A 104,756-nucleotide genomic window follows, 5' to 3' on the forward strand; every position below is an offset into this window, starting at 1 on the left:
AAGGCCGTGTTATTCAGAAAGGAGACGGCTTTTCTTCTGAATGACTGACATAACCTCTGGTTTCCTGCCTCAGCATTTCATAAACAAAGAATTAACATGTACACACCAGTACTGAGACGTATGGAGTGTTTCATCACATTAAAGCTTCCACTTTGAGCTGTTCCTCTGACACCAAACCCACTTCCTCTAAAGTTTTCACCCCACATTTAGAAATGAGCACAGGAATATTACTCCAGCATGATTTACCATAAACAAGTTCCCCTTCACAGGCTGACGGAAACACAGTGGGGATGAACTAAAAAAATGTAACACACTCCCAGTGATGTTTATTCAGCTACAATAAAAAATACATGAACACAGCTTAAAAAACCTAAATGCAGCTGTTCCTGGAAGTGGTTGTTGATGTTTTCTCAAAGTTGTCCACAAAATGCAAACTCAAGCACTTGTTTTTTTCCCCTTTCAAAGCGATACTGCATGAAGAGACACAATGCCAATTGCCTCACATCCTGTGTGCTGTGAGGAAGTGAGCAAGCCAGCCCATCACACAGACAGCCTCAGAGTCAGCGAACGCCTCACCGTCAGGAGAGTGGGTTTAATACAAGACAAGGACAAGGACTAAGACTGTAGAGTCATTTTAAAAAAGGAGAAAAATGTTACAAAGGGCAGCGTCTAATGTGTCAGACAAAGCAAAGAGCAGCAAGCCGAAGGTAGGTGAAGAAAAGATAAGGATAACAGCAAATAATGTAGGAGCTATGATGGGAAAATGTGACATCATAAAGGAGGCAAAGTGGCTTTTGATACCTGAAAACAACCCAAAAAGAATGCTATTCTGTCAGAAACCTAAAGAAGATTTAATGTTGAAGGACCCGAACATTAGTTACGTTTTGAAAAACACTGATTGAACAACTAGTCAATGGAAAGACAGTTATGTCTGAATATCTACAATAATTTGTGATGTAAGGTGTATTTTCATGGTGATTTTGCTCTGTATCAGCTGAGTTTGACCGCGGGTGACACTGTCTAGTAATGTGGAGCTCATATTTAATAAGGATTTCCTGGGATTATTCGTTTATGTAATGACTCTAGCTCTTATGTGGAGTGGCGGGGGAGTTGGAGGGAGATAACTTTTAAAGTTTTAAAAGGATTAGGGACTAAAATTAAAATGTAAAAGAACAAAGAAAAGAACGTTTCATCCTTTCATGTTTGAAACACCTTGATAAGGATCAATGCAATGGCTTCTTGTGATTTCAAGCTGCTCTGCTACAGTTGTCTCAAACACACTCTTTGTCTTTAAACCCCAACCTTAGCGCTCCACCAGCTTCGGCAGGTTTGAGGGTCTCAGACATCAGCCACTACAAGCAAAGCCAGAGGAAAATGGAACAACAGTGGTATGAGCATCTGCTTGTTTTTCTTTCATCATAATAGAGAAATACTAATAAGCATATCTATGTTGGCAGTCAATCTCAGTTTATTATTTTTTCTGCACACAGCTGACAGAAGAGTGTGACATCACAGAGCCAAATAAATCTGCTGGAATTGGAAAAAAGATGAAGGCGATTTCATTGACCATGCGCAGAAAAATGGGCAAAAAACACTGCAAATCTTTTTCAGAAGAGACAGTAAGTACACACACACACACACACACACACACACACACACACACACACACACACACACACACACACACACACACACACACACACACACACACACACACAACCACACTCGTTATTCATGCTCTTATCCATGCTTTGTGATCAGAAATTAAAAGCAGTGAGAGCAAACAACCAAACAACTCCCCCGTCACTTCTTTCAGCAGCTTCAGCCCAGACCTGGCTGGGCTGAAGGCACTCATCGTCACTTAGCCTATAACCTGTTTTTCTCAAGAGTCTTATCACTTTCATCTTTTTCTAAACCCACATCCTCAAACATTACGCTGCTGACAGCAGTTTTTAAGTGACTCGTTTCACCGTGGCCTTCCTCCAAAAAATGTCTGGTTGCAGTTTTGTGTTTAGCTGTAACACTGGTGTAGAGATCAGATGACACTTTGAGTCACTTGGTAACTTTTACAGCCTGCGTCAGCACTCAGAGCTCTCTGTCAGTCCTGGATTTCTATATTATCTGTTTTTACAGAAAAAAATTTGGTAACATTTGGACATTTTGTCAGTGATCAATCACAAGAGTCTGGGTAGTGTAAAAAAAATTGTCCTTTCCTCCAGGGTGATGACACAGACAAAGAAGCAGACGCAGAGACAGAGAGCAGCGCGGCAGCAGAGAAACACTCTGCAAACACCAGCAACTCCTTAGAAAGCCTCTACAGTGGACAGAGCTCCTCCAGTGAGTACCTCAGCATTCTGCCCTCACTTCACCCAGACGTTTTTTTTACCCCTCATATATCCTCCTGACGACCAGTAGTTCAAATTTGTCCTCTGTGGAGGACATTTCTTAACCTGAATATCTTCCAATTACTTCACACTACTGAATAAACTCCTCATGCCATCGACAGAGGACATTTGGAGCTTTTCAATCATACCAAATGTTAAAGGGTGGGGCTTTGGTACATTTCTCTTTTTCATTAAGGAAAATGGCGTCCATCAGTGCAAGTGCACTATATGGTAAGAGGAAAAGTAAGTGGATAAAAATTTTTAATAAGCAAATTTTGGCTTGAAATTTTAGTGGCATATTTCATATGGGACTCTTAACAACACATTTAAACATTGTCTGAATATTTTTACTGTATTTCAGCATTGTAATTAAGCGTTTAAAAATTGTAGGTATTAGTAGTTATTTACTTCATTTAGTTCTGTTTTTTTTTTTCAAATGGCAAGAAAGGGGATCATTCTCAGAAGCAGAGAGAATTTTACTGTAGTTGTTGATAGAAACTCAGATATTGAGTTGTCTGATGAAAAAGATCAAGATGCAGAGGCAGAGGAAGATGATTCAGAGAGCTCTGAGGATGAAACTCAGGCAGGGCAAGCAGATGTCAGATGACAGAACAGTCCACATCTAAGTCCAGTTGGTGTCAACTGTGGGGCAAAAATCCAAAGTACACCTTCAGTTTGTTTTGTAAAAAAGGTCCAAGAAAGACAGAAGGTTTGTCCAGGTGTCACGGCCCCTTGCGATTGCTGAGTACAACACCAACATGCCATCCATCCAGAAATGGAGACAAAAACATGCAGCAAGATGTCTCAGATCCAGCTGCAAGGGCAAAACATATTCAATGTGTGCAAAGTTTTCCTTTGTGTTTCCATGAAGGGGAACTGCTTTTTGAAGTATTAAACCAAATAAGCACAGAAAAAGCAAAACAAAAAGGAAAATGGACAGTTCAACTCCTTCTTATATCCACTTTTTGCTATTTTCTTTGCCACTAAATGATTGCCATCAAGGTTCAGTTCCACATGTTCAGCGTTCAGATGTCCCCTGTAGTAAACACATGATATCTGGAAAATAACCCCTTTTTTTTTTTTTTTTTTTTTTTTTTAACCAAAAAACTGTATTTAGTATTCTAATGACCTCAGAAAGATTGGGTAATCTTAAAAACTTTGTGATTGGACAATATTTTTTTCCTGGCAGTCAGGAGGATATGTTTGTATCATTTGAATCCACCCCACACAGCTGTGTCATGACTGTGGCGTTGTGTTTGTGGGGTCAGGTGGTGTAACCAGTGAATCCAATGGATCAGGTCAGAGGGACAGTCTGAGACTGGAAGAGGACGGCTCCTTTCAGGGACGGTTCTGTGGCAAAGCTCGCGTCCACACCGACTTTGTACCGAGTCCGTACGACACAGATTCCCTCAAACTGAAGGTGAGACCCTGTGCACACGAACACACTGTTCACTGATGCTCCCACTCACACTGAGGGCTCAGAGCAGATGAGCTCTGTAAGGCTCAGTGGAAACCTGTGAATGTTAATTAGAATTCTACATGAACAAACACAGGAAGTTCATTTGCACATGATTTAAAACTGTATTTTCTAGGTTGGTGATGTCATCAGTATCATCAGTAAGCCTCCAATGGGGATCTGGACAGGCATGCTAAATAGCAAAGTGGGGAACTTTAAGTTCATCTATGTGGATGTTCTGGTGGAGAAAGAGGAAGAGGAAGAGACCCCCAAAGTCAGACAGCAGAAGCTGTGCAAACGACCTCGGCCTAAAACACTGCTGGAGCTGCTGGAGCGACTGAATCTGGAGGTGAGGACGGGATCTACCCCCCTGGGAAAGCTTTCAGTTTTATTTCTGAGGAGATGTGATCAGTCACAGCCATAACAGGGGTGCAGTCAGCATGATGTGCTGCTGCACACTTTCCTTACTGTTTCAAAGAGGAGTGTGGCATTAGCCTGACATGCTGCTAAACTGTTTTGATCCAGCTTCAAAGACACTCAGGTGAACTAACCTGAGTTTTTACTGCCAGTCAACTCAAACAGTGCCTGTGTGAAAACTGCTTCTCCTTTGTTCTGACTCTCTATGGAAAGCGTTTGTTCTCAGTGTGTAATAATATGTGGTGAAGACTTTGGCCTTGTTGTTTCAGGAGTATGCTTCTGCCTTGCTCCTGAATGGATATCAGACTGTGGAAGACCTGCTGCACCTGCAAGAAAAACACCTGATAGAGCTGAATGTAAAAGACCCAGAGCACAGACAAAGACTCCTAGCTGCTGCTGAATGTCGGTACATGGAAGGTACGCAAAACTGCTAGTGGTGAAAAGGTCAATTTTTTTTTTAATCTATGAAACTGCTGTGCCCTACATGCAGTTTCCTGTCCTTAATTCAACTCTATATCTACGCCTGAATCTGCCGTTAATGCTTTCCTGGTCTCAAACAGCAACTTTCTGCTCTTTAAATAAATAAATAAATAAATCAGAAAATGGTTTCACCTCAGGCACACAAGATGGCAGCACTGGACTGATGAAGCCATTTATTGTTCCTTTTTTTCAATTAAATAAATGTAAATTCCTGAAGTTCTTGCAATTTTATCCCCATAAAATAAAGAAATGAGCAGTGCAAAGTTAGTTAAGTTAGTTAGAAAAAAAAACTTTTCTTGCCATTTAAAAAATGAACTCAGAAAAAGTTCATTCTTGAATTTCCTGAACAAAATCAGAAGTTGATAAATTGAGCACACAGCATTCAAACAGGGCCTTCAAACTCTCACTGATGAGTGTAAGGAGCATAGAATGTGTTTATATACATCACACACACACACACACACCCACACACACACACATGAATGCAGCAGCTGCATCTTGTACACAGGCTTTCAGTGACTTCCTGTTACTCTGTCAGAAAGCAGAAGGTCTTCCTGTAATGGAAGTCCTGAAGCTGGAGGCTGATCGTCGCAGAAACACCATGAATGAAAACAAAAATTACTCTCAGGTTGTGGACAGAGCAGCAGCCATAGTTTCACATTCAGTCTTTTGACATTTTATCACAGTTTGGAACTGTGCTGAAACAAATATCAGGACACTGTACTGCTTCTGTTCTCAGGGGCAGCATGACTAAACAGATGGCAGCACCAATCCTGCACAGCTTATTGACTACCACTGCATGCCAGAAATTTAATCAACTCCATTAGGATAGTGGTTTGGCATTGTCCTGTAGAATCTGCTGCCCACACAAATGATTCTAGATATCAGAGAAAGGTGGAATATTTTGTCCTTCGAATGAGAAAATGAGGCCAGAACTCATTTAAGATGCTGCTCTAAAAGACTAAACCCCTTTTGTTATATTTTTTTTCCAGACAACTGTAATTATTGGTCACTGGTCATCATCATCATCAACATATGATCCTGTTTTTTAATTTAATCTTAACAATAAAAACCTTGAATCTGGTAAATAATGGACAGGGAAACAGTTATCACAGACAGAGACCAAGTTACCTCTAAATAAATGAATGAATAAACACATTTTAAAAATATAGCAAAGGGTTAGTTTTTACTCTCTGCACTTACAGATCATGATTTCTTTGGCACAGTTTGTAACAGGAAGTTGTCAAAGTATGACATTGGTTTTTAATCCATTTGGTTTGTTGCTACAGGTGATGATGTCAGAGAGGGTGAAGAACACAAATCCTCCCACAGTCCACAGGAGGAAGACAGCGACTGTCCCCGAGACTCTGGCTGCTTCATCCCGTCTGAATGTTTGGACAGCAAAGAGGAAACAGAACAGACCACGGAATCAGTGGATTCATAGACAGAGAGCATTACTGTCGTCCTGTTTTTTTTTGTCACTATATCATCAAAATAAACAACTTTAACTTATCACATCTGGACTTTTTTAAATATCTTGTTTATTATATATTACTTGTATTTTTTTGACTCTGTATATTTCAGTGTTTTACCATATTAAGCCTTTATTTATCATATCTGCTTTGACCTTTTTATTTGAGCTCAGTCTCATTGCAACATCCAGGGTTGTGTTTGCTTTTGTTTTGATTGATCAAATGAACTCATGTATGAAAAAAAATGCTGATGTCAAGATCTGAGAGATCACTGTAAGATCTTAAATACATTGTATATTGTACAACAAAAAAAGAAGAAAGAAAGAAAAAAAATAAAAAAATAAAAAAATGTCATTATCTTCTGAATGGGAGTGTCTGTCTGGGGAATTGTATATGTGTAATAACAGCCGTTCTATGAATTCATGAGACAGTCAGCGTCCATCTGCGTTCACAATGTATTGTAAATAAAATCACAGAGTGAAGACAGTGATAACTTATTATTTAACCATTGTCAGTATGGAACTGTATTTTTCATCCACAAGGTGTCAGTATTATGTGTCCAACATTAAAGAAATGTCCTTAGTGCCTAAATATCTGTTATATAAATAAGTACATTAAGCATCACATTTAAGTGTTACCAGCCATATCTAATATTTCTATGTATGACTACATGTGTTCAAGTAATTAATAAAATATTTTTGTTATGAGCACAGAGTATTTGTTGCCTCTTGGCAAATGTTGACCTGAGACTTTTACTGCAGCTGTAGGCTCTAGTCTGCTGAAACAGTGAACTTTGAGAGCCTTCTGTCAGAGCACAGGCTCATATCCTCCACATTTTCCTTCATTTACAGAATGAACCTAATGACACTTGGTGGCTGTTCAAGGAGGCAGGAGGTAGAACTAACACTCTGTGTGAGTGTGTGTCAGTGAGGATGAAGTAGAATTAAGAAGTGATGAAGACATCACCTGCAGGCACCTTTGAAAAAAAAAAAAAAAAAAAAAGAGGGTAACTGTGAGCCTGAGGATTAAGAAGATGATGACTGTGAGGGTGAAAGTGCAGTGACAGGAATTACCAGGGTAAGGACAGGTGTTATTAGTAAAAGATAGGTTGTGATGTGCATTGATAATTCATTAATTATTCCACTTTCTGAAACATTTTCACATTTGTTTAGTACAAGTTTGTTTTTCATTTTTTCCTCAAGAAACATCTAAAAGAACAGAGTAAAACTTACAGGAGCTTTCCTCCAGTCACACCAAGGAAAGTCTGTCTCCTTAAAGCCACAGAAGCGAAGTCTTTTATTGAATGGTTGATGTAAGGTTCGATAGAATAAGTTTAGATTCTTTGACACATTCATTTCAACATGATATTCCACAATAGCACAGTGTTGCTTGAGACATGAAATCTTATAAAAATAAAATTTCTAAGGTAACTCTTTTTATGACATGCTGCTGAGGCCATCATAACCAATGAACGTTTTATCAGTCTGTTTCTTGGGTATGAAAGACACAAACAGAAACAAGAAATCAAGCTGGTTTTCCGTTTTGTGAAAAAAAAGGAAACAAGGAAACAAGCGGCTCGTTTTTTTTTTTTTTATTATTATTATTATTATTATTATTTTTTCGTTTTCACACAAAAAATGAAAATTCCACTTCAGATTTCAATGTGTTTGTGGGCGGGGCTTTGAAGCCCGACCGTGCTGATTGGCTGTAGATCTCGTTTCGTCAAAAACCTACGTTTTACGTTACAGCCCAGCTAGGTGTGATGGGAAGTGTAGTAGATAATCAGCGCCTGCCCTGGACAGTTCTTGTTACTTAGTGCCCTAAGGACTGCATTACCCAGCATTCATAGGGCGCCGTGTAGAGTTGACGTGTATAATGTTGCTGCTCTGAAAACTTCCTGTTACACATTTGTCAAATTTCCAAAGCTCGGCATCATTCAGACTGAATTTAGCGACACTTCAGAAATTTCGGTGTGGTGTTATTCTGAAACAGCCGGTGACAATGTCCGGGGAAATGTCCATGATCGGTAAGCTGACTGACTTTCTACCCAGTAAAGAATCAGATGCTTTCAGTTTAACTAACTGGTTCGGTCCACCTGTGATACACATGTTGTTATCGTGCCGTAGGTTCGGTGATCCTGGCCCTGTTTCTGGCTGGTTACCTCGGCCAGCAGTACCTACCACCACCCAAACCCAAAGTGATCGGCCTGGACCTGGGAACCACGTTCTGCTCTGTGGCTGTCTTCCACCCGGGCATCGGGGAGGTGGAGGTCATAGCGGATCAAGAAGGGAGGAAAAGCATCCCCAGCACCGTCTCTTTTACTGAAACTGCGGTGTTGGCCGGACACGAAGCCGTGGACCTGGATAACAGCAACCCGCAAAACACCATCTATGACGCCAAGAGGTTCATAGGCAAGGTGTTCGAGGCTGAGGTGATGCAGCAGGAAAGTGCTCGGTACCCGTTTGAGGTGGGTTTGCTGGGATTAGTATTCTTTCAGTGGTGTTAAAGAATTGGTTATTTTACTAATACATATATTTTCTAATTTTTACTCTTAAATGTCTGGGCCAGAAGACAAAAGGCAGCATTGTGTAAAAGAAGTGCTATATAACCATCACTTAGATCACATGTCTTTATTTAAAGATTATTTATACACTTTATCAACATGTTATGTTTTTATTTTCTGTCTTTGTTGTCATTGGTCTAGCTCATCGTGAATTATTGGCAGGTTTTATTAGGGATGGGTACCGAATAAGGTACTTTTATACGTACCGACTGAACTCTGTCAAAAGTACCAGGTACCGGTCCATGTAAATTCAAAAGGTACCATGTTTAGGTACCTAAATGCATACTTGTGACTGTGAGGAAGTGGAAGGGTAGCCAATATTCCATGCTGGACATGAACACAGCATTGCAAGGTTATTTAATGAAGAATAAATATGTGTAGTCAAAAGTATTTTATTTCTAAACAAATTAGTATTTGTTACCACAGAAACACAAAAAAGTACTGAAAATTGGTACCGCTGAGTACCAGTTCCGATTGCCAGGTACCGTGCATCGGTACCGTATCGTTTCAAATGTGAAAGGTACCCATCCCTAGGTTTTATAGACAGATGTTTATTAAAGTCACTCCCCATTTGCTCTTTTACCCCTCCCCTCCTTCAGGTCATTAACAACAATGGAAGTGCAGAGTTTTTGATCTCCACCAACAGCACCTTCACTGTGAGTCCTGAGTTCATTGGCTCCAGGCTGCTCCTGAAATTAAGGAAGATGGCAGAGACGCATCTTAACGTGCCCATTCAGAAAGCCGTCATCTCAGTACCTGCAGAATTTGACGAGAGGCAGAGGAACTACACTGTCAGGGCAGCCAACCTTGCTGGTCAGTTTTTCTTGCTGTTTGTTCGTCTTTTTAATGTTCTGACATGGAGTTTAGATGTGCTTTCCCCTCGTTAGACAAAGATACTCTCTAGAATTATTTGTGTAAAGTCCCCCTGAGATGAACACTGTATGAAATCTTTATCTGTAGGAATGTTTGTACCACTACAGCAGATTTGACAATCAAAGATTCAGCAAATTTACCAGTAAATCCTTGTAAAACTATGCCTAGTAAATAGTTTAGTTCAATGGATGGTCACTGTTCTCCTCCTTAGGTTTTTGTTTGCTGACCCCATTTATGTCAATTTTTTAAAATGAAGTGCTTCAGACATTTATCAAACGTGGTAGGACTGAAAAATGGGTGTACACTCATATCCATGCACAGTAAGCCATTTGTCAACCTGAACGTGGGCGGGAGGTTGCAGTCAAATCCTACACCAGGTCTGAGACTGTAGGCTAGTTTCCTGTCACAGGGGAGTGTGGTGCAGAGGGCAATCCATCTGTGGGGGAGGATTATGAGTGGAGAGCATTTTCAGACAGACTAACAGAGGTTCACTGGCTAATATTAAGATAGATGATTTAGACATGAGACCAAGAATGTTTTTGTCATTTCACTCCTCTCTTACCAATAAAAGAGCAGTGATTTTTTAAATAACAGGTGTTTGTTTCCTTTATCAATTAACTTTAAAAACTAGAGAGGCCTTTATCAGTGATGAAACAATTCCATGTCCACAGTAACGTCTTTCTTACGGCAGCTGTATTGTTTATAGGATTTGTCATAAAGATGATAGTTCCACTCCTCACATTATTCTCATATCGATTTAAAAAGAAGTGGGTCTGCCTGTTTGCGCTCTTGCATACTGAAAATGTTTATCATCTCTATCTGACAAGGTGCAGGCTCGTCTGTCCCTCTGTCACTTTTCCCTGAAACTGACAAAGATCCAGTCAGAGCTCCACTCCCTCCTCAGACTGTGACGGGTTCAGGCTGGAGTTTGACTGCAGCTTCAGAGCTGACAGACATTTCTAAGAGCCATCTGTCCACGTTTCTGGACCTGAACAGAAATAAACAATCATTTTGTGGCTTCTTATCGTGATTCATCAATATATAAAAAATATGTTTCAAACACCTTTGCGGTTTGTCACATCCATGCTGCCAATAGCTGCAGTGACCTGCTTACATACCTGTTTTTTCTGACTTTTTAACTTTTCAGACTGCCAAACAAACAATGCATCATTTCTCTCTGCCTCTGTTGCCATGGTATCAATCTCCAGCACAGAGATGTCTCTTTTCTTCCCGTAATATGTCCCTTCATGCCTTAAATACTGTGGGTTCGGCCAGCTTAACTCTGAATATTTAGGGGTGTGTTATTAAATGATGATTTTTTTTAGCTGCCACATTAATAAGCAGTTGATGATGTGTTCGTCCTGATTGGCCCTGTTTGGCACGTTTCATAGATCACACATGATCTGTGCTGTAAGTTTGTTTCCACACCCAAATCTGTGCCAGTTCCCATGAAAGATTAATAAATGAGGGCCATTAAATGGTTTTCAAATATGTACAGATGGATTCTAGCTATCTGCTGAACTTCAGCGTTGGTCTTTGACCTACAGTATGCACACACTGCATCCCAGTTATATCTGCTAGTGTTGTTTATATCCACCCTGTTGTCTTGCAGGCTTGGAGATCCTGCGTGTGATCAACGAGCCCACAGCTGCAGCGATGGCCTATGGTCTGCACAAAGTGGAGGTGTTCAACGTGCTGGTGGTGGACCTGGGCGGAGGAACCCTGGATGTGTCTTTGCTCAATAAACAGGGAGGCATGTTTCTCACCAGAGCCATGGCAGGTAACGTGTTTCAACCCTTCAGAGAGACAGCATGGAGATGCTAGCCCTGCTTTTAGTTTAATTTATGGTACTTCTTTACTTCTTAAATCAAATGAATAGTAGGAATACACAGAAATTTTTAGCTGAAAACTAACTTGAAAGTGCTTTTTCATTTTTCAGCTGAAAGACTTTTATCACCAAAATAACACGACCAAAATAGTATGTTTTGATGAGGCAAACGAAAACTGCAGCCAGCAAGCTCTTGTCTGGATAAAGGCTACCATGTGTGCAGCTTGGACGTGTTTCAGTATGTTTGAGAAATGTGTAAAGCGCTCACGAGTCATGATCCAGACCATGATGGATGCAGAGAACCTGCTTGGAGATGGGGAAGTGCTCGTTAGAGTTCTGCCTTATGCGCTCACAGACACAGAAATCTGTGAGCGCACATGCAGAATGTAATGCATTTTATTGTACTTTATAAGGTTTTTTTAGGTTGCCTTTTGACAACTAGCCGGGGACTGCAGCTGGAAATTGGCTGCAAAGGCTGAAGCTGTCTCTTTTACTTTCTACGTCACATTAATGGTCAGGGTCACTAAGTTCAGCCAGACGAGTTTGTAGGATGAAGACGAAGATTTGTAAAACTATACATTTTTAGAAACCTTATAATGTAACGAATCAGAAAACCAATGTTGCCATTTTTTCCGAGGTCCTTATAGCAGCCATCTTGGAGCTTTGAAAATGGCTTCTTTCAAAAACAAGTTTCTTTATATCTTACCTCCTAGATGACCTAAATTCATGATTTCAATGGTTGAATCTACATTTTTGGGGGCAAGGAATCCAATGGAGTTGACCTAGTTTTTCTAATTGAGTCATGTATGGTTGTGTATTTTGCATCTTTGCATGATACAATGGTATTTTATGGTCATTTGGATATGTATGTCGTCCAAACAATGTAATATTTCACTAACACTCTTTATCACATCTTACAAAAGACAACTCTTAATAGACAACCTGCCCATTCAACAACTTTGAGGGCCCCTTAAAGCTATGGTGTACGATTTGGAAGCTTTGTACATCTTAGTAACACCATTTATAGGGCTGTTATGGTCCTATGGTTCAATCTACACAATATAAAGACCAAAAAGAAACCATGAATTTAGGTCATATAGGAGACAAGATATGGAGAAATTTGTTTTTGAAAGAGGCCATATTTAAAGATCCAAGATGGCTGCCATAAAGATCTCAGAAAAAATGGCAACATTAGTTTTTTGATTTGTTACATTATAAGGTTTCCAAAAATGTATAGTTTTACAAATCTCCGTCTTTGTCCTACATATTGACCTAAGCAACCTGACTATAAAGAGGCCTGTCCACAAAATAATAAAAAAGAAAAAGAAAAAAAAGGGACACTCTGTCTGACACTATATCAGACAGAGAGTCAGAAAAAATAACATCACAACCACCACAACCACCTCTGTGAAGACGGCATTATTCTTTGAAGCAATAATATAAATTTATGCAATGCCTTCATAGTCAGGTTAGGACACAGTCATAGCTACAAGTGCATTGGCACTAATAATTAACCCAAAAATTCATTTTGGGGTTCCTGTTAAGAATCTATAAGAAATGTTTCAATCCATTGATACCATTAGCCTTCATGCTTAATGATAGTCTTATCCATTCTTTACATTACTCCAGAGCTTTTGGATGTAACATAGACTATCCTGCCCCAGATAATCTTAGATTAGCAGATGATAACAGTTTCCCAAGAAAAATCTGGATTTTCTGTTTGAAGTTTTACTGAAGAACTGAACACACAAAGAAATGAACATTACTCACCCACACTAGATTGCTATTCAATACATTTAACATGGTATAAATCTCCTAATTTACCAAAACCCATACAAACAAAATAGCGCTAGCTTGATGCTAACATTTACGGTAAATTGCATTCTTGTACTATATGTTATACTCTTTGTTTACAACACTGAAATATCCAAATGTCCGCAAATGAAAGAAAAGCTTCATGCCTCAAGGCCTGCTTCATAACTCCGGCAAGGTTCCAAACAACTTGCTATAACCACTTAGAGACACTAGATGGCCGACTTCAATAACATACAGCAGTTGTGTGATTTCTACTTACTTATTATATATTTCCATCCAGAGATATCAGATCCACTTAGCAATGGTATATTTCTTTACTTATTAACTCAACTGAATTTTGTTGACACTGAAAACCTGTAAAGCTACTTTTTGTACAGAGAACATTCACAAGAGGAATTGATAGTTAAAGACACTAGTATCATTAGAATCTTATCCGTATCCATCCCTAGTTTTGGTTTCCAGTCTTGTTTCCTCATTATTTGATTTTCGGTTGAGAATTTCCATATTAGGTGCATATATAATGAGTCATTTAATTGAAGTCAATCTAGATATAAATGTTGAACAGCAACCTCAACTTGAGTGGACATGTAACTTTTTCCTGCAGGGAATAACAAGCTGGGGGGTCAAGACTTCAGCCAGAGGTTGCTCCAGTATACCACAGAGCAGGTCCGCCAGGAGTTTGGCGTCCCACCAACCCTGAAAGAAGATATTCACCGCCTCAGACAAGCTGTGGAAGCAGCCAAGCTCAACCTCACACTTCAGCCCTCCACCACCGTTAGAGTGCCTCTGCACCTTCACACCCCTGACAGCTCTGAGTCACCCAAGGGTCCTGCTCCTGCTACCGTCCTTTACCAGTCTGTAATCACTCGTGAGCTGTTCGAGGAGCTCAACGAGGATCTTTTCCAGAAAATCTTGGCTCCCATTGAAACCGTGCTACACGAGGGCCACCTGGAGAAGGAGGAAGTGGATGAGATTGTTTTAGTTGGTGGGTCCACCAGGATACCTCGAATTAGGAAGCTGATCAGCGAGTACTTTGGGAAAGAGCCCAACACTTCAGTTGACCCAGACCTGGCTGTGGTCACCGGCGTGGCCATCCAGGCTGGGATCATGGGTGGCTCTTGGCCTTTACAAGTGAGTGCCATTGAAATTCCCAACAGACACTTACGGAAAACAAACTTCATCTGATCTTTGTTCGGGTCATTTATTCCAGTGAAGAGCTGCCTCAGAGACTCACCATCACTCTTCACGCTTTTTCTCCGTGCTTGGTTTCACATGAGTCAGAAAAATGACCTGAAAGAAACCTCTGAATGAAGACATGGACGGTTTCCAAGTTGGCCAATCACTGTCATGCTTTCATGTGTGGTGACAGTAACTGACCCAGAACAGTTTGACTGTTCTTCATACCGTCCTCACATTCCTGAAACTGGCTGTAAAAGTGCACAAACCTGTTTAAAAGTGAAAGCTATTTTGTTGCACATTCGCTGCTTGGTTGTACACAGAGACACAAAGCTTAAGCAGAAAAAGAAAATAACACCTTGACCTACCTGTGAAACTGCAGCTCCTGCTCACTCATATAGAGACATGTTCACGTTATATCCTCAAACAGCGCTGAAATCAGGGTGAAGCCAATTGACAAAGTACTCACAGACTTGCTAGTGCAGCCTCATCAATCTATTTATTTGTTTATTTGTCTCTGTGTTAGATGGAGAGATAAAAAATGTGTGTGTGTGTGTGTGTGTGTGTGTGTGTGTGTGTGTGTGTGTGTGTGTGTGTGTGTGTGTGTGTGTGCAGGTCTTGGTAAGCCTTTAACACATTTTTTCATCTCCCCATCAAAGGTTGACACACAGCGTACTCACAGCTGTTCAGAGGAACTTCGATTTTGTTTGTACTGTAGTTTTTCTGCAGCTGTTAGAGCTGTGCAGGGTTTTCATTTCAAATGAAAGTTACTGAGACGGCAATTTTGTAGTTTTTCATAAACCATTTGAAACAGATTCATAGCAAAACAAACGACTCCCTTTATTGTTGGGGTAAAGCTGCACTTTCTAACTGCACTTAGAGAACATCACACATTTGAAGGAGAAGAGATGAGTTACACACAGTGCTGCATAATTTATTCTTGGTTAACTTTTTTTCCTTTAATTTAAATAATGCAAATTATATTTAAATGGACATGTGTTGGACATTTGTTGCACATATTTGATGGGGGATGATTAGGGACATGTTAAAAGGGGTTAAGTTCAAGAATGAAGTTGTTATTTTAGTCTATAGCTCAGCTATCAGGAGAGCAGCAGCTGCTTAAATAAAAAAGAGGAGCACGGAGCATCTGGTAAAGTTATACTGTAGTATAAGTTTCACAAATAAGGAATTATTTCATCTTTTGGCAGATTGGTATAAAAATAAGTATGAGGACCCTGAAAGTATAAGCTCAGAAACTGAAGCGTTGTTAAAAGCATTTGTTAAGTTATAAAGATGAACGTTGCTTTGACAAATCCACACCTCTCTGCAATCACAGCAAGGTAGACTGAGAGCTGCAAACATGTTTTCCTCATAACGAGCCGCCTTCAGTGCTGGGGAACTTGAATTGTCAGTATCACTTTATATTAAGGTCCTGTAATAAACATTAATAAGACCTTTGTAAGTACTTATGAGATGCTTATTCACATTATTTGTTTATAAGACTATATAACTGCTTAATAAGTGTTTAATTAGGTCATTGTAAGGGTTAGGCATGAGGCCCCACAGGTTAGGTTTAGGCATGAGGCCCCACAGGTTAGGTTTAGGCATGAGGCCCCACAGGTTAGGTTTAGGCATGGGGCCCTGAATGGTTAGGTCTAAGGGAAGGGCTGGAGTAGGGCTCATGAAAGACAAAAGCAGAAGACAAAAAACAAAGAGGGTTAGGGTTCGGGTTAGGGTTAGGTTCCATATACCTTATAGATCAAGTTATCTTGTATTGACTATTACAATGATCTTATTAAACGCTTATTAAGCAGTTATATAGTCTTATAAACAAATAATAATGTGAATAAGCATCTTATAAGTACTTACAAAGGTCTTATTAATGCTTATTACAGGACCTGGATGTAAAGCGTTACCGAATTGTCCTCTGTGCAGAGCGTCTCTTGTTCCAATTAAATGTCTGCAAATTGCAACATTGTTAAAATATGAAACAGAAATATGAAATAACTTCACCCAGGAGAGGTGTAGGTCATCAAAATCATTTTACACGTGTGATCTCACATTTTTCAGACTACATTTCTTAGATCTTCTGATAGCCAATAGCTACAGACTATGAGAATGACTTTACCCTCATAAATGTACAACTTTATTTAACCTTTTTCTCGTATGTTTACGACTCATGCCCATAAATGTATCATTTTTTCATAAATTTACAACTTTATTATCGTATATTTATGAGATTAATCTTGCAAATCGCCAATTACCTTTTCTTTTTTTTAACATGGCCCTAATCTTCTGTGGTACATACACTGTGTGCACAATTATTAGGCAAGTTGCATTTTTGAGGATTAATTTTATTAATGTACAACAACAGTGCCCTTGGTCAATCCAAAATATTAATAAACCTCACCTTAATATATTCAGGGAAGTGAAAGTGAGGTTTTGGCTTTTGTTGAGAATATCTTTGTGTGAACAATTAGGCAACTATTACTGTGCAAAATTATCAGGCAACTCGAAGAAAAATAAAAATATTCCTATCTCACTAAGTTATTATCATCTTTTAAAGTCAGAATGATGAACAAACAACTCAAACTCGACAAATTAACATTTCTAATCTTTCCAAAAATAAATCAGTGACCATTGTAGCCACCCCTCTTTGGAATAACATGGGAAAGTCTTCCCTCCATGGAATCAGTCAGTTTCTTGTTTATTTGGCCATCAGCTTTTTGTGCAGCAGCAGCCAAAGCTTCCCAGACACTGTTCAAACTACTACTGCACTGTTTCCCTTCACTGTAAATCTTACATTTAAGAAGGGCTCACAAGTTCTCAACAGGGTTTAGGTCTGGTGAGGAAGGTGGCCATGTCATTATTTATCATCTTAAAGGCCTTTACTAGCTAGCTACACAGTGGAGTACATTGATGCATGAGATAGAGCATCGTCCTGCAGAAATATCATGGACTTCTTGAAAGATGTAGACTTTTCCCAGTTCCACTGTGTGAAGAAGTGATCTTAAAAAATCTGGCAGTAGGTTTGAGAGTTGAGTTTAAGCCCGTCTTTAACCCAAAAAAGCTCAATAAGCTCATCTTTAATAACTCCAGCCCATACCAGTACCCCGCCTCCACCTTGCTGACATCTGAGTTGGAGTGGAGCTCCATGCCCGTTGCTGATCCAGCCATGGGCCCATCCTTCTGGTCTCATCTCATCAGTCCATATAACCTTTGAAAAATCTGTCTTCAGATATTTCTTTGCCCAGTTACAGCATTTCAACTTTTTTGTCTTGTTTGGTTGTAGTAGGGTTTGAGCCTTTCTTACCTTAGCCATGTCTCTCTGAACACCATGTACCTCTGGACACTCCAGGTAGGCGACATGTCTGGAATATGACAGCACTGGTGAATAATGGTTTCCTGGTAGCTTCACATTTGTTTTTTCTCAAATCTTTGGCGATCAATTTGCATCCTTTTCTCTCAACACGCTTCTTGTGACCCTTTGGGGCATTTGTGAGAAAACATTTGATGGTTCTGTGGTCACATCCTAATATCTTGGACATTTCAAGAGTGCTGCACTCCTCTGAAATATGTTTTACAGTTCCAGACTTTTCACAGTCTGTCGAACCTCTTTTCTGGCCCATTTTGCCAGAGGAAAACAAGCTGCCTAATAATCCCACACACCTGATATAGGCTGTCAGGACTTTTCCGACCACACCCTCCCTCATTACACACATGCACATTACCAGGTATGTTTAAGTCCAATAGGTACTCAAGTACGTTCAGCTTGGAGTTGGAAAATATGTGTAAAAATGAAAATTTGTTCAAAATACTCACTTGCCTAATAATTGTGCACACAGTGTCTGAGAGTTGAATCTGCTGCTGTAAAGAGGGGGAGCATTTTTTACTGGTGCCTTGTGTATTTAATAAAGAGAAATGTGAAACAGATCATGTAAATGTTTCGATGGACCTGACCCTGTGTAGCTGTCAGGTTGTGTGAAATGACTAAATGTAAGACATAGGAAACACAAGTTTCTCCAGGCTCATACAGGGTGAATAAGGACCAGTGTGTAAAGTTTCTTTTGTAAAGCTTAAAACTTGGAGCTCTACTTTTCCAAAGAGCCAGTGCAGCTTTATTTTTCAAACAGGAACTTGAGCTGCCTACATTCCCTTCAAGAAGTATCTGAATTCACTGTTTGCCAAATAAATCTTCATTTATTTCATGTTCCTTAGACTGACGAAGCCTTTATTAAGTATGACTGTGCAGAGAACTTATTTTCTTCAAGTGAAAAAGGAAGAACATCAACACTATGGTCAGGATCTATTTTTATATTCCAACAAAAGACTCAACACACCTTAAAGACAGCTGGTTTCATCTTTTCAGCTGAGTAAGACTCAATTTTTCTCCTACTGTAACTGTTGCTTTATTGAAATGCTGTCAAAGATGAAACACCCTCTGTTGGGTCACAAAGCAGTGAATTCATTTCATGCTCGTTACTGTCAGCTTGATGCTCCTGGTGTGTGGGATGATCTGCTGCTCTTTCTTACTTGGATCCCAGTTGGAACCAGAATTACTTTGACCCTATAATGCCAAACGTATCATATTCGATACATGACTTTTTCAGCCCTCCACATAAGCAGTGTGGTAGTTTTTATCCTGAAAAACCTGATGTGTTCAATCAGATACATGCAGTGCACAGATAAACCAACACTGGGTAGTAAGTCACTCATTAGCCGCCCTTCCAGTGACACTCTAAGACTGCCATGACTCAGGAATTGGACACAGATGGTTTTTCAAGAAGAACTTTGCCAAGTTTAAAAAGGTTAAGGTGAGAAAAACATTACAATATTTACTGGCACATCAATAGGAACAGTTACTGGGTTCATGCAAAGTAAAAGTACTAAAAAATTCACGTTTGAGTAAACCGTGTTTAAGACGGCGTATCAAATTTGATACAGCGGGTATATAAGGTCATGTAACTCTGAAACAGTCAATCACCATTTCCTTGTATTTCATGCATTATATCTAAAATCAAGCAATATACAGTCTTTTTATTTTTAAATGACATAATTTGGTACATTTAGAGTTAAAAACTAGGTAGGAAACTTGCTGTACTGCTGTATGAAAGAATGGCCTGGATCGTTTCCCAACATGGGAAACCTGACAGAGATGCAAGCAGTGCACAGGCCACTTTGCCCATGTGTACTGTCAGAAATGCAGAGAGCATCTTTGCTTAAACAAGGAGAGAAACTGTTTTCAGGCCTTCCACCATGCAAAATAAAAGGTTGTGAATCGCAAAATGAGCAAAATCCTAAAATGTTATTTTTTTCAGTCTTCCACCCAGACAGTTCCATTGGTGGCTTTCTCACTACAGCATGATGGTAGCACTGTTTATGTTTGGAAGTACAAATTGTTAGATTTGTTTGTGATTTATTATGTTGTTGTTTGTTCAGGAAAAAACAATCGTTGAGCATTGTGACCTGATTTATCAAATATGATACAAATTGAAACTCAAATATGGAAAGTGATATTTGAAAATGTTTTGGGGGGGTTGTTCAGAGGGACCAATCAAGGCTCCAAGTTCAAAGAACTGGAATTTTCTGTCAATTATTGAATGGTTTGGGCTTTACAGGGTTAAAATATGTTTTTTAAGGAATGACTTCAGGGTGAAAAAAAAAAAAAAGATCTGATGGTATTTTTAAATGTTTATTTCTGAGGTTCAGTAACAGAATAGAGAAAAAAAAGACATCCATCAGTTTTCTGCTGCTTGATGTGAAACCTGTAGCCTTTAATGAACTCAGAGCTTCACATGTACCACCCTCTCCTGTAACCCATCAGCACTCAGTTACAGAAACATTTAGATGCATTGTATTTGTTAACGTTAATATACCACAGCTCAGAAGTTAACAGACGAGGAAGTAACATGACCTCCACGTCCCCCTGACTATTGCTGCTGTAGTTTATAACTGTCACATTGTTCAAATGTTACTCTTAGTCAGCTGTAGTTTGGTTTGGTTCCCCTTTAATGTAACAATAACGCCTTTAACAGAACTCCAAACAAGGTTAAAACATGTACCAGCCAAATTTACACATAATACTTTATGCATTTCATTAAAAAACACATTCACCTCAAAGATTCACAAACATCCATCAGACCATTTCTGGTCACATTAGGAGTCCAGCTCACACCACACACACACACACACACACACACACACACACACACACAAACACACACACACACACACACACACACACACACACACACACACACACACACACACACACACACACACACACACACACACACACACACACACACACACACACACACACACACACACAAATCAATGTGATAATTACTGCTGTATGCCTGGGTCAAAAGCAGCGACACAGGGGCCATTCAACCTTGAACAAAATAATAAAACAATCTTTCACCAGGAACAGACAGACTTTGTAAACATCGGATTTTAGTTTTTAAGTGTTTCTTAGAATATAAATAACAACGTTTTATATTTTACTAAGTGTGGACAAAGGCAAGAGCAAAATGAAACATTAAATGTAAAAGTTTCATTTTGCAAGAAAACCTTTAAATGAGCCTTTTTTGAATGAAATGTATCCATCAAGACAGAAACATCATTTACATCAGTTAAAATAAGAAAGGGCTTCACAGATTAAACCATCTGGAAACATCTTAACAAACAAAGCATGCATTAATAACTCTCAGGGGCCTCCCCAACGTTTAGAAGTAAGAGAGGAGACCACATTTGTTAGACCCTATTCATAAAAAGTGCATTTATTCCTGTTTATTATACAGACTGTTTGTCAAGCACAAGCACAAAATAAAACCTCTGGGGTAACAAGAAGCAACGGGGCAGTGTTTTTTCAAGCAGATCCTACCATCCATGGTTCACAGAGGAGAAATGAACCCCCATCTGTTACAGCAGTTTCACAAACACAAGTCCCAATCACTGGCTGACGGCCTGGTTGGTGTAGTAGTCGTAGCCATTATCTGCATACAGTTCCTCAGCACCCCCAACACCATTTCCCACCTCTGGAGGGCGCCACAGGGTAAGGGGAAACACAAAGTAAGCTCATCAGTTTCAAGAAGATTCAGGAATAAGTGAAATACACAGCAAAGGTTAACAGGCTGTAACAGAGGAGTGATCTGAATAAAAACAGGAATGGAAAACTAAAGAGAGCTTAAAAAGAATTCAGCAGTTCAACTCACCTTTGCCCACAGCACTAAAAGCTGTCTAAGACTGAAAAGGGCCTAAGCTCCTGAACACATGACCTTGTCTCCAGCAGGAGTTTTACTGGGGATGTTTGGTGCATGTAGGAAAGGTTGGATGCATGGATGGATGGTTGGATGGATGGATAAAGGGAAGAAGGGCACAGGGGGTAGAAGTGGCAGGCAACCAGGGATGCAATGAATGCGGGGAATAAGGGAGAAGTCACACAGATGGTATCATGAACAGGAGGTGGTCCACGTCACACAGGCTGCTACTGGGGCTGACCTTCAACAGGGGGAGACAGGAAGAAATGGCCAAAACATTCACAGACACTCAGAGGTGCATGCTGAGATGGAGTAACATGCTAGCACTTAGAAAGCTCAACACCTACCTGTAAATTCATATTTCAAAATCAGAAAATTCAGATTCACACATCTGACCAGGAGACCACAAAAAACCCCCCACAACAACAATAAACAAAGACATGTGTCTGTTTTGTCAGTGATAGGGCCTTACCAGAGAAGATGAGTTTCTCCTTCATCATGTTGAGGTCTCTGCTGGACCTTCCCACTGCAGCGCTCAGCATGATCTGTTCAGGGTTGTAGCTGTGCATACCACTCATGCGATACCTGTAGGGTCATATTAAAGTTAAGACAGATCTGCATGAAAGTACAAATAGCCTAGTATCTCTACGTCTGCTCTGAATATGCATCAGGTCATGCCAGATCCCCTGCAGCTGGATGGAGAATCCTATCAGTGCGCATTTTTAATGTCTCATGATTGATCCATGTACTCTGGGAAATGTTATCTGTGTGTAGATGTGCAGACTTAATATAATGAGTTGATATCCACCAATAGCTCAGGAGTAAAACTATAGACTGTATAAGACATGGATGTAGTCTCCCCGACGTCACCCGTCTGTTTAGGAAACAGAAAATGAACACATTGGCTATCGCGGCCATATTGGTAGTGGCAAGGGCTTCACCTACAGCTATAGGGCACCTGCTAGTCACGTGACCCTGAGCTGTACCTCTGATTAGGCGAGCTTGTGATCTTAATATTCTCTAAACTGCCGAGTTAGAAACCCACCCCCGTACAGTATGCGCCGATAGTAAAATTAGGGATTTAGACAGGAGACGTTTTTTGAACCAGGCTGTAAATAGGTTAATTTCTGCTTTGAAAACGTCTCTTTCTGACTTGGTGAGTGTGGGTGACTTCCGGTACTTCCAGAGCCAGCCTCAAGCGGACACTGGAGAAACAGCAGATTTTAGCGCCACAATGTCTCATATTCTTAGACCTATGTTGCTGCTTGAGAAAAACCTGTTCTGGATCTGAGGTATCAGTGATTTAAGAGGAATTCTTTGACCATTGAAACAGAGGTTGTGTCCGAAATCACTCACTCATTCCCTACTCATTACTCACCATATAGTGAATTAGATATAGCTGACTATATAGTCCACTCAATCAGCTAAATTAAAACAACATTTTGGACACTACTCACTCATTTGCAAGCTGCTGACAGTGACGTATTTACTCTCACGTCGCTCATGGACGGCTGGGAATTTACAGTTATATCTTTTCTTAAAAACTGCAGTACAGTATTTATTTTAGTGATACCTAATATTATATGCAGCTTATTTTCTGCAACAGCCAAATATAATAGAAACATTTATTACACATTATTTTTAAATAAATAAACCATATATTTGCGCGGAACTTATGCTGTGTTTAAGAATTACAAGGTCCAGTGAATGCATCACCTGCGATGAACGGTTTAACAGCTAACGTCCGTGTTGTTTGTTTCTCAGCTCAAAGTTGTGAGACGGGCTGGTCCGAAAGTTAAACAGGGAGCTAAGTGTTATTCTCTGATGTTTTTAATGTTGTTTCATGCTATTAGTAATCATTAAACATGTTATCAGTCATTTCTTCTGTTTGAACCGAAATGCATGATGGTATATATTGCTCATATAGTGAGCATCACTAATACACTACTTTTCAAAATGCATTGTGGGATACATTGAGTGGACTATATAGTGAATGACCACGCTCACTCAGATTTTGGACAGCACTACAAAATGGCGTCATTATATAGTGCACTATATAGTGAATAGAGAGTGATTTCGGACACAGCCAGAATCTTTTTTTAAAGAGGCTGTGAGGAGGATCTGTTTCAATCAGACTGCAGCACCACCTTATGGCCTGGAGTCTCACACACACATTGTGGTAAAAACATGACTTTGAACCCGGCATGTGTTTGTTTTGGAAATGAATGGAGATCCGATTTTTTTTAACTCTACTTTTCTTTGCTCAAGACAACTTTTTTTTTTTTACCAGATATAACACTACAAGATAAGGTATTTATCAACAGATGCATAGAATTACTACTGAATGTGTAATCTTAATGAATCCTGGTTAATAACAGCACTCAAGCAGACCAAGCAGAGCTAACATAACCTCACTCTTCATTTTATTGATAGACTCTTAAATTTGAACAGACCACTGCAGAATAACTGCTGACTGTGGGTTGGAATGAACATTAGCACAAACAGATTAGCTTCTGTGTTAGCCTTTAGCTTGTGCTCTATCACTCTCATGTTTATCTTTCTTCTGCTCTTCTGTCCTTTTTCTGTCAAACAGTTAGTCTCCAGTGTCCACCATCACTACAAAATTAATCACAGAAATCGTTTTCAGCAAAGAAAAACACAGACCTCTCTTCTCTCTGGCCAGCTAAGCTAAGATAAGAAGCTAAGAAGTAGTATCTAGAAATAAATAACCTATATTGGTGCTGATAATCTCATTTTGATGTGTGGATTAGGACCAGGCATATGCCTCCAAAGGAGACTTTTTCAGAATCACTAGAGACTCTGCACAGCCCCTTTACATTAAATCAACTCAGTTTTCTAATTGAATTAACTCAGGGTCGTTTTTCAGAATGAACTGCAACTACTGCAGGAAGGGGTTTGGGAACAGAAATGCAAACAAGCAAGCTTTTACTTCATCAGCATCAACAACGGTCAATACTGAAGCACTTCACCTGATGAAAACTCAGCTGTTGTTCATCTAAGAGCTCACTCATTCCCCTGACTGGATAATATAGAGAACTTATTATTTGAGAACTTGACAGTGAGAATGTTCTGTGCTGACTGGGTAAAAAAACACGCCTTTTGATGAGCTCACACAGACAGGAAAAAGACCAGAGAGTCTCTGCTATGGGTAAAATGGAAGCAGAGCTGGACACAGGTTCAGGTAAATCACAGTTTTAGTGAGACAGAGAGACAGTGACAGTGATGTGGATAGAAAAAGTGACTGATATCATAATGTGGCAGGATGGAGGAGACAAAATAACTCAGTGATCATAAAGGACAGCTGATCTAGGTAATGAAAGACAATGAAAGAGGAAGAGACTTTGGTTCCCAAGAGGTGACCCAGTTACCTGATCATGTGATAGCTGAGAGAAGAAGCCAGAATGCAGCAGAGGAAGAGGAGGAGGAGAGCATGCACGTCAGGAAGAGGCAGGAGGACAAAAAAGGACAAAAGAAGGCAGGAGACAAAAAGGTCAGTTTAGAAGCTGGCAGAAGCTACTGAAACTCAGCTAAGCAGAGCAAAGTCAGGCAAGACCCTAACAAGCAAAGATCACTGCCCCCATACCAGAGACAACAGAAGCTGGTCCATTGGTCTCTGGGGGTGTCAAAGAAATGACCAAAACTGCACTCTGCAGCAAATAAACCCCCAAAACCACAATCTCCAACAAAGGATCAGCCACAAGAGGAGACAGGCCTCACCTCTGAAGGTCAGCACTAACTGTATCATTTAATAACACCAACAGATATACGTCGAGGAGGAGCTGCGCTGATGTGGATGAACTGTTTTGGTGCTGCAGACAGAGATGTCCTCTGAACAAAGTGAGGTGTAGAGAGCTAAATATATTGACTATAGAGTCTTTTAACATGACGTTATAAACTTGGATCGGCCATGTTGGAGGTACTCTGACAGCAGGACAGGACTAAGCGCGCAGGTATATAGAATTATTGTTGTAAAAAATGGTAAATGATTGCTGTATGCCTTGGATGACCAACAATTTTGGCAGATAGAGGTGAGGAGTGCTAACAAATGTCCAAAGCTCCATCAGCTCCATCAGGATTTCTGTACGTTTGAGTCTTTTCACAGCATTTCCAGTCAGATAGTTCATATTCTCTGTCCACAGCATTGTAAAATCACACTTTAGTAAAATAAATATTATATGATAGAGTATAACTTTGACTGAGAGGTAATACATGCCAATAAACAGCACATTAAGTTAAACTCAGTGTCTCTCTTAAAGTGAGCCTCTCCCAGAACAACCTCAATAATTCCGTGGACCCTCTCCCATGATAAATACGGTGGTAACATCTGTGTTTTCATGCCTTTAGGTAGATAATGATAAAGATGCTAATTCTTTGGCAGCTTATTAGGCGTAATTTTTCAGAACATCTCCTGTTTTCCTGCTGGTTGAGTCCTTCTCAAAAAGTTTTAGTATGCTCAGTTTTTCTACATTTGTTGGTGGAATAAGAAATCTTAAAATCGTATTTGGCTCTGCACCTCTATCTCTGTCCATTCACTGTTTACATTAGTGTAGCTCCAATGTAGCCAGGTATCCAGGCATAGATATCTACAAGACCATAACATGGCTGGGGACTGCTCTGGTGCACTGTACTGTAGTCGGAGGTGAGGTGGATGACTTACTAACTTGAATTCTAGTAACTTGCTAAATTTTTCACAGATTTACAAAGGGATTGGTTTATTACAAACCCTAACGTGTAAAAAAATGTGAAAAAAAAAAGAATAGTAAATTAACTACATCTCTGACGTTTATAACAAACCAAGTCGTTTGAAAATTGTTTGAAAATTTAGCAATCTACGGTTATTTCTTCCCATTGGCTCACAGCGTGCACAAGCAATCAGGTGTTTGTATATCTATAGATCCAGGTAACTACCCAAATCATGACGTCAGTGCAAACACTCTATAGGGCAGTTTTTATCCCTTACAAAACCCAAAGCAGTGCTCTTTTACTTCAGTGTATGAAAAAGGACAAAAAAGGAAGCAATGAAAAAAAAAAAGTTAATTCAGATCTTTGTTGCAACAACCCCAGTTACATTCCTGATGTTATTGTCAGCATTTTTATTAGACAAAGGTCAACACTGATACATTAGAACTGGCTCCGTATGCAAAAGTACAAAAGAGAACCAGAGATTTACTTTAGCTGTCACACAGCAGCAGAAACATGAAGGAAACTCTGTACTTGTGTGACTGAACTTACTTCTGGAAAAAGAAGATTCCTATGACCACAGCAAAGGAAACCAGGTCTGCAGACACCCACATCAGGCAGTATTCATCTGGTCTCTGGAAACACATGAGCGCATGAGTGCATGTGCACACACACACACACACACACACACACACACACACACACACACACACACACACACACACACACACACACACGAACACACACACACACACACACACTACATGTCAATAAACTTACTGTGAGCTAAAAAAAAACAAAACACAACATCACTGACGGGGCTGCACAGTGGCTCAGCCTCACAGCAAGAAGGTCACCGGTTCAAATCCCCACCTCGGCCGGTGGGCCTTTCTGTGTGGAGTTTGCATGTTCTCCCTGTGCATGCATGGGTTCTCTTCAAGTACTCCAGCTTCCTCCCACAGTCCAAAAACATGCTCACCAGGTTAACTGGTCACTCTAAATTGTCCCGAGGTGTGAGTGTGTGCATGAATGGTTGTCTGTCTCTATGTTTCAGCCCTGCGATTGACTGGCGACCAGTCCAGGGTGTACACCACCACTCGCCCAATGACAGCTGGAATAGGCTCCAGCCACCCGCGACCCTGAACAGGATAAGCCAGGGTTCTGCAACCTTTCCTTTTATATGAGCCATTTTTCCTTGGCTCACCTGGATTAATGTCATTCAGGAGCCACAAAATCTACTTTATCTTAACAATAAAGACAAAAAGTGTATAAATTTGAAACATATTGAATATCTAGTGAATAATTAGCTAAACAAGAAGATTTTGGGTTTATAAAATTGTACATGTTATGTATCAGTTTTTTATTTTCAATAAATTTGCAAATATTACAAATTGAGAAAACTATGTAATATAAAGTTCATAAATAGATAAGATATTTCAGTAAGTTTGTGATTTAAAAAAAAATCAAAAAAAGGCTGAAAATGCAAAATATTTTAAATTTTAAAACTGTTTTAAAATTTCATAAATTTGCAATAAAATAAAAAAACTGTCTTTTTACAAACTTGCTCCATTTTAAATTATTTCAAAAATTTTGGGGAAAAATGCAGAAATTAAAAAAGAAAATAAATAATAAAAAAAAAATCTTAAAAAAATTGGAATTTTTATTCCTAAATTTGCAAAAAAGTTTAAAAAACAAATAAATAATGAGACAAATAATTATTTAATGATAAAATTATAAAGGAAGATTCTTTATTTCATTAATATATTTTTTTCAAATCTACAGGGAGCCACAGGAAAGGAGTCAGAGAGCCGCAGGTTGCAGACCCCTGGGATAAGCGGTACTGAAAATGGATGGATGGAACATCACTGATTTTAACAGGAGAAACAGCTATTAAACAGCTGTTTGGATGAACCCCAGCACAAACGGAAAATGAAAAAGAAATGACTGTTTTGACTCTGTGCCCCAATTCCTAAAGACAGCGCTGCAGACGCCCAAACACTCTGAACTACTGCAGGTCTGGGAGAGCCCCCATCCAGTGGGACAGACGATGACAGGCTGGCATGCACTTGATAGAGGAAGAAAGGGTTCAAGAGAAACCCACCTACAAAGCCTGATGTTATAGAATATGTTGCACTGAAAATTCAGGTCTCTCTACTTTGCTTAGACCTTAGTATTAAAATATAAAGAGAAAAGAATGCTTGTGACATAGGGTGAGCTCAGTTATAAGATAATCTACATGAGTGAAGCAGAAGAGATTACGTTGAAAGAAAGGACACAGGCTATTGACTAATTTTCATAACTTTAGAAATAATAACGTCTTTCTAAGGCTTTGGACAGACGGTTCTTGATGAAATGGCAAGAAGGGGAAACCTTGATCAAACTTTATTTGGACAAATTAAAGAATTTCTACAAACAACATACAATGACAATAAACTGACATTTGAGGAAAAAAAGCAAAGAAAAAGAAAAATGTAGGAGTGGGATGGATGCTTACCATGAGCCAGACTGGGTAAGGCACCTTTTTAAGGATCTGCGGGGCCTCTGAGGAGACTGAAGAGACCCCACTGCACCAGAGCACTGAGTAAAGCCAAGGCTCGTTGACAGTGTAAAGGGTGAGCTTAATGCTGCTCTGGGAGAAGTCTCTGAAAGATACCACACACATTCCAGGCAGGTCTTAAAAAATGTATCCAACTACCAACACATGAGCTCTATGCATGTGAGTGTGTGTGTACCTGATTTCCTGTGTGTTGGCCTGGTTGTATCTGAGCAACAGCCTGCTGATGCCAGAGCGATGGAGACTTTGAGGATGTAGTTTCTCCAATGAGGTCTGGATCAGACTAGGCGCCAGCTCTTTCACCACTGACCTGTCCTCGTTTGGCGTCCACATCACCTACACACGGTGAAATATACATGCCTATAATCTCACTCTTCAAACTGGTGATTTGTGTCATTATGTCAGTTTTGAATGTTTAAAAAGAGTAGGGGGACATCAATTACACAGATGGTGAAACAGCAAAATGAACAATCTTAAAGTTTATTTTAACATTTAAAAGAAGCCAGGAACACACACACACACACACACACACACACACACACACACACACACACACACACACACACACACACACACACACACACACACACACACACACACACACACACACACACACACACAAAACTTCATCTAAGAGCTTCATCTCCAATAAAATTACCAGGCTCTGAGGAATGGCAGATTGCTGCACAGCCTGCAGCGTATCATTGATCCAGCTGTGATAGCAGGGGTGCTCTGGAGGAGGTCTCCTCAGCCTGAACACCACCGTGGTGTTGTGATAGGAAGCCAGATGTAGAAGCTGCTCCAGGCTGCACACACTCTGGTTGGCAATCAGAGCCTTCTCATGGGGGGACATGGTATGCACTTTCCAAAAGGGGTCACCCTGAAACACGTCGACCACACAACGCCACAGTGATGTCAAAGATCCAGGACTGAATTTCACTTTTACCTTTTCACTATTTATGCATGGTACAATTCCTGCTGCTAAATAAGTCTCCCACCAGTTTTCACAAACAATAAAATAAATAAATACAATTAAATTAAAACATAGAAACATTTAAGCTTTAAGTAGCTTGACATAAATACATCAATGTGAGATTTTTTTGACAGAAAGATAATGGGAAGGAGAAAAATGATAATATTAAAGCTGCAAGCAGCGATAAGCGGCCCTCGCCCGTCGTGCGCCCGTCAGAGCATGTCCTGGCCGCCACATGTGCAGCAAAATGTGGCTCAGCCAAAAGCTATGTCTATAGATGAGGTGTGGTCCCTGCAGTAAGCATAGATGGGTAATTGTAAAGGTAGAGAATATTAGTTGTGTGCAATAGGTGGTGCTGTTGTATTACCCTGATGCATCTGGGGATAAGTCCAGAGTAGGACTACAATCATGCATGCAAAATTGGGAAGAAATATGAGAATGTGTCAGAAAGATATTACTTTGCATTTCCAGAGGGGGGCACTACTGCAGTAGCACAGATTAGAGGTCATTGAAGTGTTGTGAGATGGACCTTGATAGTGTGTGCGAAATTTGAAGAAGATTGGATTCTATATGACAGAGTAACTATGGCTGTATTCAGACCAGAAAAGTCCTTTAGTCCACTTGTTTGGTCCAGACCAAAAGCGGACTGCAAAATCATTTTCAGTTTCAAGAGCAGCTCCTTCAAAGCAGGCTTAACAACATTGTTTCAAATTTTGGAACAGCGAAGACGAACGCGCGCAGCAAGGAGACGCTATGCTCTGACCCACGACATGCTAGCAACAGCGTGGCTAAACAGAAGATGAACGATCAGGTATGAACCGAAGATGGTTAGCTTACAGTGGCTTTATTGGCCCAAAAGGCGCATGTATCCTGTAGTTAGTTCAGATGGACCTTGGTCTGTATTCAGACCTGCACCAGAGAACCACGAACTGCACCAGAGTTCGTTTGGAAGCGGACCACCTCAAAAAGTGGGTCTCGGTCCGGTTGTTTGGTCCGCACCAGGGTTTGTTTGTGTGTACCGTATTTTCCGCACTACAAGGCGCTTCGGAATATAGGGCGCACCTTCAATGAATGGCCTATTTGAAAACTGTTTTCATATATAGGGCGCACAGCATGGTAAGGCGCATAGGATAGAAGCTATAGTAGTGGCTGGGGTTGCGTTATGCATCCACTAGATGGAGCTGCGCTAAAGGGAATGTCAACAAAACAGTCAATAAGTCAGTCAAACTCAGGCTACATCCACACGGAGCCGCACATTTTCCTATCCAACTATTTTCTGTGCCGTTTTCAAAAAACGTGTGCTGTAAAGACGAAGCCGTTTCTGCCGTCCACAAAAGCCGTTTCCAGAGATCAGTTCAAAAGCCAGACCTTTGGGGGGGGCGCTGTATTGCTCTAGCAATACACAAGAGAAGAAGCTCGGGCCAGCCTGTGAGCTGATGTTAGTACTTGACAGAAATTCTCTTTACAGGTTCTTACTGCTTACCGCTGTTACTCCAACGACGCCCCCTGACTACAGTAGCCATGATTAATCAATATCGATCCATATATAAGGCACATCGGATTATAAGGCACCCTGTCGGCTTTTGAGAAAACTGAAGGCTTTTAGGTGCGCCTTATGGTGCAGAAAATACGGTATTCACACCTGCATGGAAAGTCCGCACCAGTGCGGGAAACGAACCCTGGTCCGTTAAAGTGGACCAAACAGTCCAGGTCTGAATACGCCCTATGACTTCCTGGTTGATGACGATATTTGTGCGTTAAAGGTGCTGCCACAGACACACCCTTTAACTACATGACAAGACTTGATCAGTGATGCTTTGTGAAGGCTTGTTAGAGATTTGTGAGCACAAATAAGAAAAAGTGAAAAACAGGAGGGTATTTCAATAATAGATAAAAAGCCATTACTTCCTGTTGACATTTGGGGATGCTTTGTGCTTTGTGGGGTGGTTCTATAAAGAACCATATAGATGTGTTTAAGATGACACATTGAACATATCTGTGCATTTTGGTCCTTATACAACATTTTACAAGAAACCTTTACAGGTTTTCCTGATTTTGAAAAAATGGTGAGACTTTGGCAGCCAGTTGTGGCCACAACCATTGAGTGAAAAAAAACAAAACCTTTGATAACCTGTGATTGCCGGTGTGTTTAGTAAACACAAGCCAAGTTTGGAGTTGATCCGATCAAAATACATAGCCTATTAACTCTATTAAATCCTGTTGCCATTTGGGGGCGCTATACTTTTAGGTGAAAATAATGATATAGATGCATCCGGGGCATCATACTGAACATGTGTGTCTGCTTTTATCTATATCGGACTGTACTTTTGAGTCTGTTCACAGCATTTTCAGTCAGATAGTTTATATTCTGTACACAGCATTGTAAAATCACACTTCATTAAAGTAAATGTTATATGATAGAGTATAACTTTGACTGAGAGGTAATACATGCCAATAAACAGCACATTAAGTTAAGCTCAGTGTCTTTCTTAGAGTGAGCCTCTCACAGAACAACCTCAATAAAACAATAGTTCAAAAAATGTGGAAGTTTGACCCCTTGTCCTGGCCACACCCATTGAGACTCGATAAATATTTCAACGACTTTTAATCGTAAACATATCTCGTATACACAAGCCAGTTTTGGAGTTGATCCAGTAAAAAATGTCAGACTAGTTAGTTCAAATACGTAGCCTATAAATTGTCAGAATCTAAAGTTTAAGGCAAAATGGTGAACTTCCTGTTTGGAATTCACCATAGTTGTACATGACTTTTTTGTAGGTGTTGACATGGTAGTTCTAGCCAAAAAATTTCAGGGCTGTAGCTCAAAGTAGCCTGAGGGGCTGCAGTTTTTAGCCACTGGGGGGCGCTATGTAGCTTATATTTTTCTGGATTCTTTCATACATTTTTTTGCCATGGCTGAATTTTGTGGCAAGGTCCTTGTCAAGTGGGGTAAAAGCTGCACAATAAACAAAGAATAATAATAATACTTAAGGTTTCAAGAGGGCCCTAGTCGCTCCTGTGGTCGGCTAGGGGGAGTACCAGTGACTCAGAGGACTAATGACCTTTATCATAAATCACTGAACCACATCCAGTGTCACAGGAAGCTAAAAAAAACTTCATACTGTCCTCATCACTACACAGAAAGTACCTTGAGGAACCACCGTCCCGCATTTAGCTGCTGCAGATCTGTCCAGTTGAAGAAGGAAGCATCAATCATCTGTCTGTCTGGGAAAACCCTCTGTACATCAGTGGTCCTCTGCAAGGTGTGGTCGTGCATGAGGAAAGGTACTCCATCCACACTAGAGATCAGGAGAGGGTTAGAGCAGCATTATGGCATATTATACTGCTTTGGTTGCGCCCACATGTTTCTAAATATGGACCAGGCAGCAGCGCAGTGATCATGAAAGCTGAAACTCAGGAATAACTTGTGTAGCAGAAATGACTGAGAAGAGATCAATAGCTATAACTTTATCTTTTTTTTAAGCTTAAAGAGGCTATAAGGAGGATCTGGTTCAATTGGGATGCAGCGCCACCTTTTGGCCCGGAGTATCACACACTGTCTTGAAGATGTCACTCTTAACAAGATGTGTTTTTTGTTTTCTGTTAAACTCTACTTCTCTGTGTTTAAGACAACTTTTTACCAGATCCAGTGGCGCACAGGGCGGAGTACCAGATGCAGCTGCAGGCACAGACATGTTTACTTCTGATTCCCTGACTCTCTCTCACTCAATTCAAAAGCACTTATTCCATGCTTAAAATCAACCAACCAACAGTTGCTTTCAGTAGGCAGTAGCAAGCTCACTTTATATTCAGATGGAATGGTGCTGCATTCAAGGCAAAATGGAAAAATTGCGTCCCATATTGATTCAAAACAGACACAGCGTTAAGGTGTGAAATACAGGATGATTCCATATTTTATGGGACAAGTGGCCACCTTACTCACAGCCTGGTGCTGTGAGACCTCCTGTCAGTCATCTACCAGTCAGGTAGGCCTTTAGTTTGTTTCTAGCCTTTACCTCTTGTTTTAGCCTTTTGCTTGTTTTTAGCCTTTACCTCGTGTTTAAGCCTTTAGTTTGTTTTCAGCTCCTGTTGTAGCCTTTAGCCTGTGTTTTAGCTTTTAGCTTGGACTCTCGCTCTCTACTGTTCATCTTTCTTCTGCTCTTCTTTTTCTATCTGACAGTTAAGCTCCAATGTCCACCATCACTACAAAATTAATCACAGAAATCATTTTCAGCAGAGAAAAACACGGATCTGTCTTCTCTCAACTAAACTTCATCAGCCTGTGTGGCGTTGTCATAGAGACCTTGAAGTGCTGTAAATCAGTCTGGTCCAGCTCGACCTGATCGGGAAGCTAAGAAGTAGGATTCAGGAATAACCTAAAAAATCCATTCATGTGATATGAAGATATAAGTCATCAAACAAAACAACAAAAAATAGAAAATCTCCCAAAGAAAAAACTAAAGTTATACTGTATGTGTGTGTGTGTGTGTGTGTGTGTGTGTGTGTGTGTGTGTGTGTGTGTGTGTGTGTGTGTGCGTTTGCTTACACTGATCATCTCCTTCCTTCTGAATGTTGCGAGGATGTTTTTTGAGAGGATGTCTTTCCAGTGTGTGATTTCTCTCTCTTTGTGTGTGTGTGTGTGTGTGTGTGTGTGTGTGTGTGTGTGTGTGTGTGTGTGTGTGTGTGTGTGTGTGTGTGTGTGTGTATTTGGTCTGCTGCAGTGGGGCAGTCTCACTGACCCTCTGGCTGTCGTCAAGTCTTATTGCTCAGCACAGTCAGGCTCTTACCTGTCAGCAGCCTGCTCCAACCACACTCATAAACTCTACTTGCATACACACAGTACACACACTCACAAACAGCCACAGCTGGGTGCGCTGCTGATTTAGATACAACAGGTCAATCTCTCATTATTTACTACTTCACAAAAAAAGGCCCATATCCACAAGTTCTGACACTGCAGCAGGATCAAAAACATCTCATCACAACACAACACTAAATCAACCATCCTCACTGACTGCACACGCATGAGTAGACATGTACACTTACTATCAATCATGTTCAATAGCCACTTTACTATTCACTGCCTACGCTCTCTCCTCTTTCTCCAAGAGTGTCTCACTCAGCCCGTCAGCTCCTGTTATATTGTTTCTTTGAAGCCCCTATCTATGGCCTGCTGATGAACGGATTTGTTGCTGCACCACTGAGTAATGCTTGGTGCCGTAACTGATGAAGCCAGAATCCCAAGTATTTGTTTATGAACTGTGTCTATGGTGAAAAATATCGAACAGTTTGTCTTGTCATAGGTTTATATTTTTATCACAGGTGCACCAAAAGCAAAGCTTGTACTGAGGTGTTTCTTTTTTCATATCTAAAGATAAAGGCAGCATCTAAGCCTGAATAAAGTAGCCTTTGTCATTTGGCCTTGTCAGTCTGCAGTGTTGGTGTGCACAAGTGTACCTGATTGTAACATCCGCTTCAAACCCTGTGACGTTCATCTGCAGAGCTCGCTGAAAGGACCAAAGCGTGTTCTCAGGAGCAAGCTGGAGACACACAAACACATTATTAGAAATCTAGTGAGGCATCTTTGGTCTTCATGATGTGACTGATGAAGACAAGGGTTTTTTAAGTCAGGAATAAGTCTTGATACCACTTAAATAATGTCTTAATAGTTAAACACAGGGGAGCTCCCAGCTGTGAAATAGTTTCTTTTTTGATACTGGTTACTTTACATTATTTTAATATATTAAGGTTTTAGTAGGTTATGTGACTAGGTAAAAAGAAAAACATTACTGAGTCCACATGTGGTTATAGAATCCCCCTGTTTAGAAAAGACTGCTGTGAAATGAAAAGAAACAACATTCATGGACTGCTCTAATCCATACCACCCTAAAGGATAACAATGACTGATGAGAAAAGCTTCTTCCAGTGAGTTGATGACTGGGAGCTACACATTATGAATAATGCTTCAATCAATACAGTCCTTCTGGGAAACAGAGGCCATTCTTTTCCACTCTTTTTGAGTTTCTTAGTCTCACAGAGACATAGCCATTAGGTTTAGAGTCCACTGTGAGTTTATCTGAAAACCCACTGCATCAAGCTCTTTTGAAAAATGTGAGGAACTTAATGAGTGATCTGTATCCACCTCCCATTTCCTTCAGAATACTGCTCAGTCATTGAGTCTCATGCCAAGTTGATGAATCCCTCTGCAGGTAACCTGGAGACCCCATTTTCTGGGAGGCTCAGCATCATTAACATTTGTGTGGTGAGTGATCCGGAGTGGATGATAAGAGATCAGCTGACTCACCATGGGTGCTCCCTGGTGGCCGATGACCTCAGGGCGTTGTTTAAGAGCACTCGGATCCATAATGCAGGGGGAGGTGATGTAGAGGGGTACCACGTAGAGTCCCAGTAAGACAGTCAGATACAGCAATATGACCACCACTTGAAACACTAGGTGGAGACAAAACAGCCCAACATTTTTTTATAAATAGCTCATTCCTTTTCCTTTTGTGTATATGCTAAAAGCCTGCAGTTACCATAAATGACCTCAGAGACAGAGGAGATGTGGAAACAGTAAGCTGTTTCCTCAGACCACGGTCAGCTAACTGTTAAAGGTGTGAGGGGATTTTTGTTTTAAAGATTTTTAAATCACAATTTTCTATTGAAAAAATCTCTTTTTTTTTCAATTTTCAATCCTTCATTTTAATCTTTGTTTATAAGCTGGCTTGGAAAAAATTTACCGCTTTTCTTCAACAGAGTGCAAAACGTGTGTCTTTGACTTTCCGGTATCAAAGAATTGGAATTGACTCAGCAACTCAAAAAATATTGAAAGAATCAAATCAGGAGAAAAGCATATTGTAACATTGGGTCTCAGAAAAAAAAAAAATCGAAAAATAAAAAAAAGAGCAAATATTTTTCATTTGAAGCATCACAAGCTTCACTTGTGTTACTTATGACTAATGACATATACATGAGCACTACACTGAAAATATCAGGGTATCATTCGTTCATTTCATATCTGTTTTAGAATCCAAAATTGGAAAATGGATAACGACTTGTTATTCAATTTTTTGTTTTCAAATCAAAAATCAGAAAACACATAACGGTCTATTTTTCGCTGTTTTGATTTTGTTTTGAAATTAAAAATAGAATATGAGAGAATGTAATTATAATGGGATTTTCAATCCGTGTATGGTTCATTCTTTTGTTATTCTGATTCAAAACAAAATAAAAAAACTGAAAAAACGGACTTGTTTTGTTGTTTTTCTGTTTTAAAACCAAAACGGAAAAACAGAAAAACAGAAAACATGGTTTTTCTGTCCTGGTTTTAAAAATGGAAAAACAAAAAATAATAAAAGATTGTGTCAAAATTGTTTGTGTGATATTTTGATATTAAATGTGAACTCTCTATATAAAAATTAGACAAATAACTCACATTGAAGGTTTACACAGACATGTTCCTCATATTCTAATTTCAATTTCAAAACAAAATCAAAACTGTGAAAAATAGACCCTTATTTGTTTTCTGATTTTTGATGTGAAAACGAAAAATTCTATAACAAGTCGTTATCCGTTTTCAGATTTTGATTCTAAAACGGATATGGAATGAACGAATGATACCCTGACATGAAAATCTCCCCAAGTTTCAAGGATTGGTAGCATGTGCAAACAAAAACTGTCAATTTAATAAAAGCTCTTTCAGAGGCTGCTCCACAGACATTCCTAATGCCCATTTGTTGATATTGTTGAAGAACTCACCATTCTTTTAGAGTGTTGCATGTGCACAGTATACGGTATCTACCTTTTTACCTCATGTCTTGTCACCACATTGCTCCCCCAATGTAAAATGTGAAAAGAGAGGCTCAGAGTGTGCTTAGTGCAGCCATGCTTGGCATGTTTCTTTGCTGCTTAACATCCTGCATGGAGAAATACACAGTTGCAAGAAAATGTGTGTGAACCCTTTGGAATTTCCAGAATTCCTGCAAGAATTGGTCCAAAAATAGTTCTGATCTTCATCTTAGTAGGGCTGCAACGATTAGTCGACATAATCGACTACGTCGACGAAAAAAATTAATCGACGTAAATTTTAATAGTCGACGCGTCGTATTATTGTTTTTATTGTTGTTGTCGTATGGTGAAATCAAATACCAGGGGGTAATACTCATTTGTAACTTCAGTTCACACCATGAGGTGCTGTGTTATTGAATACTTTTATGGGAAAAGATCACTAAGTTCATACGTGAGGAATATTGATGAGGAAAAATCTCCACTTCCAGAGAGCGCTGTGCGCTGATGGAGGCTCTGACGGAGCCTTACAGCTCCCGGAGTTTAGCGTCTGATCACGTGATCTAGAGAGTCTCCTTCACTCTCTGTTACAGACAGTTTTTCAGGATCTAAGCGACAAACTAGTGTCAAAACTCCCCTAACTTTAGAAAAGAGAGGACATTTATTACTCTCAAGCTCACACTGCAGCGGTAACACTCAGCGGGGAGGAGGAGGGGCGGAGTGTGCATGAGCGAAGTGGAAGTAGCGCATGTAGAGAAACGAAACTTAACGCGTTGTTATGGAGAGTTGGGAGAGAGTCAGGCGGGATCACACAGAGAGCAAAGCAAGCCCCAATGAGCAAATAAACATTAGAAAACAAGAACAAAGTCACTAATAAGCGGTCTGTCCAACACTGCGTACAACAACTTAATTTCCCTGTTACCTGCTTCATTCAGTTTGAGATTTAGCCTATTTATTTTTTGTATAGCCTAGTACTTATATTTTTTCACGTCATCATGAATGAAATAAAGACAAACAAACGTGACACAGGGCTGACCAATCAGAGGTGAAAACCTAACTCTGGGTAAATGCAGTAAAAATGCAAAACACAGGTTGAATTATAAAGGTCTGAACCTTTTAAAGGCCAAATTAGGTTGAAACTCAAAATAATCGTGATTAATCGACTAATCGAAAAAATAATTGATAGATTAGTCGACACTAAAAATAATCGTTAGTTGCAGCCCTACATCTTAGTCATAACAACAGACAAACACAATCAACTAATATCACACGAACAGTTATACCTTTTATGTTTTTCCTAAACACTCCACATGAACATCCGTCATCTCAGTGCAGGGGTGAATAAAAACATGAAAACATATTACTGTTGGTGTGGTATAGGTTTAAGCAGACTGTTCATTGTTGGGACTTCGGTGAAGATCAGAAAACAGTTAATGAGCACTTCCCGTAGACATAACAATCTACTGACAATGAATTCTGGTGTGTGTGTGTGTGTGTGTGTGTGTGTGTGTGTGTGTGTGTGTGTGTGTGTGTGTGTGTGTGTGTGTGTGAAAGAGAGAGAGAGATGTGGGATAGAGAACAAACAGACACATAGACTCAGGGGAATGTGTCGGTTTCAAGGTCAGCTCCTGGGCGAGGTTGTGGACAACTCCAGTTACACGTGGGAGACTCAAAGCCTTTATCTACACAGAGACGTGCACACTCACACACATGCATCTCCCCAGACTCTGTTCAGTATTAACCTAAAGACTGTGAAAAATCTGATATGCTGTGTTTCAAAGGATACAGTCACTTACAGTTTTATATTCAGCTGAAACAAAAGGACAGAAGTGTAAACCAAAAATTACCACATTTAATTTTGCTCCTTCCAGGTTAAAGCCACAGAGCAGAGGAGCTGTGTTGGTGTAAACAGTAAGTGGAGTTTTGTGGTTTTTTTACACTGATTTCTTTCAGAAAGCAGAGAAAGCCCACCCCTTAGCAAAGCCCTGCAGAAAGGTATCAAGTATGTGAGTATGCAGTCAATGTGCCTGCGGTGTGTGGCTTCTAGGCAGAAGATGGGAACAGGGCAGAGGAGAGAAATGGTGAGCAAAATTTACAAAGCTCTTTCTTTTAGACCAGGTCTGTGTTGATCAGCGGCTGTAGATAACGGTTCAAAGAGTTACACCTAGAGGTATCACAAACAAAGATGAAATATCAAAGAGAATTGGTTGGTTTCCTGCATCAACGGCATGTGTTACAGATCAGTGCTGAAAAGAGAAGCACTCCATTTTATTTGGTTGTAACATGAATAAAGTCTCGCTAAATCTTAAGCACCGTTTCCAGTAGGGATGTCCGGATTAGGTATTTTTGTCCCCCAGTCTGAGTCTGAGTGATTTGATTTTGAGTATCTGCCAATACCAAGTCTTGGTCCGATACTTCTATTGTGCCCCCAGCTTAAAGTTCCCACCATGTTCTGCTCTACTTTACAGCATTCAACCAATATTGTCACTGTTGTGATGTCATGCCTTGCGTTGTTTCTGTGTGGGGTTGAGAGAGTCTGACTCTGTACCACCACACAATAGTAGTAAATACTGAGCTGTTATCTTACCCATTTGTTTTGAACTATTATAGATCTGATCAAAAATAATAGAAATCTATACAGTGGCCGCTGTCACACAGGAAGTGATGATTCTTTCGACCAGTCAACAGACTGCAATGTTGTAGTTCCACCTTCTGGGGTCAGATCGGTTTGGTCTGGCACCCCAACAGAAGGGTCCCAAAAAGTGGGAAGGTTGATCTTGGTTATTTGAGGATCTGTCCTGGGATTAGTCAGTGGAAACATCACAAAATCTGTGCTGTACTGAGACGAAGCAAACTGAACTGCTTGGTGGAAACGGGAGCTTTAGGTTGTAATTTTGATACCTTGAAGACCTTGATGCAGACTCTACTCTTTGTTTAATCAGTAGAGCTGAGAGAGGAGTAATGAGGCAATGCCTTTTTGCTCTCAAATGCCAAAGGGTAAAATGTATGGAATGAAAAAAAATCCATGCTTTAATTTTACATCTGCCCTACAGTAGAAAGCTCACAGCACATCATCTGATCTATTTCAATTTTTCAGACTCATCCCTCTTCAATAATCTTGGTATTGATGTTAAGAAATCTACATTTGGTGAGGAACATAACTAACCGACAGCATAGCACTGCTACAAAGATGACAATGATTTGCAGCTCAAACTGGATTGTGCTGTTCTACAGATAACACTGGCAGTGATAGCTTAAACATCAAGAGCTGCTTACCAGAAAGGAAAACAACCAAAAGGTGTCCTGAGAGGAAAACATCACATGAGCCTCTAGGAATGCTCTTTATCTCTGACACCCTGGGTGGAGGTCCCGGCCTCTGTCTACATAGTGTTAACCATTCACAGCTCCTTCTTCATTTGTATGTGTGTGTCTCTAGTAGCACATGGTTACGACAACTGAGTGTCTTCTTGTTCTGTGTCTTGGATGTCAACTTACATGTTTTTTCTGAGCGGGCGACCTGTCCAGCCACAATCCAAGACAGTGCTGTGACTGCAGCAAGAGCCCCAATGTGCAGGAACGGTCCTGTGGCCTGGACAGAGATGAGATAGAGGAAGAGGATGAGGGCAAGGCATTAGAGAACAGAGGACTCAGAAAAAAGGGAGGGAAGAAGTGGAGGATGTGAAGAAGAGATATTTCAGCAAATCAAAGACAGAGAGGAGTGAAATTACAGACATCAAAGTTGGGAAAGGTACTTTTCAAAGATAATAGCTATGTGGAGGTCGTTATTTGTTGTACTATGCTATTGCTAGGAGACACCCGTGTGGCTGACTGTTACAGCAGCTCTCTCCCTTTGTTGCTGTTTGTTCATATTTTTTCTTCTCTTCTTCGTTATCTCTGCATTTGAAGTCTGTTGTTACTTTTTATGTCTCATTTGTTGGTCACTGACACCAAACTGGTTACGTATGCAGTGGTGTTTTTACTTTTTTTGCTCCTGTGTGTCTGGAGATCCTACGTGTAACCATGATCGCATTGTTTATAAACAAGATTTCACCTATTAGCCTGTATCTGTTGATGCTAACCAGTGCTGGGGCTGGTGTTCTCTATGAGCTAAGGGGGGGGGGAGGCAAAGACAACGTGCTGGTGCTGCGGTGTGAGCAAAGGAGAGGAGACATCGACCTGTCCTTCCATCTGTGGTTATGGGGAATGTGAGATCTAGCTCCGATAAAATGGATGAGCTAGCTGTGCTAACCCAGCACCAGAGGGAATACAAGAAGGCAGAGAAGCATCATGCTAGTCACAGACATGGCTAACTGAGCTATCACTGGACACAAATGCCACATTGGAAGAGCTTCACCTGACAGGATACAGGAGAGAGAGACTGAACAGATTTGTGAAGAAGTCCAGCTCAGTCCTGGACCCTGTCTCTACTGGACATTCTTTTTTCTTATATTCCTAAATGTTTTGCATTATATACTTGTTTGCTGCTGTGACTGTGAATTTTTCTTCGGGGAATGATAAAGTATATTTTATTCTCTTATATTTGAAAAGACATCTCAACAAAAAATTATTTAAAATATACTTAATATTGTTTACTTTGCTAGCCTCCTATTTTGGCTGAAAAGTAAATGAAATATGCCAAACCTTTATTTTTCTGATTAGCAGAGTTTGTAGGTAAACAGTTATTTGAATCCTGTGTTCAAATAGTTAAAGTTTAGGTGAGTATTATAATATAAGACTGCCACCGTCCAGTGCAGATATAGCACTTAGTGTAGACCTAAACCTTAGTATCAGTATTGATGACAAGCAGCTGAAAGTGTTGCTCTCCTGTATTTCAGTCTCCTGACCTGTAGTGATATGGGGATAATGTCCCACTCTTGACCCCATGTTTGAGTGACGGATATCACACCAGTGACAGTAGTAAGGAGAGCAGCGGTAACTCCTATCTGTGTCAACAAAGAGAGAGATACACAAAATCAGGATGACAGCCACTATAGATTAATACATAACCACACACACAGACAGACACACCACAGAACAAGCTCAAATAGCCCTTGGCCCTTTCACACCACAGAGAGTGTTTTTTCTAATGTTTGTTTTGCCGATAGCGTTTTTTAAACAGGTCATTTACTGGGCTTTCACAACCCTCCTGGGACACCACGATCCAAACTGTAAGTTCAAGATAAGTTCAGCCGATCAGCAATAAATGACGACACACACACAGGGACCAAGCAAACACACAAGAGTACAAACAAGCCTATCAATAAAAACAGATGGAGACAGATACCAAAGTAAAAGTCACACACTCCCAGATACCTTATTTAGACCAGCTACACACACAGTTATATAAGTGTGAAAGTTATGTACCTTATGGAGCCAGTGCAAATTCAACTGTTGCCCAAGTGCAATGTGACAAAGTGCTAAAACCTTAGAATAAGGAAAAAGAGTTAAAGAGTTAAAAAAAATACATCTCATTTTCTTTACAAATCTCAACACCACTTCATAACTGATCATCAAACAAAAGTGTTCAAAATGACCACTGTAATCATTCACAATCATAACTGACACCTCACTGAAGAATATGATGTACAACTGACAGTTAAAAATGCAATGTAGGTGAAGCCAGCAGCAGTGGTGGCCAGGATGGGAATGGTTCCATCACTCCACTCTCCAGAGCGGTTATAGAGAAACCTGCAGAGACACAAGAACGGACGACATGTCACAACTGGAAGCTCCCCTGCATTTCATATAAATGGTAATGAGATAAGATACAGAAATTTACAGCAGCAAGTAAGAGAGTGTACAGTGAAAAACATTGTGACAAGAGTGAGTAAAAATAAATGTACATTTACATAAAGGTAAAAAGTCTTTTGAAAGGGGACATGTTCTCCATCAGAGATGACAGCTTGTCCATCATTCTACAGTCAGCCTCCTCCTCAACAGAGTCCACAACCAAGCTGGACTCCTTCACCAGTCTGTTCAGTCTCTCTCCTTTATCCTTTATCCATTTACAGCAGCGTTTGTATCCAGTGTCAGCTTCATTAGCCATGTCTCTGTGACTAGCATGATGGAACTCTGTCTTCTGGTATTCCATCTGGTGCTGGGTTAGCATGGCTAGCTCACCATGTAATTCAGTGTTCCCCAATCCTGGTCCTGGAGGACCCCTGCCCTGCATGTTTTTTTATGTTCCTGACACCAACACACCTGATTCAAATGATCAGCTCGTCATCAAGCTCTGCTCGAGCCTGATAACGAGCCATTCATTTGAACCAGGTGTGCTGGAGTGGGGTAACATCTAAAACATGCAGGGCAGGGGTCCTCCAGGACCAGGGTTGGGAAACACTGATGTGATTGAAGATAGATCTTACATTCCCCATAATGATGGATGGGAGGACAGATCCATGTCCTTTCTTCTTCAGCTCGTGGATGCCATAGGGTTTAGCAACAGTTAGCAACAACATGCTACAGGGTGCTAACAGCTGATCTTGTGCGTAAATGTTACCATGGTTACACATAAGATGCTCCCTGGATACACAAGGGAGGAAAAAAAAAGGTAGAAACACCACAGTAGTCCTGACCAGTTTGGTGTCCATGGCGATAAATGAGCTACAAAAAGAAAATCTGAAGAGGGAGCTGCTGAAATGTGCTGCCACCTTCACCGCACTTTTCAACATCAAACTTGGAGTTTCTCTTAATGTCTGTCAAAACTACTGGACCAGAAAAAAATGTATTAAAAAAACAACCAAAATCACATGGTTTAAAAAAACATAAATACAAAATAATAATCAACCACTGACAAAAAAAGGCAAATGTTTAAGGATATGTGTGTCAGTCAGCGTGTATGTGTTATTTGTATGAAATTATTGGTGAGGAAATACTAAAAAACAAAATTCTTGTTTGCATTGATTTATTTTATTTTGCCATTTATACAGGGGGTGTATTGCATTCACTTAAAAATAATGAAAAATAAAACAAATCTTGTAAAATCAGGAAACTCAAAAACTAATCAAAAATACTTTATGAGATGGTTAAAGACGGGGAAAAAAAATCAAGTGAATGCAATACGCCCCCGAACATTTAGTTTGATTGTAATAACTGTCTCTCTCCTGACTTCCCAGTCTACAATTTTCCTTTCTCTATCTGACATACACTGAGAGTGATTTGACATTTTGCAATAACACTTATTAGAGTTAACAGAGGTAACAACGACAGGGACCAAAAACACACTAACTCTGAGCAGCAGGAAGAACTCCACACGGTTTTTTGAATGATCTGGCAATGAATTACTTTCCTTTGGGATTTTGTGGGGATCTTCAAGTACAGGAAATATGTAATTAGGCCACAGCAAACATAACAAGAGTGACACAAACACTCTGACCAAATGTAATCTTATATTTAGAAAACAAAACCAGCAGCTCCCCAGCTCCAGAGCAAAGACAAGTCAACATGTGTATTTAAAAGCGTATCTGTGATTTAACTGGCACACAGCCACAGTGGGGTCACTAAGAGTTGATGCTCTGAGCCCTTTGTGCATACATTTAAACAGCAGATAGACTGGGACAACCCCCCCTCTCTTGCCAAATCACAAGAACGCCAACAAGCAGAATTGCCATCCACATGATGTACCCCCACAGAAAGGAAGAAAAGCAGGAAATGTGTTCATGTCCTATCAAGACGAAGCAAATATCTGTCGACCACAGCTGGACGATGAGGTGAATCCTTATCAGCAGGATAATAATGATAAAAATGGGTCCTGTTAAGAGAAAAAGGGTGAGGGAAAGAATAAAATGTGGACTGAGCTATCACAGAGCCACTGTTGAGAAAGGACTGTGAAAAACTGCAAGAAAACAGTGGACACAAAGAGGAGAGGCTTCCAATGTTAACATTGTTAGAGGTCAGCAGGAGAAAAGAGGGGGAGGGGAAAGTTAGCTGGAGAGCAAAACATACATTATGTCATTATAGGATAGAGTCTTAGCCTTTTTCCAAAGCATGTATGGGAATGTTTCTTTGTGTTTTCAGCTCTAAGGAGACATTAAGTAGAATCAAATGGAACTAATGCGACTTTCTCACAATTCTAATCAGCCTGAGCCATTATCCAGCTGTCCATCACTGTGCTCTGGTGAGAATATAACCGTTGCGACATTTTCTGAGCAGCGCCCCTGTATTCTTTGTACACGCCTAATATACATTAAGACCTTTTAAAAACAGATCATCAGATTAGAGTGAGAACTCCCTGAAGCTGTGGTGTAAGGAGGGAGATGTCTGATATAGGGCTCCATCACACTCAAGATGTTTTTTTTTGGACTGTATCAATGTTTTAAACATTTTGATTTTTTACCTCGTCCTATAATCTTTTATAGGGCTGAGTGTTGATACATTTCAGGTTCTTAAGTTTGAAAAACATTTCATATACTTTTAGTATAAAGGATATTAGCCTCATGTTTTCAATGCAGATTCAGAACTTATAGTAATTCTGAGAGTTATTATTTTTGGTAACTGTGACACTCAACATTTTAGAAGTTTTAACCCAAGGGTTCTTTTTTCCTTTAACTCTTTTGTTTTCAGTCAAATAAACTTGCAGTTGCATAAAATATGAGTGGGATTAACCATGAACAGAATAAGAGACATTGGATTAGCTGCCTTTGTTATATAATGATATAATCGGCTGGTTGGTATCTGCTATAACGGCTGGTTGGTATCTGCTCAGATTGAGTCAGAAGGAAGATTATTACATGGATGAAATCAGCGACAGTAGACAAAACAATACAATATTTATCAGCCTACAGTTTAACCCATGTAACGTCACAGAGGAACGCTGGACTTGGCTGTGAACTCACCAGTTGAACTCATTGTAGTCGTTATGTGCCTCCCACCAGAAGTAGAACCAGACCAGCAGCAGACAGAAGGTGAAGAGCAGGATAAGGGACCACAGCAGCTCCCACTGCACACAAACACAAAAAACAATCATGAGGACATTTAAAAAGGATGACAAAACATTGAAAGTGAGTTCTCTGCTGTCTTCTCTAAATGTCTTTGAAAAGGAAGAATTATATTCAAGAACACAACGGCACTTTTTCTTTTAAATCAGCAATGTGCTATATATAAATATGTATGGGATGACACTGCATTATTTCCTTCCTCAGAAGATGAAGAGTAAATTAGAAATGAACTGAGTGCTACATGGTGTGAACCCTGCTGCTGACCTTTGCAAAGACTAACATCTAATTCCCTTTGCTCATTATCCAAGGACTTTTTAATACATGCTTACTCATTAATGTCCTCCCCTTAAATATTGTTTATTAATACATTTTGCAGATAAAAAAAAAAAAAAAATACCCACACTTCAAAATAAAAAAACTATGTGACATTTTTAAAAAATTTCGCCATTTCATAAAAGTAATAATAAAACACTGTGTGTGTGTGTGTGTGCGTGTGTGTGTGTGTGTGTATATATATATATATATATATATATATATATATATATATATATATATATATATATATATATATATATGTAGACACTACCTCAGCTCATCTTCTTTACTGCACTGTTTTTTCATTGTGGGTTGTTATTTACTTGTTTTTCACATCCAGCATATAAGACAGGTTAGACAGTCTCCCCTACATGTGTGTTTATCTAATCTTGTGGCCAGTGTGCTACACACACTAAAAGCTAAATAAGGAAGCTTTGGTGCATGATCCAATCAAAATCCTCATCCTTATTTAAAGGTCATGTGATGACCTCCGCTTGTTTTAAAAGCTTTTCCACATTTTAACACTGACTCCAGGGGTCAGGCTTAATATGGAGATCACAGCGGCGTAAAGATGAAACCTTTAACTTTGTGTTGTGGTTATAAAGCACAATAGACATGGGTTGTACAAAAAAGGCAAACAAGCCAATGGAATGTTGATTTAATCTCTGCTTATATTTGGACATGGCTTCTGCAGTACAGTTTGAAGATGTGTAATGAAAAATGTCTTTAAGTAAGATGGGGCTGTCCCATCAGATGATATGGGCAATAAATCATTCTGGCAGCATGAGTTTGTCTCTGTACAAAACGGAACATAAGAAAACAAAGTGAACAAACAAAAAAACAGCAAGAAATAAATTATTAATGCAGTAATTCTTCCAGAGAACACACAGTTTGAGCCGTTCAGAGTCTCTTGCTCGTTTTTAAATTCCACTGAAAAATAGATAATGTGTTATAACAAAGGGCAGAGCAAATCAATCTACTGACAATGAATTCTGGTGTGTGTGTGTGTGTGTGTGTGTGTGTGTGTGTGTGTGTGTATGTGTGTGTGTGTGTTTGTGTGTGTGTGTTTGATTACTATGGTAATCAGGCTTCCCTGCTTAGGGATGGGTACCTTTCACATTTGAGATGATACGGTACTGATGCCCGGTACCTGGCAATTGGTACCGGTACTTAACAGTACCAAGTTTCGGTACTTTTTTGGTGTTTATGTGATAAAAAATTATCAATTTGTTTAATAATGACATTAAAAAAAAAGATGTATATATTTATTCTTTAACATATAACCTTGCAATGCTGTGTTCATGTCCAGCATGGAAAATCACCTACTCTTCCACTCCCTCACAGTCACAAGGATGCATTTAGATACCTTAACATGGTACCTTTTGGTTTTACATGAATCGATACCTGGTACTTTAGACAGAATTCGGTTAGTACCTATAAAAGTACCTAATTCGGTACCCATCCCTACCCCTGCTCTATGATAACAGAGTATTGATGGTAGTTCCTGTGGTCTGTGTGATGACTACCTGAACACACCTACACCCTGTTTAGAACAAGCAATCTGGTTGGGATCAGTACAGCTTGGTACGGGTTGGATCAGTAAAGCCTGATCCTGTTTGCATTTTTACAGCCAACCGTGCCCTTCTTGGTAATAGCTAATAAATTCAACAAAGAAGAACACAATGCAATAAACAAAGAGTAAAGGTGAAAGACATCCAGCAATTAGTCTTCTCTGTGACTGGTATATGGCTTTTTGTTACTTAAAAAAATCAAGCTTTGTTTCAAAGAAGGCTATGTGCTACCAGCTGATGTCATACAGGAAGTGACGATTCTTTCCACCAATCAACAGACTACAGTGTTTCTAGGTCCACCTTCTGGGGTCAGATCAGTATGCCTAGCACCCAAACAGAAGGGTACCAAAAAGTGGGACAGAACGGGTCAGTAATTTGGGGACCTGTCCCAGGATCAGTCCATGGAATGCAACAAAACGTGCGCCATACCGAGACAAACCAAATTGAACCTCTTGGTGGAAACAGAGTTCTAGGAAAACACGAGATGGAATATTGTTCTTCTCAACCCCACCCTTCACTACCAGACCTCATCCTTTTCTGTGTGTTGATGCATGCAGGCTGAGACGAATGAAAACAAACAATAACGGTAATCAAAAAGAAAAGCTCTGCTAATACAAAATATTGATGATTATTAGAAATCAACTGCTACACTGGCCTTAAAACAGAAAACATTCTTTCCAGTTAATACACCTGTGCTGTCCCCATGATGTCTTGATAAAAACTGCATTTTAAGTAACACAGTCATCACCTTTCTCTCTACATTCTACACAGGTCTCTATGACATAAGAGTGAACATATAAAAAGTATACAGTGCAGTTGATTAGCCACTGACTACTAATGCTGTGAGACTAACAAGACATTTTCATTTGAGAAACTTTCAAACCCATGTAGCTGTCTTTTGCCTCTCCTGTTTGCCAGCTAACAAAGCAGCTGAGATTGCTGAGCCTGACATGACTTGGCTTGCCTTGGTGACTTCACATTACCATTCTGCTTGGTTTGCTTTTTGTTTAAGCACAACACCCCGTTGCAGAGACTGACGGGAGGAAAAAACACTCTTGCAAAACACTCTGAGAACGTAGTGTTCAAAGGGAATTGGATGCAAACAATCACCTGTGTTTTGTTTCAGTAATTACTCTGACTTATCTCGAAGTGTGATACCTGTCACTTCTTCAGACCTTTAGAAAAAAGGAATCTTAACCAAACAGCTAAAGAGCAATAAAAACCATGAATGGGCCTAATTTTTACAATTGAAAAATAAAGGAGATCTTAAACATCAATATTGAGAACACATGACTTAAAATACTCTGCTTGGAAGTCATACATGCTGCTTGAAGGACAGATTCAAAGAACACGCGATTAACTTTACTCACTGGCTGCCATTAATGCCAGTAGATATCACTTTGATTAACAACCGTCTTTATGTTTTTTTAACAGGGGATTCTGGTCTGGGGGCGCTTGTATCGGGCTTGTAAACTTCTGTAGGTGGCAGGGGTTCGCTCTTTGGATAAGAGACCAGTAAAGATATGAGAAGAAAATTCAAGGTCACAGAGACACAGGGACCATTTACATGACAACGGTTTAAGTGTGAAACGCAAAAGTTTTCTTGAGCTTCAGCCTTGTGTTTGCACGGAAACAGCGTTTAGCCGACCTACAACGCAAAGTTTTGAAAACAGCCTCCGGAGTGGATTTTTTCCTGAAACGCCGGCATATTCAGTGGAAACACTGATGTCACACTCCGCTTTGCGCGAGCACATACAACAAGACAAGGTACCGTTGTTACTATTGTTGTGAACTTCCGTGTTGTGTTTGTGCTGCTCAGCCGGCTGGAACTGCTGACTGTCTTTCAACAAAATGTGCATCTGTTGCTCCACTTTTGCACTAAGTATTCCCCAATACACCAGATGATCTGCTCAACTCTGCTTTGGTGGAGATCTACCAAAAGCAGCTTCTGGAGAAGACAGCTATAGCGCCAACTACAAGCCTGGCATGCTTACTATAGCGTTTTCAGTCCCTTGGCGTTTCCGTGTAGACGCAGATTTTTTCACTGCGTTTTAGCGTTTTCAGATGAAACGTTGTCGTGTAAACGGGGCCATAGTGAGAAGCTGCAAGTCACCAAAGTTCAGGCAGCTCACGCTTGAACAGAGGATGGGTCGCAGTAGTTCACAGAAAAAGAGTCTTGCGATCTTAAGAAAAGACAGAGACCATGGATCAAAGGATGGGGCGCCTGAGACAATTGCAATCTAAAAAGGTGCATATTGTCTGTTTTTTGGATAAAAACAAGAAAGAGAGCCATGACAAAGAGAGACTACTCTTCTTTAGATTGTTTTAATGTTTACAGTCATAGAAACAAATATTCTCTGGGTCTTGAAAGATTGTTGTGATGGTCTGAAAATGGCTGGCAGCCAATGAATTAAGAGCTTAGCAAGGACCATCTGTCTTTACTACTGGTTGTAGTTTCACTAGTTTTGCAGTGCAAATAGAGAGCCACAGCTAAAAACACAACAACCTCACTGCTGACACATTAGCATCTAAGGACACTACTCCATGAATTCAACTACTGGGAATAGCTGATTAAGGAAAGAGATGGTGCAAATGTTGTTGAGGGCCATGAGAAAATTGGTTGTTAAAGTAAAACAAACCATCTAAAACAACTTCAGTCAAAAGTTTTACCTTATACCCATCAACTGGTAAGTGAAGCCAAGTTCAGTCCTTTTTGGGGTCAGTTTAACAAATGTTTGTGCATTTGTGTTCTAGTGAGTGTTTTAACAGAAAAACTGAGTGAAATGTTATAAGTCATAAAAGACTCCATGCTAAAAACAGACCACCTTGTCATCCAAATTTATCTAATAATTGGCACCAATGCAACTTTTGTTCCTGTGTGTCTAATAAACGAGTTCAAGGGTTTGAGGTGTGTGTGCCCCCTCTTTAAAGGAAGTTACAGTTTATAAGTAGATTAGCTTTAATTAACTTCAGCCACACTCAGACACATTTTTAAAAGGGATTTAAGGGTTTCCATGTTTCTGGACCCAAGTGACAACAATTACGTACATTGGGGCTTGTGAGAGATGGATATCAATGATGAATTAATAACAGTATAAAAGACGGATGTATACATTAAATGTTCATAACTCTGCTGTAGTTTGGTTTTTCACATCCTCCCTGCAACATCTGCAGAGACTTCCTTACAGGTGTGGTTTTTCTGACTCCGCCAAAACGACAGAACTTGACTTCTCTCTACCTCTGGTTTTATGGTGTTCATCTCCAGCACAGAGAAGTATCCTTGCTTCCTGTAATGTCTATAATGTCCCTCCATGTCATACATTCAGTTTACTAGGCCAGCTGCACTGTGAATATCTAGGGGCATCTTATTTAAATGATGATTGTTTGCTGCCACCAGATTAGTAAATACCCTATCAGGTGTACGCTGCAATTAGCCCAGGTAGCACATTTCATAAACCATACAGAGACATTACTGTGAATCTGCACCCACGCATGAGTGATAAATGAGGGCCAGTGTGTGGTTGTTTGAATAAGAACAATGGAAACACCATGTTTCTGATTTGCATGTGATTTGGAAAACTAGACCCACTTGGGATGCATGTGCCAAGTTGTGTTTCGTAATGCCTTTTTTCTATGTATACATAAACTTATACTGTGCAAAGATTTCTGAGCTTAGCTCTGAGCCCTTGTAGCAGTGAACAGCCCCAAACAGCAGATTAATCACACAATCATTTTTGTAAATACAACTGGATAAATGTACATATTTCTGAGAACCTACTGTGAAAAGGTCAGGCATGTAGGATGTAAAATGAACATGTTACAATGAATGCAGAAAAATTCCCCAGTCCTTTTAGAAAACAGCTCTGCATTGAATTTTATGCTTGGCTTTAGTTATAAAAATCCCAAGTCTACTGCCAAGATAAGTCAAAATAAACAAACAAACATGGTTTGATTTGTTGTATTGTGTGAGCTGCTAAAAACATCTGTAGAAGAATGCTACTTGAGCACAGAAATGCGGGATTCAGATGGATTTATTAGTGTTAACCATTTATTTACCTTGTTAAATACTGAGGCATTTACTCTATGGTTCTGTATTAAGGATAATGTTTGTTTTTGTGGCAAGACTCTTAACTTGGAAAACAGTTCCACACACTCCAAAACACTGAGGATTCATGGTATAACACCATTCTTTTTTATTAGACTCCACCTACTGCATAATATGTACTTAAATTATGTAATAGTTGTGCAGAGCAGCTTGGCAAGTTACATGGCAGTTTGCTAATATGCTATCATATGACGTCAAAGAAATGACATGGTTGGACAGATACAGACTTACTAACATGTCTTTGTGTGTAAATAAACCTAAGAATATTGTATATACAGCTCAGTCAGACAACTCCAAATTAATTAACAGCTTTATCTAAGCAGCACAGATTGGTCTTTGGCATCTAGGTTCAGAGTTTCATCACTTTATGCCAATTCATGACTTTGGTTAACAAGAACAGGTCTAGACTGTGTATGTTATATTTCTAATAAAGGCCCAACATCAAGACAGGATCGGATCCAGCACCATCTTACAGGCAGGGCTAATTCTTGTCTCATTTTAACCAACCATGATCATGAGTACTATAAGCCAGATCCCCCAAATAATGTAAATGAACTGATCTAAATCCTTAAACATTTACCATAATACAAGCTACAGGGGTAAGAGCCAGCAAAAACCTCATGTCTAAAAATATGAGGCAATACAGATGTGCTAAAATCTGCAGTTTGTCAAGTGTCCACCTGAGGCAGGCTCTGGAAGTACCAGAAACCAAAACCACACAGCGCCAAAAGAACGACACAGAGAAATAAAGATGTTTACAGCCCAGTACAAATGGCTAAATTATTAGCTATATCCTCTGTTGGCACAAACTGTATAGGGGCTGAATTTCTCTTAGTAGGTATTAAGATGATGAGTTCACTCAATCAGAGGCACAGCTCGGCTCAGTGACCAGCAGGCCCCCTTTGGCTGTTAGTATGGAGGTTAAAACTCCTCCAATTTCCAGTATCTCCTGCCAATGATTTGCTTCAAAACTCAGTTTCAATGACAGACAGATGATGACCACGTCCATTTGTGAAACAGTCTATGGGTAAGAATAACAGTGATCAGAGCCTACAGGTGGGGGCAGGGGGAGGAGGTAAGGTTGGGTTTGAGCACAGCACTGGTGCAGGGAAGCAGTGGATACTTGAGTGTACTTATCCCTCTTAGAATTGTGAGACTGGGATTAAGCATGACAAATGTAAATAAGCGAAGCTCAAGTTGTTTACCTGAACCATCTTGCAAGCGTCGCCCCATATGAAACTTTTTTTTTTTAGTCACACAATGGCCTAAAAAGACAGACCTGTTCTGGCTTCTTTTAGAACACAGGCACAACATCACAGGTGCTGTATCCATCTTCACCACAGTCCTATGTCACATTCCTGAGCACATTCAGATGTCTGTGGTATTTCACACTGAGCATGCATCTCTTTTCAAGGTAGTGATACCAGAAGGGCTGCACACAATGGTAATTACTTTGACTACAGATGACAGGCTGTCAATGTATGTCTTTAAATAACTTAGTTGTTTTTCTAATCTCTGATTAACTCTACAAGTTTTATAGTACCATTATTCTTAGAGTAGTTTAACTCAACAGTAGTCCCGTGACAATAGACTGAAATTTACTGTAACCATCTTTAAAGGCAGAAACCTGGAAACATGACAAACACTGTAAGTGTGCAGTAACAGATTGCAGCTAATTGATTTACAGTAGAGGGCATTTATGTTCTGCAGATTTCCACTTCAACACAAAGTGGAGGACAAACAATAAAGAAGCACTGACAAATATAGATGGCTAACACCTTTGGCCTTTACCTCCAAAAAAATTGCATCAGCGATAAACAATAAAAGTGAGAAACTATACTTCAACTACAGAGAATACCTGGGTTCAGGTCTTTGGACTCTGGGTTCAGGTCTTTGGACTCTGGCTTCAGGTCTTTGGACTCTGGGTTCAGGTCTTTGGACTCTTGGTTCAGGTCTTTGGACTCTCTGTCCAGGTCTCTGAACTCCAGGTTCAGGTCTTCAGACTCTGGGTTCAGGTCTTTGGGCTACGGGTTCAGGTCTTTAGACACTGGGTCCAGGTCTTTGGACTCTGGGTTCAGGTCTTCAGACTCTGGGTTAAGGTCTTTGGATTCTGGGTTCAGGTCTTTGGACTCTTGGTTCAGGTCTTCAGACTCTGTGTTCAGGTTTTTCTCTGGTAGGTAATGAGGAGTTTTGCTTTAGAGGAAGTAGAAGTTTCTATCAGGAGACTGGCAATATATTTAAAACACAGCAGAAATCTAAGAGCACCAATTCATAATAAACGCTAACTCAAGACACTTGAAAAGGATGCCATGTAAGGCAGTCCAGAGCATTCATCAGAAAGGTTTATTCATTAGTTACACCCTTGTCTTGCATTTACTTAACTTGAATTTTACACATTTAATTTTTATTTTTTCTAATTCACTTAAAACAACAAAAACAAAAAAAAACAGGAAGTGGAATATGCTTTGGCCAGACTAATACTGAAGTAAAAATCTGATATTTCCACAGTCCTACTCAGCAGCAAACATGGCTGGCTGACCCTATGTTGCTCTATTCATCTAAGCTCTTTTCATCTGCTCTGCTGGCAGGGGATCAAGTTTTTGGGTTGCAACATGTGTTGTTGATGTTGAGCCCTCTCGCAGAGTTAACAGTCTGGCACGAATCTGAACTCAGTAGGAGACTCGCGCTGTCACAGACAGAGCTGCTTAAACAGGCTACAGAAATACAGAAATATAATCTTAGTCACATAGTACAAATGACTTTTTGTGACTAGATGTTTAGGATTTCTTTTTGAAAGCCTGCCCCAAACCCTTCATATGTCCCATGTTTAGTCATATAACACCTGACCTTTCACTCCCTCAGTTACAAGAACAAGAAAAGACAAACATCTTGTGTCTTGGTTATCTGGCAAACACCGGAAAGTAATGGGAATTTTACTTTGAAATGCAAATGAAAAAGTCACTGGTCTTAAAAAACACCATTATTATAAAGAAAGATATAAACTACCAGGTCATGAAAGATACGCTTTTCTCCTGATTCGATTCTTTCATGGTTTGGGGCGCCAATTCGTTTAAATTGCAATTCTTCAACATTTCTGATATTTGTACTTTTTAGTTTGCTTTTTAACACCAGATGACGTGGAATAGTTGAATGACAATGTCTACAGACTACATCAGGAGCCATATTTTCCCAAAAACTGCACATCACATGTGAGTCAGTTTTTAAGATTAATTCAGGGGATCTAATATCTCACCTTTTTTCAAACCCAGCTTATAAACAATAAAAAAAATAAGGACTTTTATCTTTAAAAAAAAATTAGGGACTTTTGAACAAAAAAAAATCACAATTTAAAATTATGACACAAAAATCCTGATTCTACAGTTCATCAATCTTTTCTCCCACCCTTTTAAACTACAAGTCAAAGGTTTTAGAACACCCCAAATTTTCCAGTTATGCATTTAAAATAATGCAGGTTAATGTACCATTGTACTCTGAAATAAAAGTATAGAATAGATAAACAATTGGCATTAAAAAAAATCTTGGGATCAATTTATAAACCACAATGTGGTCTAAACTTTTGACTCCTCCAAGTCAACACTTTGGCAGATATAACAGCTGAACACACTTCTGGCTCTCTTCCTGCAATGGAAATCAAATGTTTCTCAGAAAGTTCTTCCTAACTCAATGGCAGAAGTTCTTCATTTGTTGGTTTCTTTGCTTTCATTCTTCTGTCCAGTTCATCCCAAAACAGCTCGATGGGGTTTAAATTAGGGAACTCCATGTTTTCAAGCTTACTGTCTTCTTTACTCTAAAGAAGTTCTGGCATGGCTTGGACTCAGTTTTTGGGTCATTATCTTGCGGAAGAATAAACCCACGAACAACTAGGTGCATTCCAAAGGGTACTGCAAGGCCCTGCAGATTACAGCAATGACCATTTTTGGTTCAGGATGCCTCTCACTCTGTACAAGTTCCAGATCCTGGATCAAGCCAAACAGACCCAGACCGTCATGCTTCCCCCTTCATGTTTACATTTGATTTCACACTCCAAGGAGCCCTCCTTTTGCTTACTCAATGCCGCACAAAAACCCTGCGTGATGAACCAAACGTTTTAAATTTTGATTCATCAGTCCATAACACCATCTTCCAGTCTTCAGCAGTCAAATGGTGTTGCTTATTGGCCCTTATTCTGACGTCTTAGCCATGGCTTTCTTTGTGCAATTTGACCTGTCAAACCTGAAGTGTTCTCTTCACAGTAACTGAAACTTAGGACGCGGTCACACTGGCCAATCGTGCTGTGCCTAAGCACTTTTCAGCCGTAAAGCACGTTTTGAATGGCCAGTGTGACCGCAACTGTGCCGTGCTCAAGCACCATTCCCTTTCGTGCTTCGGCACGCTTCGAAGAGGTGGGCTTCGGCACGGTTTACTTCATGCACGAGCACAAGCACGCGGACAGCGCGTGCGATTCATTATGTATGATCACCGCGGGCGCATCTCTCGACAATCATTTTAAACAAAGCGGGGGTGATAGAGGGCTGTGTCGGGCGAAAACGACTTAATATAAGTCCAAAAGTCTCTAAAGTTGTAGCAGTGCTCTCTGTGTCTCATTGTGCTGACTCTGATGAGATCGCGCTTCATGTAAAAAGACGCTTCACGATGACGTAGGCAGGCTGTGCGCGTGTCTGATACCTGCTAAAGTCTGGTTCATATTGGGGTAGTGTGACCGCCAGTGGTACTCTCCAGCTGGGGAACAGCGCTGCAGGGGAGCAATCGTGCTTGAGCACGGCACGTTTCGGATGGCCAGTGTGATCGCGTCCTAAGGCTTACTTACTACGACCTCTTGAAACTGTGATTGAAGCTGTTGTCCTGTGAGCGCCTATCACAGATGCCGTTGGCTCTCAGAAACTAGTCTTCTGAATCTGTTGCAGCTTTGGGTCTGCCAGGCCCAAGGGGCAACATCGGGAAAGTCTGGAAACCACATGCACACCCAACCAAAAAAACAGACTTTACTGGCATTTAAAGGCATATTAACAGCCTGGTTCAAACAATGATTTGGGTCAGAAACAGTAATTTCACTATGGGTGAGTTTTATTTTCCAACTCCACAGTTTAGAACAGTGTTTCTCAACCCTGGTCCTGGAGGACCCCTGCCCTGCATGTTTTTCATCAACCTCTGCTGGAGCCTGATAATGAGCCATTCATTTGAATCAGGTGTGCTGGAGTGGGGTAACATCTAAAACATGCAGAGCAGGGGTCCTCCAGGACCAGGGTTGGGTAACACTGGTTTAGAAAATACGATTGTTTGATTGTCTAATCAGAGACACAGCTCGGCTCAAGTGACTGACAGGCGCCCTGTAGCTGTTAGACAGGAAGCTCAGAGCCCGCATCATATCACGCCTGTCGATAGGTTCCATTTCACTGTTTCAGGAACAGACGGGTGATGCTGCGGGGACTATGTCCATGTTTTACGCAGTCTTTTGGACAGACCACTTCCTGTAACCACTTCTGAGGCCCTCATTTATCAATCTTGCGTGGGAATTGGAACAGATCTGGGTGTGAAAACAAGCTTATGGCAACGTTCACTTATGATTTATTGAACGTGTGTGTACCAGAGCCAATCACGGCATAGACCTGATCAGCTGTTGATAAATGTGGCGGCTGAAAATAATCGTAATTTACATGACACTCCCCTTAATATTCAAGGTTCCCACAGAATGTACGACATGGAGGGACGCATTGGTGGAGATTATTCGTACCACAAGACGAGCACATAGGTTGTGATCCCATGTAAACAAACGTCTTTTGTTATGAAATAGTCACTTTTTCACACACAATTCCTGTTTATGTGATACTATATACTATACTGTGGGGCGTGAAATAATCATCTTCACGGTAAATCCTGTAATTCATTTAGCTTCTTTAAAAATGCCAGGTTAAACGTTTGATCCAGTGTTGACTGAACGTTCTCTGTGGAGACTTTATCATGGACATGGAAGTGTATTAAAAACTGATAAAAGTATCTCTATTTTTACTTTTTTTTTAAGTAAAGTAAACTGATAAAGGAAACACATTTTTTTAAGGGGAGAAATCAGCTGACAGCTCGTGCTGCTGCTCTTTCATAGCGATGTATTTCATAGGGTGGCAGAAGAAGACTGAAATGTTAGAAACATTCTTGGTGTCATATATAATTCAAGGATCTAAATACTAATCTTAAAACATCAGTTTTTTTGTCTGAAAATGTTTTGCTCTCATATGATGGAATAATTCCCTTCCACAGAGGGATTCCCTTCGCTGCACCACACTCCCCACTGACATGAAACTTGCGTACATGAACTCAGACCTGGCATAGGATTTGAGCGTACCCCACGCTCACGTTCAGGTTGATAAAAACGATCTATGCATAGGAATGAGCATATAATTGGTTTATTTTGGACCGAAACGTGACCGCAATTTAATATGGCCAAAACAAATTGTGATATAGACCTAAAAAGTCACAGCCGCATTCTCTTTTATAATAGAAATAGAAATAGAAATAGAAAATATTTTATTTACCCCCGAGGGGAAATTCAGGAGTCAACGCAGCATTTAAGAAAACAAAAGTAAGAAAGTGTGTAGAAAGTGCAAAAAGGTCCATAAGAAATTAGATGACGACATCCCATCCACCACTCGTCCACCACTCTCCAGTTCAGCCAGTCTCCACCTCCACAGGGTCCAGGACTGAGCCTCCCCAGCAGTCTGTTCAGTCTCTGTCTCCTGGATCCTGTCTGCTCACAGCAGGCAAAGCTCCTCCGATGTGGTGCCGATGTCAGCTCCGTCAGCCACATCCATGAACAGCACGATGCCGCTGGGTTAGCACGGCTAGCTCGTCCATCCCCCAGAGCTAGATCCCACGTTCCCAACAACGATGGATGGAAGGACAGGTCCACGTTGTCACCTCCCAGCTCACACCCGAGAACCAGCACGTCGTCCTCACCTCCTCCTCCTCAGCTCGAGGGAAATCATCAAGCCCTACACTAGTTAGCATTGACATGCTACAGGCTGCTAACAGCTGAGTTCACATGTAAACAATGCAGCCATGGATACATGTAGGATCTCCAGACAAACACAGGAGAAAAGTAGTAAAAATATCACTGAAGCCACAAAAAGTTTGTTGTCCATAACCAACAATGAACCATACAAAGTGATGATACACTCCAAATACGAAGATAACGAAAAAGAGACGAAAAAATTACAAGAAACGGACAAAGACGAGAGAGCTGCTGCAACAGGCAGCTACTTGGGCAGCGCCTAGCAACGGGATAATGGGAAATGGGTAATCGACAAGTGTTGTTTACACATAAACATCTACTTTATTGACACCAGATGCTATTTCTGTGGACTTAAACTGTATATTATTCATTTCACCATAAGCAGTGCTTCCACTATAACCCTTTAGAGACTCTGTAACAATACTGTAAAAAAATGCCCCAAAAATGGCATGAACTCCTCCAAAAACCCTAAAAAAAACACCCAAAGTGGCAGCCATCTTGAATTTGAAGGTTAAAATAAGGTCAAATCATTATGTAACCCAGAAATATACGTTTATCAACAAAAATAAGGTCTGAAAACATGTATTGTCCATCATTGTCGGTGGAGCCTTTAAAAAGATCATTTCCATGACAGCCGTTTTGGATTTTGGCCTCTGAAAAAATTTCTCCGCCATTTTAAAAAAATACACCCCGGCTAAATTTGTTTTTCAGCCCTCCTAGATGACAAATCCATCGAGAAATGGACCTTCTCTCACTGCGGTCACGTTTCAGTCCAAAACAACCCAACTAATACACCCATTTTTTAGGCGTACACAGGTCTGATAAATGAGGGCCTGAGCCACTACTGATGATGAAGGAAACTGTGCTCACTGACATCTTGATTTTCTTTGTTGTTTCTCTTAAGACAGACCTATTTCTTGAAATATCATGATGATCTGTCTGTCTTTCATTATTGATCGCCTTTTCTTGGTCATTTTTATAGCATTACACAGCTTTCTACAGTACAATACTGTTCAATAATGCTCACAATGTTTGGTAGCACAGTGTGTTTCAGCATTATTTTATCCAGACAGAGATGGTTGTAAGAAATCAAGGAAACTCTAGACACCTGTTGGAGTTTGTAGCACCAACTTTCAAGGCTTGAACGACCTCCACTGATACAGAACAGCTTTGAGTTGTTAAAAGGCTTTTATTGAATAATTGTGACATGTACATTATTTTTCAGTTGTTGTTTTTTTTTTCCCATTGACAGTCAAGCTATTCATTGGACTTGAACTGCTTGAATTTAAAAATAAATAAATTGAAAAATAAATAACTTACAACTAAAAAGATAAGTAAATGTGGGGTGTTCTAATGGTGCGGCCACACCAAAGGCGAATTTGCGGCGCGATTGCATACCAAGTCAATGCAAAGACTCGTTTAGCCGCCGATTCGCCTCGGGCAGCGCAATTCGCGCGTTTAGCGCGGCGCGTTTGGAGCGTTCACGCGTTTGGGCGGTAGACGAGAATTCGCTCGAGTTCAAAATACTCCCCCACGACGTCACTGTTTTGACGACGTTGGGGGGTAACTGCTGCCTGCTCCGGCTCCAACTCCGCCGGAGGATGGAGAAGAAAACAATCTGTGTGGTGTGTCATCATCCAGAGTTATATGATACGACGTGTGTACTCTACAGAGACTGGAAAAACAGGAGCAGGCTTGGTTGAAAGTCTCTGAGGAGACAGGTTTTGAATGTAAGTTCTGAAAACATTCGTTCCCAGCTGGATCTGCCTGCACGGGCTATCACTGAGTCCGACTGTGTTTTCCTCAGCAGAGTTTTAAGCCTGATAGAGAGGAGGAAAGAGTGGGGCAGGGGCAGAGCCAGGGAAAAGATGGAAGTTCTCTGTGCTCCTCTCTTTCCTCCACCCCTTCATTATCCCCAGGGAGACCTCCGGGAACATGGGTCGGGGGTTCGGGTGGTCGGGGGTACGGGGGGTCGGAGGTTCGGGGGATCGGGGATGAGATGGCAGGGAACAGCCAAGCAGGGCTGGTGGATTACCAGGGAGAGGCAGCAGGCATTGATTGTGATCTCCAAAGCTTTCACACACTCTCCTGTCATGCTTTGGAAACCACAGCTCATTGTTTTTCAGATGCTCTTTTGGACTTTCGGTCTTTAAATGAACGAGCTCTCTACTCCGCATGCGCAGTACCGCGCATTCGCGTGTTCGCGCCTCAGCTTGTCAATAAAGTCCAGCGGCGAGACTCGGGCGTTCACGCGGCGCGTGACAGGCCATTCGCGCGAGTAAATTCGCGTGTTCGCGTTTGGTGTGGCGGCACCATAAAACTTTTGACCAGTTGTGCAGATGGAAATACATTTTGAAAAATGTAAAAAATTTTACAAACCTAATTGAAAAAAAGTAATTTGACAATGTTTAATTGTATAAGTATAACTCATAGTTCCAAATAACTGTTTACTAATGTCCAGTATTCCTATAGGCCGGTATAAAAAGAGCACACTGTAACAAATGAGGGCAGAGCAGTTTTGCTCCTTTTTTAAGTCTTTGTTTGTCTGAATGGTTGGGACTGGCTGAATGGAAATACTTTCAATTATTACTGAGAGGCCAGATCAGCTTGCAGCGTCTGACGTGGAGTCTCTTTCTACAAAACACCTTGAATACAGACAGAAACAGCTTCACTAAGATAGTCAGTCAACCTGAATGGTTCATTAAATCAGACAAAGGGGGGAGAATAAAAGAAGGGCACAGGCACGGCTCACTCCTGGATTATGAATGAGCTGTCAGTTGTTTCAACATCAGGTACCCAGTTCTCACACTCCTGTGATTCCTTCAGATCCAGTGACATGAAACGGTATACCTGGTCTTGATTGGTTACAGTTTGTTTACTAGTATCATTAAAGATGCAGACTTTAATAATAAAGCTCATTGACTTCTGCTTGGAGGAATTTGAATAGGACTCAACTCTGTGGATAGCAGATACAAATCACATTAAAAACTTTTCCCCCCTAACTTTATGTTACTATAACAAAGCAGCACTTCTCCTGATGCGGTATTAGTAGAAATACCACCTCAGCTCTGACTGTCTTTGGTTCTCTCTCGCAACACACATACTGCTTCTTACAGGGTCAAAACAAAAGCCATCCACATCCAGGCAATCCTGACAAAGGACGAGTGCCATGAACAAAGAATGCTGACTGTGCATTATACTATCATTTATCCTGCAAGACAACTACTGGCAACAGGAAACGCTAGGTGTCCTGTTTCCTGCAAACAGAAGAGCATAATCATTTTCTCTTATTTTAGTTCTACTTTCTGCATGATTGAAAGAAGATTGATAGTAACTGTCCATCCCTCCTCTCCGCTGTGATTTGTGTCTTTTTTCCACAAACCTAATGCAGCTTTAAAGCCAGCGGTAAATGTGCTCTGGTGTTTCTATGTGCACTGGGTAACAGCAGACTGTAGTCTGTGTCCTAAGTCTCAAACAAACAAATATAAAATATACATGATACAGCAGGTGGCAGATAACAGGGAACAGTGGAGTACTGTTGTGTGAACCTGATCATTATCTGGAAGCTCAAGGTTATCGCCTGGGGAAGCAGCCTGTAAGGGCATATTTGGTCAATGATAATGACTCTTTGTAAATCGATGGTAGGAGATGGAGGGTGGTACACAAAGGTACCCAGAGACTGTGAGGCGTAGGTTTCACTGCTTAGAAAGCACAACACATGGAGTTACGGTTTAATGTCTTTTTCCTCACACGTCCATTCATCGGGATCAATTCCAAGATAACCCATTTAGTAATTAAGAGCATTGTATTGATTAGGGATGGGTATCAAATTAGGTTCTTTTAAAGGTACCAACCAAGTTCTGTCTGTAATACTGAGAACTGATTCATGTAAAATCAAACAGTTCAATGTTGAGGTACCTAAACGTATCCTTGTGACTGTGAGGGAGTGGAAGAGAGGGCGATTTTCCATGCTGCGTTAATTCCATTACATACATCAAAAATTAAATAGAAATAAAAAGGTGACATAAAAAAAAAACAATAAAAAGTTTAAAATCTGAATCAACATCAGCTAGAATGCAACCATGAAAAAACGCTGAGACAGTGGGTCCCATCAAACCAAGCCAAGCTTTTTAGTTTCTGTCTATCATTTCATTTAGTCATTCATTCACTTATTTTTTCATACATGTACTTATTATCAGTTGTGTTTCTTTTAAACCTAGAACTGCGCGAAACCCAAATATGGCAATAAAAAAATGATAATGGAAACATGAAGATTTCTACAAACCTCTCAAATTTCAGAACAAAGTTTTTACCAAGGGGCAACTCCTGGTTTAGAAAAATGAAGTCTGCAGAAACGCTGATTTGTCTACCAGTACACAGTGTACAGGGGATAAATTTGATTTTTTTTTTCTCACTTGGCGGTTTAGAAGATATTAGGATTGTCTAAGTATCTAATCAGAGACACAGCTCAGGTCATGTGACTGACAGGCGCCCTGTAGCTGTTAGAAAGGAGGCTCCACAGTTTGTTTTTATGACCATCAGTCAGTAAAGGCATCAGGAAGGCTGTGAGCAGGTCAGAGAGCAGCAGGAGGGAGGTGCATGTGTGTGTGTGTGTGTGTGTGTGTGTGTGTGTGTGTTTGTGTGTGTGTGTGTGTGTGTGTGTGTGTGTGTGTGTGTGTGTGTGTGTGTGTGTATGTGTGTGTGTGTGTGTCAGTGAGAGAGCAGGCGAGCTGGAGATGATTTTCGTTCAGAGTTTTGTTCCTGCCTGTTTCAAGTTGGCTTGATCACGGCCACAGTTTGACCAGAGAATAAAAACACCAATGTTCATGAGTCAGAATCAGCATCATTGCAGCATCTAGGCGGACATTGCGTTTCTATTTTACTCAAGTCGTGTGCAAATCTAGTCTTAAAGGAAACACTGGCTAAAGTAATTATACTTTATTGGAACTTCAGAAATATTGCTTTGATTTTGCAAAAAAGCGTAATGGGACAAAAAAAGCTACTGTGAGGAAAGGAAAATTTACAATCCTTCAAAGCAAAACAGTAAAATCTTCAGACATGAAATAACATGAGGTCAGTCTAATGTCATTGTGGTGCATTAACAGATTGGCTGCCTGGCACACGTGACCGATGTGTGTTATCATGGAGCTATATAAAGCATATCTTCAGGTCTTGTATTAAAGAAGTCATGACGTGTTTAACTGTTTTCATTGTAAACAGTGAGATGTGTGGAAATCTGGGTTGGTGTAGCTCATGAAAGAGGTTTCCCTCAGCTCTCACCTTGGTGGTGTCATCATGGGATCGTTGGTAACGTTTCCAGCGGCAACCATAAATCCCAGTGATACATGACAAACACAGCTGGCGCTCATAGACCTGGAGGGGTTGGTGTTTGACCATGCTCCTTCTGTCAGTCCTGCTTCCAGTGCTCTAACATCCCAGTTTCTCTGAGGTACCCTGTAAGAGTCAGGAAATAAGCATTACATGCTTTGCATTTAAATTGACATTTCAAAAATGAAAATCTGTTCAACAAAGAGCTGCTTGGGCTTAATCTCTGTTACTTTAAAAATATCCAGACCTTGCTCTTTTCCTGTTTCCAATGACGACTGACACTGCTTGATAAAAAACTGACATTAGCAAAGACAAAAAAACAAAAGAAACACTGAATCTGTAAAACTTTTTTTTATTTTTTTTATTGAATCTACCCACTGAATATTGCATTAAATTACAGTGACAATGAATACATCTCACAGCCACTACATATCTGGGCCAACAGGCAGTTACATGACTGTTCTTGATGGCAGAAATGTGCTCTATTTATTCAGACAGAAGAAAAAAGCCAGGCAAAGAAATCAGCAACTGCTAAAACAAGGATGGATAATGGAACCATGAGATATTAGTGAAGCCACTGACATCCCTGTCAAAAAATCAATTCACTCTGGTGCTAGCTGCAGCAAACGTAGTGTGGAACTACGTCTGAAGAACATCTCCTGATGAATTCTAATAAATCATTTTAATGTCTGTAAACAGTTACACCTCTGTGCATTTTAGCAACAGAAGTACAACAGAGTACGTTGATTAGTCAAGCAACGTGAGGATGTTAACCATCTGAAAACACATTTTTTACCTAAATAACACCAATTTGACTGATGGTCAACAGCTCCAGGGTTCCTTAGGAATAAATGAGTGGAAGGAAAACATCAACAAGTGGACAGACATTCAGTGGACAGTTTTTAGTGGAGAAATTCAGCGTGTACCCCACCCCAGAGAGGAGTTTGAACTAGTGCTGTCAGGCGATTAAAAAAATCATTCTAATTAATTACAGGATTTGAAATTAATTAATCGAATTAATCACATTTTAATCTCATATCTGCTTAAGGTCCCAAAATAAAGATTTTGGAATCTAGGACATTAAAATCACATTAAAAGGCATTAAAAAAGGTTTTAAAAATCAGGTGGGAATATACACCACACATTTTTAGGTACCCTTATGCATAAGGAACACATGAAAAAAGTTTTATGGTTCTATCTTTGCAAAATCTACACATTCCTGAACCTTAGAGAAGCTGATTTGATTTTTAGGACATTTTTTGCTTCTGTCACATTTTTACTCACTGTTGACTCATTTTTCACTGCAATATGAACTTTTATATTTCTATGAGGTCAGGAGAACCAGGGCTTAAGGCTAAAAACTGAGGAACACAGTCTTGGATCAAAGAAAAGTGAAGTATTTTCAGTTTTACATGCTCTGAACACACAAACTGTTGCTCATTGGTGCAAATTTTCTAAGAATTCTTTAGATTTAAATACAGGACATACATCGATCATTCAGGGCTTGTATAAAGCAGTAAAGAGTTTAGAATTATCTGTTTTTTTACAGAATCGAGCTAGAGCAAACGGTTGATTTTCTGCAGAATTTCAAAAAAGGACGTGTGAATAAACCAGATGTGGACGGCAGTCTCACAAAAATCACTCTCTTTCCCCAGTTTAAAGCATGTTGCTAACATCACGTGTGATACATTCAGGGACCGTGGGAAATTTAAGAATCTGACGAGAACACCACTTTTTTTTACGGCTTTTGAATAGGACAGACGGTTTGCAAATGCCAGGCAGTAGGTGCCTAAAGTCGGTGCGTTTTTGAACCCCCTGCGAGTTTAGGATCCAGATTCATCTGCGTTAATTTCAATAACCTGTTAATTTGCGGTGTAATTAATTGATTTAATTAACGCGTTAAAATGACAGCCCTAGTTTGAAGTCACTTGATGCTTATGACTGCATTATATATTGACACTGACCAGACTGTGAAATCTAGAGACCTGAACCAGTATCAGTTGACCAGAAACACTCCCAAACCAAAAAGAGCAGACAGACCACTGAGTCTGGGTTATAATAAAGCAGCCTGAAATCTACGTCCAGACAGAGAACTGCACCAAGTCTATCAGAATATGAATGGTTTGTTTTTTAAGATTACTAATAAGACTGGTCAATAGTTTGGTAATAAACCGAGGGTTCATTTTAAAAAAAAACTCAGTCTCTGTTATCGTAAAGGTTGACTTATATTTAGCCTCCATATTGAGTACATGTTTGGCCATTACCTCAGCCCAAACCATTTTTTTTGTTGAATACACAAAGTAAAAACTGGATTTAGAATATTGACAGTTAATGTTATTTCTTTGTGGTCAAAGCTGGTCACCTGAGGTTGGACAAAGAAGACACATTTAATACCACAGGCACAGAAGTCGCTGGTGTTTCAGTGTAAAGTGTGACCCTGTTAACTGGTGACAATCAGCTGTTAATCACTAACACTTAAGGCTGAAAGGCAGCAGTTAGCATGGTCAATCTTTGCTCCAAAACACCAGTAGCTCTGTAGCAGTTAAAACTCAATTGCAGGTGACTCCATGGTGTAGTATTGTTTTTAGCAACTGACCACAGAACAACCAGACAGTTTTATGCTGCTTACAGCTTTAATTTAGTGTTTAAGGAACGACAACTGGTCTGAATGAATGGAGCTAAACGCTGCTTCCATTGCCAAAATGTATGCACATATTTTTGACATCGACTGTAAAATGGTCTATAAAATTGTAACAGGTTAGTAACATGAAAAGAGAAAACAGAGAGCCCAAACTGTTCAGCAGCTGAAGTCCTATTCCTGAAAAGAAATATGACTCTCAATGTCCAAAATGCAGAAACCAGTCTCCATGGTCTCCAGATGTTTGATGCAGCCTTGTTAAAAGAAAATTTGATGCAACACAATGTGTTATTGTCTAACCTTTCAAAGATTTTACTTGTGAGTGTCAATTAGAATTCTACTAGTTGCTGGGTCACCAAAAAGCTGTTGTGGTGTCTTAAATGATTCACAAGAAGTTCTCTGGCAGGCTCTGACTCCTGAGACAGACCAAAAGAAATGGGTGTCACTGTGGTGTTTGTGAATAAGACCAAAACTTTGGACAATTTCTCTGCAATTTTGGTTGTTTTGTAAACACAATGCAGTTTCATTAATCTACCACTTTCTTTGTAAAATTCTGTGATTATTTTCATTTCTTTGAAAAGCTTTTGACAATCTACTTTTCATTATTTGGGTAGTAGTTGTTGACACCAATAAGCTTGATTAATACAGAGAGAGAATTCCGTTTTTGAAGAGTTAGAGAGCCTTTGCATGTCATGAGCATCTGTTAACAACACTCTTCCTGCTATAATCTGGCTGTCCTGTGCTCTGAGCAGGCACCCATTAGTATCTGCAGCAGTGGCCGTGTTTCCTGTTATTAGTGAAACTGCTCTGCCACACACAAGGGGGAAATAGACCTGGCCTGCAGCAGGACCTCAGATCTTGAAGGCTGTCCCATGACATGGAAGTGTTTATGTTTCCTGTCAAATCGCTGCAAATATAAGCTCACGTCAACATACCAAGATTTTAAAAGATTAAAAGGACAGCACAGATGGACAGAAAAAGAGCACATATATTCTGACCCAAAGATGTCTGAAGTTTGATTTTCAATGTTCCATATCTTCAAAAGCAGCAATGTTAAAATATCTGTTACAGTTAAAGGTGTAAAACATTTCCTTTTGAAGGCATCTATTTTCAATGTTCGCGTTGAGAATGAAATCCTGAGACTGCTGTGGTTAATGCTGTGCACTGACAGGTACATGCAAACCTCTTTATTCACTGGATCCATGCCTGGTTTTGTTTAATAAAAATAGCCTTTCTTGCTAATCCTGGCTAGTGCCAAATGATTAGTTCAGTATCATACTGAGAGTTTACACTGCTGTACTGCTCCATTACCATGATGTCCAGAAGCCAACCTAACTGAACAGCTACATGCCTGTGTGATGGGTTACGGCCTAATCAGATCAGGAACTGCTTGACGGCAGGCCGAGAAATGAAATGTGTCTGATATTTTCAGTGCTCAATAAGTGTCCGTCAGACGGTGAACGTAGCTTTGTAAGAATTGAGTCTGCTGAAGGGTCCAAATGAGAAAATTTAAAACTGAATTCAAATCGACTAAGGTCCTTGTTACTTCACTCTGAGGACACATGAAAGGTCAAGTTAAAATGTTTTGATCTGTTCAGACTCTGGCTGCCCCTCTTCTGCAGACCTCAACCTCCGCCATCAGCTCCTGAAATGGTGCAATTTAAAAATAGAAACCTTACATTACACTCAGAGAAAACTTTAGGCAAAATACTTTGTAAAAAAAAATTAAGACACCATATTAATGTGCTATTCTTAATCTCATGTGCTTAGAATAAATGATGATGAAATAATAAACAAATGTGACTTTGGTTTGTTTTTATTTATGCTTCATCAGCAGGCTTTTTTCTGAATTATGTTTCACACTGAAGAGTTCATCTCCTGTGTTTGACCAAATCAGGTACTGTGAAGTGTATTTACAATAAAGTATTCAGTGACTTATAAAGAAATGGCTAAAACTAAACTAGAAGTGACTTCCTGTTTTTGTTTTCAAACATACTGCTGCTACTGCTGCTACAAAGGCTGAAATCAATACCTCATTTGTCATCATATAATTACAATATAACAATTACCTCATGTCATTAATGCACCTGAACACAGCAGCTATTTTGCACTTTAAACTGTTTTGCACTGACTGAGGGGTTTTGCAATTTTGTTGCACTTGTTGCAATGAAAAATAAAGTTCTGTTCTATTCTATTCTATTCTATTCTATTCTATTCTATTCTATTCTATTCTATTCTACTCGGAAGATTAGCGTAGGACCAACATACATTTGTAGCAGAAATTATAAACCAGGATTGGAAAGCGGTTTTATTTTGAAATGATTCATCCAATCACTGGCCTCATGGCGGAGGTTAAGGTCTGCAGGATGAGCAACTTGTCTGAGTTTGAATCTGATTAATTTTATGAGGTCTGCTGTGAGCCATCCCACCCAGGTTTAAAGGGGTAAAATAAAGCAGGAGCCAAAACTAGAGACTTGACAGTTTCGAGGATAGGAGCTCAAGAGGTGAGGTATGAAGCCAGACTCTCTTGTGTGGCACTGGGACAACGGGGCAATGGGTATCAGAGCCGGCAGGTTATTCCTAAATGCTACTTCTCATCTTCCCGATCAGGTTGAGATGGACCAGATTATTTTACAGCATGTCTAGGTCTCTTTGACAACACCACGCCAGCTGATGAGGTGTTTGTGTTTTTCTCTATTGAAAACAACTTCTGTGATTAATTTTGTAGTGATGCTGGAGCTTTACTGTCAGACAGAAGGATAGAAGAGCAGAGAAATATAAACAGGAGAGAGATAGGGCGCAAGCTAAAGGCTAACATGGAGCTAAAGGCTAAAAGGGGCCAAACTATTTGTGATAATGTTTATTCCAATCAATAAAATAAAGAGTGAGGTTACATTAGCTCTGCTTGGTAGATGACTGACAGGACATAACCAGGATTCATCAACATTACCTTGTTGCTTTGTATCCAGTAAAAAATTGACAAGAACAAAGACAATGTTCCAAAACAAACCCACACCTGGTTAAGAGACACATCTTTACGACAGTGTGTGTGAGACTCTAGGCCAGAAGGTGGTGAAGCAGTCTAATTAAAACAGATCCAGATTAACTATTTCCCACAACAATGGCATGTTTCTTACTTATTTCACAGATCAGGAGACTCTGTTCTTTTCTTTGTGATGTTACAGTAAGTCTTAAAATCAGTTAGAGACACACCCAAAGAACACAGATGAAATAAACTTCTAATGCATGATACAGGTTGTAACTTGTACTTTGTAAAACATTATGGTATCACTTTATATTAAGGTCCTGTAATAAGCATTAATAAGACCTTTGTAAGTACTTATAAGATGCTTAATCACATTATCATTTGTTTATAAGACTATATAACTGCTTAATAAGTGTTTAATAAGGTCATTGTAAGGGTAAGGCCCCATTGGTTAGGTTTAGGCATGGGGCCCTGAATGGTTAGGTTCAGGGGAAGGGCTGGGGTAGGGCTCATGAGAGACAAAAGCAGAAGACAAAAAACAAAGAGGGTTAGGGTTAGGTTCCATATACCTTATTGATTAAGTTGTCCTGTATTAACTATTACAATGACCTTATTAAACACTTATTAATCAGTTATATAGTCTTATAAACAAATAATAATGTTAATAAGCATCTTATAAATACTTACAAAAGTCTTATTAATGCTTATTACAGGACCTTTATATAAAGCATTACCAACATTATTACAACTGACAAAAAACACAAAAAAATAAACTTGTTTTGTTTTTCCCTTTAAACATTATTAGGTTATAAAAATGATGTTTTGTTTAGATTACATAACTGATGATGATTTCAGCAGGACGTAATGCTTAAGACGGTTGACGAACATCGGCTGCTCCCATCACAGAGACTAACGTGCATGTGTCTCTGGGCTTGTAGATCCAGCCTCTGAGACAAGTACGATCCTGCAGTCGATGCAGCAACGCCTAAGTGGTGTAAATGCAGAGTAACAACAACCAGCTTTCAGGCTGTCATGTTTTCACTTGTTGATTAATCATGATGTGTAAACCTGCATCCATTCTTCTGCCATGCAGTCACAGCAAAGTAGGAAGTGCAGTATGTTTCACACACAGACACACATCACTTCTAACTGAACCACACATCAAACTAGGTCTTTAATAGAAACTATTTCATGTTGGATATTTTCATAATTAGGCAGAGGAGCACTGATGACACAGACTTGTCACCTTGACATTGGGAGCTCATCCATTTTTCATTCAGTGGTAAAAAAAAAGGGCCCTGGCCCCTCTTCCTGTTTTAGAAAGACTGAAAAGAAAGTGCTGCAAATTAATCCCTTTATCAGCGTGCCTTACCAGAAACTCATCAGCTTAAAAAGACCCAATGGAGACAGTTCATTTTTTAATAAACCACTATGACTTGTCAAATCCCAGTTAAATACAGCGAAAGTAGCGATCTGAGGATCTTAGAGAGAAATTAAATTTACCCCAGACTCTGTGCTTGCGCCATCATATTTTATCAACGTGGTCATGACACTTCAGATCACACTGCTGCAGAAGTGTGACCATCATGCAGGCTGGACACAAACACTGAGCCAAATAAAAAATTAGATTACTTTTTGATTTATAAAAATACTCACTGTTTCTTTAACCTGATAAAACCTCAGAGTCAAAGCCTTTCCAAAACAAGGTGTAACCCCCTGTTACATTCATGTAGCTCTAAAAGCAGTCCTTACATGCATGAATTAGACAGACATGAAGGGTGTACGAACCCCTCTGAACAGCTGTTTTCATCTCCTTTTCTGCTGCCTCATTTCCTTCAAGGGACAGCACAGCGAGGGAAAACAGTCTGCTGGCGAGGAAATGCTTCAGCAGTTTCCCATCACAAAACAGTTTCTGCTTCAGACCAAACAGAAGTGAACTGGAATAAGATCTGGGATTATGACAAAGTAAAGATCCATAAAAGGGGCAGATATTTTGATTTCTGTAGAAAATGCAAAATGCTTGAAAAAGATTTAGGGAACAATAACTTATACACCGACACACACTTCACTGCAGGCTAGTCTTCACACTTCTTTCTGTAATCCATGGCTCACACAACAAAGCCAGTTAAGTTCCTAGAGAAAACAAAAGTCTGACATGTCCTGACTGGCCAGACGTTTTATATTGTGCAGGTGCTCAGGTGAAGCAAAGATAAACTGTTGTCACTGAAGGATCTGGTTTAATTAAGTTTGTTCTTTCTATTTTGTTTTTAATGAAAAAGACGTGGATGGCGAGGAGGACAGGTCTGTACTGTATTAAATCAAAAAAGACTGTGCTTAGGTCGGTTGCAGCCCTTTGCTCCAGCTTCTTTCTAAATATATCAAGATTTAATCCCGTTTTAATATCACCTTTAGTCCCACCACTCCAATAAAACTGAAAACTTAGGATGTAACATTATTTTCTAGATTCTATACTTTCTGGATCCCTCAGGAGTCTCTGCCAAAAATATACGTTATACACTGGGAAGACTTGCCAAGAATGCACACAGTGCATCAATAACACAAAGCAGAAATTCCAGACTTCTCCAACATTTTCATAGACAAACAGGTGTCACATGCACCTGAAACTGTGTAACCAAATTGTGAAACCAGAACGAACAATCAACAAAGAGTGCTGTAAAAACAACATGGTGAGAGAACTTTGACAGCCTCTTATCAAAGGTAGCAAGGTCATTTCTGGTTGCACCACATAATCTCATCATACTCAGTCAAAAATGACAGCCAACATTCCTCAAAATATTATCATCTTATTGCACCAGTTTTGTGTATGCATGCATGCAAAGCTCTATCACTTACAGAAATCTTTAAAGGGGACATATCATGCTTGTTTCTCCTTTTCACTATGCCAGACTAGGATGCCTGTAAAGCATTTCTGCCCTCAGTACAAGTCATTTAGTTCCTTCATTGCCCCACAATAGTGTTCTCAATATCCTCATTTTAGACCATTCTGGAGATCTCATTGAAACGCTCCGTTTGGAGAATGACCTCCAGTAACCTCACAACGTCACAGCCCTTTGTGCTCTGATTGGTCAGTTCTATTAGAGGGGCGGAGGGGGTAGAGCCAGGGGGCGGTTTTTGCAGCATGGCAGTATTTACAAAATTGCCACATTGAATGGAGCAGACCGAGTTTGCTGTTTGCCAAAACTTCACCATAAGGCATTGATAGCACTAATAAATTGGCAGAGTGTAGGATACATCCTTTTGTATTGGACCCCGAGTCAGACCCGGACGGTTCTGCAGCTCAGGAGGAAGAAAATCCACCTGGACACAGATCATCTCAGGACGCTTCAGTGTGGTGAGTCAAACCGGTACTGTAACATGTATAGTTTATACGTGGGAATATAGGCAGACTTCACCTATAAACTATTTCTATAACAGGGCTCCATCCTGCTCCTTCACTTTTCTCTGTCTGTTTTATCCATCATGCTGAAAGTGTAGTCTAAAGATCGCCTCTACCGTCAGTTCCTCACTATGTTATTACCGCAGCATTATTGTGGTCCAGGTTCACAGTGCATGTCAGAACAAGCATGCAAATATCACAGTCTCACAAGTATTATGATGTCTGCTAAAACTACAGTGTTTTAACTGCTAATTCACCATGTAAAGCCGAGCTGCTCAGCAGAGCAGAGTCCCTGCATCCAGCGTCTGAGGGGGGATACTCGGCTCTTGGTGGGTGTATCCCTCGGTGGCGGTTGTGTGACTAACTGACATCACAGAGGAGGAGCTGCTTTATCAGATTACTCCAATAAAAAGAAAGGATCCTCGTGTCGTCACGACGGTTGAAATCTCTTGGCCAACTGGCAATGACCTATTTTCAGAGGCATCAAATCTCGTTCTAGGATATCAGAAAAAATACAATATCTAATTTTTTGAAAATTCAGGGGGTGTAAGGTCTTGTTTTCAAATTTATTTTATTGTATGTAAGTATTAAATCAGGGATCAGCATGATATGTCCCCTTTAAGTAAATAAAGAGTACAATGAGAACTGTTGTGCCTTTAAAACACAGTGATGTTTCTGACAATGAGTAAAGAATGTTAGAGAGCAGCATCTACCAATCATGGCAAAGAAATATCAATCAATCAATCTCTATTTATCGGCAATCATAACAAATGTGATCTCAAGACACTTTTCAAAGACATTAACTGGTTTGGACCTGTTAATATTCATAACATTTTATTTTATTTCAAGAACAAGAACAAAGTTACAATGGAGAGGAACAACTTCCTATTAACGGCAGAAACCTCGGACAGAACCAGACTCATGTTAGACAGACATTTAAGGGGACTGGGATGGGGTTAGAGAGACTGGGGCTAAATCCCAAACAGCCCCCTACACACTACCGCTTCACTACCGAGTGTCACTCCAAATGAAGCCACACTCCTGGCTGCGAAGGGCACTTTAATTGAAGGGGGAGGGTATAAATACGACAATGGGAAGCCCTCTTCACTTCACCGGAACACGGAATATGCATCGCCATGGCAACAGAAAGACGCTCCCCGTGTATGGCTGTTATGCCGTGGCATGCACAGGTTGCGAGTCACTAGGATCACTGCGCAGGGTTGATAAGAGCTGGAGAATGCGCAAACAGGGTTAGTGTGTAGGGAGAGTGAGTAGGGGCGGTTTGGGATTGAGTGAGAGACACAGACAAAGAGACACTCAGTACGTTTACATGCACCCAGTGGCCCAACTAAGGTCTTAGCTCGATAGTAAAGCCACAGCAGTCGATCTAGTCTTGTCTGGGTACATGCAAAAAAGAGAATCTGACTTCTAGCTGAGATTGTCTCACTCCACTTCAGTAGGGGGCGCTGTGTCTTTTTTTTATAAGTGATACTGTGTGTGTATCAAACCAGTTTTAGTTCACCTTACATGCTTTCCAATAGTCTGATCTTGCTCTAACTAAGCTCACAGTCTGATTTTTGAAGCTGCATGTAAACACAGTGACTGATACAGAGAGACACAGACAGAATCCAGAGGAACCTACAAGACAAGCTCAGAGACTCCCAGATGAACCTGTGGTCAGTATCAGAAAAAAAGGCTACGTTCACACTGCAGTCAAAAGTGACCTGAATCTGATTTTTTGGCTCAAATGTGACCTGTATCTGATTTCTTTCTGACAGTGTGAACAGCACAAGTCGCATTGAATCTGACCCTTTTCAAATCAGATTCAATGCGACTTTCAAATGTGGTACTGAATCAGATACATATCCGATTTTCTTTAATGCGATCGTGGTCTGAACAGCATGTAATGAGACTTTGACATCATTCTATAGCAGCAGTTTACCTCGTGGCAAATGTTTTCAAAGTCACTTCACGGACAGAACATAATTACAAGTTGATATAGACATGATTATTAAAAAGTGTATGCTTTTTTTTAAATAAAGAATTTTAGTTATTTATCCAGCTACAAGCTTGATTAAACAATGCATAAAAGAAGAAATGAGGAAAAAGTGAGAGAGCGCTGGGACATCAACTGGCGTCTCCATTACACACAATAAAGGATAAAGGTGAATGAATCGTACGTTTGTATTATGATATCTAACAAACTTAGTTTATTAACACTGCACCGACTTTTTAAATGGATTAATCAGGCTAAAATAACAGTTTACAGGACGCAGAGACACCGATGATCCACTGCTGTCCATCTCATCCATGCGTATTTGCGTGCTGCTGTGTTTTCCTACGAGACAACGTCAGTCAGAGATCCGTCTGCTCCTGTCTGATCTACCCTCAGACAAACTACAAAACATCAGAACAGATGACAAAACGAAGTTTTTGCCTCTTTGTTCACCTGTTCAGCGCAGTACGGCTCTGAGATGTAGCAGGGTCAGCGGGAGAGACCCCGGTGCGGGAGAGACCCCGGTGCAGGAGAGACCCTGGTGCGGGAGAGAGTGTCCGCCTTAAGGTTTATAGGAAATAAAATGAAGCCATAATTACTTTAATAAGAGCTCACTCAAGGTGAGCTGCTGTAACATCAGGTTTTGCGTTATGGAAATAAACTTTCCAGAATTGTGAAGCACAGTTTTGCTCTGTGTTTGTTGCTCCTCATCACACCGTGTTGTGCGTGATGTCATTAATGTTAAACTGAGCATGCGTGTCACTTCTGGACAACTAAACACAAAAATCGGTTTTGAGCAATAAATCGGAATTGAGCATTACGGGCTGCAGTCTGAACGTAGCCTAAGTCTTTGAGAAACAACAAGAAACCATATTTTCTATGAAGAAGAAAAGTTTCAGGCTCTTTCCAGACCTGTATTTATATTAAATGCCACTGCATCACACAAGGAAAAAACACTCTGCATATTTCCATCTAATATGCAATGATTATTTTATGCCCACCATAAACTTGTCAATGTAACTCTAGCTAAACAAATCCCACGAGCCAATGTGGTGAAAAGCCAACAATTTATGGCTACAGCTTATTGCCCACAATTTCTGCTCAACCCTACTCTGACATTACGTCCAACCACAAAGGACTCAGCAGCCATCCAACCAGCTTTACCAGCCGTTGACAGTTATTGCACATTAATAGGAAGGTGATTAATAATGATGATGATGATGATCATCATCATCATCATCATCATGGGCCTTTCAGCATTAGGTTCACAACGAGAAAATTAAGTAGTCAGAGTCCTCAGCAAAAGGATTTTTTCACATCATGTGTCTGTTGTGGCATCTGTTTCTGCATAATCTGTGTCTTTTAGGAACAAATGAGAAACGTCAATGCAGCTGCATCAGAGCCAAATAACAGTTTTAAATTAATTTCCTATCGGCCGTTGGATTTAGAAAAAAGCTGACGCTGATATGCCTCAGAATGCCAAATATCAGCACCAATGCTTGGTCTATCCCTAAACTACAGCACACCATCAAAGTGCATCAGAAGATGTGAGGTTATAATAGGCAAGTAACTGTTACTGCCATGGTTGGTTCACTAAAGTCAGTAGGGATTTTAGAAACTGTCAACTGTTTGCTTATGGAGATTAGTGTTGTTTTAAATTACACACAACCTTTGACCCAATGAATATGTCAGTAAAATGAGTTAACATTCAAAATTCTCATACTCTGTATGCATGTACGTGAAGAAAACCAACACCTATTCAGCCACCATAAAGTCAAAAGCTTCAAACACTGGAAAAAACTAAAATTTAATCAAGGTTTTTGTCTTATTTTCAGTATAAAATGCTTTCTAGACTTAATAGGAGCCACATTCACCTGACCGGTCCAGAAAAATGTCTTGTTTCAAGTTATTTCAAGACAAAAATTAGGTCTGAATTGCATATCAACAGTAAAAAGTAACAAGTAAAAAATCAGCCACTGGAACAAGAGAAAAGTTATATGTAGTAAGACACTAATCTAGTTTTAAGCTAATTTTGGAGCATTTTTTTCTTTTTTTGCAGTGAAACGCTCTGACCTAACAAATGAAGAGAGATGGGTAAGACTCTTGCATTAGTGATTGTTCAGTGTTAAAATCTCCCAGCTCATACTGTTTGACAGGTCACTAGTAGCATTTTAGGATTTTCTTCTGACAGCATGTACATAAAAGAATGTTTAAATCATTTTTAATGTTTCCACAGTGACATTGATAAAGCTAAAACGAAGACAATATTATAGGATATGATTGATCTGTCATGCAAACTCAGCAGCTTTAGAATCAAACAACGCACATCAAAAATGATACTAGTCTGGGCTTGCTTCCATTCAAGCCCTGTAGTGGTGCAGTGAGAACAAAATCACCTCAGCAACCGGCACAACTGACTCATAACTGTGGTTCACACAAGGGATGACTTGATCTGATACACTGATCGAATCAGCACCCCATATGGCTATTTATGGAGGATCGGTTGGCACCAGATTTCGTTATGTGATCGGGACCAACACAGTTGACACGTTTTCAGCACTGTCACGCTTTACGGCTGCTGTAAATCAAACAATGCTGCAAACATATCTGCTGTGTGGGACTACTTCTGTTTGGAAAGCAATGATAGTAAAACAGCGTCCTGCAATATTTGCGATCGTTACTAATGGAGGTACCATGGGCTCACTTTAATACAACAGAATTGTTATTTACAATGGAATCACCCAAGGAGTACGGTCTTTATCAGAGAAAGATATTGGTATCTGCAAAACATATTATGAAAAAATTGGATTCGATTGGAAGTCAAAAAATCTGTATCAGGACATCCCTAGTTCACACTGTAGTCATGGGAGCAGTAATGAGCTAAGTTGCCAACCGTTTAGTCAAAACAATAGAAGAAGAGGGAAGAGTAGAAGAGCCCATCTTTGTCTGTTGCACCATGGCTGTTTCCCAAAGCCCAGGTACCTTGCCTTGCCTTGCCTTGGAAGGCAGTGCCTCCAAGGCCACTTCCTTCCAATCCAAGGCAAGTGTCCTGCCTCTGCTCAAAAGGAGATGCTAATGGAACAGCCTACAAAGTCATATTTTTTCATCAGATCCATCAGATTCCTGTCACAAATGTATATGTAATTGGAGTTACATTGTCTCACATAACATGTGTTGCACTGTGGACAGTGCCTGGAAAGTCTTTCACAAACCTGGGAGTAGACCGTATGCTCAAGCTGCTACAAATATTGTCATGACTTGCCACTTTTGTACGCTTTTTGCTTTTTTATTTCATTTTGCCACATTACTGACACCGCAGGTACTGCTTCTCAGTAATTCTAGTTACGTGAGTGACACAAAAGAGTTAAGTGTTGGACATGGTATAAGTTGTTATTTTCAGAGGTGTATTTTGTTACTTATATTTGAATTGGAATTTGCTGCGCGCCTCCACTGGAGCATCTCTCTCTGGTGCGTCTTTGCCTTCCATTTTTTTCCTTTTTTCGTAGATTCTCGCGTTGCGTGTTGGGTATTTATAGCCATGGCAAGGCAGCAAAGGATACACCTGTGTATCCTTGGTCAATTAGCCACATGCTAACCAAACAGAGGACATATGCCTCCGGAGGACATGAACATTGGAACAGCACTTGGGCAGCGACTGATGATGTGGATGCCTGCCCACGCCCACCCCACGCCCACATCAGACCAAGGCAAGGCAAGGTACCTGGGCTTTGAGAAACAGCCCATGTGGTGGCATCTCAACAGGAGCATCAGCACATTTTTTTGTCAGACACAGTCTGGATTTGTTAAAAAAAAATGCATGTTTTGATGACACAGCGAACACTGGTACATTGGCCAGATTAAGACTTTAACAGGAACTAGCCACAAACACTGCTGATGATCCATGGCTGTTGTTCTTCCCTGTGGAAAGACCATGAATAAACAAATGAAGATAAGAAACACCCCCCACCCCCACCTCCGCCAATCAAACCATTTCACGACTGCAACAGTTGTGCCATTTCTGCCCTTGCATTGGACCTTACATTGTTGCCTAGGTCAACCAGACAATCTAACACATAGCTTACACATTTGACAGCTCATCAATTAAAACAAATAGGTCTGATATTCTCTGAAGAATTTAATCACATTCCATCAGAATGAAAAAAAAAACTGTGGGAAGAGAAAGAGCATTACCATTACTCATTATCCTCAGAGCACAAATGAACATGAGAAGGAAAACCACCCACTCCTTTTGGGATGGAAAAACTGACTGAGTTGTAAATAGGTCATGTGACATATAGGGATGCTGCTTTCATTAATCATCTGACGTCAACAAGCAACGTGGGCTTCCTATCCTAAACAGGGCTTAACCTCACAGTGCATAGCTTCTCTGTTACTGTAGAAAAGGGGGTTTGATTCAGCTGAAAGCTGTTTTTACACCACAGGCCCATTTCCTGTCATATTCAAGCAGACAAAGTGAAAATAAAGTCACATTAGGAGGTCCTCTGAGCCTTGTGGACAGGCAGGTTTGTCTTAGTTTATTTAGGTGTAGCAGATGAACTGTTCCCACCTTGAGCTTTCAAGCTGTAATGAAAGAGGGAATACAGCTGAAGCAGCATCCTTTCATATATCATGTGTCGAGGCCAAAGGAGCAGTAATCAATAACATGGGTGTGTGGGGGAGTGTGAGGTAAGTGGCCCACCTGGTCACATGTAAAAATTGAGTGGTAAACATGCAAATAACGCAGTGCATGTTGTGGAATTCAAACAAAGCCACTCTCTCCCCTGAGGAAGAGACATCATTAACCATTGATTTACATTTGTCTTATTTAGGCAGTTGAAGATCTGTGGGTTTGATATTTATCTCCTTGAAGACCGGGTGATACTGACTCCTTTCAGCTCAGTGTATAGTTGCACTGTGCTGCTACGTCAGCTTTAACAGTCTGTGGTTTTAGACCTTCAGAGGGGGCCCCGACTCAAAGAGGTGGATCACACTGAGAGGAGTGTAAGTGAGCTATAGGAGGACTGACTCAACTGGAAGGCTTGGAAGGCTGATATTGCATGTACCATACAACAATGAAGATTTTTCAATTGTGTGTATTTTGTTGTTTTAGCTGAGTATATGACTCAGTTTAAACAGCATTTCATTACACTGGGGAGGCTCAGTCCTGGACCCTGTGGAGGTGGAGACTGGCTGGGCTGGAGAGTGGTGGACGGGATGTCGTCATCTATTTTCTTATGGACATTTTTGCACTTTTTATACACTTTCTTACTTTTGTTTTCTTAAATGCTGCTGTGACTCCTGAATTTCCCTTCAGGGATAAATAAAGTATTTCTATTCTATTCTATTCTATTCTATTCTATTCTATTCTATTCTATTCTATTCTATTACTGTACCTCACAGCAAACAATGGTCAAACGGTCTAGGTAATGTTCTTGGTCACTGAGCTCTATCTGAGGCTAAAACCCCACGGTCAGGGGGAGACTGAGAACAAACGTTTGAAACAGCTGGGGGTAGCGGCCTCACTTTTCCGTGTTTCAACAGAGTGGAGGTGGATGTATCTTTTTCATAGCTATGAAAACACGCAGGGAAAACGTAAAGGCTTTGTAAAGAATCCCATCCTTGTTGATGGACAACAACTGATGAGCTATCTGCTAACAGACGGTACAGAAGGCCTTTGTAAATACAGTTAACAGGCTATTGGATAGCCGCTAGCATTAGCCGTTTGTATCGCTGGCTACCTGATGTATGAATAAAACAAGACAATAAAGTCAGATCACATGATTACCTGTCCAGCAGAAACTCGGCGACATTGGTGTCGCCCATAGACTGTAAAAAAAAAAGGAGGTCCGCTTGCTCGGCTCGAAGTGAGGTCTCCATAAAAACTGCTCCCTCTGGTGACTGGCTGTAGTATAGGTTTAAAAATACGGCTTTCCAGCCATTCCAGATGGGCTATGGTCAAACCTTAAAAAATTATTATGCCTCGTAGAAATGTTTCTCACGTCCTATTGTTGTGACGATTTGAAGATATTATTTGGCTGTCTTGTATCCAAGTCCTCTTTTTTCTGAAAAGTTTTGTTTTCATTAGTTATGCAAGGTTAAAAACAAGGCTTTACGTAACGTTAAACAAAGACTGACAGCTGCCGTTCTTGTGTATTTTTTTCGGGGATTGTAAAATATGTCGGGAGGTAGAGTAAGGAAGTGATTAGACTCTCGAAAGAAAAAAAATATTATTTTTGTCACCCAGCTCCACTCAGATTCTCCCAGAATCCCTCATCGTCTCTAATGCACAGACTCTGGCTCCAAACTGCTACAATGGTGGCGCCTGAGACGGTGGTATTTAGGCTTCAAAACCATACAATGATAAATGGCGGAGCCACGCTGTCCACTCTATATACAGTCTATGGTGTCGCCCTTGAATCCCTTCAAGTCCTTCAGCTCTCGCAATCGTGAAAATGCAGCTCCAATGTTTACACGAGTTTTACTCATCCAAACGCCCTTTATTCGTTGCCTTCTCAACAATCGTCTTCCTCCTCTTGCTCTGCATAGCAGAACTTGAGGGAAGAAGTGGCGCTATGGCTGCTTTTTCTCTGCCATTGTTTACAGAATACAGACTGAATCGCATCCAGCTGTTGCGTTCAACTCTCCCAGAGAAGACTCACGGTCGCACATAGGGTGCAGCGTCACACCTCTTCCTGGTTCTCTTCCAATCATTCATTTCAGAATGAGATGTATTATTGAGCATACTTAACTTATTGCTGCCCAGCTGCTGATACAGACCATGGACATTTCTCATCACAGTGTCAGTGCACTATGTGTATAGATGACTTCTTGACAGTTATTTACAAAAATGCTTAAAAAAATATGACGTACCCCACCTTCAAGTGTGATTTCACATGCAGAGAAAGAGCCTGTTTACTGCTTTTTCTTTCAAATAACAATGAATGTAAGCTTGTTTGCCAAGCACCATATTTCTATCGATTACTCACTTGGTCGTGTCACTGATTCTCCAAAGATGGTGAAGCCAGGTTCCATGTGGGAATGTGAAGAGATTTTATTGATTGTGAGCTTTAACCTCTGTTTGAAAAAAAGAGCAGATTTTATTCCCTTACATACCTTTCCTAACTTTAACATCGATCTGGAGCACTAACAAAACACAGACTGTTTTACTCTCTGTTATAATCACCTGAAGAAAGAACTTATATCTTATAGTTGAAGTTGGAGTGGTCACACACTACAGGATTTTCAGTTGCAAATATTAAAAATGTTCATTATCTACCATCTCTCAATTGGAGGCCTTCAGAGTAGCTCAGAACAGACAAAATCACATTTAAAACACCCCACACCACAGGAAAATCACACACCATGTCATTCACAAACAACCGACAATCGGGCCTTCATTGGCTTTGATCGTAAGAGGGTGATGGGGTCAAAAATCAGCCCAATTATCCTGTAGTGTGAACCTGCCTTTACTGGTATGGGAAGTAAAGCCAGGCCTGAAAGGTCCACTCCAACAGATGAGCTACTGGGGCTCAAGCTGCTGAAATTATTAATGTTGAGTCTGATACAAAGGTGTCAGAACACACAGTGTGTGACAGTTTTTTGTCAAGCCCCAGACCTAAACAGTATTAAGCAGGTGTTTGTAATGTAATGGGTATACATTTGATTTTAATGTGCATGGCAAAATGTATACTTTAAATCAGGGGTCTACAACCTGCGGCTCTGGAGCCTCATGCGGCTCTTTGACTCCTTTGCAGTGGCTCCTTGTAGCTTTAAAATATTTCATTGAAATAAAGATTATTTTTAAATTGTTCTTACAAAGGGTGTTAATAACAACAACAAAGACGCTATGTAAAATTATAATCTATCATTTTGTACAAAAATGCATCAACTCTTGAGATTGAGCTTTTAATTTTTGTGATTTTTTGCTATTACTTGAGATTTTTGGAATTTCTTTTATTTCATTTTTTTATGACATTTTTCCAAATAAAAAAATGTTTCATTTTTTTATTCAATCAAATGTTTGAATTCTTTTTATATAAATCCCTCATTTTTTGCAATTTTAAGAAAATGTTACAATTTTTTGGAAATCAAACAAAATTTAGAAATTGCATTATCAAGGTTTTATGACATTTCAGCAAATTTTATGAAATGTCAAATATTTTTGACTTTTTTTTTTTTTTTTTTTTACAAATTAGCAAATTAAGAAAAAGATTTTTTTTTTTATTATTTAGCAAATTTTAGATTTTTTTCATCTAAATCCCCCTTTTTTGCAATTTTTAAAAAGTTTTACATTTATTTTTTGGAAATTAAGCAAAACTTTGAAATTGCATTGTTAAGGTTTGTTTGCAAATTTATGGCACATTCAGCATTTTTTTAAGATATAAATTTTTGCGCATTTTTTAGTTTAATTTTTTCATTTTGCAATTTTTTCCCCCAAATTTGCAAAAAAAAAAAAATACATAAAAAAACTAAGAAATCACATGGACAATTTTATAAACACAAAAACATCTTGTTTAGATAACTATTCACCAGATTATACATATTTTGTCTTAATGTGAATATAAAGTAGATTTTGTGGCTCCTGAATGACTTTCATCCAGGTGAGCTGAGGAAAAATGGCTCTTTTGAAAGTAAAGGTTGCAGACCCCTGCTTTGAATACTGTATTTTCTACTCAAATGCAAAGAACAAACAATATGATAACAGAATTATAAACGGGCCAGTGGCTCACCAGTTTTCTTATCCTCTGCATTGGATATTGAGAAACAGTTAAAGGATCAACCCCGCCATAAACTGACCTGACTTGCAATCTCTCTGTTACTGCAGAGTAGAAGTGATCTTATTTTAGAGAAGCTTGTTGTTTGCTAATAAAAACAGGTATTCTTAACAGGAGGAATAGTACATCTAAACTGTGATGTGTCTGTTCAAGGAGCAGTTTTGAAGACAGAGCATATTAGGTGGATGTCTTGCATGGTAAAGTACCCACTGACAGTTACATAAGCAAGGGAAAAGAGAGCAGCTGGAAGACAGAATCAATACTACAATCAAATGAACAAAAGGGTCAGCCATTGTCTACACAGAGAAACTCTCCAGATCCAATCAGCAACACTATTCACAAAACCTAAAGTTTACATGCATAACATGGTTTAAGAGCTCCTGTATATGTCTGCAGAACTGTGCCTGTAAAGAGCTGGTAACCAGTAAGTGGATTACTGCTGTGTACACAGCATAGCACATTCCTCTGTGTTCTGACCTATTATATCTCACACCATTCTCTTTTTGGGCCTTCATCCTAAAATAATATTTTAGAAAGAGACCTTAATAATTAATCCAAAGCCTTTTTCATTGACCCATTTATCACTTTATGCTAAACAAACTTTAAAATGGTTTTATTGAAAACAAAATGCATGCAACGGTGATATTTTCCTATAAATTTCTGTAAATTCTGTTTTTCTGTTTAGAAGACAATACATATTTCAGTGTCATGTCTTTTAGAGGCTTTATAGTGCTTTCTGCCCTGGGGATACGAGCCCCACTCCATATGCAGAGGTATAAATCACTGTGCTGTTCAAGCCAAAAGACATTAAGAAATGCAGCGCACACTTTACTCCAAGGCCCTTCAATCAGCTTATGTGTTGTAAAATGAAAAAGAAGGGAATAAAAACAAAAAGCCTCTCTTGTCACTTTTAAATTATTAACTATTATTCTTAACGCTGAGTCATACTGACACTCCAACCAAACAGGTTCTAATCCTTTAAAAAAGTACTTGTCAAAGTGCCCAGGGGATGTTGATACTTGTCATATATCAGCTAGAAGCCTCGGCAAAGACAAACAAGTGTTTTTACCTGAGGTGTCCTGACTGATGGAAATGTGTTAACACAGCCCAGAAGGTAACGGTTAGAAATGTGAAAACAAACGCTTAAAATCAACTTCTCCATCTTTGCATGATTAAACTTTGCCGTTTTCTCAACATAAGGACAATAAGAAAGCTAAAACTGATTTGACATGATTTGAAAATTGTGAAATCTTAATGGACATACCAACAAACAACAAAAATCCTAATTCCAACCTTTGTATTGTGAGGAAAAATGATGGTGTCATGAATAATGCAAGGGTCAAGAGTGCACAGCATAAGCAAACACAAACGCATTCGGAAGCCTTCACTCAAAGAGAAGTTCATATTAACCCTCTGAAGCTTTTTTTGCAAATTATAAGCCATAGAAGGCGCAGTCGGTTTATTTATTATTTTCCCGGGGAGGGGTGGGGTGGGGGCACGCGCTAGTGACTCAAAATCATGGGCGTGTCTATGTTTGAGTGCACGAGACCACAAGTGAGCAGCTGGACGGCTAGTCCACTGACCTAGCTAACAGCTCATGATGGGTAGAAACATCATAGTAACAGAAAGTCATTAATATAAACTAAAATATACTGAAAGGCTAATGTAAAGGTAGCCTGTGTAAGTACAGTGGAGTTGATAAAAGACAAAACAACAAGGTAGGTTCTTCTTCAAGTAGCTAACATACAGGTTTATGTCAGAACACCTTTAAAAGCCGCTGTACACTCACCTGTCTGAGAGCCGTTTCCGCTTTTCTTTGATTGAAGATGAACTTTGAAGATAACAAGGTGATGCTGACTCTTATCTCTTCCTCCCCCAAGGTGAAAATGTTCCCCGAAAGTCAAACCGGGACAACCCGTGTCAAAGGTGCGGGGTGGGTGGTCTGTGAATGCTGACCGAGCCGAAGTTCTACACCGATAACAAAGGAGAGGAGGACCGGCTGAGGACGGACTGTGTGAGGCTCCGGTCTACACTAAATGAGTACCGTGTCATTTATTCAGTAAGTCCGTCTCCTTTTCTTTGGTCCTTTCGCCAGTCGAAGTTAATGTGTCTTCTTGTCTCTTTGGAGCAGCAGCACCGTTGATTCGGCGGAGTGAGTGGAGGGAGGAGTGTGTGTCGGTCTTTAATCTGGAGCTCTCCTGTACAGTGGGAGAGCGTCACCGAGCTGACTTTACTCCTGGTCTACGCGTTCAAATCACATGGAAAAGAACAGCTCCCCCGCTTTGCAGCGCCACCGTTGCACCTTAATACCATGTACGTCAGTGTGTGATTCCCGTTATACCAACATAATGAGAGAGCAAACAGAAACAACTCTTTGATGGTCCAAAAGGTTTCATTAGAAGGGACACAGCTCGGGGGGGGAATTAAAAACATCAACCAACATCGGACAGGCAGAAATTCCGATGTGACGTGAATGCAACAACGTGCTGATAGAATTTCAACCAAAAGCCATTTTATCATGGTGTGATCTTAACGGTGTGCCTGTACTATTTTTATAGATAAATTATATCAATCACAAACACATGATAAACATAAGGGTCGTGTTAGCCATGTCCACCTTGAGGATTCAGTTTATTCATCACACAATGAGCAGCTTTATTTATTTAAATAAATCTTTATCCAGTAGGCCTATCTCACTGGCTGTTTTTACAGTTATTCATGGAAACTGTCAATATTTCAATATTTTGTTGGCTATGTCTAATGTATTGCATTATTGAATCAACCATATATTTATTTATTTGCTGAAACACTTATCCTGTTTTTGGGGGGCCCACCCCCCACACATGCACAGGGAGAACATGCAAGCTCCACACAGTAAGGCCCACCAGCCAAGCTGGGAATCAAACCGGCAACCTTCTTGTTGTGAAGCTGCAGTGCTAACCATTGCGCCATCATGCAGCCCTGAATCAATCAATCAATCTTTATTTGTATAGTGCCAAATCATAACAAACTTTATCTTAAGACACTTAACAAAAACAATCACAGTCTAGACCCGTAAATGTTAACAAAATTTTATTAGCAGAAACCCAACATCAAGAAAAGATATGAAGTCTTATCTCATCTTAATCCACCATGAGTACAGCACTTTGCAGCATTTAGCAAGTTACAATGGCAAGGAAAAACTTTCCTTCAACAGGCAGAAACCTCGGACAGAACCAGACTCATGATAGACAGAGATCTGTCTCGACTGTGATGGGGTTAGAGGGGGTGAGTACTGGTATTGGTATCAGGTAACTTCCTTTAACCAGTTTTTTTCAAGGTAACGGTACTCATGAAGGCTGCTGATGCCAGCAGCCAATACAAAAGGCAAAAATAACATTACTTCGAGCTAGTCCTCCTCTCCAGTAGTTGGTGCTACTTGCTGCGGTTTAACACCTCGGTAAATATGTGTCAGTTCCTGTTCAGACAACATAAATGAACCAGGCAGAGTTAGCAGTTTAACAGTTTTAGTTTGCACTAAGTTTATTTTTAGAAAATACTTAAAGCCTAACAGTTGTTAGTTTTATTTTGTACAAAAAACAAATTGTAAATTTAGAGACAGCTGTTTATGTTTTATTTTAGACTTAATGGCAGAGTGACTGGGCTTTCTTTGTTCAAAATGATGTGTAAATTTAAATTTTACATAACAAAAGTACCAGTTTTGGTAATTGGATGTTCAGTTCAGAAAATGATATCAAAAAACAAAGAACGAGTGGTTATGACCACTGTTTGACTTTTGTTTTCAAGCTTAGAAATGAAAATTGGAAACCTGGTTGATTTTCATTCTATGCTTCCAAAAACAGAAAATAAAATTTTAGTTGACAGAAACAAAAAACACCTTTTTTTTCATATTGTACAACCGGACGTTGTCTTTCAAAGTAAGAGCGCCAGTCAGGACGGTGCTGTGTAGGCTGAAACATGGGCAACCCCAAACAAAGACAGCTTTTCATTTTTATCCCTATAGGGACCGTATGAACCCTTGGATCCATGTAGTCTGCCTGATATAGTGTGGGGTCACTGTCAAATCAATAAGTGAAATATACATAAAATCTATAAAAACTAAAAGCATCTAAAATAAACTTTGGTTTGTAATCTTATTTAATCTCTACAAGTTTGATGGTGTAAGATACTAAGGCAGAGACAGTATAAACCTGACTTTTTGCCTCATGGTAAGGCTAAGGCGAAGTCTAGCACTGATCCAATTCGTGTCTCAGCAGCATGCACTCCTTTCATGGTACCTCCTCATTATCCTTCTTCCGTGTGTAGTTCCTGTCTGGAAAATGAAATACAATACAAAACAAAGAGACACACAAGCACAACCTCAAGGTTGAAATCGGACAATGCATTGTGCGTGCACGTTCTTTTTTTTTGTATTAAAGGATTTGTCTGTGTTGAGATTTGTATAACATGTTTCATAACCTAATTATTTATTATTGTGATGAACGGGAATAGAAAAGAAAATACCACTTAAAGTTTGTATACCAAGGATTTCCTCTCTCCACAGGCACACATGCGCGCCCGCACAGCTGCACCGAAATTATTCTTCTGTCCTACACAGCACTGTCCTGACTAGCTCTCTTATTTTGAAAGGGAACTTTCGGTTGCACAAATTCAAAAAACTGGTATTTTTTTTTTGTTTTTGTTTGTGTCTTCTGGCATTTTGTTTTCTGTTTCTAGAAGCAGAAATCAAAAATCAAATGATTTCTCATTTTTCACTTTTGAATTTTAAAACAAAAATCAAATAACCACTCATTTTTTGCTTTTTAATATTGTTTTCTAAACTGAAATTCCAATTACCAAAACATAAACAAACTGGTATCAGTGAGTACTCAAGAGGGAGTACTCATACTGTTTTGAAAAAAAAAAGCGGTATTGAACATCCCTATTGATCAGTACTGAAAATGAAATAAATATTTCATTATGCTCAAAACGAAAGAAAAATGTGAAAAAAAAGAAAAAAGAAACTTACTGTAGTTTGATAAGAACAGCTGATTTTTCAGGTGATTGACCTTCAGGATTATATTTCAGAGGTAACACAGAGTTTTAGTTCATGATATTTTACCACACTGCATCATCAAAAATCACTGATGAACGGTTTTGTGTCTCTCTGTCTTTGGGTTATCAGAAGATAACTTGGTAACTGAATTCATATAATTCACTGAAGTGACAGGGTCAGATCACATCTATTTGTACTGAGTATATCATCAGACGACAGTAAAAGTTGAAACCTTGTGTTGTCCTGGGCAAACTCAAAGGCTGCAGGACTCATCAAGACTCATCAACAAAGATTAATACAGTTTTTGATTTCTTGAATAATTTCCAGATCAGTTGAATTAATTCTTTCAATTTATAGAACTATTCCCTTTCCAGTGCGGGAGTTATGGCTAAAATGAGTCATAGTTAAAGCACTTGTTGCCTGATATATCAGCCTTCCTTTACATGAGTCAAGGTATTGTGTTATTATAGATATTTCAAGATGTTCTAAATAGTTATGAAAACTACAGCCCCAGTAACTTGACTTCACACAAACGGATATTGGTAAGTGTGTATTGACATTTTCTCCCCTACAGGATGGAAAAGGGAACCTGCTGCATCCAGGATGACAGCCTGTGGTATATCTCTGTTTGATGTGGTTGACCCAGGCCTCCCTGCTCTCCTCTCTACAGGTTGACATTAGTCAGCAGCTCCTGCTGTTTCACTTTGTAATGAACTCCATCCATTTTAAATGCCAACCAGCATCCACAGGCAGGAAGGGTGGGGCAGCTGGTAGGGTCTCCTCTGCAGGGAGGGGTGCATAATTCAGAAGGCTCTGACAGATAGTTCTTCATGGGTGCTATCTTTAAAGGGAAAAAACACAAACTTTGCAAGGAAAGATGAGGAATTGAAAAGCCTACTGAAGACATGAAACAATAGCACCTCTATGTTAATAAAAAAATCTTGTGACCTCGAGGGTGTTGTAACACGTCAGAGCAGGGTGTAACTCTAAAGAAAAGCTCACTGCAACAAACAGAAGTGATTAAACAGTCGTAAATTACAATGATAAATCTGGTCCTCTGTGAGGCCAAGGTCAAGCTTAACTTTATTATCTCCAGGGGAAAACTAGTTTAACAGCTGGCAGTGCAAAATAAGTACACACACAAAAAAAAACATGCAATAAATGTGTTTTCTAAGTGGGCAGGCTTTATTTGGTTGTGTTTTACTCCATCTAGTGGTTTCTCATGCAAAGTGCAATGCAGTAGCAGACTGATGAGAGGCATTATTGACTATGTCTGAAAAACAATTACACCCAATACTCAACTGGGGATCAGTCAGACCCAGTATGAAACAGGTGCCCCAGTACCTTTAATGCTTTAGGCAGACCCCCCACATTTGATTCATGTCTGCACCCCTCTGTACGGTGGCCCTGAAAGCTCACTGTGCTGCAACTTAAGAAAGCACATGCTAAAACACAAAACACAAGCATATTAAGAAAACATCTTCATCAATTTGACAACACGTGCCCAGCAATTAGAAAAGGTGCTGCCAACACCACAACACATAAGAAAAACGCACTGCAAACACCGCAACACAACACATTACAAAATCGCGCTGCAAACACCACAACACAACAGAAGTGTTTCCAGAGGACACTTAATGTGATGCACATCTGTCGACACGCTTGTCATTGCTGGACGTGATTGATGAAGATGTTTTCTTAATTTGCTTATGTTTCGTGTTTTTGCATGTGCTTTCTTAAATTGCAGCGCTGTGAGCTTTCAGGGCCACCGTACCTTTGCCTTGTGAATTCTACTGTCTCTGAACTACATCCTTTCCTCTTAACAGAGAAATAAATAAAAATGTTGAATGCATCAAAATAAAATGGTTTTCCTATGGCTTTTCCATTTTTAGGCTTGCGGTGTTAAAATCTAAAATATAGGCCTAAAGCTTCCAAACTTTAATTGCAGAAGTCTGATTTTCTATAAAATGAAATGAAATAATCACCTTAAGTTCAGTCAGAAAACATACCTCAGTTTAGAACCTTGGGCAGAGCCTCAATTAAAACTTATAATGACTTTAGGGAAACTTTGCTGGATTTGGATTAAGCCTTAATCTTATTCCACTAGGGACATGTTGAGTCAGCATTAAAGCCATTAGAGAGAGTAACCTGAAAGCTCCCACCTCAACATTATCAACCCAAATTAGACTGCATAGTACAAAAAAAGCACATTCATCCTTTCCCTACGTACCAATTGTTTTGATAGTTTAAATGTTTTTTAAATGGCAGGTTAAGGTAAACACTGTTTGTGAGTGAACTGAACTGTTCCTGGGGTATAATTATTTACTGCAAACTAAAAATTAAATATTTCTAGAAAAGCAGCAGCTGTTTAGAGAAGTTATTCCAAATCTTGATTGTCTACTTCATTTTAAAAACACCATCAGTCAATCCAAAGGACGGACCATATTTCATCTTTGCCACTGAAAAGGTTTTTATTATTAAATCGGAAAAAAAATGCATGTATTTATTTATTTATTTATTTATTTATTTATTTATTTATTTATTTATTTATTTATTTATTTATTCACTAATTCATTTATTTATTCATTATTTCATTCATTTATTCATGTATTTATTCATTTATTCATTAATTTAATTATTTATTCATTAATTTATTCATTTATTCATTAATTTATTTTTATAATTTTTTAAAGAAAAAGTGTCACACAGCCATGAAGTTAGATCATACAGGAAGGCTGAACTTCCTGAGGTATTGTTACATTGTGGTCTAATTGGCAGCTGCAGCCACCTTCCTTCAGTTCAATTGAAGGAGTATGCAGTTTTAGCTTTAGTAGTTTATTATACATAGCACAAATAAAAAAAATGTCTATCAGATTGAGTCTTCAGAGGCAATATTAGTCTTTTGTCAGCTTAGAAAAATAAATATCTTTAATCTTCACCAAGGTGAATAGTTTTCTATTTCAAGTAACTGTAAACAAAGTGACACCTTTAAAGAGACCTTCAACCAGTCACTAGAGCCTACCTGAGAAGGAAATCAGAAGAGGAACCGTATCCTCCTGACTACCAGTAGTTCAAATTTGTCCTCTGTGGAGGACATTTCTTAACCTGAATATCTTCCAATTACTTCACACTACTGAATAAACTCCTCATGCCATCGACAGAGGACATTTGGAGCTTTTCAATGATACCAAATGTTAAAGGGTGGGGCTTTGGTACATTTCTCTTTTTCATTAAGGAAAATGGCATCCATCAGTGCAAGTGCATTATATGGTAAGAGGAAAAGTAAGTGTATAAAACTTTTTAATAAGCAAATTTTGGCTTGAAATTTTGGTGGCATATTTTATATGGAACTCTTAACAACACATTTAAACATTGTCTGAATATTTTTTTTATTGTATTTTAGCATTGTAATTAAGTGTTTAAAATTTTGGTGGCATATTTTATATGGGACTCTTAACAACACATTTAAACATTGTCTGAATAATTTTTTATTGTATTTTAGCATTGTAATTACGTGTTTAAAAATTGTCCTCTGTAGTGGACATTAGTAGTTATTTACTTCATTTTGTTCTGTTTTTTTTTTTCAAATGGCAAGAAAGGGGCTCATTCTCAGAAGCAGAGAGAATTTTACTGCAGTTGTTGATAGAAACTCAGATATTGAGTTGTCTGATGAAGAAGATCAAGATGCAGAGGCAGAGGAAGATGATTCAGAGAGCTCTGAGGATGAAACTCAGGCAGGGCAAGCAGATGTCAGATGACAGAACAGTCCACATCTAAGTCTAGTTGGTGTCAACTGTGGAGCAAAAATCCAAAGTACACCTTCAGTTTGTTTTGTAAAAAAGGTCCAAGAAAGACAGAAGGTTTGTCCAGGTGTCACGGCCCCTTGCGATTGCTGAGTACAACACCAACATGCCATCCATCCAGAAATGGAGACAAAAACATGCAGCAAGATGTCTCAGATCCAGCTGCAAGGGCAAAACATATTTAATGTTCACAAAGTGCAAAGTTTTCCTTTGTGTTTCCAAGGAGGGGAACTGCTTTTCGAAGTATTAAACCAAATAAGCACAAAAAAGTAAAACAAAAAGGAAAATGGACAGTTCAACTCCTTCTTATATCCACTTTTTGCTACTTTCTTTGGCACTAAATGATTGCCATCAAGGTTCAGTTTCACATGTTCAGCGTTCAGCTGTCCTCTGTAGTAGACACATGATATTTGAAAAATAAAAACTTTTTTTTTTTTTCCAAAAACTGTATTTAGTATTCTAATGACCTCAGAAAGATTGGGGAATCTTAAAAACTTTGTGATTGGACAATATTTTTTTCCTGGTAGTCAGGAGGTTAAGAATACTCATCTGGAAGTAACAAGCGTTGGGGTTGGAGGTAGGAGGTAGGTGACCCCTAAACAATGGCAAGAAGCTGTGAAAATTCCTTTCAGTGGGTTTGTTTCCTGAGCTCAAGCACAAATAGCAAGAAAGGCACTGCACTGTGTGGAATCCATTTGGCTACTGTCCATTTCTTAAAAAAAAACCTACCTTTTGTGAAACTACAAGGACTGGAAAACTTTTAACAAGAAAAAAGAGACAACTTCACTTTTCTAAACCAGTTTGCCACTCAACCTGATGATGTAACTTAATCCAGCCCTCTACTGGAGTTCAGGATGTTTTCCAGCTCATCATTTGAAACATTGCATCATCCAGCGAGGTGCCTGTAGCTTTAACGCTCAACCTCAAGAGCTGAGCTGTACTACAGCTGTCTGCACACGTAGTGGTTTTCATGGTGCTGGAAGTTTCTTGAGTGCTCACACTGACACGTACACTCACTGTACATTTTGGCAGTCTAAAGGAGATACTGTGAGTGGAATTTCACCCTACGTAGGGTCATCTGAAGTCCCATGATAACTTCAAGAAACAAGGAATCCTAGCTGTAATTAGACTTTATTGCATCAACACTTTGTTATCAGTGTCTTTAAATTACAGAAAATGTGTTTTGATTCTGCCCCTTGACCTGGTTCAATGAGAGCATGCATGGCTACTTTAAGACTCTTGCCCAAAGGTAGACAAAGAAAACATGGAGGCTCTTACAGGAATTGAGGAGATTAGACCAGACTTGCTTGACATGGAAATGGCCCACCGTCTACACATGTTGAAGAATTTCAGTAAACTGTGAGTTCTTGGGCTTTTCTAGATGACAAATAACCCCCTGGGGAGAAGGAGGAGCGGCATGCCCCCCCTCTGTGTTAAACCTATGAAGACACACATTAGTCAGCCAGGCTCATTTATCCTAAACTGCAAAAAATCAAATCTTATCGAGACTTTTTGTCTTATTTTAAGTCAAATTGTCTGATTATACTTGATATGAGCCACATTCAACTGACCAGTCCAGAAACATGTCATATTTCAAGTAATTTATAGACAAAATGAGGTCTGAACTGCCTAAAATAAATCCCCCAACTGGATAAGAAAAATGTGCCCATCAAGTGTCTTGAAATTAAGATAATGTCTATATACAACACAACTTTTCTCTTATCCCAATAGCAGATTTATTTACTTGTTACAAGAAATTAAGAACTCATTTTTATCTCAAAATAACTTGAAATAAAACATTCTTGTAGACTTGTGAAGTGAATCTGGCTCATTTTAAGTCAATAAAAAAACAAACAAACAAAAAGACACAATTTACTAAAAACAAGACAAAAACACTTGATAAGACTTCAGTTTTTTTTATTATTATTTTAGATTTGTTTATTTTTATTGTCTGTGTCTGATTAAGCCATGTAAGAGTTGACATTTAACAATGAAAAAACTGAAATCTTGTCAAGTGTTTTTGTCTTGTTTTAAACAAAAATGGTCTTGTTGTGCCTGATATGAGCTACATTCAACTGACCAGTCCAGAAAAGTGTCTGAATGTGGCTCATATCAAGTCAAAAAAGGTGTTTTCTACTGAAAATAAGACAAAAACACTTGATAAGATTCCAGTGTTTTGCAGTGTTTCCCCTAGAACCTTTGTAGACCTTTCTGGAATTCTTCTTTACTCTGCTTCACTCAAAGTGGTGATGAAAGCTCATCTCACTTCTGTCTGTTATGGTTCTTTTTGTTGATTCTCATCAGAATTCATCTTTATTTCTGCTGTGACAGGAGTGCTCCCCCATCCCCAAACTGCCCTGCAATCAGCTGAGCAAACGTGGCACTGTGGGGGCAGGGCTGGAAAATTTGCAACTTCCTTGAAGCGTGGATCCCGTAAAGTGAAGCTTTAAAGTTCTGGAAGCTTCAGTTTGCTATCAGGAGTCACTGTTTGTCAACAGAAATATATCTCAGCTTTTGTCAGACATCTGCCAACAATGTGCTCACTATGTCTCATGATGTGAGAACGTGGGAGTTCACTGAGTTTGTCACTACTTTAAAACCAGCACTGACTCAGGAATCTTATACACAGAAATGAACAGGTTTTTAGTAATCCTTGTCTAATCTGTCGTTTTACCATGTGATGAAATACGTTGTAGAGGTTGAGTCAGTGAGTAGCGGTCAATCCCTGCAGATAGGTCACCAGCAGCAGCCAAGACTGACTAAGGATCAGTTTCTTGAGCCTGCAGCCACCGGTGAGAGAGTCTGAAGCTGAGCCCAGATCAGCACCAAGGTCTTTGTCCTCAGCCGACCCCTCTCCTGCTGCCTGTAGCTGCAAGGGGGACGTCCCAGCTCCCGACTTCCTGTGGGATCACAGGCATTCTCATTTGAATATCCCAGTCCCCTTTCCAGAAAGTTCTTGCAGGATTGCTATATAAAGCAGGCGAGAGTGTTACAGTTACGCTTTTCCCTCCACAGGACACGACTCAGAGAGGAAACAGAGAGGAACCTGTGCCAGGTAAGGAGCAGAAAAACATCTGCCTGTGATTTCCTGAAGGATTACAGAGAGTAAAGAACTTTTTGATCTGATGGTTAAGAGTTGCAGTTTAGCAAGTGTTGGATCGTTCAGGTTTTACACTTTCTGTCTATTTGACCTGCATAAATGATTTTTAAGATTTCCATCAGCAGAAAAATGATGTTGCTTCCATTATCCTAACTCCTGTTTACTCTCAGTCAGTCCATTTGTCTCCACAAGAGCCTGTGTAATGTTTAATGCCTGCTCTATGGAGATTACTACATACACCTCTTGTCTTTCAGAATGAAAATGGCAGACATGAAAACATCTCAAGGTATCCGAACTAAGTCGAAGTCCTATCTGTTGTTTAACAAATCTGCAATGCTGAGATGCAAACAGAGGGGTGGAGAGGCAAAAGAAACATGTTTGGAGATGCAGCTGGATAGATACTCCCTTCATGCATCAGAGGAGTTCAATAAAGCCTACAGGCACACGTGCATTTCATCAGACTGAGATGTGAAGGTCCACACTGCACGTCTGTTCAGTGAAACACTGTGATTTCAGCTGCTGCAGGCCTCAGATGGTGCTGACGTGGCAGGGAGATGCCTGCCTCAGACTGGGGCTTTTTCAGGCTTCTGTGGGCTGGGCCAAGCCCGCCCTTCACAAACAACTCCACATCCAGCCGGAGCAAATGATCCGGCAGTTTCCTCCTCAGAAATCACCCTCTTCATGTCTAACAGCTCGAAATACACATTCTTACAAATTTAGTCCAATGAAACTTGCGCCCTCCTCCTGAAACAAAGCAGATTATAGTTTTATTTGATCCACTGTTACTGGCTCAGACTAAAAGAGGCTTTCTTTTGTTGTTGTGCACTGTTCACAGGCTGCTACAGCTTCTTTTGGAGACCAACAGGATGTGGATGACTAACGTTGTAGCCATTTGTCTGCTGGCCTTTGTGGCCTCTGCAGAGGACAAGAAGTTGAGCAGTCATGCAACCACGCTGGCTGATAACAGCGCTGATCTGGCCTTCAGGTCTGAAATATAAAGTATTTAACTTTCATCATCATGAAGTAAAAGAGTTTCTGTTTGAAAAAGAAACCAATAATCCTCTTTTTTTTTTTTTTTTTTTTTTAATTAGCCTCTACCACAACATGGCGAAAGACAAGGACACAGAGAACATCCTCATCTCTCCTTTGGTGGTGGCTTCCTCTCTGGGGATTGTGGCTCTTGGAGGTAAAGCCTCGACTGCCTCTCAGGTCAAAACAGTCCTCAGTGCTGACAAACTGAAGGATGAGCATCTGCACGCAGGTCTGTCCGAGCTGCTCTCTGAGGTAGGAGCAACAAAAAAAAGCAAGCAAGTACTGCTTGAAGAAACATAACTGTGAACTTAAAGATTTTAGTGATGCATTTGGGACAGATAGATATTTCTTTCGATCAACTTTGGTCGCTGCTTCTTTTTAGGTGAGTGACGCAAAGATACGCAACACCACCTGGAAGATCAACAACCGTCTCTACGGCCCCAGCTCCGTCTCCTTCGCTGATGACTTTGTGAAAAACAGTAAAAAGCACTACAACTATGACCATTCCAAAATCAACTTCAGGGACAAGAGGAGCGCTGTAAACTCCATCAATGAGTGGGCTGCCAAGTCCACAGATGGCAAGCTGCCAGAGGTCACCAAGGAGGTGCAGAACCCTGAAGGAGCCATGATTGTCAACGCTATGTTCTTCAAACGTGAGTGCAAAGAAACACTGTAATCACACTGGAGACAAACACACACACACACACACACAGATCCTCACACACTCCTCTTTGTTCTGGCTCACAGCTCACTGGGATGAGAAGTTCCATGATAAAATGGTGGACAACCGTGGTTTCCTGGTTACCCGTTCCTTTACTGTTGGAATTCCCATGATGCATCGCACGGGTAAGTTCCTCAACCATTCCTGGTTCTAACAGTATTTGGTCTCAAAAACAGACTGCTGAAAAAAAACATCAGAAATCGCATGTGATGTGTGTGCTCTGTGCAGGTCTGTATGACTTCTACGACGACACAGAGAACAAAATCTACGTCCTGAACATGCCTCTGGGCCAGAAGCAGGCCTCGATGATCCTCATCATGCCCTACCACCTGGAACCCCTGGAGCGCCTGGAGAAGCTCCTGACCAAAGTGCAGGTGGACACCTGGCTCAGCAAGACGCAGAATAGAGCTGTGGCTATTTCCCTCCCTAAGATCTCTGTTGAAGTCAGCCACAATTTACAGGTAAATAACTACAGATCTATAAAGAAAACTGCAAAAAAAAAAAAAAAAAAAAAACCTGAAATCTTACAACGCGATTTTGTTTTATTTTCAGTAAAAAAATGTCATTTAAGACTGAAAATGAGCCACATTCACTTGACCAGTCCAGAAACATACTTCATTTCAAGTTATTAAAGACAAAAGGTCTGACCTCATTTCTGTCATTAGATAACTTGAAACAAGACATCTTTCTGGACTGATCCAATGAGTGAAGCTCAAACCAAGTTTAATCATTGGAAAAAACTGAAATCCTTTCAAGTGTTTTTGGTCTTATTTTAAGTAAAAACTTTCTTGTTATACTTGATTTGAGCCACATCCAACTAACCAGTCCAGAAAAAAATGTCTCATTTCAAGTTATCTAAAGACAAAAATGAGGTCTGAATTGCTGTGATAAGTAAAAACAATCTGTCAGTGGAACAAGAGAAAAGTTACTTGTATTAAGACATTATTTATGTTTTAAGCAAATTTCCTTGCAAATCTTTCCTGCTCCATTGGCAGATTTTTTTACTTGTTACAAGCAATTCAGTATTTTTGTCTTTAAATAACTTAAACAAAGACATTTTTCATTCTTCTGACCTGTTGAATGTGGCTCATATCAAGTAAAATCAGACAATTTTTACTCAAATGAGAAAAAAAAATGATAAGATTTTATTTCTTTGCAGTGATAAGGCAGTTTTTACTAAAAAAATAAGACAAAAAAAAAAAATCAGTCAGAAAAAAGACATCCAAAAAATCCAGAATTCATCCCTTAACTTGAGGTACTGTGTCTTTTCTAGAAACACCTGGCTGAGCTTGGCCTGACTGAGGCTGTGGACAAAACCAAAGCTGACCTCTCCAACATCTCAGGAAAGAAGGACCTGTACCTCTCTAACGTCTTCCACGCGTCAGCTCTTGAGCTTGATGTGGAGGGAAACCCGTTCGATACAAGCATCTTTGGCTCTGAAAAGCTCAGGAACCCCAAACTCTTCTATGTAGATCACCCCTTCATCTTCCTGGTCAGAGACAACAAGACAAAGTCTGTCATGTACATCGGCAGAGTAGTTCGGCCCAAAGGAGACAAGATGCGTGATGAGCTATAATGTTAGTGTACGTTTGAGTGATGGGTAGTTTTATTTGTGAAACTGTGTGTGTGTGTGTTTCTTTGTGTGTGTGTGGGTGGGTTTGGCTCCGACTGTTACCTCTTCAGCACATTCCAACAAACAATCTGACCATTTCAGGTTCCTGTGTTTTTTTAATACTGTGGGGCCTGACGTACAACCCATGGTTATAACCACAGATGTGTGCCTTACCTGAGACTTCCCAACACAAACAGCAGCTGGCACAGCAGACAACATGCTTATATTAAGTATGATCTCTTCTTCTTCACACTCCATGTTCACCAGTGTTGGTTCGGCTACAATCCATTTGTGTTTTCTTGCATTATCTTTAATGTTTAAAGAAGAAAAGATCCTCTCAAAAGCTGTCATGGTTACTGCTCACACCTTCCCTTGTCTTCACCATCTCAGATTTGCATTTTGCTTCCGTCCGCACTGAATTGTTCCTCTGCATGAACCGAGCCTGCAGAGAGAAGGTGGCAAATGTCTGCTCCTTTCCTTAGTTTGATGCCAACCACACTGTGTCGTGTTGTCGCTGTAGGTATTTTTTCCATAAAGAACTTGTTGGATATGTGCTGTTGTGAATTTTTCAATAAAAAACAAAAAACAAAATAATCTGTCCTTTGTGTTCTTTTTTGACTAATAAATCTAAAGCAGTCAGTTAGTTTATTACACAGTGAACATCTCAAAGCACAAGGATAACAATCGGCCACTCGGCTGGATGCCACACATTCCTCCCAGGTCTGGAATGTAGGGACTAACAATGAGCCTCCTTTCCTTCTGTCGCCGCTGGACACAGCTCTCCAGATCACGTCGTGGTTTGTTCACCTCCATCACCACTTGCCCTGGATAAAAAATCAGTGGGAGCTTTGACAGGAAATCCTAAAGTGGTAAAAGTAGTAAAAGTAGTATGCAGTGTAAACCTGGAGTGCAGGGTGTGCATGGAGAGTGGGAACTTTTACTCTTTCAGCACAAACATAAAAAAACTGAAGCAGGAAAATAACAGATATGAGACAATGCGTTAAAAGCAGAAGTTTATCATCATAAACTTCATCATTTTCTGCCAAAACTTAAACATTCTCACCTTAAAAACTGCAATAATAATAATCACCACTCTCTCCCTGAGGAAAGCTCTACTCATTTTTCAGAGCTGTAGCGCCATCTTCTGGCTGCACAGAGGAAAAGGACTGATGATTCCCCGATGAACTGTTTCATTTTAAAGGTATGAAAAATTATTAATTAATAACAAACTATTGTTAGAGCCATAGAGGACAGCAGGCTAATATAAAATCATAATTTGCCCAGTTGAATAATTTCTTGTATTTACGATTTTAATCAATAATTTTTGCAACAGAAAAAAAAAAAAAATATATATATATATATATATATATATATATATATATATATATATATATATATATATATATATATATATATATATATATATATATATATATATAATTTTGTATGCCTATGTCCCTTTAGGGACTCTGTATGATCTTATTACATTGTGACCTGCAACTGTTTTTATTTTTGAGTAATCAGTTCAACCGCCCCCCCTATCTTTTTTTTTTTTTTTTTTTTTTGACACAATCTGCCTTCTTCTCAACTTTGGATTTCTCACAAGTAACATCCGAGTCAGAAACTTCTAGTCCTGCAAGAAGGGCAAGAGGATTTTTGTTTAAGTTACGTTGCCACTACAAATATCATCGTTACATTTATTATATACTTAACCCTGTAAAGCCCAAACCATTAAATAAATGACAGAAAATACCAGTTCTTTGAGCTTGGAGCCTTGCATCTGTCGGGTTTCCCATGTTGGGAAATGATCCAGGCCATCCTTTCATACAGCAGTACAGCAAGTTTCATACCTATTTTTTAACTCTAAATGTACCAAATTATGTCATTTAAAAATAAAAAGACTGTATGTTGCTTGATTTGAGATATAATGCATGAAAAACAAGTAAATGGTGATTGACGTGAATTTTTTAGTACTTTTACTTTGCATGAACCCAGTAACTGTTCCTATTGATGTGCCAGTAAATATTGTGCTGTTTTTCTCACCTTAACCTTTTTAAACTTGGCAAAGTTCTTCTTGAAAAACCACCTGTGTCCAATTCCAGAGTCATGGCAGTCTTAGAGTGTCACTGGAAGGGCGGCTAATGAGTGACTTACTACCCAGTGTTAGTTTATCTGTGCACTGCATGTATCTGATTGTACACATCAGGTTTTTCAGGATAAAAACTACCACACTGCTTATGGGGAGGGCTGAAAAAGTCATGTATCAAATATGATACGTTTGGCATTATAGGGTTAACAATGCAAAGTGAACCTGAACTAATTAAAACAAACAAGCAACAAAAAAAAAAAAAAAAAAACCCACAACTTATAAATGAGCATTTTCCTGACTGGGTGACTGCTGCTATTTTAAACTCCAAACACAGAACAAGCTGCTCTTTAAGTCATATTTTTAAATGGTTTTATATCATTAAATGAGAGGCAAATTTGTTGTTAGTTTTTAGAAAATAATACTTTAACAACTCAACCATTTAAAAAAAGGGTAAATAGCATTTATTAAGTTAAGTCAAATATTTTTCTTTGTGTCCAAAATCCACTCTACAAAAAAAAGACAGGTCAAAAGTATTATGGTGTAATTTTCAGCCAAAAGCAAAAGATGAAAATCTGGGAGTTCCTCAGGTGGGCTGCTCAGTTTCACACTGCTCAGCAGCTTCTTCCTTTAAGTGTGTTAAATGAAGCTTTTGTGGTGCAAGACAAATTTTATCTTGATGCTGAAGTCACACATCAGTTTATCAATATTTGATTCCAAGCTCCCTAACAGTCTTACAGGCCACCACAAGATGGTGCTCTTTAGCTTTTCAGACAAACTATAATTGTACCAACTACACCTTTGGAAATATGGACAGTGACTGCTTTTTTCAGTTAATTTGACCTTTTAGTATTTCTGATTGTCCATTTTATGATTAATGTGAATAGGGAACACCTTCCATTACTTATCCAGGTTCAGGGGCAGCAATGCCATCAGTGAAGACCAGTGGCCCCTGTCCCCAGCCACTTCTGCCCACTCTTGTGAGTGGATACCAAGATGTTACCATGCCAACCAAGAAATGTAATCTCTCCATTGTGTCCTGGGTCTACCCAGGTCTCCTTCCAGATGTGCCAGGTTGTTGAGCCGCCTGTATTTACAACCATTTAGTCACTACCCATAGTTAATGGCCATAGGTGAAGGTTGGATTGTAGATTGACCAGTGAATTAAGAGCGTTGCCTTGTGGCTCAACTCTCTCTTCACCATAACGGACCGGTACAGCATCACTGACGCCGCTCTGATCTGTCAGTCAGTCTCTCACTGCATTTTCCTCTCACCTGAGAACAAGACCCGAGATACTAAACTCCTCCACTTGAGGTAAAGACTCCCCCCGACCCTGAGCGGGCAGTCCACCCTTTCTGACTGGGAACCACAGCCTCAGACTCAGAGGTAGGTGGTTCTCAGTCAGAAAAGGGTGGACAGGGAACAAATACAGAGAATGCTTTTGTTTAGTTACAAATATAGAAAAAAAAAAGAGCTGGCACCAATAAACTGACTGAAGATTTAAACAAAGGGTGAGTGAAATACTAAAAACAGTGAAAAACATTACGTAAAAGTTATAACTTTCAGTAAAAAAAAAAAAAAAAAAAATCAAATTTACAATATTTTTTCTTCCACCCTGTCATTTTTGAATGAATATTCGAAAGCCATTGTTTAAGCTTTAATAAACTGTACAGACTCCAGCTAATGAGTGCAAGATCAACAGCAGTCACATTTTGTGTTCATGACAGTTAAAATTTCAGCGTAATCTCAGTAACAGTGTCAGCCCCATGTTTCCTATCAAAGTGGGTAGTTTGGTTGTTCTGTACGGTGGCTAAGAAGTTCAAGCCACAATTACAAAGTTTGAAACACTTTTACAAACTTTAAACACATTTACATTAAAAAAAAAAAACAACAACATTTTTTTAAAAGAAAAAGTAGTTTTAATTATAAAAACACTTTTATGAGCATTGAGACAAATTTAAAAATGGCAGAATTTTGACAGAAAGGTAATGTACGAAATGTTGAATATGATCCAGAAGCGTTTACCTAAGAGGTCAGTCAGTTCTTGTCGATAGAAGGTGTGAGATTTATGGAGTTTAAAAGAGTTTATAAAAAGTTTCTGTACATTGATTATGTTTTGTCAGTTTTGTGAAACCCACCTTTAGCCAAAAACACTATTTTGCGTTTCTTGTGAATAGTTTCTGGGATTTTTGAACAACATGAAGTAAATGAAAAGAACAAGTGCCAATAGAGCATTGAAACAGCCTGAAAATGTTCAACATTTTTCTCAACAATTTGTCCACATATCTGGTTCTTCTGTTTCCTCCACAACATTTAAAAATTACAGAGACTGTCCACGAGAAAAGCAAAATCCCATAAAGCAACTATCAACACAACCTTTATTACAACCATGAGTGGGAAGGGACTGAGGCACAGCTGCATGCGACGCATAAAACTAATAAGATTTACCTTCAAACTCTAGTTAAAAAAATTTGATTGTAAGTATGGAAATAAACCCTTATATAATGAGCTTCGTATTAATTTTTAGATCTTTCTTTTCTTTTTAAAAAAAATCATT

The 104,756-nt window shown here is 39.7% G+C and overlaps 4 protein-coding genes across 9 annotated transcripts; 3 read left to right on the forward strand and 1 right to left on the reverse strand.

The window, feature by feature from the left end:
* Nucleotides 1–650: 650 nt before the first annotated feature.
* Nucleotides 651–6,637, forward strand: LOC141798117 (SAM domain-containing protein SAMSN-1-like). The gene is made up of 8 exons (XM_074679916.1): nt 651–707; nt 1,308–1,388; nt 1,491–1,619; nt 2,220–2,337; nt 3,653–3,804; nt 3,977–4,189; nt 4,527–4,674; nt 6,027–6,637. Exons 1-8 carry the CDS (start codon nt 651–653, stop codon nt 6,179–6,181), a joined length of 1,053 nt encoding a protein of 350 aa, XP_074536017.1. The 3' UTR covers nt 6,182–6,637.
* Nucleotides 6,638–8,059: 1,422 nt separating this feature from the next.
* Nucleotides 8,060–18,827, forward strand: hspa13 (heat shock protein 70 family, member 13). Its single transcript, XM_074679026.1, has 6 exons — nt 8,060–8,235; nt 8,336–8,676; nt 9,372–9,585; nt 11,258–11,425; nt 13,893–16,030; nt 16,085–18,827. Exons 1-5 carry the CDS (start codon nt 8,211–8,213, stop codon nt 14,471–14,473), a joined length of 1,329 nt encoding a protein of 442 aa, XP_074535127.1. The 5' UTR covers nt 8,060–8,210; the 3' UTR covers nt 14,474–16,030; nt 16,085–18,827.
* Nucleotides 18,828–20,143: 1,316 nt separating this feature from the next.
* gdpd5b (glycerophosphodiester phosphodiesterase domain containing 5b) lies at nt 20,144–87,169 on the reverse strand. Of its 5 annotated transcripts, XM_074679024.1 has the most exons (17): nt 86,599–87,169; nt 64,971–65,144; nt 46,574–46,677; nt 43,334–43,427; nt 43,104–43,163; nt 42,584–42,682; nt 41,235–41,328; nt 36,259–36,404; nt 35,412–35,494; nt 33,103–33,253; nt 29,640–29,861; nt 29,160–29,317; nt 28,922–29,069; nt 26,980–27,062; nt 25,116–25,130; nt 22,199–22,311; nt 20,144–21,504 (listed from the first exon to the last, which is right to left on the reverse strand). In XM_074679024.1, exons 2-17 carry the CDS (start codon nt 65,085–65,087, stop codon nt 21,419–21,421), a joined length of 1,773 nt encoding a protein of 590 aa, XP_074535125.1. In that variant the 5' UTR covers nt 65,088–65,144; nt 86,599–87,169; the 3' UTR covers nt 20,144–21,418. The 5 variants fall into 5 exon arrangements, 4 of the variants coding, with proteins under 4 accessions (XP_074535125.1, XP_074535126.1, XP_074535123.1 ...); XR_012599088.1 differs by lacking the exons at nt 46,574–46,677; nt 64,971–65,144; nt 86,599–87,169 and adding exons at nt 21,682–21,967; nt 43,589–43,922; XM_074679025.1 differs by lacking the exon at nt 25,116–25,130 and having other exon boundaries at nt 86,599–87,168.
* Nucleotides 87,170–96,582: 9,413 nt separating this feature from the next.
* serpinh1b (serpin peptidase inhibitor, clade H (heat shock protein 47), member 1b) lies at nt 96,583–100,637 on the forward strand. Of its 2 annotated transcripts, XM_074679474.1 has the most exons (8): nt 96,583–96,702; nt 97,002–97,033; nt 97,583–97,732; nt 97,839–98,031; nt 98,162–98,432; nt 98,527–98,625; nt 98,729–98,961; nt 99,774–100,637. In XM_074679474.1, the coding sequence occupies exons 3-8, from the start codon at nt 97,614–97,616 to the stop codon at nt 100,074–100,076; spliced, it is 1,218 nt and encodes a 405-aa protein (XP_074535575.1). In that variant the 5' UTR covers nt 96,583–96,702; nt 97,002–97,033; nt 97,583–97,613; the 3' UTR covers nt 100,077–100,637. The 2 variants fall into 2 exon arrangements, with proteins under 2 accessions (XP_074535575.1, XP_074535574.1); XM_074679473.1 differs by lacking the exon at nt 97,002–97,033 and having other exon boundaries at nt 96,589–96,702.
* The last annotated feature ends 4,119 nt before the right edge of the window (nt 100,638–104,756 follow it).

This window comes from Halichoeres trimaculatus, unplaced genomic scaffold (assembly GCF_033239565.1).
Source record: "Halichoeres trimaculatus isolate MK-OKI-2021-1 unplaced genomic scaffold, fHalTri1.1 fHalTri1_scaffold_9, whole genome shotgun sequence".
Taxonomy (NCBI): Eukaryota; Metazoa; Chordata; class Actinopteri; order Labriformes; family Labridae; genus Halichoeres; species Halichoeres trimaculatus.

Bases quoted from the DNA above. Each gene is read 5' to 3' on its own strand.
- gdpd5b (XM_074679022.1), bottom strand. From the start codon at position 43,911: ATGCAGGGCAGGGGTCCTCCAGGACCAGGATTGGGGAACACTGAATTA. The intron at 43,428-43,588 runs GTAAATGTACAT...GTGTCTCTGCAG, and splicing joins AAAAGACTTTTTACCTTTAT to GTTTCTCTATAACCGCTCTG. The intron at 29,318-29,639 runs GTAATTTTATTG...CACCGTGTGTAG, and splicing joins CTGCCATTCCTCAGAGCCTG to GTGATGTGGACGCCAAACGA.
- hspa13 (XM_074679026.1), top strand. From the start codon at position 8,211: ATGTCCGGGGAAATGTCCATGATCG. The intron at 9,586-11,257 runs GTCAGTTTTTCT...GTTGTCTTGCAG, and splicing joins CAGGGCAGCCAACCTTGCTG to GCTTGGAGATCCTGCGTGTG. The intron at 11,426-13,892 runs GTAACGTGTTTC...TTTTTCCTGCAG, and splicing joins TCTCACCAGAGCCATGGCAG to GGAATAACAAGCTGGGGGGT.
- LOC141798117 (XM_074679916.1), top strand. From the start codon at position 651: ATGTTACAAAGGGCAGCGTCTAATGTGTCAGACAAAGCAAAGAGCAGC. The intron at 1,389-1,490 runs GTATGAGCATCT...TTCTGCACACAG, and splicing joins AGGAAAATGGAACAACAGTG to CTGACAGAAGAGTGTGACAT. The intron at 2,338-3,652 runs GTGAGTACCTCA...TTGTGGGGTCAG, and splicing joins CAGTGGACAGAGCTCCTCCA to GTGGTGTAACCAGTGAATCC.
- serpinh1b (XM_074679474.1), top strand. From the start codon at position 97,614: ATGTGGATGACTAACGTTGTAGCCATTTGTCTGCTGGCCTTTGTGGCC. The intron at 98,433-98,526 runs GTGAGTGCAAAG...TCTGGCTCACAG, and splicing joins CAACGCTATGTTCTTCAAAC to CTCACTGGGATGAGAAGTTC. The intron at 98,626-98,728 runs GTAAGTTCCTCA...TGCTCTGTGCAG, and splicing joins TCCCATGATGCATCGCACGG to GTCTGTATGACTTCTACGAC.